The sequence below is a fragment of the Acomys russatus genome, chromosome 28 (assembly GCF_903995435.1).
Source record: "Acomys russatus chromosome 28, mAcoRus1.1, whole genome shotgun sequence".
NCBI classification, from domain to species: Eukaryota; Metazoa; Chordata; class Mammalia; order Rodentia; family Muridae; genus Acomys; species Acomys russatus.
The window spans coordinates 21,879,028-22,023,206 of NC_067164.1; the positions used below are offsets into that span (position 1 = coordinate 21,879,028).

Consider the following 144,179-nt stretch of genomic DNA (forward strand, 5'->3'; position numbering starts at 1 on the left):
TCTTTATATACAACCCATTGAGTACAATTATTGCTGCCTAAAGCTCTTCATCTAGGGGTGGGGCCTTATGAGCCCCACCCCCCACCCCTGCCACTGGGTGTGGTCATTGTGCCGGCAACCAAACTGCTGTAATTTCATGACTGCTACATCCCTGCCATGCCCAAAAGATGCTATCTTGCAGCAGGTTTCTTTTAATCAGATTACAAAACTTTCAAGTATTTCCCATCATGCCTCATGTCATCAGGCTTCTGTTGCAGGATATTTGATCTCAGTGTGATCCATTGGAGTGTGAACTGTAAAAACCTATCTTTGATCCCATTGTGGTCGTTGAGGCTGAACTGTAAACCCCTGTTTCTTGTGGTTGAGCCCTAACACACCTTTCATCCAAGAACTTTCCCTTTATTATAAACAGGTGATTAAGGTATAGTTCAGGCAGCCCTCACACAGTTTTAATCCAAGAGCTATCTGCACACAGGAGTTAATAAAGTTAACCCTAGGTCAACAGGTGGAGCAAGAAACCACCTGACAGAGATTAAAGAGTAGGAGGGACTTTGAGTTGAGGGCCTTTTAAGACAGCATGTAGAAGTAAAAGGCCTTGGTCTTTGGCACTTTAGCTCTTGAGGTTTGGGATTTTAGCTTGAGCTCTTTAGCTACTTAGTTCTTATCTCTTTGGCTCTTAGCTCTCTAGCTCTTCAGCTCCTCAGGTCCTCAGCCGTTGGCTTTTGGGGCTTTGAGCTGGCAAGCCTTTGACCTTGGGGTTTTTTGGCCTTTTCTTCCTGGGCAGTCAGCTGAGCTAGTGAGCCTTTTGGGCCTTTTCCATCAAGACATGAGCTGAGTAGGAAGGTCAGCAGGGTGCTTTCTCTGCCTCTCTGAGCTAACAGGTTTTTCACCCAGCATCTGGCACCTGAGTCTTTTTTTTAATAATATTTTTTTTATTTTTTTGCATATACATTTATATTATTACACACATATAAAACAAACTACATACAACAAGAAGAACCAGGAAACAATCAAGAATTATGTTCATGTCACAGTCATAGTGTTTTGGCTATTTTTATTTGGCAACCTTGAAGCAAACATTTTCCTATCTTGGTGAGACTAGGACTGAAGACCAGATAGTTTAGTTCACAATGAAGCTTAGTCGTTGCTTAGGGGTTAAGATTTTTTAGGTCTAGATAGATGTTTTAAGTTGCTAGAGATAAGATATGATATTGGTTTACGTTCAGAATTTTAGGCTCTTGAGTATTGATCAAATAGAATGATCTAGGATTTTTCAGTTAAGACAACGGGCTTTCTTCCAAGCACAGCCTCCTCTTAGCCATATAGTCTAACTGCTAGTGACTATTGAGCTTTTTAAACTTTGCTGCTTCAACTAGGTTTTTTAATTCTGTTATTATCAAGATCACTTAGGTGTAGCTAACCAAATAGTTAAATAGTAACTAAAATTAATTTAACTGATAGATTTAATTTATGTAATTTCTAGTAAACTGCACTCACCACATATTGTTGATCATTCTAACTCTTTTATTGTTGGTAAGGAATCAGTATTTTATGTTTTCATACCTAAGAATTCTTTATTTACTTATTCAAACAATGAAATACTTAATTGTTGCTCATGTTACAACAATTTTTCTCAGGTGGTCTGCTATTTTTTTTAATAGACACTGGGTTTTCCTTTACTGCCTATATACACATACATATATGTGTGTGTATAAACACAGGAAGAATTTATACACACAGGCACAGATATGGGTAGACAGTTCATTGCTCCAGATCAAAATGCAGAATATCTCCTCATCGTACCACTGAGAAGCGATTGCTTCATCCTTGGCACTCTAGGTGTAACCCTCTTGTGTCCTTCTGGCTATGGAATTTAACACTTTCTTTAATGTACTTTAGATATCGACATTAAATATTTATCTCTTCCCCTGCGTTGTAAACCTGTGATGCCCCACGATGCTCCTAGCACAGCACTTGGCAGGTATTGAGTAATGAAAAGGAAGAAGCTTTGTGCTGTCTTCTTAGTTCAGACAGCAAAGACCTGTCCCACACAGGTGTTGTCGCATGGAGCGGCCAGGGGTCAAACAGTAGACAATTCTCCCGACAGTCACCTGTACTTATTTCATTATTCATCCTGGATTCAAACATCAATAAAGTCCCCTCACAACAACTGCCCCTACAGAATAGGCTTAAGGGAGCAAAAGCAGTTTAGCCCACAAAGTGCTCAGCTACATCTTGCCTCACAGAAGAGAGGTTTCAGGGCATCGCATATGGAAGCTTGAGAATCTGTTGTTTACTTCATCTCTCTCAGATCCTCCAAAAACAGAAACATCCACCTCATAATGACCATCCAGTCTGTTTCCTTTAGATTGGTGCCTCCCTATCCAAGCAGCCAGACCTTAGCTTTCTACTAGTACCACTAGAGGGAGTCCAGTTATTAGAGTGGAGAGACAAGCCCACAGGCTTAGTGCATCCTAGCTTCTGAATGAGGCAGAGGTTCTCTGCTTTACCTGAATCTGACCCTGCATAGTGGTCCAGGAAACCATTTAGTCCTGGGACTACAAGGTTGACCGTGTGATAATTATTCGATGGAGAATGTCTTCAGTGAGTTTTGTAGTTGGACTCAGATACTGACAAAATACCTTCCTCTGGTTCTCCTTCTTTATCTTGCTTGTTCTCAAAATTAAGGAAGGAAAGAAGGAAGGAAGGAAGGAAGGAAGGAAGGAAGGAAGGAAGGCATGCGAAGTTATCAAATCCAGCCACAAGTGAAATGTCATGATAAGTAGGCCATAGAGAACAAGGAATATCACATCCAACCCTGAGCAGTCACTTGTACAAAAATGAGTTTCCTAGCTCCAACAAGCTACTCTATTTCTGACTTAATATTTAAGGAAATATAATTTTACACATCTATATCATAACAGTATTAGCTTTCTAATAATGTATCTAAATGATGCTTGAGCCAAGGAGCTTAACTTGACAACATATGTTACAGGGACCCCGTTTAGTTCATGTTTATGTGAGTTCCTTTTAGAATAATCAAGAGATTAAAGACAGGCTTGGCAGAGGAACCAGACATTTAACATATTAGTAACATAGCGCCTTAAAGGGGCCTGAGAAATTAAGTCAGCTATACGATAAAATTCCTTTGAGATATTTTTGATATTTCAAGGAATGTACAGTGCTGATGACTTTTTATGAGTTTCTTTTGCAGAGTTTAAATGGAAAGCTCGTATAGTATCATTGTCTTTTCCCCCTCAGTTCCTTGGCAAACAATATAATGTTCAACAGCAGTGTATAAAGGCAGGTTAGGTCTTGGACCTTAGAATGAAGTTAGAAAATTAATTAATTTTCTTGATTTTATATAAAAACCAAACTACTAGCTCCTACATTTTCTGCAAGTTGAATATTTCTGTTCATGCATTATGATGGAAATTTGCATTTATGTACAACTTGGTCTAATGTACAGTATAGTTTACCATGCTTAGTTGAACATTTGAGGATTAGTGTTAATTCTTTTAAAAAGCACTCAAGCCTTTTGAGAGAGAGAGAGAGAGAGATTATATAATAAATCAATACGTTCAAACCATATTATGTGATTCTCTTATAAGAAAGCAAAATCTGTTTATTTGAAAATATTTAGAAGATATAGACAGCCAAAGTCTAATTTTGTATGTGGGTTTCATAGCAATAAAGCAATAATATGGAAAAGTAATTAGACTGGAGAGTCAGAAGACAAGGGTTTCAGAGTTTTATGAACCCTGGATGCAGATATTTAACTCTTCAGATTCAGTTACCTCATCAGCAATTCAAGTACTCATTTATCCAAAAAGAATTTATGTTAAATGCCCATGACATGGCTAGTATTATTCTAGAAACAGAGTAGAGAACAATTTGTTGAAGTTACATTTTACGAAAGGGAAACAGAAAAGAAGTAAATAACTGCAGTGTTTACTATGTTAGAGAAAAAACAGTGTGGCGGTCACGTCTGAACTGAAACTCAAGAAAGTGAATATCTGTAAGTAAAAACCTAAATTCTTGGCAGATATTTTGAAATGACACTATTCCTAACAAGTTCAAGAAAAACCAAGAAAGGCAACTTTGCTAGAATAGGGCCAGTGAGGACAGAAGAGTATTAAGTCAGGGAGGGACTGATAGAGGGAGCCAGCTCCTGCTAGTTTCTAAGTGAGATGGGAAGTCACTGCAGAGTAAAATTATCTCCTGGCTCATATTTAACAGGTTTGTGTGTTCTGTTATATTAATAATAGGCAGAAAGGGATCATGAGTGCGATGGTGGGCATGATGTAAAAGTCCTAGAGAATCAATGAAATTATTTTAATTATTAAAATTAAAATATTTTAATTATTATATTATTATAAATATTATATTATTTGTTTTAAGTATAAGTTTTTCTATTTTTGAAAATACACTACATATGTAGAATAAAATAAACCCACATATATGCCCATTTCCTCCCTGTAACAACCCTTGTGTTACCTAACATGCTCCCTTACCAAATGATCTTTAAAATTGTAATACATGTAGGAAGAATCTTTTTCAGTTGGATTTAAATTTTCTACTGGTAATAGCACATTATTTGAACCAAAATGGCATTGTTTGACTTTCCTATTTGTCAATATTATCAGAATTAATTTATTTTTTCCTTCCATTTTTCTTCTTTCCTTTTCTTTCTTTCCTTTCTTTCTTTCTTTTTCCTATAAGTCCTTTTAGATAGTTGGCTAGAGTAAAAAACAATACTGGACCATTACATGATTCTGTGGGTAAATTCCCTGAGTAGGCAATACTGTGCTAATTATTAAAAATCAATCTTGTGGATTCATTTTCATGCTTACATACCATGAACACAAGCTGTACCAACAGGAGCACCAGCAAGCCCTGGGTGCAAAGTAATACATTAAATTTAATGGCCCAGCTCTGCCTGGGACAACTAGAAGTAAACCTGACTTTGAAATATTCAGAGAAGTACAACAAGAGCACTGTGAGAACTTCATTAGATTCTGAGCACCACATTAATCTAACTGGGAGGGTGTTATACACTGTTACTGAAGCCTGTGAAATGAAACATGGTGTAACTAAGTATCAGCTGAAGGGACAGGTTAGTGTTACTGAAATATAAAACTAAAATTTCTTGGATCAGGGCTTCTCAAAATGTGGATCTCCACCCTCAATGTTCATCAGAAAACACAAATATTTGCATTATAATTTATAACAGTATTAAATCACAGCTATGGAGTAGCAACAAAAATAATTTTGTGATTGTGGTCACCACAACATGAGGAATTGTATTAAAGTGTAGCAGCATTAGGAAGGGTACACACACACACACACACACACACACACACACACACACACACACACACACAGAGAGAGAGAGAGAGAGAGAGAGAGAGAGAGAGAGAGAGAGAGTTGCAATCTCTGTGTTGCCCTTTCACCTTGTTACAGTGTATTTGACATGCAGACGCTGTCAGTTTGCTAGAAAACTTGAATCTTTTCCCTATGTGTTCTTCTGAGGAATTGCATGGCCAGGCCTTTTGCTTAAATCTTTAACTCATTTTGAGTTTATTTGTGAGGCAAAATACAGATATTTTTGGATGCAGATGTCTAGTATTTCCAGTGCAATTTGTTGAAGAAACTATGCTTCCAAATCATGCATTATTATCACCCTTATTAAATATTGACGGCTGATGCGTGTGGTTTGCTCTAGGCCTCTTCTGTCAATCACTGTGTCTGCTTGCACACACAGCAGTGTAATTGCACTTCTGTAATGTACTGAAAGTCAGGAAGTTTGTTGCTTCAACTTTTTTCTTCTTAAGATTTTTTTGCTTAAGTATTTTGTAGCTCCATGTGAGTTAAAATACTATCTTTCTATTTATGAGAAAAATGCTTTAGGATTTCAATGGGGGACTGCATAGAGATCGTTGACGACTTCAGATCTGGCTTACACATCATTTACTCAGGAAGACATGGCCTGACCCTTGGTTGACTTCCATTCCCACAGCCGCTCATCCACACTGTAGCCCAAGATCTTGTTTGATAGAATCTGTCTCTGTGATGTAAGTCTCTGGTATATTTACATAAAAGAGAAGTGATTTCCTTGAATAAATAATGAGAGCTTGGTTTTCCATTATGAAAATAAACCTTAGTTCTTTGGTCAGAAGCACCCCCTTGCCTGTTGGCGGCAATTCTGGGAGGCTCTCTGGGGAAGCCCTAGGTAGTGTACACTTTCGAAAGTCACAGGCCAAGCTTTGGTCCTGAGAGGACAATGTAGATCTCTGTATCTCCCTCTTTCCCATATAAATAATGGCAATTTGTAGAAAAGACCTGATAGTTTTGTGTGTGTAGGGCATTATGAACAGAGCAGAAAGAAGAGAGTGTTCCATACCAAGGAACTGAAGGAATAAAGGAGCAAAATCAACTCCCTTTCTATTTTGGGGTTCCTCGTATGCTTCTCCTGAGTGAGCTGCAGTGTGGTAACTTTTGAAGACACAGTAGAGGTTGAGAGGGCCTGAGCTTACCACAAGTCTGCCTTCTGCAGTGTAAAATCAGAGCTTGTAACTACAACTAGGCCTGGCTAGGAAGCTAGTCAGAAAGAATGTCCTTAGTGAGCAGTAGGTGGCTTAGGAGAGTTTTGCAAACCAGGCCTCAGTTGGAGCTAAAAGGGACTGAGTCAACAGAAGACTCTCTAGTTCCAGCGATAGCCAAGGGGTATCTGCATTACTGAAGGAGGCTGCCGGCCGTCACCCACCAGAGAGGACAAAAGGAGTACAGCTGTGTGTCTCCGGTCAGAGACTTTGAACAGCAACCTAACTGCAACTTCGAAGGCGTGTCACCTCAGACATTTCCTCTATCTTGGTAAGGAGTATGACGGAAAGACCTACTCATTTTAACCCAAATATTTTTGTCTTAAAAAGGATTAAAATTTTGATAAAGCAATAGTTAAACTACTTCACAATTAAAACGCCTGGGTTTTCAGTGAAGCCTATGGAAACACCGGCTCCTTCAAGTGGGGCAGAACTTGAGCCTAGATGTGTCTTTCACCACAAAAATGTGAGAAAAATGGGCCTAGAGGGACCATTTCAAATATTAGATTTGATTGTCTTTGAACAGGATGAGACTTTTTTTGTCTTTTATTATTATTTTTTGCATATGTATTTATGTTATTACACATATATACAATAAGCTGCATACAGCAGGAAGAACCACTAAATAATCAGGAATTATATAAATGTTACATTCATAGTGTTTTGGCTATTTGTATTTAGCAAACTTGAAGAAAACATCTTTCCTATCTTGGTGCATCTAAAATTCTGAATGTAAATCAATATCTATCATATCCCGTCTTTATCAACTTAAAACATCTATATAGACCTAAAAAAAACTTAACCCCTAAACAACCAAGCTTAATTGTAAAACTAAACTATCTGGTCTTCAACCCTATCAGAGACTTGAGAAAGAATAAAATTAATTACCTGAGTATACCAGGAGTGCAGGTTAGCAGCTTCCAAACTGAGAAAATGACTGAGGCAGTTTGCTGCCTGAATAGTCACCCAAAACTCTCCATAATGTGGGGCATCATCTACAGCCTTCTGGCCCAATAAATCTGATAGACATAATTGTGAGGCAGGAACGATTGTGGACGTGCTTACCCTGACTTGGCAGAGTCTGTCGGCTCTATCTGCAATCAAGCTTTTCCATTTTGAGGCAGAATTCTGTCTATGGAAGAAACCAGGACATTTTGCCAAGTGGTTGGTTTGCCACATTTGAAGCCATCTCCATAAGGAGGTTCATTGATGCTCATCATCTTCTTTGAGTTAGGCTGGATGTTGCCAGGAGTGAACCTGTTTTATTGTCAAAGAATCTTTAAAATAATTAAAAAAAAAATCTTTAAATGCCATATTCTGTAGGTCTCTGAGGTTTTTGAAGACCTTATCTAACTATTTTACCTTATCTATCTATAGAATCATATCTATCTGTTAAACCTAGGGTGTATATTCTTGTGATAAAAAACAGACTAGTAATTGGAATGACCACTATTTGACGAGACTTTAAATTCTTCTCTTTTAGGACCAGTCCAGTAACAAGGATGTGCTATCTTTCTCCATATACAAATTCTGTGTTGGACTAACCTTCACTGTTGGTTGCCACCATCACTCCCTAGCCATCACAGTGTGCACTGTACTGTAGAAGTAGATGATGTTCATTGGGTAGCATTCCCACTCAGGGAGCTGTACAGTTGAATGACTACCTGTATCAGCTTATCAAACAATTAACTAGTTCTACATATACACTTGGCAGAGAACAGGCAGTGTCAGGAGATCTCTGTCTGGGGCTTTCGAAGAGGGCGGGGGAACAGAAGTCTGGTAGAAATATAACTTCAACATGTGTTCCAAACCATCAACAATTCCCAATAACCTACATCTCCTGCCAACAAGAAGCCGCCAGTTTGCTTCTTTGCAAGTGATATAGTATCAAGTGGTCAGCTCTGAGAAGCACTCAGTCCGGCAACACTGAACAGACTCAGCACAGTGTGTTGTTTATATGTGCACATAACAACAATGGGTAAAGAGGAAGCCATGACTTTGCGGGGGGGGGGGGTTCAGGGAGCAAGAGGGCAGACATGAAAAGACAGGCAAAAGAGGGAGGAGAAATTATATATTTCTGTTAAATTGTAGAAATAAAAAATATACAGCTGAAAGGATATATTAGAAGCAAAATTGACAGAAGTCAGAAATTATTTAACTCAGAGGTGCAAAGAGCCAAGTAAATATAGGAGCCTCATGTTATACAGATATGGAAGAGGTCACCACAGTTAGCTGCCTATGTACTGATTTGGTGTAGTGAAGGCTGAAGACGTTAAAGACGTTGAGCTTTTTTAAAAAAGGACTTGATATCTGGCCTACATTTAAGACTCAAATTTACTTTTTTAGAGTGGGTCTTATTCTTTGAAACAAAACAGACATTAAATGCATTAGACAGAGCATAGAGATAAAGGGATTTGATGGTCCTTGTTGGTGGGGGACTATTACTGTTAACATCAGTATCTAACGAACATGATGATGCATCAGGACTGGGATTCTGTCCCCTCCTTGTGCTCACCATCTGTAACTAGTCCTGCAACACAAGTGCTCTGTTAATAATTATACGGAAAATCTATCAAGATGTGGCTGAATCTTTTTCTTCATATTCACTAATTTTTTGAGTAAAAGGTTCCCCATTGGGCAAGTCAGGTCAGAAAGAATATAAGAGCTAGAAGAAGGGGTAGAGCCCTGTGAAGTGTTTTCCTGGGTAGGATTCCTGTGGTGTTCTTGGACTCATAGCAGCTATGATTACCCATACAAGCCCTTCTCTAGAGTAGACCCATGAGCATCCTGTCATGGAGGAGCAAGGGCACTCAAGGCCCCACCTTCCTGGACAGTTTCTAGGCAGTTAATGGTTGGTGAGGGAGAGACGTTTTCCTCAGTGGGGTAGTCACTGGTATGGTGCCATGTTTTTATAAATCACCTTTTCTCCCATGCTCTTGTAAAAAGGCTGATGTAACTCATTGGGTCACACACACACACACACACACACACACACACACACACACACACACACATACACGTGAAGAATTGGGGGCATGAGATGAGAGGAGTTGGAGTAAGGAGAGGGAATGGTGGAAACAGTATTCATGTTTGAAGTTTAAAAACAAAACAAAACAAAACAAAAAACCTTAAGCATAATGAAAGCAGGATGCAGAACAGAGGAGCACCTCAGACCCTAAAATCCACAATCCATTGAGATCTGAGGATGTTCTTACATTTTAAACATCAGAGTTGTGTAGTTGTTGCCCAGCCAGTGTGTGTCCTTGAACACCTTAGCTTTCCTCCATCCACCTAGAGAGGAATTCCCATTCTCTGCATCAAGACCCAGGGCTGGAGCCTGGCCACTGCTCTTCCTTAACTACAGCACACAGTTCTTCCAGCGTTCAGCTCCTGTTCAGTGTCTGACTATCCTCACCCCTCACTGAAGAAGTTTACAAACTTTATGTTGTTTTCCTTTGTACAATTTTAAATTCGTCAGACAAAAATAGAACAAAATGTCTTGATTTTTCTTTTCCTCCCAAAATTCAAAATGGTGCGGCTGTAATTCAATTTTGAGCTTGCATGTCAATCCCTGAGTTATATTACTATTGTTGTTTCTTGCTGAATTGAGGCCCACGTCCTGAACAAATTTTGATAAATATTACATAGAAAGAGAGAAAAAGGAAACTTCATTAGCTAAAGCTATAAACTAAATAAGCTATACAGGGACAATCATATTATGTATTCTATTAGTTTTAAAATTAACCTACTTTGTCCTCTGAAGTGTGTTCCACGGACATCCTTTCTTAGTTTGGTTCTCATCTGGACCTTTCCTTAAGACAATTTTGCATAAGAATGTTGGTCTGGAAGGCAGATGTGGGACCAGGCTGAGTTGCATTGTGGGGTGAATGTAAGTACAACACTTCCACAGAGCCACACATGCCAGGGACCAGAAGGCTTACCTTAGGAGAAGCAGCAGCCAGACCTGTGGCTTCTCTGGTCCAGCCAGATTGACTCTCACCCTACTCCCTGTGTCTTTAAATCCCAAACAAAGAAGGCGTGAAGGTTTGAGCATGAGTTGCAGTTCTCCTAACATGAAAAGACTGGCCATCGTGAAAGCAAGATTCAGGGGTCAGTTTGTAGTCATGGGTTGTACTCTGTCTTTAAAATGTTTGGTTTCCCTCAAGGATTCCATGTTCCTGTTTTGTGTCTGCTTTATTCTTGCTTCTCCTGTCTGATTATTAACCAGAGTTATTAGCTTTGGGCAACTCTAAAGAAGAGAGAATTTTTGTTTGGTAGATAACTTCAGTTTTCGAGATATGGTCTCATGATGCCCTGATTGACCTTAAACTCATGATGCAGCCAAAAATGATCTGAAATTTCTGGTCCTCTTATGTCCACCTTATTGTATTGAGCCAGAATCACATCTATCTTGAGATGAATGGATGCAAGTTGAATACATCTCTTAGAGTCTGCCTGTACCTACACTATACCTCATCCCCTAAAGCAAATGTATTACAGTTGCCCTTTCGTCATTTCACCATTCCATGTTGTGAGTGTCAAGGGAAGATGACATATTTACATCTTGTATATTCCTCATTAAGAAGTCACATATATGCACCCTTTATTCATGCCTATGTGAGCCTATGCTTCCATCAGTAGACTATAGCAGACGTGATTTTAGGCCATTTTGTGAGTAACTCACGTGGAACAGTACAGCTTCTGTCTCGTTGACTAGAACCCTCTCTCTTGGATCCCAGAGCTGCTATGGAGGGATCTGGTAATGGTGTAAAGACTCCAAACTGTATTGACAGACAGCACAGGCTAACTGGTGCAGTTTTGGCCACTGAAAAGTTCCAGCTCAGGCACCACATATGTGAGTGGATAGTCCTGATCACTCTCCTGCTCGCTGGTGCTGTGGTGCAGACCACTCATCTTTCTTGGCCACCTGTCTAAATTCCTGCCACAAAAGATCTAGGAGAATGACAAAATGATGGCTCGCAGTGAGTGTGCAAGTTTAGGGGTAATTTTTTAGACAGGTACAGCAACAGGCCCTAATGCAGGCAAAAGCAGTACAACTAAATCAGGAATGAAATATGTGTTTAAGGCCAATACAGGGCTTTGGGAACAGGCAACAGTTGGCATTTGATGTAGAATCTTATGGGAGTGAACCTGGGGGTGTAATCTGGCAATAAAGATCAGGTTGTATTATTATGTCAAAAAACCCATATGCATTTTAAGTGGTTATTCCCTGTGACCTGCTACTTCACGGATTAATGTTTCAAAAATTTAGATGTCTATTTTGAAATTATAGATAAACAAGGATGTGATTGATCACTAAAGCATTGCAAATCTAGGCCTCACCTTTTTCTTTTCGCCATTTTCCCCTGCTTCAACATTAATACTTATGTAAAAAAATAAGAAATTACAATGATGAAAATTTAACGCCATGTGGACAAATCTGATGAATGAAAAATTAATATTACATCCTAGGAAAGGACAGTTAGAAGTGATTTAGTGATTAAAAATATAAAGGCTTTTAACATATAGGGATAACTTTCCATTCGTGTGTGTGTGTGTGTGTGTGTGTGTGTGTGTGTGTGTGTGTGTGTGTGTTTGTGTTTAATTCACACATTTTAAGTGTAGGTCCGTTAAGTAGGGCACTTCATTTTGGTGACGATTAATGCTCCTTATACACCAACGTTTGATCAACCATCTTTACTGCAGAGATCTGATTAATTCAACAGTTCTGCGTACAGACACCATTGACACATATGGTTCAGAACTAAATGGTTATTAAGGCCGCTTTAATTCCAGCAGAGATCGTAACAGTAGCTCCCATCTACCCGTCTATGCAGCAAGGATCATTTCACAGGTACCAGGTAAGGGTCTGTCTGTAGGTATCACTTTACCTCACCTTTGTTACACAAGTGAGAAGCTAGTACTGAAAGGCAAAACATCTCCCCAAGGCCACTTATCTAGACATCAAGTTGAGATTAAATGATATTTCAGTCTCACACATCTTCATCTTTATAAAGGAAACACATTAAATCACGTGTGGGAATTACATATGACATGACCACTCATAGGAAAAACTAACCTCTGAGTTATGTTTTAACTCTATACATGTAGGATTGATCTTTGCATTTAGAATAATGGAACACTCAAGAATAGCGGTGGCACTACAATTGGACAGTCCTAATGGCCATCCAATATATCAGTTTTCTACCTGTATATGTTGGTAATTATAAAATATATACATGGAAAAACATATAGTACATACAAACCAAATGCAAATAAGATATTTTTAGACTTTAGAAATTCTTTAAGCACATTATATTAATCCGGTGAAAAATGGCTTTTCTATATACAATACATAATCTTTAAAAATCTACCCCAAGAAACAAGACTCTTTGGTTAAGCGAAAAGACTCTAAATGTATAAATATAACTTCCCAAGGGTGCACTGTCTTATTCTGGGCCTTGCTTATCTGGCTCAAGTCTTCAGGAGACAGACAGCTCACTTTCTCTAAAGAATAAAGAGGCATGTGTGGAGTGGGTGAAGTGTGCTTTTCATATAGAATATTATCATAAAAAATTCAATCAAAAGCCTAAATGATATGGGATCAGGATGCCATTTCTACTCTGTTGGATTGAAAAATACACATTTGTCATCATTTTGGAAGGAAGGGAGGGAGTTATTTTGATCAACATCTGCCAATCCTAGAAAAACTCTCGGGGACTGGTGTTCAGTGCACTTGAAATCCTCTTAGTCTCAGCCAATTTGAAAGATTGCCAATAGGAAACAGGAAGAGGCCAGACTCTGGGTGTTCCTTTTACTTCTAAAATCACACCACGTCCCAGGTAGCTCGGGTTGTAATTATATACATGACTCTAATGTATTCAAACAAAGCCATTACCTCTACAGTGACTACAAATCTCAACATTTGTCAATGGGCTTCTCATTAAAAATTAAACGTGATCGTTCTGTGCTGTGGGTTTATTAATAGCAGTAATAATAGGATTGAACAAAATATCTCAGAACTTGAAAGAGTCAGCAACTTTAGCGATCAGCGTTTATTATGCTTCATCTTTGCCCGGAAGGAGATGGCTATAGTATTTTATTCCACCATGTTTCCTACTTTGGTAGTGGGAATATTTTTTTTTAAGATTTATTTATTATTTATACAGTGTTCTGCCCTCATGTGCGCCTGCCTGCCACAAGAAGGCACTGGATCTCATTACAGATGGCTGTGAGCCACCATGTGGTTGCTGGGAATTGAACTCAGGACCTTTGGAAGAACAGCCAGTGCTCTTAACCTCTGAGCCATCTCTCCAGCCATGAGAATATATATTTTTTAATATATGGTAAAACCTCCCCAAAGGTTCCATCATTTAGTCACAACACACTGTTTAAATTGTTTTTAACAAAGATTTGGAGAAGTCTCTGAGATATTAAAACTGGCCAAAGGAAAAGGAACATGTTTGTTTTAATTTTTTTTCTAAGTTATTAAGAACAGTGTAATTATCTAATTTGATTGACAGGCTTTCTTTAGTAACCAGCATGACTAACTAATATGCAAATGATTCTTTTTCCTAAATAGATAGCATCATGCAAATGCTTTCTTTTTCCTAGATAGTATCAGAAAAATAATTTGGTGTATTTTTAGGTTGAAAGAAGATTAAATTCGTGATCTTCTATTGACTACCCAAGATGTCTGGAAAACACAATTTGAAAATGGTACAATATATCCCTGGTGTCTGCTGAGCCTTGGAGAGATTCTTCTAAAGTTGCTCCTGTTTTTCCTTCTACCTGGATGACTTAGGCACTCAAGAGCAAAAGCCTTATTAAATTTTATTAGGATTTTAGACAGGGGACTATGATTTGGAGGGAGCAACAGATTTCAGAGAAAAGTCTACTATGCCAACAACAATGGATCGGGTCATGGAGAAGGGAGGGGACAGCTCTGACACCTGAGACAAGTACAGAGTGGAGGACAGGAATGATTCACAGCTTTTAAAGGCGATGTTCTCATTCAGAATCGCATCCGGCCACTCTCCTTCCCTGACTAGCCAGGGTCTTCTTTCCCCTAATGATCTTCGGAATCACCAGCATTGTGTTGCTGCTCATCACAGCTCTTCTCCGTGGCATGTCTCCATTTTTCTTCTGTCAAAAGTCTTTATCCCAGCCTGACATCTCATCCGGAGGCACTCCCTTTTCAGGAGGATACTTGTCAAAGTAGCTGTGATCTATGGGCCCACTGAGCTGATGGAAAAAGGATAGGACAAAGGTGAGAACAAGGATGGCCAAGCATGGCGGTACTCTCAGGTATAGCTACTTATACCTGTGTGCTGCCTTCACACTGCAACCTCTTCCACACTGCATATGAAAAAAGATGGCCGATCAGCTGCCCTGTGTCAGTCTCAGCCTAGTGAGGTCATCGCATTAGAAGCAAGTGACTTTGTTGTTGGTTACATTCATCAGGAGCTACCCAACATGAAGAATTATTTCCTAAAGAAAAGATGAAATAAGTACTACCTACCTTCCTTTATCAAGGCAAGAAGTGCTTCCCAAACAAATATTTTTTTGATATCAAAATTTATCAGAGCTCATCTTACATTTAAGCTTCTTACCAATATTGAATTTGAGCAGTTAGTTTATCCCTATAAAGTATGCAAAACAGTAACCAAATGGACAATCCAAAAATCTTAGTGACGTTGAAATGCAACTAGGAAAATTAAATGACTGTGGTATTAAATTATTTTGTAACCCGATGGTTTGAAATTCTTTACTTAAAGCAAATTACAGAACACCTGATTAAGCAATCAGATGAAAACATGTTATGATACTATTGTGATTTATTATGGCATAGGGGGAGTTTGAGGTCAGCTCCTGGGGTTGTCACCGCTGTGGCTAGGCGTGTCACATTGGACAGCATAGGTTGAGAGAACGCTAATCATGACTTGGGAGAAGTGTGTCAAGAACTAACAGGTCAGCATTCTACTAAAGTTATGAGAGCCATCTGGAAGAGTTATGGAAGCCTGTGTCTTCCATTACACATCCGCACATCGAAAGTTTTCACAAAAGCTAAATGTTGTTGAAAATGAAGTTTCTAGCCTGACATAGTCACATAAATTAAAGTGTGACCTTACCTAATTTCCTGGACTACATTCATTATAATTTAAATAGCACAGGAGGGGATTTGATAGCTATTGATCATTTAACACACATACACATACACGCTTCTTATTCTTCCATTTCCATTCTGTTTTAGCTATAAAATTCTTATTTTCATGAAAAAGTCTCATAATTAACCATTCCTCACCATTCTTTAAATACTCCATATTTTAGTTTATTTTTTCTATTTCTATAATAATATAAATATTTCTTTTATATATAGTTATAATTACATTTATTAGCATGTGTCATCAGATGAAAAATATATTACAACTGTCATCTGAGCACCTCTGAGAACTCTGGGACTTAGATGAAACTGGGTTATAATTCATTTCTGAGACGTGACCTTAGTGCTCATCAAATAGGCAATACTATTATTTTTATTTGTATGTATTCCCTTGCATATATGTGCTTGTATATGCATGTGCAGGTGTATTTGCAAACCGCACATGTATGTGCATGCTTGTGGATGCCAGAAAGTGATGTTAAGAGTCATTACTCAACCACTTTCTATCTTATATCTTGAGACAGCGTCTCTCACTGAACCCGGAGCTCATCAATTTGGTAAGAACAGCTCACTGGTGAATCCAAGGATCCTCCCGTCTCTGCCTCCCTACCATTGGCCTTATAGGCACACACTACAGTGCACAGCCTTTTATGCAGGTGCCAGGTCTTTCAGACACTTTACCAAGTGAGCCTGCTCTCCAGCCCTAACAATACTATTTAAGTCTGTATATGACAATTATTACGACAGACTCACCTAATAAGAAGTATTTTTTTTTTTAAAATCTAAATTCTCTTATGTATGTGCTCTCTCTTTCCCTCTCCTTTCCTTCCTCCCTCACAACATCTGTTTTTAAAAACTGGTACCTAGAAACTGATCAAGGAAGAGTTCTAGCAAACACCATACCTCTCTTCGCAAAGGTGATGGAAGGTTCCGTGCTTTCAGTCCCTCCCAATTAAAGCCATTTAACCACCTAAAATGAGAAAAATATGGAGGCTATTACTCACACAATAAATGATTAGCGTGTTAGAGTATATCTATCTGTCAGTCCATTTTGTCACACCCTTCCTCCAAAAATGCTGCTGCGAGCAGCCGGATGTTTACAGCGAAGGAGTTGTTCTGATCCATTTCTTTTTCAGCTCATGACTACTGGGCATTCATAGTGGCTAGAAGCCAACCTAGCTGTGACCCTGTCACACTTAGGCTTGTAACCTACAGGGTATCACCTCTCTAGACTTCCAGAATCTTCTTCCCATCTCTATGGGATTCATTTGTTTTATTTTTATGCGTACAAGCTCTTTGGTTTTTGTCTTCTTCTGTTTTTTGTTTTGCCTGCCTGCACGCATGTGCATATCTAGAGGCCAGAACAGGGTGTCAAATTCCCTTGAATCAAACATTCAAAGATAGTTCTGAGCTACCATGTGTGGGCCTGGAACTGAACCCAGGTCCTTAGCAAGAGCAAGTGCTCTTAACCACAGAGCTATTCAATGATTCTCAACCTCACTGATACTGCAACCATTTCACACAGTTCTTCACACTGTGGTGACCCCCAACAGTAAAATCATTTTGTTGCTGCTCCATAACTGTAACTCTACTACTGTTATGAATTGTAATGTAAACGTCTGTGTTTCCTGGTGGTCTTAGGAGACCCCTGTAAGAGTTATTCGACCCCAAGGAGGTTGCCATGCACAGGTTGCTGGTTTGGACCCTACCCTTGATTCTTAATTCCACTGGGAGATACAAATGAAATAAAACAAAACAAAAAACCCCCAAAAGGCCCATAATAAAGAAAATTTATTCACAATTTCTTCCCAGCCCATCTGCACCCCCAGTCTCTATATTGCCTTCTGTCCTGTACCATGAATAAGCTTTCATATTGTCTCGCTAATGCCAGTTTCCCTACTACATGGTCGATTCCATCATCTCTGGTTTATGGCTGCACTTCTTCATTCCCCTGCCCTGTCATTGCCTTCCCTGATAGAGCACTGTATAGAAATGACAATTCTTCCGACAACAAAACACATCCTGTGACCCAGGTTCCTCTCCAATTCAGCCCATTTCGCTTTGGAGGAAAAAGGACCTTGAAAGTGTTTTTATCATTCACCTCATCCATTTCTCTTGGATACACTACAGTCTGTTTCAATATCCTCCACAGCACCTCCTCTTGTGTCTAACAAGATCCAAAGAAAACAGTGTTCTACCATGAATGACCTGTGGGAACAGCAAGTGAGCTGACAGCTGGAGTTTCTTTTACTCCTGCATTCGTATCTTTAATCTAAAGACATGACTCTGGTCTTCTGCATATGTGTCATACCAGACGTGTGGTGGCCTCACTTCTCCTGAAGACTTCTCCTGCATTGTCTCTCGGGATCTTACAAAGAACATGGAGCCACGCTACCTCCACCTAGTGATCATTGATTACTGGGACACTGAGGTTAATTTTGCCAAGCAGTAAACATTTATGAAAAGACAACTTGTCCCAGTTATGGAAAAAAAATGAAAAATCATGTTTTTATTTTGGTATGGTGGCAGACGAAATAAGTAACTAATACAAATGTTTAATTTAAATTTAGACACTAATAAGATGAAAGAGAACAGAATGGTAGATGGCTTGGGGGTGGGGCAAGTTGGGAAGGGCCGCTTTGACCTGAGGTAGTATTTTAATAATGAAAAGAGAAGACATGAAAAATTCTGTAGTAAGGACCTTCCAGATGGAAGAGGAAGAGATCAACTAATATATAAAATGCAAAGAAAGTAGAAGGGAAGGGTATGCAGGGTTGGAAAGACTATAAGGCCAGAGGCGGGGAGTAACTTCAAGGAAATAGTACACCAGGCCATTTGTACACGCGAAACCCACAGTGGCTGTGACCCCATGCAGAAGATCTGCTTAAGCTGAAACCAGAGAACTCCAGTATGCAGGAGGGAGGGAGGCCAGAAATCCCACCTGGAGTTGAGGAGCTATTGTCAAATGATAACTAATGGGGGGGGGGGGGGAGGGGCAGAGAGCTGGCTTTCTGTAGTAGGGTGAGTCCCTTTGGCCAACCACTCTCCAGGGCACGCCCTACCAAGAATTGTTGAAAAACACAAAGGGTAGTTGATGGGGTTTAAAGAAAAATGAAGAAAATTCAAAGCGGGATGGGTAAAGAGTTTAGAGTAGAGAGAGTGGCTTTGCGAGGAGTAGTGGGGGAGGGGGGATGGTGAATAGGACAAAGTTCATTCTCAAAGAATTAATAAAAACACCATTAAAAAATCAAAAAGTAAACCTTAAAAATAAAAATGGTGGAAGATGTCAAAGAAACAGTTAAATGCTTATTAGGATGTTTGGTTAGGGTTCATGGCACCCCAAGTTTTGGTGTAATAGAAAGCCATTACAAAATGCCGAGGGAAAACACAATCCGGCTCCTAAAAAGTGACTGCCACCATCTAGAGAATGACTCCAGGGGCCTAGTGGTGGTGACTAAGGCAGGAAACCTTCAGCAGTCTGTCACCACCCTGTCTTAGCCACATCGGAAGTTAGGTCTTCCCTCCTCTCACAGCCTCACCTCACTTCAGAGTTAGTTTTGGTTTAGTCCTTGGCTGCACTTCCCAATCCAAGTCTAAGCTTGGCAGTGCGATGGGAGCCTGTGGGTTGCACTTTAGGTGCCATCTTGGTAGAAGCTCCTACAACTCTAGTGAGAATCAAGCGTCAGACAATGTTAGCTGATGCCTGCCTGTCCTCTGTCCCTGTGTGAAGCACATAGGTTTTTATCCTCCATTACACACCCATCAGTCTTGGCACTGAGTGGGGTTTTCTCTTCATACATTCCTGGGTACACATTTCTGCAGGATCTTCTTTGGCCAGCAAATACAGGAACCACTCTTAGCATAATGTATAACGCTCTTTATCCGAGGACCTTTGGAAATATTAACACAAACCATCACTCTTGTCCTACTGAAGAAAATAGCCTTGCTCTTTTTAGAATACTAGCTGGAGTTCAACTAATGACAACAGTTGCTTAGTGTAAGTGGCCGTCACTGAATCCCAGTGTTTTGAGACAGGCTGTATTTTCTGCAGTGCAAGTGCCAGCACACACTCACACGGGAACACCAATCAGCAGGGCTGCACTGACACCAACAGAACAGAAGCTGCTGCTTGCTTTCAGGAGATTTGTAGAAGCTGCTCTCAGATGCGATGGGAAAGTATTTGGTTCCTCCTCCTAACAGGAAAGGCATAATTACATTCACCCAGGTTCGCCAGGCTTCCTTTAAAAAAGAATCTCTCTCCTTGGGAGGAAAGATTGATGCCTCATTTCTAGGTTAGCTAATCAACAAGGGAGCAAAGATGATTTAATAAAGATTGCACAAATTGGGCAAACTCACATGATGCTTTGTTTAGGTATATTTTTTTTTAAATACAAAGCTAGAATGAAAAGTTTTTAAAATTAGTTTTACTTTACAGAGGACAAGGGAAATCTAAATCAAACATTTAAAAGTTACTTTGTGTGCTTTGTGTGTGTGTGTGTGTGTGTGTGTGTGTGTGTGTACACGTGACTGCAGATGCTCAGTGAGGAGACCAGAAAAGGGTGTCCGATCCCCTGGAGCAGGGCTTAGAAGTAGTTGTGGGCTGCTGACAGAGGGGCTGGGAACTGAACTCATGTCCTCCACAAAAGTGCTGTGTGTTCTTAACCACTGAGTCACCCTTCCAGCCCCTAAAATAACGTTGTTTTAAATTTCTGAATATACTGGATAGTAAGAAAGCAGGCTATAGACTTGGGAGATTTGTACAAAGTTTCAAGAGCCTTGTAACTAGCACAGTAGTTTTCAACCTTTCTAATTATACCACCCTTTGATGCAATTCCTCATGTTGGGCTGACCCCTAACCAAAAACTTATTTCGTTGCTACTTCATAACTGTAATTTCATTACTGTTTTGAATCATAATGTAAATATCCGAGATGCAGGATATGAGATATGAGGCTCTTGGGAGTGGGGGTGGGGGGTTAACGACCCACAACTTGAGAACTGCTGACCTAGAGCTATACACAGAGACTCCTGCATACCCACCCTGGCCTTATGCCCTAGCTTGATAGCTAGGTCGGGGTGTGGTGGCTCACGCCTTTAATCCTAGCACTTGGGAGGCAGAGGCAAGTGGGGTGATGTGAGTTCGAGGCCTGCCTGATTTACAAAGTGAGTCTAGGCCAGCCAAGGCTAACACAGAGAGACCCTGTCTCGAAAAACCAAAACAATAAATATAAAAGAAAAGAAAAGGCACCAGAAGAAGAGAAAATTAGAATGAAGTTCTGTTTTCCAGTTGGGAGAACAGTGTGCAATCTGTTGTCTCTCGTCAACTGTCCCTGGGCACTGTGACTTTGAGCTGTGTGTGATACCGGCAGCCCTCGCTGGAAGGGAAGCAAGTACACAGTGTCACTGTCAATGCGCATGCGCATCCCACCGCATTCTTGCCTCTGCGTTGGAATGAGCCTCAGGTAAATGAGAAGAAAGGGATAAGGCTGGCGCTTGTCAGCCATCAGGATCAATTCTGTTCTCCTACAGCCCAACGCAAAGGCTGAGGACTCCTTAATGAGAACAGGGACAATATAAGAAAAACCACTCTAATTGGTGGGACGCTTGTCAATATGAACGGCATTTTATAATGAGAAAAGAAACTATGGCAACAGTATGAGGTGCAAGGAGAAGATAAATTGGATTTTAAGTCAAATTATGAGCTTTGCAGTTGAAGGTAAGCCAGAGGATGACAAAGGATAAAGTATTAAAGTACTTTACTGTCTATAAAGTTCCAGATATGTCTGCCTGATGTCTCCCTCCCTCCTTTTCTTTCTAATTCACCCTACAGGGGTGCTTGGTTTCACAGTGGTGAACAGGTGGCTTTATTGCAAGGGGGATCTTGAATTCCTACAGCAGGAATGGCACCTTCTGGTATATTTATTTATTTAATCGCTGGCAGCTGCTGTTGAAGAGGACAGATAGCGGCTACATGCCTCCTTCTGTGTTTATGCTGCTGATATTCACCTAATGTCTCAGTGAAAAAAACCAGCAGAGGGTGGGAGGTGGGGGCATGGCTAGGTGGTAAGGCCTGTGCTTAGCATGCTCAGAACTCCGGCTTTTTATCCTGATTCCCAGCACACACACAGACACACACACACACACACACACACACACAGAGAGAGAGAGAGAAAGAGAGAGAGAGAGAGAGAGAGAGAGAGAGAGAGAGAGGGAGGGAGAAACACCACCCCTAAATCTGAGAAGAATAAACATTAGAGATGTTTTTATTTTTGCAAGTGAGCACACCAGCATGTTCAAAGGTTTACAGTAATAGAATTCGCAGATTTATAGGCGAGACCATCAAAATATAGTTATAGGTGATATTTTCTATCTGTGAATTGTAAGCAAAATGATAAACATCATGAAAATTTCAGGACTTGCCAAGGACTGATTTAAAACACATGAATCTTAAAGGTTCCAGGCACCATACTTAAATATTTATTCAAATTAGAGGGGATGTCAAGGAAGTGAACAGGGAGTCTAAAAGCTATTAGAAGGGATGCTAGATCACCCATGAGAATGACTCATTCTTGTGGGTCTGTGTAAATCAATATACTTCAACAGAAAAGTAAATTGAGATTTCAGAACTTAAAGAAACATTCAGACGAAATTATATTTTAAATGTAATACGAGTTAAAACTAAATAGAATAGGAGTGACTTATGATAAAGCCCGTACTGACAAAAACTAACGTAATTTGAAAATATATTAAATAAAAAGGATTTAACAACTTAAATTCCCAAACATCATAAATAATAACACAGTCAATTCCCCTGGGCTTGGGTGCTGTGCCTCACAGCAATAAGCCTGACATCTTAAGAGAGTACTTTACTCATCGCTAGCTACAGAAAGGTTTTAAGAAGCCAGGATAGGGTTCCTGCAGGGCGCTATTTAGACATTAGCCATCTTTAAGGACAGTGGAGCTGGACCCCCTCCCTCACAGGGCACAGCATGGAAAGCCAAGGACTAGAGCTGCAGGGCTTTACCTTTAATTGAGCAGAGTCATTTCTCCAGCCCTGGAGATGTGACCTCCTGAACTGGCCAGAAAGCCATTGGTACTATCTACAACAGGACCAGGAACCCCAAACCTTGTAAGATTGCTATCTAGCAAGAACCGTAGCAAACCATTACCCCTCCTGTAAGAGTGAACACAAATGAGCTTGGCAATCTGGACAGGAAAACACGCCCCGCCCCTCCCCCAGAAAAACTGCCTCAAGAAACAATCATAGAGCCTACCTAACTATATAAGCAGAGCAACGGTCCTGCTGGCCACGGTCTACTCTCACCACGACAGGAGGGCGCTCTGCACTGCAATGTTGTCTTTGGCCATTGCACACTCTTATTCCTTGATGCCCCACTTGACTTGGTAACACATTTTCCCTAACTTTTGTCCCACACTTTGTCTCTTGTGACTTCTTTTAATGGATTTGTGAGGACAGAGGACCTGGGTGAGGCCAGAGCAAGACCTTGCCATAGTTCTGACTAAATGCATTGCTTTCACAGTACCGTAAAGTAAAAACGCATTAGTCGGTGTTGTTTAATAGTCAGTTAAGCTGTACCGTGCTCTTGTGCATCTCTTCAAGGATTATATCCTAGTTTATTTACAAATTCAAAGCCAAAATTTTATTAAATTCATTTGCAGAAGCCAGGTTGATACTAATAAAACTAATAATGGAAAAACCAACAACAACAACAAACCTGTTTCTGTGACTGCTCATTCTTGACGTGAAATTTCAGTGTTAAGGAAATCATATTGAAACTGTTTTGGGCAACTATAATTAATGAACTACAAAGAAAAACCTAGTTATGAAACACTCAAAAGTTGAAAGCCTGCATTGCGATCTCCTTCCTGCGAGAATCTGTCATGGTCACCTCATGCGCTGCTGGCTTATCTGTCAGTTTGATACAAGGCAGAGTCATTTTGGAAAAGGGAACCTCAACTGAGAAAATGTTCCCAGCAGACTGGCCTGTGGGCAAGCCAGTCAGCAACCCTCCTACACGGCCTCTGTGGCACTTTCTGCCTCCAGGCTCCTGCCTCAACTTCCCTGGTAGATGGACTACAAGCTGTCACATGAAACAAACTCTTTCCTCTACAAGTTGCTTTTGGCTATGGTATTTATCACAGCTATAGGAATCCCAGCTAAGACACCTGGCCATTCTATGTAGTCCTACGTTTATCTCAGTAACAAAGTACCTGTGTTTCTTAATGTCGTTGATGCCGTTCTTCAGATTCCCCAGCCTTTCTGTTGGATTTTGCCTGAAATAGTTTATGAAAGAAATTTATAATAACAATGTGCGAGTGGTTTTAGGTAAACAAATACCTGTTCGTCTTTAAATCCATTCATTCCATAATTGTCATCAGATCCTATTGTGGGTCAGCCACTTGAGTACAGAGAGAGACTGAAGTCACGGCCCCTCCATGGAGGAGGCGCAGCTACAAGTGTGTGGATGCATCTGTAAGTGACCTGTGGGAGGGTGCTTGAGCAAACACTAGCTTGCAAACTGCTAAGCAAATCCAGGGAAGGCTGGAGAGTTTCACTTACATCTGAGCTGCAATCTTAGAAGTGTGCAGGGATTCCCACTCGTACCACTCAAACTAGGTTTGATGTTCTTGATTTACTAACTTTAAATCCTTTCAATTTTCCTTCAGAGGTGGGGTCGGGGCACAGCAGCATGCTGGAGTTTAAGCAAAGCCAAACCAAACAAACTCTGGAAGTCTCCAGTATTTTTCTGAAAAAATTATGTTTTCGGTAGTAAGTAGAAGGCTGAACTACTTTTAAAAAAAGCTGGAGGGGTAGCTCAGTGGATATGAACGCTCGCTGACTGTTCTTCCAGAAGGTACCAATCCAAATCCCAGGACCCACATGGCAGCTCACAACTGTCAGTCTCTAAGTCCGGTCCTAGGAGACACAATGCTCTCTTTGGACTTTTGTGGCCACCAGGCATGCACATGGTGCATAGACATACATGCAAGTAAAATAGCCACACAGATAAAAGTGAATAAATCTTTTCTTGAAAGCTGTTTTTAAAAAAGAAAAGGAAAGAAAAGGAAAAAAGAAAAAAGAAAAAAGAATACTAAGGTGCTAGAGAGATGGCTCAGTGGTTAATGGAGTTTGTTGCCCCTTCCAGAACACCTTGGTTGGGTTCCCAGCACCCATATGACAGCTCACAACAGGCACTCCAGTCACAGACGTGGTGACATCTTCTAGTCACACACACACACACACACACACACACACACACACACACGCATGCACCATTTTCATTTTTCTTAACTGAAAAACGTTCTTTACTTACAAGAGCAACATAAAATGTTCAAGTCGTGAACACACCAACCTAATTGGGAAGCATCTACACACTGCACAGGGGTGGAAGCCTTCGCTCACACTTCCTCCAGTGCTAGGTGTTACTCATGGTCGCTCTCACCTGCAAAGCCTTCGGATCAAATCCTCAGGTCGCCGTGTTATCTTTCTGGGGAAATCCATTTTTTCGATTCCTTTGAGAATCAAATTGTAGGTCATCATTTGGTCTATCCCAGAAAAGGGAGGGCTGTAGAAGATGCAAAATGGAAGCACACATGAAGGAGAGTCTGAGAGACTTCTGAAATAGACTTCAATTCTCTCTTCCTACTTCTCTTCCTCCTACCTCCTGTCTCTCCAATCTCCTCCACCATCCTTAGTTAGTTTACAACAGATTTGAATACATCATGAAAAAAAAATTCTCACCAATTTCCCATCTCTTAAATGATACACACAGGTAATGTGTCAAGTGGTGATAAACACTAAAAAGAAAGCTAAAGAATACAGAGAGGGAGGGTGGGTAGAAGACAGTGAGTAAGAAAAATCTCCTTTCTAAGCTGACAAAATAGAAGAAGATTGAGTGGACAGAGGGAGTGGATGAGCCACACAGTTGTTCTGAGACAGGAAGTGCAAAGGAATGCGTCGGGTGTAGGCAGGAGTGGGCAGGAGCATGGATGGTGGAGTGAGTAAGCTAGCTAGCTGCGAGGCGTGCGAGTGATTATAGCAGCATCGTGTGTATCTGGTGGGCTAGTAAGGACCTGGAAATGGATCTGAGTCAGTAGTGGAACTTATAGGAACTCCAGTCATCTGTTTTAAATACAAGAAATAAAGTGCTGTGTAGGAGGCTGGCTGTGGGAAGCAGTGTTGAAGGTGGTAAAATAGATGCAGTTCTATGTAGCCCATGCAATGCACTAATCATGTCCTTTTGTCAAACTTATATGGTGAAGCCATAATCTTGAAATGAAGTTAACTGGGTCAAGGGTGGGGCCACCATTGAGTATAATTAGTGGCCTTCTGAGACAGAACCCTGGCTGTCTCTCTTATTCCTAGTGATAAACTCATAAGAAGTCAGGGGTCTGCAACTAGAAGAATCCTCACTAAAACTCACCTCTTTGCCGAGGCTTCCAGCCTCCCAAATTGCAAAAATAAACTATCTTAAAAAAAAAAAAAAAGCCACCCAGCTTACAGAGTTTTGCTATAGAGCTAAGGCTGATAAAGCTAATGGGATTTGTAACTGTAGTGAATGCAACAGTTCTCTAAGGGAGAAATGACATTTGGCCAGCGTGACCACAGAAGGGAACTGTTGTCACTAAGAGAGACAGACTACAGCAGAGGTGAGGGCTGCAATTTGGATCTGGGTTATTCCCCAGAGGCCCGAATCCCAAGCTGCTTCACAATGGGGACGTAATGGAACTTTTGAGAATAAAGCTTACTGGAAAAAGTCAGGCCACTGGGGAGAGGACCCTGACGGGAGTGTCAGGGTGTTCACCATTTGTTTCTTCTTTATGTTCTGGTCATCACATGGTGACAGAACTCCTTTGTCACATGCTCCTGTCATACTGTACCCTGTTCCTGGTTCTACAGAGTCCATGAGGCATAGACTGAAACTAGGAACTAGAATAAATCTTTCTTATTCACAAGCGATCTTAGTTATTTCACTACGGCGCTAGAGAGCCCGCTGACTCAGCACTGGGGCAGCCAGTTACAGAGGGAAGAATCACAGTTCTGTTCCAGGACCACATGGAGCTGCTAGGCAGGCAGTTGGATTTATGAGCTTAGTATTGAGGGAAAGCACTAAGGAAGTATGACTGGGGTCATCTCACAAGGTTTATGGCCATGGGACGTGAAGATATGATCCTATGAGCGTTCCATAGGAAAAGAGGCCAAGGACAGACTGGTCCAACGTTAAACTCTCAGGGAAAAGAGAAAAGTCTGAAATGAAGATAGAGAAGGGACTATCAGTGTAGGATACGGAGGAAGAACGGGGGTTCTAGAAAGAACCAAAAGGAATATGTCAGGGAATATACTACTGGGTAAAAACTGGTTGAGACGTAGCCACCAATGTTGGGTAACGTTTTAATTCATGTTATCACTTTACTTTCTAAAACACTTCCAGTCTGGTTTAGAATGCCATTTAAAATTTGAAAATTAAGATGATCTAGCTACTCTGTTGTATATCAACCATGTTTGAGGCCTTTGGAAACCACCTTTGGCAAAATAAAATAAAATAAAATAAAATAAAATAAAATAAAATAAAATAAAATAAAGCCTTGAAGCAAAAGTTATGCATCAAGTTTCCAGTAACCTATGCTTCCTGTGCGAAGAAACTGAAGTGGGAGCAAAGCTGTCAGTGTGGCATCTTCAGCATACACAGATACATACATGTGGAAGCATTTTTGCAACTGTGTTATTTTTCCACTGTGTTCTTTCTTTCCTTTCTTCCTTCTTTCTTTCCTTTCTTCCTTCTTTCCTTCCTCCCTGCCTCCCCCCTCCCACCCCCCGCCATCATTTTCCCTGACATCCTGTAACACTAGATCAGGAAATGAAAAGTGGACTTTCCTTCTGCCATGCCCTGAACACATCTGGAAAAATATCGCTCTGACTGCTTTATGATCGATTGCTCAAGGCCACCACAGCAATTCCAAGTTGCTGTGATTTCTCTCCCTCCTTTATTTCCACAATTTACTTTGCTACTCTACGTGACACATTTTTCAGGTGATAAGGACTGACGTGTGTATTTTCCAGAAGCTCCAAGAACCACCATGTCACTACCTCTGCCCTGGAAACCACTAAGATGAGGAAGGAAAATTGAAACAACCCAATTCTGTACACCTTAAACAACTTTCTCAGAGCCTACCAGGAAATTTTTCATTCTTCCAGCCACATCTGAAATGATGTATATTTGGACATGGATATACATAATGAATAGTGATCCAGATGAAATACAGATTTCATTATCTGTTTCCCCAGTGTTATGTGGACTAATTTGGGAAACATAGAGGTTTTAGCATTTTTTGTTTAGCACTGAGGCTTGTAGTGTTTAAGACCTTTAAGATCATAGTTCAGTGGTAGAGTGCTTCTTTAGAATGTATAAAGCTCCATTTGGGTCCTTACTCTGTGTGTGTGTGTGCGTGTGTGTGTGTGTGTGTGTGTGTGTGTGTGTGTGTGTGAGAGAGGGAGAGAAAGAGAGAGAGAGAGAGAGAGAGAGAGAGAGAGAGAGAGAGAGAGAGAGAGAGAGAGAGAAAGTTTGAAAAGATTCTATGAAATTGTTTTGTCATATGCATGCTGATATGCATGTCCCACTAACGGACCCATTTCAGTACTGCTTAGACAATTCTAAGTGCAAATCTCCCTGAAACCAATGCTGAGTACAATTGGCTATAAAGGATCATAAAGCATGAATGTGTCATGGAAAGTACGTCACAGAGAGCCAGAAGGCCTGGGATCAAATTGCTGCTCTCAGGCAGATAAGCTTTGTGACCTAGTTGTCTAACTTGTAAAACTTAAATCATAAAATAATCAAAAAAATTGAATCATAAAATAATAATAAAAATTCCTACCTTATCTCCCATATATGTTAAGAAAGCTGAACTAGATTATATGTATATGTGCTTTGTACTCAGTGAAGTATTTTACAAATGTGGAGTCATGTGTTGCATGTGTGCATGTACATTCATTTGTGGGTGAACATGCACACTGTACTGTGTTAAATATTTAAGACTGCAGATTCATTAATCCTATCTTTTCATCACCTGGGAATGACAATCCACTCTTAACTGCTGAACTGTTAATGCCCTGTCTTGGCTCTGTTCATTAGCACCTTGGAAAGGAGTTATCAGGGGATTTAAAATTTAAATTCAGTATTGTAGCTTTCTCTTAGCATTTCTGGTTAATGACATCTGGGGAAGATGGCAGAATCTAGCCAAATTTAGTTTGATTGATCAATGGATTTTACTCAACTAGGAAAACAGCTTTCACATGTATTTAAAAAGAAATAAGTTCAAGCAAACCCAATGTTTTCATTATTTCTGTTCCTGGATTATAAAACAGTCACATATTGAATGTCTTATCTGTAACAAGGTAGCTTGCCACTTTAGGTAAGCTATAATTCTATATTCCTTTGTTTTAATTTTCTGAATCCTTTATCTATATCTTAAACTTCCTATTCAAGCCCTGTATGTGAAGCAATGTACAGAAGAAATTTGCAGAGGAAAAGGCAATGTTTTTAGATGGTTAAATTTTAAATTTTGTATTTTTATCATCAGTGAATTATTTTACTCTATAGACGAGGTTGGAAGAGACTGAACTAAGCTGCAGGTTCACACTTACTTGCCCGTTAGGAGCTCATAGACAAGAATTCCCAGTGACCAGAAGTCCACACTGAAGTCATGTCCCTTGTTGAGAATGACCTCGGGGGCCACATACTCTGGAGTCCCACAGAACGTCCATGTCTTCTGCCCGGAGCCAATCTTCTTCGCGAATCCAAAGTCAACCTGAAGAGGACATCGAAGAAAGCTGAAGATGTTACAAAATGTGTGCTGCTTTTAAGCTTCCTGCTAACTCTATGAGTTTTCATACATATCAAACTTTCCTTCAAAGCACACACATGCACGCACATCATCTCAGATATTACTTCGCAGATCTTGTGTCAGTCACGATTTTGAGAGAAACTTCAGTCATATGTACCTTATTACTGTTGAAGACAATTGAAATTCATTCTTTTTTTTTCCTTAAGTATATAAACACAGGTTTGTTGGAAGCAGCTCTAGGCTTCCATGCAGGGGAAGGCCAAGAGAGCGGGGGTGGGGTTGGGAGAGAGAGAGAGAGAGAGAGAGAGAGAGAGAGAGAGAGAGAGAGAGAGAGAGAGAGAGAGACCATTCATTCTTACGCGCTCCCAACAGACAGGACTAACACATTTTTAAAAATTTTTTATTATTAATTTATTCTTGTTACATCTCAATGGTTATCCCATCCCCTGTGTCCTCCCATTCTTCCCTCCCGCCCCTTTTCCCCTTATTCCCCTCCCCTATGACTGTTCCTGAGGGGGATTACCTCCCCCTGTATATGCTCATAGGGTATCAAGTCTCTTCTCAGTAACCTGCTGTCCTTCCTCTGAGTGCCACCAGGTCTCCCCCTCCAGGGGACATGGTCAAATGTGAGGCACCAGAGTACGTGAGAAAGTCATATCCCACTCTCCACTCAAGTGTGGAGACTGTTCTGATCATTGGCTAGATCTGGGTAGGGGTTTAAAGTTTACCGCCTGTATTGTCCTTGGCTGGTGTGTTAGTTTGAGCAGGACCCCTGGGCCCAAATCTGCCTATCATAATGTTCTACTTGTAGGTTTCTAGGACCCTCTGGATCCTTCTACTTTGCCATTCTCCCATGCTTCTCTCATCTAGAGTCCCAATAGGATGTCCTCCCCTCTGTCCCAGTTTCCTGGTAAGTGAAGGCTTTTGTGGGACATGTCCCTTGGGCTAGTATGCAGATATAAGTGAGTATATACCATTTAAGTCTTTCTGCTTCTGGGTTAACTCACTCATTATGATCATTTCTAGCTCAATCCATTTATCCACAAATTTCGGGAATTCCTTGTTTTTAATAGCTGAGTAGTATTCCATAGTGTATATGTACCACAGTTTCTTTATCCATTCTTCTACTGAGGGACATTTAGGCTGTTTCCATGTTCTGGCTATTATGAATAAGGCTGCTATGAACATGGTTGAGCAAATGTCCTTGTTGTGTGCTGGAGCATCTTCTGGGTATATTCCAAGGAGTGGAATAGCTGGGTCTTGAGGAAGCCCTATTCTCATTTTTCTGAGATAGCACCAGATAGATTTCCAAAGTGGCTGTACTAGTTTGCATTCCCACCAGCAATGAAGGCGTGTTCCTCTCTCCCCACATCCTCGCCAGCATGTGGTGTCACTTGAGTTTTTGATCTTAGCCATTCTGATGGGTGTAAGATGGAATCTCAGAGTTGTTTTGATTTGCATTTTCCTGATGACTAAGGAGGTTGAGCATTTCTTTAAGTGTTTCTCAGCCATTTGATATTCCTCTGTTGAGAATTCTCTGTTTAGTTCCAAGCCCCATTTCTCAATTGGGTTATTTGGTTTGGTGGTGTTTAGCTTCTTGAGTTCTTTATATATTTTGAATATTAGACCTTTGTCAGATGTAGGGTTGGTAAAGATCTTTTCTCAGTCTGGAGACTAACACAGTTTAATTCACTGGTTTATTTGATGGTTGAAGAGAAAAGGGGCAAGTAATAGAAACATGTGCCTGTAGAGCTCCTCCAAGTAATAAAACAAAGTTGGGGGTTTCGGAAAGAGTCTATTGCTGAGACACTAAAACCTCTCTGTTCTAAAGATGCACTGCTCACAATGTGCACCCGCTGTCTATTTCAGCAGCCCAAGCAAAGCCAGTAGCCTCTTTCACGAGTTGGCCCTGAGCTCCAAACATGTCTGATCCCCACTAGCAAGGTGGGTGGTAGATTATTGACTTACTTATTCTGAAAATGTAGAGTCACCTCCGACTCTACCTTAGCTTTCGTTCCATGATCATCATATGGAGCTGACCATGAGAAGCTCAGAGTACTGGGACACACCTATACATACAGGGTTCGTACAACATCCTGTGATACACAATGGGGTATAGCAAAAAGAAAAAGAACTAACACCCCAGAACATTAGGGAGATACGGCTGGGTGTGTGCGAGTGACACTGGGAGGTGACACCTGAGGTTTTTGCTGACTTAGGGGTTAAGACCTCTCCCATGGTAAGGAGTCAGCTCTCTCCTTCTCTGCCTTTTAGAATGTGCTCTCACTTCTCCAAACTTTTACTCAATGAACTCCGCAGAACAGACAAGAGTGGAGGCCCCTCTCTGAGTTTGGCAGTGTGTACAGCTGAAGTCCAGCCCTGCAGAGCAGCGGGCTTCCTCGCACAGATTCATCTCTAATGTGCACTAATTTCAGTTTAACTTTCTTCTGCCTTCCTCCGGTAACAAACAGGCATAGAAGTTGTTTCTGGGATCACCATACCGATTTTAATAGCTTCATTGCATGTTAGTAATTTCAATAACGTAACAACAATCCATGCTTTAAAATGGAAGTAAGCCCTCACTTTGAAAAGCGGGAGCCAGAAACTAAAACATCAAACTCTTTTGTTTGTTCCAATATTCATGTTTAAAACATTTGTTTTCCCTTAAAGAAATATCTTAGATTCTTTCCCTTTTTCTGAGACTTTTTCATACTTATCACATAATAGCAAAGATTTCTTTACTAAAGGAAAAAAAAAAAGAATTCAAATAACCCAATTCTAAGTGGGCTGTTCCTGTTTGCCTTTCTCTACACAGCATGACTCAGATTAAATCAAAGGGAATGGCTGGGAATATTATAAAATGAAACTCTCTAACCAGCTGAGATGGGAACATCTACATATTCCTCAGAGAAAGAAACAATAATGAAAGTCCTAATTAATTTTATAAAGACTGAAATTCAACAGTTGAGAAAGCAGTAATTATAGCTGCAATTGCATATATACATATGTGGAAACATTGTATTTTGTTGGTTTATAACAGCTTTTAGTTTGTTTTTTAATTGCATTTAATTTCCCTTTTAAGAATTGCTAGAAGTTCATTGGCTATTTAGGAGAGCTATTCTAATTTTAAAAATAATATATTTTAATTTGAATGGGTACTATGCTCTTGCAACATTTTCATATTGGTTCAACAAGATAGTAATAATTCTCTTAACATTCCAAGATTTATAAAAATTATATCACTTTCTGTATCTACTTGGTTCATACCAACTTTGATCTAATACATTTGCCCAGAATAAATTGGCATTTAAAGCTACCTAAAGTTGTGTCAATAAAGTAGAAGACGCCAGATATTCTATTTCAAGTTCTATGCACTTTCTATAAGAAGCAAATTTTCCTACCTACACCCCATCTCAGTGCCATGGCTACACCAAGGAGCCTTTCCCCTCTCTAGGCAGCAGAAAGGCAAATTCCTCTTTCCTTTATTCGGTGACACTCAGTGAACAGCATTCCATACGAGGTACCAGGACACACACCAAGTTCTAGTTCTCAAAAAGTTTATATCAAAAAGAAGAGAAAAATCATGATCCTGGAAATGCATTATAATGATAACATGCTGTCACTGGATTAGGCATGCTGTGGAGAAGCTCCCAGAAAATTTAAATGCAAAGAGCAAGGTGAATTGTACTTGAAATAAGGGGACCAGGAAAAGACACTTCAGTGAGGTAGCGTTTGAGCAGTTTTGAACAGAAATCTGAATGAAACAAGAGAGAGTTCAGTAAACAACTGAGGAAGAGGGTCCTCCCAGGGGGAAGAGACAGTACAAAAACCTAAAATGCAGATACTGGTGGTCAGTTCAAGGCCTGTCAAGGGCAGTGTGACAGGGCCACAGGTACATTGGAGAAGGGGGTGGGGAGCAGAAAGGACAACGTAGGTCTTCACAGGTTTGTAAACCTTTGGAAGAAAGGGTCTGATAATTTATGTCCTCAGGGGATTGTGGAGAGAAGAAAGCTGAGATTCCTCTCTCTTTGTTTTCATATTCTTCTAGAAAAACTAGATTTTGGGGACATGGAGCTGAGAGCTTTCAAAGATACTTCTAGTGGTTCAACTGAACTAGAGGGATTTGAGACACTTCTAAACCTGGAGCAGTGGCTGCATCATGCAGAAAAAAACAAAAGCCAGCGTGTGACTTCTTAGAGCTGGTGTCCATTAACAATGACCTTTTCCCAGATAAAGTTTCTCTCTGGGTTAGTAAATTTCTATAATATTGGTTCAGTCACATAACATGGACACAAAGCGACCAGTCTGATTAAGGCAGATGACTCATTCCAAAATGTATTTATGTGGCATGTCTAAATAAGATATCCTGTGGTAAGAAAAGCCACCATGCACACTTGCATGATGTCTTTCATGACAGGTGAGTTGAGGCAGAAGATATATAAAAGAAAAATAGTGACTGTGCTAGGCATATTGATGGGACAAGCTCAACACTTACCTAGTAAATAAGCTAGTAATACTGTCCCAGCAGAAAATAGTTGGAGCCAATGATTACGTTTATATTTCATATTGGGATATTATTTCTTATTATTTATTTTTAATTATAATTTATTCAGATTGTTATCCCCTCACTTTATCTTACCATTCCCACCTTCCTTCCCTCTTCTGTCCTATTCCCCTCCCCTAGACCTCTGGCAGAAGGGGACCTCCTGCCCCACCACATGACCACAGTCTATCATGTCTCATCTGGATAGCCTGCTTCCCCTTCCTCTGTGTCCACTGGGCCTCCCCACCAAGGGGAAGCGATGAAATTAGGGGGCACCAGAGTTCATGTCAGAGACAGTTCCCACTCTCCCCACAACCATGGAGAATGAGCTGTCATTGGCTAGATCTGAGCAAGGGCTAGGTTCACTGCATGCTGCATGCATTGTCCTTGATTGGTGCAACAGTTTGTGTAGCCCCTTCCCCGTGACCCCATGCCCAGGTCCAGATCTGCCAGCCTTGTGGGAAATTCTTGATAGATTAAAAAACGTGACACCAATGCATGAGAAACAGAAGGCCCCTGTGCCCTACTCACTCAGTAACTAGAAGAAAAGCGGGATAGAAGCCTGCCTTGTGTGCGCTCACCCATTGCCATGGGTCCACCCACAGTCTTACGCACACATAAATTGTTTCCATTCATCTTTAACTTTACCATGTATCTGATATCACAAATAATGATACAGCTTCTAGTTTTTAATCTTTAGATCAACCTTATCATGCCTGTTTTGGGCAACATGATTGTTTTCACTCAAACCCACGAGGGTGAATTTACTGAACCATGAAGTCTACTTGGGCTTGCTGCAGCATTGCGATACCATTTAACCAACAAGCGTTTACTCTCTGTAAGGCCAAATCTACTACAGTTCCAACTTGGACTTTCTCTGCTGGTAAGTATCTGTGCAATAAGCAGCTCACGTAACCGAGGAGACAATTCCTTCCTACCCAGGTTTCTTTATTTGATCTCCTAAATGCCTTGGCTATTCTGAGTGCTGAGCATTTTAACCTAAATTTCTAGCATCAGCTTGCCAAGTATCCTGAAAAGCTCTAGTAGAGAAGAAATTTCATTAGAAGTGTATCAGGACTGGACATCGGCTGATAGAGTACTGATGCCTCGAGGATGAGAGGGTCTTCCTGTTTTTAAGCATGACGCCTTTATCTGAGTTGAAATAAGTAATGCTAGACACTAATAAAGTAGATCCAGTGAGATAGGAGAGTTTTAACTGTCCATGAACTCTTACATAATGGATTTACCCAAGAGGTATGTGGATTTTGAATGGTGATTCAGGGACACAGACTTCAAATTTTATGGCTCTGCCAATTCTAGCCATGTGTGTTTGTTGACAACAAGCCAGAGAAAGTACAAAGGCCAACTTCATTATAAGCCAGATCTGTGAGCAGAATGAACAGCATTGCTGTTGTTTCACGAGCTACAACTATGCCACTTGGTCATAATGACCCAGAAGGAAGCCTGAGAGAAGTCACCTCGCTCTGCCCAGAAGAGAGAATGAGCCATGTCATCTATTCACTTAGACCTTGTTAATGTCTTTCTAGAAAACTGCAAGCTTCTCAGGAAAGCCAGTAATAAACATTTCGTTACACTTGGTCCTAGGTACATTCGTTCTCACATTTTTGTGAATGTCATTTCCAGTCCTATTTATTCTGTTTCTGGTTACTCGAAGATACACTATTTCAACATTCTGCACTCATGCTGCAAATTCTCCATTTAATAATAAAGTCTGCTTTTATAAAATTTGAATTCTTATACTAAGAGTCATCCAAATCGATAAGTCTTGTTATGACTTTTCAATGTGTCTTTAAAATATATTTATGCCTTACTGCGCTATGTAAAACATCCATAAAATAATTAATAGAAATGACCCAGCAATGATTTTCAAACTTTCTAATTTTAAATTGTTTCACATGATATACTTTGAATATATCATTTCTACTCCAACTGTCCCCAATTTCTCCCCCTCTCCCTACTTATTCAATTTCATTCCCGCCCCCCGCCCCGTCTCTCTCTCTCTCCAAAACAAAAAAGAAAAATAAAAACCAACAACGTAAAAAGAAAAAGAAAAAAGAAAAACAAACAGCATACACAACTAAACAAGGGGTCTGTTTTGTGTTGGCCAAGTACTCCTGGACTGGTTGTGGCTGCTGTACCCTGCGAAACTCCACTGGGGTTCCAAGCAATCAGCTGCAAATGGCTTCTAGGTTAGGGGGGACTTTGTATCCACTTCTCCTTCTCAGTGCTGGTGTGAACCTGTGCGGCCCTGTGTGTGCTGTTACAGTCTGTGATTTCACAAGTTACACCACTAATTTTTAAAAACAATACTTTCAGTGCTTCAGCAATTATGTATATGATAACTCTAGATTTTGTTAGATATCTTTTACTGGATTAATAAAATGAATTTTTCTAGTTTTTAAGAGATTTTCTAATATATATGAATGGAGAAGTCTATTAATCTATATATTTTGCTGGAGCTTTCAAGTTCATTATAAAATTGTTTCCATATTAATACATTGAATATTATTTTGAATATTTTTGTGTTAAGCCTTTATTTTATTTTAGATCAGTCAGTGAAATTGGAAGAGATGTTATAGAGTTTCTTCATGAACTTCCCGTTCCCTTCATGCTCAGCCTCCCTCACCGTCAATATCACTTAGCAGAGCAGGACAGTTTTGCAACTTATGAACCCAGATTAACACACCATCTCAAATGTCCCTTCTTTGCATTAGGGTCACAATTTATGTATATTTTGCAGCTTTGGAAAATATGTACCATATTTTCTGGCATATAAGATGACCCACACCTTTTTGTTGTTTTTCCTAGAGACACGGTTTCTCTGTGTAGCCTTGGCTGTCCTAGACTTGCTTTGTAGTCTAGGCTGGCCTCAAACTCACAGCGATCCACTTGCCTCTGCCTCCCGAATGCTGGGATTAAAGGTGTGCACCACCACACCTGGCCCCAACTTTAACTTTTCTAGTTAAAATATAGTTTGGAATACGCTCAGCATATAAGACTACCCCTCTTCCAAACTCCGTGTAGCTGTCATTATATACAATGTTGAGTAATTTCACTGTCCTAAACTATCCACTCTCATGCCTTCTCCATGCCTTGGATCTCAGCACCTTCTAATCTTTTCCCTGTTCCCAGTAGTTCTTACTTTTACCAGATGCCTTCCAGCTGAAATAATGCAGCATGAAGCATTTCCAGAATGGCTTGATTTTGCTTACTAGGAGCATTTAAAGTTCACACCACATCTTTTCATGATCTGAGGACTCGTTTGGTCTTAGAGTTGAATAACTTTCCACTATCTGGATTTACTATATAGTTTATCCACAGTTCAGCACTGTGATAAACCCATAAACCCACTGAATGACATCTTGGTTGCTCCCGAGATTCAGCAGTTATGATGAAGCCATAAACATTTATGTCTAGGTCTTTAGGTGACCATAGTTTCTATCCCTCTCCAATAAGTACAGAGAATATAGTTGTGTGGTTGGGCGATGCATGTTGGGTGTGTTAAGAAGCTGGATACTGGCTTTCAAGGCAGCTGTACCATTCACATTGCCCCAGGACTAAAAGAGCATCCCAGAGCATCCACATCCATCAGCACTTGGTGTGGTCCATGGTCTAGGCTTTAGCCACTCTAACCTGCATATGGTGGGGACTGCTGTTTCAGAGTTTAACTGCCCATTGATCTCTGACTTTGTATTTCTCATTCGCCTCTTTCCCATATGAAATTATCTGTGGTAAGGTGTCCATAGATGTTATCAGTCTATCTTTAATGAAGTTGTTTATTGTTTTCTTTTAAATCTTTTGTACATTCTTTACAGTGTTCCCTTATCAGATGTTTTTCTCTTTGCCTCCAATTTGTGGATTAAGATGTAAGTGTTCAGCTCTTTTCTGCTGCCATGTCTTTATTCTGCCACTTATGGAATCTAACTCTCTGAAATGGTAAACCCCAAATTTGATTTTATAAGTTACTTTGGTCATAGTGTTTTATTACAACAATAGAAAAGTAAGATAAAAACTGGTACCAGGATGTGGGCTATTGTTGTGACAGGCCTGGCCATGCTGGGGGTTTTGGGAGAATGCTCGGAGACTGTGGAATTTTGGACTAGGAAAGAGGCTGAATTGCTAAGTGGGGCTTATTGGGCCATCTTCATAGGATCTTGGAGAGCATAAGGCTGAGAGCCATGTGCACTGTGGAATCACAGATCAAGTAGTTTCAGACAGAACAATATTAGCATCTGGGCTAGAAACCGGTCTAGTGGTATTTTAACACAGAATGTAGCTGCTTTCTGTCCTTGCCCTAAGAATCTGCCTGAGCCTAAATTGAAAAGTACTGGATTTTTCCCCCTTCCAGAGAAGATTTCAAAACAGCCAAATATTGACTCTGTCACATGGTTATTAGTAGCCCCTCTTATGCGGATCTACAATCAAGAAGAGCAAGTAAGGTGAAAGGAAATACAAAATGTACTGTTTGAAGTAAAAAAAAAGAACACAAGGACTTTAACATTCCAACCAAGGCTTGTGGTGAAAGAGATGAGAAGAGTAAAGAAAGTCCTCATATGGAGTGGAACAAAGGGGGTGTTTCCTCCAGGCAAGATGCCACCCAGCTAAGCTTCCAACTTGCAAACAGAAAAGCCTAGGGTCCTTTCTGCTTCTACGAAGCAGCAGCAAAGGAGGCTTCCGCAGATGTGATTCAGCGGAGCCAGGCTCCACCTCAAGTGGGTACTCACATTTGCCAGGGCTGCACCTGCCTGGTGGAAGAGCCCTCTAACATCATACATAGAGTTACAGGACTTGGAGTTTTCCCCCTCTGGGTTTCAGTCTCGGCTTTGGTTCAGTATTTCTTCACTCCGTTCCTCTCTTTTCTAATGGAAATGTATATTCTATGTTTATGCTGTAAGTATGCAATTTGCTGTTTTGTTTTAAAGGGGGTTACAATTAAGAAATTGTCTTGATCTCTGAAGAGACTTTAGACTTTTAAATTGCTATAGGACTATGATAGACTACGAGGACCTTTGACGTCGGACTAAATGCACTTTGCATTATGATGTGGCTGCAAGCCTATGGGGACCAAAAAGTATAATGTGGTGGTTTGAATAACAACAGCCCACATAGACTCATATATTTAAATACTTGATCCCCAGCTGATGGAACTGTTCTGGAAGGATGAGGGTCACGACACTGTTGGGGAAGGTGAATCACTGGGCGCGGGCACTGAAGTTACAAAGAGTCACGCCATTCTCGGTCTCTTTCTGCCTCTAACTTACAGATCAAGACATGAGCGCTCCGCTGTTCCAGCCACCATGCCTTTGCTCTGCAATCACCGACTCTAGCCCTCTGAATGGGAGCCCTAAATTAGATGCTTTCTTTTATGTTTTGGTTATGGTGTTTTATAACAAGAGTAGAAAGGTAACTAAATAAACAGTAGATGTACAGATTTGTTAATTTTATCAACTTTAGGCATGAATATCATTTTTATTTTACAATAATTTATGATCATTCCCCCCCTCCTTTGATTTCATTAATTTTGTTCTGTGATTTCAAATTCTAAAGCTGGATACCGGCTTCCTGGTATTTCTTACTTATTTTTTAGTCCTCCTGTCACCACTTTGCTCCTTCTATGTGCTGTTACGAGGAGCACATGTTCTTAATATGCCTTCAACTATTAATGTTTTCTCCACTAACTGTTGAGGTATTTTAGTGTCTTTAAAATTCCATCCAGGTGACTTGTTGTTGATTTCTATCTTGCATGGGTATGACAATAGAACAGCTTGATTTTACTTAAATTCTTACAGAAGAAAATGCAAAATATGTTCAGAGTTGACATTGCTGCTGATTTTTATGATCCATGAGTTTCCTTCCACTCTGAAGCTCCTGACACCAGCCATATCAAAGTATCCACTGCCAAACCCAGTGTAGTGTTTAAGATGTGCACTACTGTGTCTGTTTCTTTCACTCATTCATACATTTTTAACGCCATTGACTTCATTAGCCTTCCTTGGCTTGGAAAGTAAAGCAAGATTAAAGAAATTATAGCATGTGAAGGAGAGAGACATGTGTGAGGATAGCATGACCCTTTGGTTCTTCAGCCTGTACCTGGTATGGTTTCTGGTAAAGACAACTTGGATCCAGGTAGAATGTGACTAGGAACAAATCAGTGAAACAAAATAAAACAAAACAAAAATAAATGAAAGACCGTTTCACTCATGACTAATGGGAAAGAACAGAATGAGTTATTTACTCTTTACCACAAACATGATGTCTGCAATTACCAGCAGTAGGCACCCTCTTATGACCCTCTAAGAAACATAGCTCCAAGTCTAAGCTTTTCTATTACTTCTGTATTTTTTCCTCAGATTTTCTATGTTCTCTTTCTTAATGAAAACTTTTTTCTTCCTTGCCTTCTATAAACGTCCAAATTCCCATGAACACTTCAGGGGATAAAGGATAAATACATATGTGCACACATACATATCTATATAGATATGTACATACATAATACAGACAGACAGACAAACAGACTTACAAAGGAATGAGGCCAAGGTCACCTTTACAAGGACCCTGTGATTTCTACAGTGGTGACGCCAGGTACCCCCACCACTCCCAATCCATCCTACCACACCAGGAGCCCTTAGCCAACAAGGTTCTATGAGGCTTCCCCCAACAGCCCAATCCCTATATTTTCCTCTGCTGAAGCTTGTTTAATGGTCCGGTATCTGCTAGAATTTTACTTCTGTGCATTTATTACCTATTGGGAACAATAATCCCCAAGTCTATGAGAGCAAGTTTATTAACTGGGTTCTGCACAGCTCCTAATGCTTTGCTGTTTTGCTGTCCAATGTTCTATCAACTTCTGAGTGGTGTATTAAAATGTCTGTAACTGTTTGTGTCCCATAATTCTGGCAGGATACTGTTTATTTTTGAAGCATCTTACTAGAAAAAATTTAAAAACAGAATTTTCTATGACTTTGATGAACCGTGTACCCTGTTAATAATATGCTGCCTCTTCATCTTTAGCAATAGTGCTTCCCTGACAGAAACATGGTGAAACCTGCTTTTTAACCAACTCGGCATTTCCCAGACATATCTTTTTTTTTTTATCTTTGATTTCAGTTTCCTGCACCTCATATTTTAACTCTTTCTGTTGCAAGAATCATATAGATGCTTTTTATTTTGCGATACTTGTTTCTTAATCTGGAGAGTTAAGTTCATCTACATAGCTTGGATTTCTCTCTAATTTCTTAATTTATGTTCTTTCTCCACCCCCTGGTTTTCCTGTTTCTTCTTGCTGCCTTCTTTGAGGATGACATTTTATTCTCCTATTTTAATTTCAGTGACTCCTACTTTAAGTTTATAAGTTACTGCTGTTGAGTTAGTTAGCAGTTTCTCATTTTAACATGATGTGTTACAGTGTGACTGGTTTATACCATACTTTTAATTGAGTAGACAGCTTTACCATTGTCCTGTGGTCACTATTTCTTGTTGCCTTGCACTCTCTTGGAGGAGGGGGTCATTGTTTCACCTCCCATAATCATATCCTTTTTATGTAGGAAACAGTTCTCATCTATGTCTAAATATGGCATTGCCCCCTTCCTGAAAGATGAATTCTCTGAGATTATAATTAAAGTTTGTCAGTAATTCTTGCTCAGAATTTTTAGCATGATTTTCTACTGGATCCTGGCTTCCTTTATTGCTGGTAAGATATTAGGTTAAAGTCCCCTCCTCCCTGACATTTTTCCCTTTTATTTCTTTCTGTTTACATCTACTGGCCTTTGCATTTTAAAGATTTCTTTGTTTAAAGTCTGTATTTATTTCCCTACTACAGTAGCCAACACCAAGGGAGCCCTGATGTTGCCCTAGAATTTAGAGACTCCCCTCCCACAGAAAACAAGGGCAGGCCCTGCATGACAAGAAGAATACTGTAAAATACTGGACTAAAGGCATCAAAGAATAGGTCTTACAAGGCAGGTAGCTTGTCCGACGCTGCCAGGAGGGCACAGTCTGGTGGAAGCCAGGTGTCTCATCGTGCAGATATTCAACCAGTTCTATGAAAAGGCTCATGTGGAGAATGAAGGCCTCCAACAGACAACCAGCATCAACTTGCAACCCTGATAGATCGGAGCCTCTGCCCTGGCTGGTCTGCAGCCCTCCGTTGCCTCCATCTACTTCTAACTAGAGTGTCATGAGTGATCTTAAGTCATATCAGGGTTAATATTGGTCATCAACCCAATAAGGTGTGGGCTTGTGGACGAGCCTGTCAGGGATTGTTTAGATTAGGTTAGCCCCTGGCATGCCTGTGAGGCATTATCTTGATTAGTTAAGTAAGATGGGGAAAGCCATGCTAATCGGTGGACAAATAGAAAGAGGCTAGGAGCTGATGACAATCAGTCAGTGTCCTGCGCCTCCTGACTGAGCACTAAGGTGGCCAGCAGCCACAAGCTCCCACTGCCACGCCCTCTCACTGTGAGCCAAATCAACCCCTTCTCAAGTGGCTTTTGTCATGCACTTGGTACACAGCAAAACGGAAAGCAGCTGACACATCCAGTCTACTTCCAAAGACCCAACTTGTAGAGCCTGTAAGATCATAAATGGTTATTATTATTTTAAATTATTTTTAGAGTGGCATGGCAAAAATGGATTGCATACAAGTACAAATTGTTCTAGTGTAGCTATGTTGGTGTTTCTTTACCTCATAGTGTGTGTGTGTGTGTGTGTGTGTGTGTGTGAGCAACTAGGGATATGTGCATCATGGTATGTGTGTGGATGCCAAGGGCACACGTGAGTCCTGGGGATGAGACTCAAGACAGTCACCAGGGTCGGCGGCACCAGGCATCTTTTACCCAGCTGTTAGGTTTTTTAAATGCATTTTTTAAACCCCACCCTCTATATTATTTTTGTCTTTGACACTAATCAAACATCTTTCTCACTGCATTCTCCGAATTTCATTTTTAATTTTAGTTTCAATTCTTAAGTCTGTTACATTCTCACTAATTAGTCAAATTTTAAGTCCCTGATGTCTCTTTTTGTGACAGAACATCTTCTATTTGGCATTCCAAATTCATTATTCTAACAGAGAAATAATTGACAGGTAATAAAGCACACAGCCCTTTGGTGTACAATCCACTGAATTTGATGCAGATTAAATTCCTATAATCACAGCTGCCACCATATCAAACAGGCACTCCTCGTAACTAGGGAACTTTCTGGGGACCTCTTTCCCCACAAACCTTGAGACAACCATTATTTCAACTTTGCCATCTGTTCTAGCACTTCAGTCAGTGAGACCATGAGAAGGCACTCTTGTGTGTGGCTTCCTTTGTTCAACAGAGTTGTTGGCTGCAGTAACTCATCTGTCCCCGTATGACCAAGAAACATTCAGTGGGAGTGTGTGACTGACCAAGTATGTACTCCTCAAGATGGCTACTTGGGCTAATTCTACTTTGGGAACACTAGGAACAAAGGTGTTTTGAACAATCATACATAATATTTTTCAACAATGAGATTTCAACTAACGTGAATAAATACCACGTGTGATTTTCACCTTAGAGCAGGTTGATGCTTTCGCCCTGTGAGAAACTGAGCAACTATTCTTCAGAGTGAGCTACACTCTTCTTCTCACACTAGAAATGTGTGGGAATGTGCTCACCAACACTTTTTTATTCTTTCAATGTGACTATGGAATGGCATATTTGGGGGTTTTACATTGAAATTTCTTGATGACTGAATAGAGCTAAGTAGTCCTTCGCCTGTCTGCTTTAATGAAATGTGTGTTCAAAGTTTTTTACTATTTAAAAAATATAGTTGCTGTTTTTTATTATTAATGAGTTGAGGGTGTTCTTCATATATTGTAGAGACAAGATTGTTGATATTACTTTATGTCATGACTATATGCTTTCCTGGCAGTTTATTCTGGTAATCAACATTTTCCAATTTTTATAAGGTCTAATTAATTATTTTATTCTCTTTTAATATTAATACTACTTGTCTTCTAGAAAATCCATGCCTACCGCAAGCTGTAATAATTTGATATTTCTGAATGACTGTTAGGTCAATGACCCATGTAGAGTTAATTTTTGCACACAGTATTAGGTAGGAATCAGGCTGTTTTCTTCTTCTCACCTGTGGCCATTGTCCAGTTGTGGCATGAGTGGCTTTTCAAGGGCCCAGTCTTATTCTTTTACTTATTGCACAAGTCTATCTTTCCACTTCTATCTACTCACTTAAGTTACGTCTCCGTCCTTACACCAACATTCCATCACATGACTATAACCACTGTAGCTTTGTAATAAGACTTGATGCCAGAAAGTATAGGTCTCTTTGGTTTGTTCTTCTTTTACAAAGTAGTTACAAATTCATCTTAACACTCTATATTTGCATGTACATTTTAGAAGAAAAATCTCCTTTCTAAAACTTGTCTGCTCCGGTTTTGGCTGCATTGACATTGACTCTATAAATCAAATTTTTAAAAAGTAGACATCTTTATATAATTTTGCTTTATACACTATTACTTCCTACAAATCATAAACAGAAAGTAACATTTACATATTAATTTCTACAAATTTACATGAACATTATAATTTAAATATTTTTATTACACTTTTCTGCTTTTCAGTGAAGAATTAGAAACTTTATACAATATATTTTATTATTTATACTATTTTAATATAACATTTTATAATTTTGGTGTTGTGTTATTTTATTTCATTTGTGAGCTCTTATCATTATTATGTAAAAAAAGGAATTTTACTTGTTTATTAATTTTATGGAAACAATAAATGCCTCATTTACTCATTCTATCTATGTATTTTCTTTGATGGATTCTTTAGACTTCTTTAAATACATAATACTTCTTTAGATAATAATACATAAATAAAATAAATAATATTAATAAAACACCTGAATAAATTATTTAAACAATTAAAAATTAAAATACATAAAAACTTATGCTGTATTCAAAAAAGAGACAATTCATTTGATTTTCTGATTTAGGGTCTTTTGTTGCCCATTTTTGGTTTATTTCATTTGCTAAAGCCTATCAAATGCAAACATTGTAAGATCAAATAACTTCTTTTGTTCTCAATCTAATACAAGAATGTCCAATATCACATGTTAGGTATGGCATTCACTAAATGTTTAATCCTAATTCCTCATATACTGAGGCATATTCTCAGTAAACACACGTGTGGCAATTTTAAAATGAGGTTCTCTCCCAGCAGGAGGCCCTTATCAGGGCTTATATATTTATTTATTTTTATTGCTCTCTAATGCCTTCACACATTATACATAAACTAGCCACATCAGGACGGTCCAATACCAATGCCAGCTTCTCCACCATTAATAAAAACTTCAGTTGTATATTTAATTATTTTCATCTTATTTTCTCAGTAGACATTTTATTTATTAGATCTTTCTCCAAACTTCTTAGGTTTTGTTTTGTTTTTTTTGAAAGTCTCAAGGCACTTACACCTCTACTTCTGCTCTTTATTCTTTTGGCAACTAATGCCATGGTAGTTAGTATTTTTTTTCTCATACATTTGTTATTAATATACTTTTACCATGAAGTTGACTTTCCTGGAACTTCACCTCCAAGAGTTCTTTGTGTCCTGGGTGACAGCGTAGTCTCTTAAAAAGAATATGTAGCAATGCTCAGGAACGTGGGCATGGTTCCAACATGAATCCATTTTCATTTACATTTTTGCTTAGATTTTTCCACTAGGAGCAGCTTGTAGCCAAGAATTCTTAGAATAAACTTTTTTCGTTACTCCCCCATAAGCTAATGATGAGAAAAGCATGCCTGTTTGCATGAACTGTCTTTATAACTCTGATATCTATTTAACCTGTGTGGTTCCTGCAGTGGTACAGAGTTCTCCAGCTTACTTTCCCACAATGCTCAGATCTAAAGTTTGGTTTCCTGTTCCTCGATGACACAGCCACTAAATCAAACATTTGGGTCATTTAGACTTGTTGGTACACGCAGCTTCCATGATAGCACTGAGGTCTGAACCTAGGGTTTTGCCCACATGAGGCAACTGGTGTGCATTTTGAGGCCTTTGATGGGCAATCTCCATTGTGCTACTATTCTGTCTTCTTTTCAGCCCCACAGGAACTCCTCTGTTGTCTAAGAAATTCACTGATGCATTACTAACACTCTTTTTTCGTGTCTCATCTGATATTTTCAAACATTTGGTGGTTAAAGTAACTTAGAATATCTAGTTTAAAATGTCATCGGTAATGGAAAGCCCATAATTGAGTTATTAAATACCTAATATCACTGTTTATCTTGTTGGCTGATAAATGAGAAGGCTGGATAATGATGGCAAATAGGGAGGCACTGCCATCTAGCCTCATAAATACTAAATACGCTATTTGAGGATCTGGAAAAATAACTATGAAAAGTAAGAGATAAATTTAATAAACAGTCTTCAGCCCTCATGATAGTTTTTCTTTCTTCTAGACTATTCCCGGCAGTTTCTCTAAAGCGCTGTGGAAGGCATAGTCAATGCACAAATTGTGAGTAGGAGAAGTGATTGAAGCCTTGTGTTCGTACCTTACCAGTTCTGAAAGCTGTCTTTCATGGATGAAATAAAGCTTGAATGGATCAAAATGATTCTTGGAAGGGAGCCAGGTTTCACATGAAAGGGCTCTTATTTTACTTCATAGGGGGAAAAATCTCTTAGAAATTAAACATAACAAATTTAATCACGGGTTAAATTTGACAATTATACAAATTAAACCTATCTTGTCCATTCTTGAATAGATTTACTGTTAAAGTTTAAGCATAGCACCTGCATATAATAACCGAGCAGCAAGTAATATTACTTCCTTACATTGAAACCCTGAGGTGCCAATATCTTGGTGGAGTTCAGGTATGGCTTGATGTCTTGGAAGAGCTATCAAAACAAACTCTGGAAAGCCCCTTTGGGTTCCCATCCTGTTGGTTTTCCTCCTGAGGTCCAAAGTGCCTCGGTTTTTCCCTTAGCTTGCCCATCAAGTTCTATGAACGTCTCACTGAAAGAAGTTTATGGGATAGCCTTTATGATCTTGTGGGCCAGGCAACAGGTTCCTATTGGGAACTAATGGACCACAGACAGAGATAGCGAGGAGAGCCAATCTTCACTGAGCCTCTAGTCTCATAGATTCTGAACACTCACTGCAAATAAGAACAACTAGAAAGGTTTCAAAGTAGCTGCCAATGGCGACATGTTTTCTTCTCTTCCTGTTTGGAAAGTGGATGCCTTGAGACAGAAATCACACTAACTTCTCTATTCATCACAAAGCAGTTCCTATGTGTGACACCAAACACAACACAGCTAAAATGATTAAACAATACTAACAAATTCTAAAGCCATTCTGTGATGCGAATCTTTTGGAAGAGTTGCAGATATGGGTGAAATATTGGGCCAAAAAATAATTATTTAGTTCCTGGAGAAAAGGCTCAGAGGTTAAGAGCACTGGCTGCTCTTGCAAAAAACCTGGGTCAGTGTTTAGCATTTATATTGCAGCCCACAGCTGTCTGTAACTGCAGTTCCAATGTACTGGACACCCTATAATGGCTCTTCGGGCACAAGGAATGAATGCAGTGCAAATACACACAAGAAGGAAAATCATTCCTACACATAACACTTAAATAGAATGTATGCATAGCATTTCTCACAGTATGAAGGATGAGGAATTCAAGGGCCACATCCCACAGAGTAAAAATAGAGGCTGCACCAAAACTAGAAATAGATCACAACTACAGTGCAACTTTGTTGCAGCAATATCTCACATGATACTACCAGCAAGAAAACTTGCCTTACCAATTTAAGATAGCCATCAGCATCCAGAATTAAGTTTTCTGGTTTCAGGTCTCTGTAGATGATGCCTAGTCGGTGCAGGTAATCAAATGCTTCTGTCACACAAGCGACGCAGAATTTGGAGGTGGGCTCATCAAAGCTGCCTCTGCAATGACAATGACTCTGAATATGGCTTTGGTGTTATCCTAGCATCTATATAGTATTATAATTTACATGTTGTCAGTGTGTGTGTGTGTGTGTGTGTGTGTGTGTGTGTGATGGGACACATGTGAAAGTGAGGTGTCAATCTTTGTTTTACCCCTAATTTGATACAACTCATGGTTTTGTTGGTTGCTACTATGTATATCATGTTAGCTAGCCACCAAGCTTCCAATGATTCTGTTCCATCTACTGTCTCCCAGTATGAACTTGGGGTACACATGAATGTCACCATACTTGGCTTTACATGGTTCTGGGGACTCAAACTTGGGTCATGATTCATGTGTACTCAGCAGTTTACCTAGTGAGTCATCTCCACAGCCTATGGCAATGAGTTTTTTATATCATTAACATTAAAATATATTTTAAATGCCAAGGGCCACATATAGATCATAAAGAAGTTGATAGGAACCCTTTATAAAAAACACAGCAATTTCACTTAAAAACATCCACTTTATGCATTTCTTTCTGATTACCACATATTATCATACAAAACAGAAAAAGAATTTTACACGTTGAAGACATATTCTGGAAATAAGCAACTATTTCAACGAAAGATAGACCAAGACTTCTATAACTTACCATCTGATGAAAAATGGTTCAAGTGGTCACTTGTTTTTGTCTACGTAGCATAAACCAGTAACCCTAAGAGAAAGTGAGCCATACCACTTGCTATTTGGGCACTCTTTGATCTTTTATTAAAGTTGCTTTATATAAGGATGCTATCTAGTTTTATACATGCTGCTCTTGGCTTTTGTTTTTCTAATGTGGTGATAATTCATCATATTTTATAATCAAAGGGTGTGTCTTTGGAGAGAAAACTCAGTTTGATTCCTGAAAACTCAGCTTTCTTCCCTCTCGTGAACAGCCATGCCTCAAAGATGGATATGCTGCCCATTATTAGGGTTGTTCTTGGGACAAGCATAGTGCCTAACAGATAGCAGCAACACTCTTTTCAGCAGACATGGATTTATAAGAAGATTTATGCACTGTGGTAGCACCTCCATCTCGAGTGTCTCCTGTTGTGAGCCAACACCCTCTTAATACCACATTCATTCACTTATATGCCTAGCTCAGTGGGTCTCAGCCGTGAATGCACTAAGAAGCACTTAAACAAATGACTTCCAGGAACTCGCCGGAGGGAAATGAATCACAGCAGTCGGTATTGGGACACAACCATTTTGGGCTGTAAGAGCTCCACATGCAATTGTGTCATGCAGCCAGGGCTGAGAAACGCTGTGCCAAAGAAGATTATCCAAGAGTTTCCCTCTCAGTAACTGTCTTGTTCTAGTGCAACCCACCCTTTCATTCCTGTTTTTTGTTTGTTCGTTTGTTTTTTGTTTTTTGGGTTTTTTGGTTTTTTGTGTGGCTTTTTTTTTTTTGTCCCCTTGTCTTCTCACTTTCTGATGCTCAAAGGGCCAGAGCTTTTCTGCTTGCCTTTCCCACCCCCTCTGCCCTTCCCAGGCCTTGTCATCTTTAGAGCATCCTCTTATTTACCGTTTCCTTACAAACATGCAACTGCTCTGCAATTAGTTAACCTTTATGTTAGTGGGATATCTTAATATCACCCTCTTTCTTCGGGTAAGCTCTAAACTTATTTTTCTAAAGTTTATGCTTTTATAGCTGTTTGCATAGACAATTCTATATTGTCTAGGAAACATCCAAACCTAAACTATTGTGCCTTCTCCATAGAAGCTTCTTTGCACCTATCTGTAATTGTGACTGCATGAAAGAAAATCACTTCTCTAATAAAATCAAACCTTTGTAGACATCTGACTCTGATTTGCTTGGTTGAGGACCTGATCACGCCCCATCACATCCCCTTTTGAGTATTTTGAATCTGAGGTGACACACAAGGCCTGTCTCCTACTACCCATATGCCCTTTAGCCCATATCCTAGGGATGACAATTACATTAGAATTCATGATAACTCTGTAATGTTAGACAACAAAATACACTGATTACTACCCTGTTATATGTACTGGAAATGTTTTCCTATAATCCTGTCCTAGTGCCATCCTCATAACCCAGCCCAGATGCAAGTCAGTAAGAATTATTGCTTACAGATTTTTTTTCATTACCTGTCCCTTAATATACTCCACAGCTCCCCACCTAAGCAGGCCTCCAGAAGCATGTACACATATTTATTGTCCTTGAAAGTGCGATACAATCTGTAAAGACAGATGGAAATATATGATTAGAAATGCAGTTCCTAACCTCTTTGAAGCTGGTTAAGCAATAATTAGTCCCATTTCCACATAGATATCCAATGGCTTAGCTGCGCAGGGTTTCTCACCAAACCATCTTTGGTCATTCCTATCATGTCGAATCTTTTAACTTATCCTGTACTTAGACTGCCCTGCCTCTGCCTGCGGACTAAACTTCCTCATCTCCATTTCACTGTCAAAGTTCTACCATTCTTAAAAGGCTGAGCACCAGGGCCACATTTATTATAAGGTGGCTCATTACCCCACCTATCAAATAGGACCTCTCCTTCCTCCCCAAAGCCACACGCCTGTGCATGTATCACCTAAAAATGTGCTTTGCATCACAGTCCATTATAGTCATGTTGTATGCCTCCTAACTGGGTAGCTGGTACTGGAAATAGACTAGGAGAGAAAAGCTTTTAAGTAGTAAGGGCTGGCAGAGAATGACTTGGCCAGGACACCCAGAGGCAGGGAGAAGCCTGGGTGAGGCGGCTTATTGTATGATCTAGTTTCAACAAAGACCCACCTCTAAGGAGCTCTGCTACTCTTGCATAACACCTGGAAATTAGATGGTGAGTAAAATGGTTCTGATAATTAAAAATTATGTTTGAGGAGGACGAGGACAAAGATTCTCTGATTAACTGTAGTGAGAATTTTTGGTTTCTTTAAAAACAGAAATGTTATGGGAATGTGGTTTTGCTTTAATCCCAAGTATGGGATATGGGGCTGCTTCAGATGGTCCACAATAGCTGAGTATGATTTGTCTCCTGCTCTGGCAGGGGTATTATTTTTGACAGCTGAAGATAGTTTACATTTGGAATTCTGGGGACCCTCAGAGACTAAATAAATGTCTAAACCCCAAGAAGCGTTGCTGTTGCTGTTCCTGCTGCTGTTGGTGGTTGCAGCTGATGCTGGTGGCTGCTGTTTGCTCCTGATGCTGTTGCTATTGCTGCTGGTTACTGTTTGTTAGAAATTGAATATTCTGTCTGTGAAGATCAATGCTGTCCCTAAGAAACTTGACATCCCTGATTATCAGGAACCAGTCTAATGATATTGATTGATACTCCCTCTCCCCTCTTACCTTCTTTCTCTTCTACCTAATGTTGGGGGATTGGAAGAGTGGAGAAGGGTGGTAAATAAAACAACCTAATAAAGTAATCAAAAAGTCCAGCTACATTTAACAGGCCTCCATACTTAAAGCTGGGTAAGAGAGCTTCAGGCCTTGAGTAATGTGCCTGGGCAGTATTCTACATTCAACACCAGCACGGCTGAAAACATTTCATGGTGTTCAAGTTCAACAAGAACCTGTTTCGGGGGTTGAACAGATGGCTTGGTAATTACAGCACTTACTGCCCTCAGAAAAGACCTAGATTCAGTTCCCAACAGCAACTTGGCATTTCCTAGCTGCCTATAATGCCAACTCCAGGGTATCCTTCGCCCTCTTTTTGCCCTTCATGGACACTAGCCATGCATGTGGTACACACACATATATGTAAACAGACACTCTTACACATAAAGCAAAAACAAGTAAGAAAAGAAAAAGGAGAAGAAGAAGAGGAGAAGGAGGAGGAGGAAAATGGGGGAAGGAATGGAAAAAGGAGGGAGAGGGGGTAGTCAAAGTCCCTTTTCTTAGTTGCAGTATACCAAGAGGGAAGCAGCCAGGAGAGCTGCCAGATAATGCACAAAGGCAGGAACTGAAGTACGTGGTATCTTTAGAGGTTGGACATGGTGGCATACATTTGTAATCGTAGCACTAAGGACAGGAAGATTTCTCTGAGTTCAGAGTTGTCCTGGGCCACATTCTTAGTACCAGGCTAGTCAGGGAATAAAAAGTATTTCAGAGTGTGCACTTCAAATAGCCAGGCTGGAGGCCACACGGCACACCTATTTGCTCATCAGTTATACAATCACAGCTTCTTGTGTTTACATATAAATTAATGAGATTCTATATTTATTTTATGTTGTTTATATATGACTGTTGATGAGCATTTACTGGGAAAGACAAATGTACATTCCTGGTTCACTTCCCCGTAACAGACTAGTGATGTGAATGTGATGACCTCAGCACCCTTCCCTAACTCTCAGAGTCCCTGACTAGTGATGTAAATGTGATGACCTCAGCACCCTTCCCTAACTCTCAGAGTCCCTCAAGTGTACATCTCAAAGCACAGTAAAGTCTTCCCACACATTATTCCAAATACCATCACTACGATACTGTGAGCCAAGCATTTTGCAAACAGCTGGTATTGTTAAAAACAAATGCAACCCTAAGCTGCCCATCACAGTTCATTAGTGCAATATTAATTTTGAAAGAGAATTATGGGAAAATATAAATATAATTGAATGACTATTGTCAGCATTGCCTGGGGTCAGTTTTTAAATTTTATTTATTTATTTATTTATTTATTTATTTATTTATTTATTTATTTATTTTTGAAGATTCTCTCAAGGCATTTGGTCTTTCCTATAGGCTGCACATCACCAGAAGTCACTGAAACTACAAGTAGGGATCTTTAAAGAGAAAACGAAATCTTAAACTGACTTATATCAGTAGCCCATAAACACACAGATGGAAGGGGTGATGGCTTATGTAGTATCTCATCCAATCTGCTAACAAGTACAGAGAGAAAAGGAATAGCCATTAGGAGATGGCTACGCTTTGAACACCTAGGACTAGGTTCTCCTTTTGTGACTTTGTCCCCGAACGCCTCTCCCTGCAGACGTTTGTCACCCACCCACACACAGCTTCCGCTACGGGCTCACACTTCCTTCTTCCCAAATTATACATTAGCATTGGATAGAGTGATCAGCTGCAGCCATTTTATAATACCCTCCCCCACAGACACATGTGTGTGCACGTACATTAGCAAGGTTTCCCTAGAATAAAAGCAATTGGAAACTCCTACCCAAGACCCCAAAGAAGCGTTCAGAGTCATGTTTCCTGGGATGCCAAGTGCTCACTTACTTCACGATGAAAGGAGAACACAGCTCCTCCAGGATCCTCTTTTCTGAGTAGACGTGTTCTTGCTGTTTAGTGTCAACAATGTGCTTCTTCTTTATACACTTCATAGCAAAAGCAACATTCTCATTTTTAACTTTAACCTACGTGAGAAATGGAAAGACTCTCATATGACTTGCTGTGTGTAATATAACACGCTAATTAAAGAGTTAAATTGTTTTACACTTAAGGAGTAGATAACCATTCAACCACTTATTCCTCTAGAATGAATTTCTATATAGCTTTAAATACTTTCAATCATTTTCAAAATACTTGCTATAATTTGGTTCTAAAACTTTTGTACTGAAATAGGAAAGCAAACTCTGATTAAATTTTATGGATAGAAATCTCCAGTTTTTGACTTTGTAACACAAACAACTTTGATAAGAATCTCCAAAGCTTCTTATTTCTTGATATTCATCTCTAATTTCCAAAGAAACTCACTTCAAATACTGTATCTGCCCTATTCAGTGGACAGCCTACTAATCCATCCATTTAAATTGATTAATTTAAAATAATTAAAAGTAGAAATGCATTTCCTTGATTGTATTAAGCACATTTCCAAAACTCAAAAGGCACAACAGGTGATAGGAGCATAGGTCCATTTGGGGTAGAAATTGGTATTGGAAAGTAAGCAAAGGCTTTCTTGGTATGCAAAAATAACTCTACCTTAAAAGGAAATCAAGATGGAAAACAACTAGTTTTTGATAGGTATTAAAATCCATAAGCAGGCAATACTGGCTAGTGAATAGAAATGACTGCATCTCATATTTTGATCACATTGATCATTGATAAGTCTATGGATTTTAGATACGTGGATAAATTTCTGCTTCAGTTATGATTATCTAGGAAAGCAGATTTCAGCACTGTCAAATTAATACTTCAGCTGTGTTCTTTGGTGAAAAGTACCAGGGCAGAAGACTATCTACGTACAGCATAAGACCCATTACAAATATTCCTCGCCCTTTAACAAAGTGTTTTTCCCTTCATCCATCAGGGATGAAGTGTAGGTGGATACAAACTGTTCTGTTGAGCCTGGAGCAACATTACACAGCTGCTCATGCCCAGCCATCCTGCACACCAAGACATCAACAAAGCTCCTGGAGGTCACTGCATAGTGAATTGTTAAAAATCATCTGAGCAAAGAAAGGCTTGGTGATTGCCAGGGGCTCAGAGCCATCTGCACCCAAGAAGAGCACAGTTTCCTTGGAACGTTTGATTGGACACAGGACTTCTGCTACTTCTTGGGAGCTGATTATTAAGCATAGACACTGGTGACGTGGAAGATAACTGAAATAGAGCTACAGCTCCCAGCTGCCTGTTGAGTGCTGTGGAAGGCTGCTCTTCAGATATCCTTTTTAATTCATCCTCTTTCCTTTTTCTCTGATGGGAAATTTTAAACAACCCAAAAGAATACAGTAATGAGAGCCAAACTTAGTCATAGAGGTAGGGTTGCTTAAGGAATATGACTCTAATATTTATAATATGATATGATACGATATAATATAATATAATATAATATAATATAATATAATATAATATAAATACTACTTTGGTATATCTGTTGGCCATATTGTCCTTTCCTTTAGTGTAGAGAGATGCTGTGTTTTGATTGTACACATCTATGTGTAAGTAATTTATTTCTAGGAAATACATGTTTTATATTTCATAATCTTTCAGAATGCTTACTTGGTTCATTTTCCAATAACTACTATCAAGAACAATTCATCACAGGATGTGACGTCAGAGAGCATCTAAATACTATTTCCAAGCACAAATAGAAACTTTTGTTTGCTCTGGTTCAAAACACTTTTTATGATAGCAATAACAACTCGAATATTCCTCCAACATAAGTTGGAATATAAAATAAAACAAAACAAAAAGTCAAAATGCTTCTCTCAGATGCTTGAAACGTAAACCCCTTACAAGCTCCACTCTTCCGAACCCACCAACGCCCAGTGTTGCGATAATCTCAAGGTTCTGGAATGGGGAGGTTGAGGAGAATCTGGCCACCTTCTCTTTCAGCTGAATCATCTCCAGAGAAAGGGCTTTGGACAACTTCCAGTTAGACATGGAGCGCCTAAAGAGAGAAGGGAGATGTCACACACACACACACAGACGTGCATGCGTGTGCACACACACAACCTGAGCTATGCTGGTACCCTGCCAATCACAAACTGTTCTCAAGCTGCCTATCAATTGATAGGGACGTGTTTTGGTCCTATCTGGGGAGCAAAGCAATTGAATCTAAGACACATGACACTTAAGAACCAGACAAAAGTGCAATTCAAGCGACAGCATCTGATGGTGAGGATGCCAAGCAAGGGGTACACTCCTCCATTGCTAGTGGGAGTGCAAACTTGTACAACCACTGTAGAAATCAATCTGAAGGTTTCCCAGAAACTTGGGAATAGATCTACCTCAAGACCCAGCTATACCACTCTTGGGCATATACCCAAAAGATGCTCCACCATACAAAAGGACACTTGCTCAACCATGTTCAAAGTAGCTTTATTCATAATAGCCAGAAACTGGAAATAGCCCAGCTGTCTCTCAGCCTAAGAATGGATAAAGAAAATGTGGTACATTTACTCAGCTATTAAAAACAAAGACATCATTTAATTTGTAGACAAATGAATCGAAATAGGAAAGAGCATCCTGAGTGAAGTAGCCTAGACTCAGAAAGATACACATGGTATGTACTCACTTGTAAGTGTACATTAGCCATAAAGTACTGGTTAACCATGTTACAATCTACAGACCCAAAGAAGCCAAAGAAGGTCCAAGGGAAGATGCATGAATCTCACTCAGAACAGAAAATAAAATAGACATCTGAAGTAGATGGAGGAAGGGAACTGGGTGAGAGAGGAGTGGGGAGGGTATTGGGGTGTAGAACATGGGAGGGTGGGGGGAGAACTGGGGGAGAGAGCAGAAATTGGTCCAGGGGAAGCATCTCTGGGATAGGGAAGTTTCCCAGGAATTTATGTGGTGACTCTAGCTGAGACTCCTAGCAGCAGGGGTTAAGGAGCCTGAAGCCACCACCTCCTGTAACCAGATGGGATTTCCAGTGGAGGGAGGGGGACACCACCCCACCCCTAAAACTTTAGACCCAAAGTTTGTCTTGCCTACCAGATGTGTAGGGATAAAGATGGAGCAGAGATGGAGGGAATGACCAACTCATGACTGGCCCTATTTGAGGCCCACCCCATGGGAGAGAGCCAACCCTTGACAATATCAATAACACCCTGATATGCTTGCAGACAGGAGCCTAGAATAACTGTCTTCTGAGAGGCTTCATTCAGAAGCTGATGGAAACAGACACAGAGACCCACAGCCAAACAATAGGCTGAGCTCGGGACTTCTGTGTAATGGGAGGAAAAAAATAGAAGGAGCTGGAAGGGTCAAGAACACCACAAAAAACAAAACAAAACAAAACAACAACAACAACAACAACAACAAAAAACAACGAAAACCTACAGAGTAAACTAACCTGGGCCCTTGTGGGCTCACAGAGACTGAACCCATCAACCAAAGAGCATACACAGACCCCCCCACACCCATGTGTAGCAGATGTGCAGAGCTTGGGCATCATGCAGGTCCCTTCTGTTGCCTGCCACTGGATCCCTTTCCCCTAGCTGGGCTGCCTTGTCACGCCCCGGTGGGAGTGGGTGCACTTAGTCATGCTGCAACTTGAGGTGCCAGGGTGGTTGATGTCCCTTGGGGCCTCCTCCTCTCTGAGAAGAATGAGAGGAGGGAAGGGGGGGGAGCATGAGGATGGGACTGGAGGAAAGAAGGGAGAGGCTGGGATCAGGCTCTAAAGAGATTAAATAAAACAAACAAACAAACTACAACCAATCACTGTTACTAGATCTGGAGTAGTCTACTCAACCCCCTCCTACTCACAAATACATCCTTGAAATTCTTTGAAAAATAAAATCAAATTATAATCCTGCTCTTTCACTATAACCATGTCCTTATTGACCTAGGTCACCATTCTAAGACATTCCCGTTACCAGGAAATTTCTCTCACAAATTCCTACTCAACACTCAAAGTTTTCACTTTCTTCATTCTAGAGTTGAAGCAGTATCTCTAGAAACTTCTATTGGGAGCACGTGGGGAGTCACTCTGCAGGGAATTGCACCCTACATCTGTTGCCACTGGCAGAGAAAACCCCGGTGTCACTTACTTTGCATGTCTTTTTTCATCATCACGGTTCAGGTTGGCCACATATCCCTCAAGGTATTTTTGGAGCTCTTGAAATGTCCCGACAGTTTGGTTGAATGTTCTAAATAAAATAAGACAAAATGGTCTGTTGTGATGGTATTGAGACAATCTAACACTCTTTATTCCCATTTCTCGGTTTGTTTCTATGTTTAGGTGGAGGAATACACATACGTGTGACCACCTAACCTTAAGTGTCATTATTCAGGAGCTGTCCAACTTTACTTGGACAAGGTCTCATTCTGGCGAGGCTAAGCTAACTATCTAGTTAGCCTCAGAGACACAGCTCTCTCCATCTCCCTCATGATGGGGTTACAAGCATGTGTCCCCATGTCTAAATTTTTTATGTGGATTCTGGGGACAGAATGCAAGACCTTGTGGTTGTATGGCAAGCACTTTATTGGCTGAGCCATGCCCAAGCCCAATAATCTTCTTGAATGTGTGTGTGTGCGCGCGCACATACACACACACAATCTGGATGTTTGTTTCAGCTTTTAAATTGCTGCTCAGTAAGTTGTGGAATATTAAAGTTTCTATAGCCGTGACTAGTTATTGGAAAGTCTGTAGCTGATCCCTTCTGTTATTGACATACAGGGACTCTCAGTAAGGAAGCACTATCTATGCACCTCTGCCTGGCTGTTTCCCAGTTTCATCAGCTAAGACACTGTAGCTGTAACTTCAAACAAACTGTACTCATCAGGTAATAGACCCTAACCACTTGAGATTTGTCCCTACAATCCATGGTGAAGACGCCACCAGGGAGCTTGGCCAGTATTTTTTTTTTTTTTTTTTTTTTTAGAGCTATTACCTTACTGTTATTTCACACATTTTTCTCACAATTTCAAAATAGGAAAAGCAACTCAGACTATATTCTTCTGACACTATAGTCAAAAAGTTTGTTTTAAATTGTGAAATAGGGAGAAAGAAATACGGATCTACAGATTTTTCTGTCACTCTATTTTAGGGTAAGCATGGTACCCATCTGATGAGCACTTCTTGTGGGCCAAGGACTGTGGCAGATGCTGGCTCCACAGTCACAATGTACAAATGACAATGCTTCTGTGTCCCTGGGGGGAGGGGGGGGCGGTTTACAGGAAGTTGGTAAGACAGGTGCTAAATAAACTAAACTGTGAGAATCAATATGCTTAAATTCTACAGAGTGTCTTGAGTGGTTCTATTGCTGTAAGATCTAATCTATTCCTTAAGTTGATAATGTTATTTTATTTTTCAGTATTTGAAAATTTCCATGATTAAAAAGTATCTTCCCAGTGCTCCAATATTCCTGAATATTTTTTCCAGTGTTTCTTATCTATGATTCCATGTTCAGTAAATGCTGCAGACAATTAACCCCTGGCTATGTTCCATTGTTATTCCCTGCCATTTTACCGGTTTTCTTAATATTTCATAGGAATATGTCTTATTTCTTTTTCAGCAGTATGGCTTTACACAGACAATGGCTCAGCTTTGGTTTATGTAAGTTGGGTTCTTTGAATTGACTACATAACTAGGGAAAGTTTAACTGATTAACAAATGGTCCAAGAAACCAGGTTAAAGTGAGTTTTGAAGTAGTGAGGGCTACAAAATGAGAGTAACCTAAGAGTGATGTCAATATTGGTTCATATCATTAAATATTACTATAGATGGTCCCACCTCTCTGAAATGATAGCTAGTTAATGACTATTTTTTACTTCACACGAAGAGTCTGGCTTGGGAGATGCTTCAAAAGTTAGCAGCACTCGCTGCCTTTGTAAAGGACCCATATTTATTCCCAAACTCATATCAGGTGGATCACAACACCCTGTAGCTCCAGCTCCAGCTCCAGGAAGCTGAAGCTCTTTCTGTCTCCTTGGGTACTTGCACTCACATGGCACACCCACAGACACATAACTAAATCCATAAAAGCACTAACACACCGATTTCCCCCAAAAGACACATCATTTAAATCAGTCCATTGCTGATAATTGTGTATCAACTTTGCACACAAAATATTTAGCCCGCCAGCATCTGCCACGGCAGAGAAAGATTCTGATCAGAAGGCCCGGTTCCTCCTCATGAATTTTAATAGGATGTACTTGCAGCTGAACATTGGCCAGCGTTTCCAAGTGGCAACAAACGTGAAAACGGAGAGGACCTCGGAGTAACAGAAGCCAAGTCTTTGACAGGAACAGGTGCCTGCCTTTTTCGACATCAGGGTACTCACTCTCGATCTATCACAAGGCATGCGACATCATTTTCTTCGGCAATTATATTGGCTGATCTGACGTCATCGCTGTAGATGAGAAAGGGGAAGTCAGCTTTCACCACAGTTACAAGTTAAAAGTCTAGTTTTGCTAAGGAACTTCTGACCTTCTGTGAATTCACTCCCACCAGCTAAACTGTCCAATCACTATAGTGTTTTTGTTTTTTAATAACATGGTATTTTATATCTAACCTTTTAAAGAAGTGGATTTGAAATGTGTCCCAATAAAGGTTATGTACACAAAGAATTCGGGGAAGATAATTATACTGTGAGCACAGAAGAATCACCAACTGTGATGTGGAAGAATAGAACCGCTCTCCCCCATCAAAGGAGAATTGCTAATGAACAAGGAGGCAGCACAGGAACCAACTGATCGGAGAAAAGTCCTAGTGAGCATCACACAATAAACCAGTTAAAATGGAATCCAGGCATGTGTTTACAGAGCCATGTCAACAGATTAACTGAATACTGAAATATTTTCATGCCGCAGGAAATAAAATGGATATTTTTCCTCGGCAGAATCTCTGACATTAGTATCTGTTGATGATGAATCATAGCATAGTTAGCACTGCTAGCTTTCTTATACATAATGAGTATAGACTCTTGCTGTGGAGCTTTTGGATATAATGAGCCACAGGCAATGTAATTGTCTAAGTCACTGTTGATGGGTCTAGCATCAGGGAAAGTATTTCCTCAGTGGCCTTGACTTACATATTAATTTTCTTCCTCTATTAGTTATAGATTAGACTCTAACTAAAGGCACACACATATGGCATCCAGTGCTCAGAGATTCACTTAACAGAATCGGAAACAGAGGTGGAGCTATGGGTAGAGGCCAAGGCAGAAATGGGGGAAGGAGAAGCCAGTACATAAAGACGACCCAGACAGGACATGGGTTGTGCGTTCAGAGCACCGTACGTGTCAATTTCATGATCTGCCGCAGAGAGAACTCTCTGCACACGCCACAATACCGCAGTTTCCCGTGTGTGCTCTCAAAGTAACTGCAGGCTAAGTGCCATGGATTTATTTTTACGAATAAAAATCTGAAAGAACGCCTGAGACCATTTAATGTCATTTTGAAAACATAAAATAGAAGCAAGACTGAGCCACAGTCTGCAGCCCTCCCCCCCCCCAAAATAGGGTCATAAAAATACACAAAAAAAAAAGAAAAATATTTGTATCAATATTTCCTTCCCATTCATTTTAGATCTGTGCTTTCGGATGTGTTTGGGAGTTGGTTGTGTATGTTAAAAATAAATTCTCATATATCCTATAGAAAAAGAACTATAATTGGCTAGCTACAACAGAGAACCCAAATTACTTCAGGTCCAGGGAAACCAGATAGCACACTAGCTCTCAAGAGATACTTAATATCTATATTGCATTTATAGAGTCCTGTGAATCTGCAAGGTTTATTTCTTTTGCTTGAACGTGGGAAGATAATTATGATAGTGAAAAAAAAAGCTAATTTCATTATTATCAAAGTGAGCTCATTAACAACTAGGAAATAAGAAAGAAAAAGAAAAAGAGAAGCCTGTCCTTAAATTCTACTTTGAAATTGCTTACATAATAGCTAAAGCCCAATTTATTATGTTTTTAGTACTTGGGATTTCTTTGAAAACTAAGTGATGTATGACTTTTCAACAGTCCAACGGGTCTCTGGGTGATAGTGGAACGCTTTCCCTTTGTGCTGTAATTTTGCAGCAGGTCCTGCAAATCTCCAGAAGAGGAGCTCATAGGTGAAAGGCAAGGAAAAGAAAACAGAGCAGAAGCAGCTTTTTCTTCAATAACTTTTCTTCAACCATAAAGTTGAAACAAGTTGGTGGGAATGTACAATTTAAGCAATTTCCTAAATAACTCCAAATTATTCACTTACAAACTTATGTAACTCCAAAAATGTGTCTTTCTTTGAACTCTATCTTGTTATGTTATGAAGCTATTTCTATTTAGGTAAATGTATTTATTTATGTATGTAGGGGTTTTTTGATTATTTACTAGAAGAAGTACAAAGTTTCTCTTAAGCCACTTATTAGCTTTTAAAAACACAGTTCCGTAACTTTGGCCAACAGTAAATAAACTTCTACCCCAAAAGATAGAAAGGTCATATAGAATTTTCAATTGCATTATTTTGAGCTGATGCTAAAACTTGCAAGTTGAGCTCATAAAAAGTCCTAAAGATAGATTTGCTGTGATGTTTTAAAGACACACAGAATGTGACTTTTAAAAACATTCTACTACAGTTATTTATTTCCCCATGGTGTGTGTGTGTGTGTGTGTGTGTGTGTGTGTGTGTGTATGTGCCTGCGTGTGCATGTGTACCATGGCACACATGTGGAGGTGAGAGGACAATCTGGGGGAGCCAGTTCTGTTTCTCCACCATGTAAGTCCTGGGAATCAAACTCAGGTCATTAGATTTGGTTGTAAGTGCCTTCACCTACTGAACCATCTTGTCATCCCTCTTTTCACATTTTAACTAAAGAGAAAACCTTTGAGTAGGACAATATTATGAGCCACAGCAACATAATGCCTTGTATTAGTGTTAGGTTAATAATTTCCTAATTTTCCATTCTTTCGCTAATATTTTAAGCTAACACCAAGCTTGACTTTACTGACATAAGACTTTCCAATTATATCCTACATTTGGTTTATGAGTCGTTTTGACATGGAGAATAGTCAAAGCCTTTAGTCTGAACATGATGGTCTCACCTGATCAGAGCTTTTTCTCCAAAGTATTCCCCCGTCTGCAATGTCTTTATCAACTGTGGCTGATCGTGGCCTTCTGTACTCTGTGTGACTTTTACCTAAAGCGAAAGAAACACTTCAAAAGACAGATCGAAGTAAATGAGGGATCTGAACACACTTCCCTCAGCTCTGAAGAACCATCAGAGGAAATGGAAGAGGCTGCATTAGTGGTGCAGCAGTCAGGACAATCCTGCACACTCTGCTCTGATTACAGCAGCTATGAGACAACCCTCTGTAGAAGGAGAATCGCCTCCCAAAACCCCCCTTCAAATCGCCTCCCAAGGGTCAGTTTTTATTTTTATGTTTTTCTTTTTCTTTTTTTTCCAATTTCTGGTATATCCCTGGCTGTGCTGAAACTTACTATGTAGACCAGGCTGACCTCAAACTTAGAGATCTGCCCATCTCTGCCTCTGGAGTGCCGAGATTAAAGGTGTGAGCCACCATGTCTAGCTCCAAGGGACAGTTTTTAAAATGTGAACCCAGTGATTCTTTGTGAGAGATCCTCAAAGCAAATAACCTTAGTCTTGTAGGGACGTTTGTTGCTTCAAAAAGTCTAAGAGTCTACGGCCTGATCAATAATAAGTCTCGAGTATCGGTTTGAAGTTTGTCCATAGCAGGCTATATCTTATATGTCTTATGGCCCTCCACAACAATGCAAGATGACGACTGGGGAAAGGCTCAAAACTCAATGTCCGTCTCAAAGTGAACCATAGGCTAGGAGGGCCCAGCACAGAAAGTCAAGCTTGCAGTGTTCGCTGTTTGAGCCAGAATTATTCCAGTTTAATAGGTTATAGGTGTTTCACACTGGCTAAAGTTCACGATTGATATTTATGTATGTCACCACAAATTAATATCTTTAAGTGATGACAAGTGCAATTCCTTTGTGAGCCAGAATTCTCTCAGAGAAGGAGACTTTATTAGTTGAGTTCACTGTACTAAACTGCCTCTCATATTTGCTATATAAAGACATTTATCCCAGATCTGTTCTTAGACCATTGTGCAGATTAACAATCACATATTCATTCCTAAAATAAGGGGGGGGGGCTCTAGAAATAACCCAGCCAGTATAGATGTTACATACAGTGAGGCTTCCACAGAAAATAAGAGAACCTGTATGCAGTTACTGACAAGTACCATATCATCTGTGGCCAATCACACGTACATATTCCGTGCACTCATCCCCAAGCCCAAGCCTTGCAGAGAACCCTGGAGATGCTACTAGAGGTCATCATCTTTTTGTTCAGGGGCTTCTTCCACGGCAACACAGACCATAGCCACCCTTACGGCACACCAATCACAGCCGAGGTGTTATGACATAAGCTTTCCTTAGCACTTACTTTGCCTTTTGCCAAAATGAAGAAGGTGCTCCCTTCTTCCCCTTCCCTGATGATGTAATCACCTTTGTCATAGTATTCCTGTGGGAACGGGAAAAAAACACACCATCAGATCAGGTGGAGGCGTATAAGTGAGGACATACAGGAAACTGAGCCTTTTGTGTCTTTAAGTGAGTGTGCACTGCCTGTGAGCTTACTCTACTTGGCATTAATAGGGGTGTAAAATTAAGGAGAGATGCTTCACTTGCAATATTCAATTTCAGTTATGGGGGCAGGGATGTGATGAGAGGAGAGAGCGAGACAACAGCCGGGGAGACAGTGTGACCTCACCTCTGCCTGAACTGCAGTGTTTAGTAACTGTCTGAAGAATACATCAAATGTTCAGAAAGGAGCGTGCGGCTGCGTGATAGCTTGAAAATACTCCCAGTGGGTACGAGGACTGGCACCCTCCATTATAAGTCTTTGTGGAGTAACACTGCCAAGGAGGGGTCCACATACACAACAGGTAACTCTGTCGTGTGCACTGCTTCTCAGGGATCCTCGTCAGAAAAGATGCCAGGGTCATCAGGACCTACATGTGCAGATTCTGTGTCTAATGTTGATTTATCCTGGTGAAACTGCAAATGACCACTTATTTCTCCTTCGCATCAATTGCTCTTTCATTCACACCTAGTTGTGTGGTTTAAGAACTCTTAAGCAGGGAGATGTAGCCACTTGTCAGGGCAAAGGGCAACCGAGTCCCTCAGAACGCACAAACGCATCACACCTTCTGCCTCGATGTCGTCTTCATTTGATGATGTCTCAAGTCAAAGAACTAGAACGGATTTCTTAATGATTTATACCACAAAATGGCCTGGTTTAATTTTTTTTTAGAAGGGCATTATTGACAGTATAATTTCACTCATTTGCTTCTTTCAGAATGCCAAATAAGTTCTAAATTAAACTACTTTAATGTGTTTGTCTTTCGATACCTTCCTGGTCATTCAAGCAAAACAATCAAAGTGTAATAGAATAAATCTTTATGTACCAAATATTACTCCTCATATCAATGAATACACCTTTTATTCTCATAGCAGAATATAAACATAATTAGACAGTTTAACACCTCTTAACAAGAAGCATGAAGGCAAAAGAACCAGCTGAGAAGCCCAGTTCTGTGTGGGATGTCTTTTAAACGAATGCATCAGCTGAGAACACTGACCTTCAAGGCTAGAGAAGTAAGCCAGCTTTCTATAGTGGCTAAAACAAACAGGCTTAAAGAAACTCCATTTGCTTAGCTTACTGCTTCTGTGGCTCAGAAAGCCCAAGGACAAGGAGAGCTTGAGGCCTTTCAGGATTGAGTTTGAGGTGTTTGTAGGAGCTGTGTTCCATTCTAAAACCTTGAGGAAGCAGAAATCGGCTTCAAGACCATTGTGATGGCTGGCTGAACTCATTTTTGGGCTGAGATGCGTTTCCTTCTTGGGTGTCAGTGGGGAATCAGCAGGGGTCCTCTGCTTGCTGAAGTACCCCTGACATCTTAGAATCAGCATGGCAGGTAGGGACTTTGGAAACGAGACTGGTCTGTGAACAAGGGACAAAGTCTATTTTACACTAACAATGAGGTTTTGCATTCACTTCACTTAGCCCAACTCTTCATTGTTTCTTTGTTTTGTTTTGTTTTCTCATTTCACGGTTTTCAGAAGTCTCCACTACAGAGAATTTCCATTGTACAGTGGCAATGACTGTGACCCTTGAGGATGACCACAACCCAGCCACCCAAGGTCTCTTCCTTCTACAAAGCTAATATGGAAAATCTCTTCAGTAAAGTGGCTGTGTTCTGCCAGATGGACCATGCCTGAGGCTCTGTTCTCTGGTATCTTCTTCCCATTCCAATCTCCATCCCCATCACCCAGATGGAGCAGTAGTGACAAGAAAAGATTCTGAACAGTGTCCAGAATGTTCTTCAACTATTACAAAACCTCTTATGTGTACAGAGGTGTGGTTTTAATTCCTGTCAACCAGCTAAGTTGACAGGGGACAAGCTTGAAAAGGGATATTGAGAAAGAACCTTATTATTTCTTAAAGGGCAGTTTCCTCAGTGGAACCATCACAGGATGGTTCTTTGTCACCCCAAACCATGGAAAGAAGGCAAATAATACCTCCCAGTGTGTTGACAGTAACTCATAGATCAGGAAAGACTGTGGAAATAGGTCAAACCCAAAATATATGGTGGTGAGCACTGGCTGTGGTGCTAGACTGCCCAGTATTTGTCCACTAGGGAATGCAGCCAGTCGGCCAGGGCAGCCACCACAACCTAAAAGAAGTACAAACAGTGTGGTGACTGTCCTGCGGTTACATCGCAAAGGGTCCCTTAGAAAACCAAAAAGCCATGGGCTCCATCCTGTGCAGAGATGGTATTCTAGCATTTTCCCTCTGACCTATAATGAGAAATTCACTTTACACATTTGCTGGATGTACCTGTGAAGATACACACATATAGACGCTCACATAAAATTGAAAGTCTTTGAAATGATGCCTCTTTGATTTTGCAAAGCTGCTGCACTAAGTTGGTTCCATCTACTATCCTGAAAAGAAGATTTTAAAGGAAGAGGTCTGGAAGCCTGAAGAGAGATATAGCACATGTGAAAATAAAAATAAAAGTAAGGAAATCAATTTAGAGCAGACTGGAAAACAACATGAGTGGTTATTAAGATATCATTGCTCACTGTAAGGACAACACACATCTACTCTTTGTTCTGATGTGTTAAAAGGCAATAAATTGACTTTCTGTACAGAAAGTGTAAGAACTGGAAGAAACACCAAAGTGATGGAGGAAAACTCCCAAGATAAGCCCAGACCTCCTCATAATCTAGAACATGTGCTACAAATCCTCATCACAAAGAAGTGTCGATGACAGGCAAGAGGTAACGCATTTATGTGCACACACATACATATAAGCACACATGGACAGCTCATTCTAAAAACCTGTTATAGAGCTGGGGAGACAGTTCAGTCAGTAAGATGGTTGTCTTACAAGCATGAGTACCTGAGTTCAATCCCCAGGGTCATCTTTTTGAAAGCTGGATATGGGAGCACTTGCTTTGGGAGCACTAGGGAGGCCAAGACAAGTGGATTCCTAGGGCTCACTGGAGGCCTAGTCTAATCAGTGTGTTCAGGCCAAAGTGAGACCCTGTTCAAAAAAGGGGGGATGGTGCTCGAGGAATGACAGCCATGATTGTCCTCTGACCCCCTTACACATGAGTACACACATGCATATATACTTGCACACTCACCCAAACTATATATAACCCATACTGAATACTCATCCAAACTACATATAACACACACACACACACACACACAGAGAGAGAGAGAGAGAGAGAGAGACACGGAGACCAGATTTTGAAAAACATGATTAAAAACGGCAATGTCTAGGATGAAGAGGCAGACATGGCATACTCTACAAAACAGGTTTCTCAATTCTTTTTCACCTCTCAGTGCTTCTCAAACCATAATGAGCATAAGAGTCTCATTGGTGAAACATTAAAATCTTGACACTGAGGTTCTCTGCCAGTTTCTTATTCAGCAAGCATGGGACAGTACCCAGGAACCTTTGGCACCCCACATCTGAAGAGGGATAAAGACACTCACATTACTGTGCCCCTCCTCCTGGGCCACAACTGCAGCTCTATGAAAGGTGCAAAGGTGGACATCAGGGTGGCAGTACTAAAGGTCACTGGGTCAGATTCCAGAGCTCTGGCCCACACAAATAGCATTGTTTTTGCACTATTGCCCACACGGAAGCAGATGCTCTTCTCTCCCCGCGTCCTTTGCAACTGCCCAGGTACACAAGCCACATAAGAATGTTCACTACCATCCATCATTAGCACCTCTCCCAACTTGCATCCTGCTTTTTAGGCAGCTGTTGGCTCGATCCTAAAGCACAGCAGTGACTGGGCACCATTACTCCCACTCCTGTTCTGGTCAGAGTGTGAGCAGAGGCTTCCAGAAGATGGCTGCCTCCCGGCTCAATTCTCTAGGAGGCTTGTGTTCAAGAAAGCTGATGAAAAACTGAGCTCCCAGAGCCATTTGGTGTTGGAACTCAGCAGTCTATGCCTCAAACACATAGGATCTGGATGAAAGCAAAGACATGGCTGCTCCTAGGTGTGGTTGAAGAGAAGGTTGTTATTGTAGATGTCATGGAGAGTAGAGCCAGAGGCATCTGGAAAAGTCCAGAGCAAGGGGAGGTTACGTAGAAGTGGGAAGCTGGGAGAAGGGAGGGAGCCTCGCCCTGGAGCCACAGAGAAGTTTAGGGTAAGGGTCAGAGTGAGGAGAGCAGAGAGGAGCCTCAGGTACTGAGTGCACCTGGAGGCCAGCATGCTTTGCAATGCTAATAGACAGATCCCCTTTTTTCCACCTTTCTACTTTCTACACACACACACACACACACACACACACACACACACACACACACACACACACACACACACACACACACAGCCTTCCCAAACAACCTCTAAGCAGCAGCTCAAATGCCTTCTGTTTTCTCAAAGCCTGTGGGAGCTGAGTCTTGGGGCAACAAGCTCTGAGAACTCAGTAGGTGCTCTGTCACAGCTCCCTGTGCTGGGGGCTGACTGTGGTGAGGATCTGTTGATGGGTCAGGAGTCAAGCAAAGCTGGTAACTGATGTGCTTTTCTTAGAACTAAGATCCCATTGCTCCCTTGCTAGTCACTTCCACATCGGAGAATTTTCACACATTACAGAGACGCACTTGTTTGCCAGGGATGAATAAAGAACCCTTTATAAATGGCGCTGCTGGCTGCAGAGGCTGAGATGGAATCAAACCTTCCTAGGATGTTTTAAAAGATGAAGCGTACACACTTGAATTGTGTGCTAATTAATACTGGGTTCAAGACCCATCTATGTATTCTGTGTCTGTTGCCTATAGCCACTATAAATCTGTTTAATTGACCATTTGTTTCTAAGGACACCCAGTTCTCATATTTGCTGTCAACATGGAATTCCCCTCTGATGAATCAACTCGATTAGTAGCATATTAAAAACAGATTTCTTTGGTTCACAGCAACAACAAAAATATGTATATATAGGGCTTACCTGGCCTGAAAGGAAAAATATCTTGAGAAATTGAGATGAATTATTATTTTGTAACATCTGTGATTGGTTTATGTCACATTGGGAAAATCCCAAAGGAATACGGGGTACACAGGCATGTTGAATCTGATTTCATATCTAAAGCCCCCTTGGGCACAAGAGGAGAGGCATGGTGTCCCCATAGCCTGTCCTTGGCAAACGGTCTCATAGGCTCCTTGGAAACTTACTGGTTTAGGATAAAATGGCCCCTGTTTCTTTCTCAGCTCATAGGAGTTTATGTTGTAAGTTATGATGGACAGGGGCATAAAGCTGTCAAAAATCAGATGGGCGGGGCTTTTAAAAAATTCATTCCTACTGAAAACAGCTCTGTAGAAGCATCACACCCAGCAATGATACTGCCATCAATCCCGTACCTCCTCTTAATTTCAGAAAAGCCATTTTGGTTTCAGTGAAATCGACACCCCCAAACACACACAAGAAGGCGAGAGAGGCTGTTCGCTTTGAATTGTAATCTCTGAAAGCTGAAGAGCTTTTCATAAACTGCGTGTCATTAAAAACTGAGGTATGTTACAAAGTCATTCTTCACAATAAGGCTTGAGGAGTCCTTAAACTAGAGCCAGCCTGCTGGGGGACGCCAGGAATAAGCTTAAGTACACTTTCCAATCTGTCATTTGCTTCTGGATATTGAGGTAGGTAGAGTAGTCAGGTGTGACCTCTTCACGTGTGTTTCCATGGCGGCCCAGAGTGCTGAGTGTGGAAGCTGCATGGTGTGGCTCCCAGGCACCACCCTCCCACCCCCCACCCCCCATACCCCCCACCCCTACCCCACAGCACCAGCTTGCCCTTTCTGTACCCTGCTTCCTAATTTATGCCTCACCGAGTCCTTTCTATTGTTAAACTCAGCAAGGGATTGTGATGTTAATTGAAGAAAATCAAATGCCTCTTGAATAACACAGATAAGTTGTATACAATGCACTAAAAAGATTAAAATATGTAAATCGTATTTCACTTTGCACATGCAAATTCCATTTCTTCCTGCAAGTTCCAAGGCTACCTAACCTGTGCTGCCCCTTAACTCAATGTGAGCTGGCTAAGATTTCTCACAGTCGCATGACTCCTGGTCTCTGTAGTTTAGTGTTCGTGTTCGGCCATCTTTTCCTCTTTATTCGTTTGTAGTACTAATAGTGTGCCTCGATTATAAAAATCTTCTAATGATATTTATTTTTACTTTAAAATTTCTTACCACTTCCAAGCAGTCAATGATCTTGGTTAATTTATCTTCAGGTAAATTCTTCAGCAAGGAAACACTTCAAAATTAAAAAAGAAATCTGAAATTACTTATCTTTTTTTCATTAAATTTTTTTGAGAGAGATTCTCACTATGTAGTCCAGGCTACCTCTGAACTCATGATCTTCTGGCCTCAGCCTTGTAAGCACTGGGATCACAGGCGTGCACACCACTCCCAGCTTTTACTTAGTTATGTCTTGAAAAAATATATATATTTCATATATTTTCATATTATGTTATATATTCTGTATTTATGAAATGTATTTCACATATTTTCATATATCATACATTTTGTACATTCATATATTTCACATGTATCATCTAGAGTTCATATATTCTAAATTCTTACAGCCACACACTATTATAATGCAGTGCACTTCAGTTTTTCCAAAGTAAGCATTCAAGTTGGTGAAAACACATAAATAACAAAACTTCTGGACAACTGGAAATCACTCGTCTACACTGTACCATCTGAGCATCTGTCACAGGTGCAGAAATGAAGGTGCGAAAACACTGCAAAGGGAACAAGGTTCACACTGCTGTTGGTGTTCTAAGTGACTCACATAGGGAAAAGGTTTGTCCTAAACTTCTCAATGTCTCTGATAGCCTGGGCAACTTGTTCTATTCAAGATGAAAGATCAGATTTTCGTCTAACCCCTTGTAATTAACTAAAGACTGAACCCATGGGAATGGGAAAATTACTAGTGACATATCCTTTGATTATTAATATTATTGTATTGTCTTTTAAAAATCAGTGTTTCCAGAGGTAGGTAACAGAAGCAGCTGTGCTGAGAGTGAAATCAAATACTGAAACCCATTGATTTTTTTTTTTAAATCACGAATTTCCCTCAGTATGATTAACAAACCAATATAATTATTGCATTATATCAATTTATTTCTATTTTACACACTTTTGAGACCATTGATACAAATTCTATAAACGAATATTTCTCTATCATTTGACACTCCTACAGAAAAAATTATGCTATTCCTAAAATACATGGCTGGGTCTTGTGAAGTCAGGGGGCTAGGCAGATTCTTGCACACAAACAGCATGGGACACTAGGCCAGAAGACACCTTTACGAATGTCTGCATTGGAGTTGTAAAACACCAGATTGAGCCCCAGCTAGAGAACAGATAAATGCATGCAAGAGGTAAAGAACCAATGGGTTGCAAAATAACACCATTCTTACCAAGTTCAAAATGGGTTAAATCAAATCATAACCACAAAGAATACCAAAGGAATAGTAGACCACTGAACTTCCAAATGCAGCCTCTCCTGACTTCAGAGATGCACAGGCACCTTGGGGGCAATACTAACTTTATGGATACTTATTATTTATTAATTTAAATTTATTTTAATTGAAATATATATATAAAACCAGACATATTTATAGGCTACTTGATGATATTTTATACTTGTATATATATTTGCAATGTTTAAATGTGGGTAAACACATTCTACAAGAATTTACCATTTTCTTCTGGTAAAAAAAAAAATTCAGAATACTTTCTTCTAGCTTTAAAAATATACATGACGTCGTTATATGTACAATCACCTTATGGTGTAATATCACAACTGCTTACATCCTGTCCACTCCTAACTTAGCAGCCACTGGTCAACATTTTCCCATCCCTCCCTCCTCTCACTGTTTTAAGCATCTGGGAAGACCTTTCTGCTGGCAACTTCTATGTTTTCCTTATTTGTTCATGGACTGATGGTCACTGAGATTGTATCTATTTCCTGTATGTTCTGTATGGTGCTGCAAAGAACACAGAGACATAGACATCTCGTCCAACATACTGATCTCAGTTCTTCTGGAAGCATTTCCTAGTAATGGGATTGTTAGCACTATGAGGTTTTATGATTTGCATATATACCGCAGGCCTTGTATATTGCATGCCACATTTAAAAACTTAAATATAAAGAGAGCTTATTATATATGATGAGTACACATGATGAGACAAAGAAAACTGCATTTCCCTAGAGTGGTACCTCCCTGTGGTTAAATGGCAAAAGCAACTGGAACTCAATTTCCACAACTTTGTGAAAGTTTTTTTTTCTGGTCCAAACGGCTGGGTATATGACTAATATGCCTGTCACCGTTGGGACTGGTGGGTAAACGGATGAGGAGCATCTTAGTTCATCTCTCCTCTGTGAGGACAGAGGTCAGGTTTACCTTGTTCACCACTGAATCCACAATATTTGGTGTCTAGAAATAAATGTTTGTTGAGTGAATGACTGAAATAACAAAAAGAAGGTTGGAGAAAAGGAATAGGTGCTGATGGACTCTCTGGGCTCCTTCGCCTCAGAGGAAGCATACAAGGACCCAAGGGGACTACTGCTCTGCAGAAGGACTTGGGTTCTACGTCAGGCAGTCAACTGGTTTATTCCTGGGTCCCATTTTTGTCTTGTGCATACATGTGGCTTATTTACCTTAAATGTTGGCCTGTGGCATTCAGATGCAGAGTTTTGGGATCCCCTATATTTAGGTAGACCCTACAACGTGACAGCGAAAGTACATGATGCCTTGTCACTTACTGCTACTCTTACTCAGGAGTCAGTATTGTCTCTAGGAGGGTATGTCACAGAGATGTCTCTATGAACATGTGTGCTGGCTGTGGTCAGCTGATTGTCGGTGTGATCCTGCAGAGCCTGTAATTTCTCACTAAATGCCAGACCTGGATAGCCCTGGATAGCCCTGGATAGCCCTCATGCAGCTGCCTCCTCATGCATCTGTCTTTCCAGGCTGCCTGCAGAAGGTCAAAGTGCTAGTGTGTACTTAGAAAAAAAATTGAAATTTACTTTTGAAAGTCACATGATGTGTAATTATTGTTAACAGTTATCCTGAGTACATTTCATCACATTATGTGTCTCAAATTCAGAGGCTATCAAAACTCTCACAGATGACACAAAACTGGTGAGTATGCACTCTCAAAAAGAGATATCTCCTCAAACTCACTTTTGAAATTATACAGACATTTATTTCCATATAAGTTGTCTCAGCCATGATGCCAAAGCACAGAGCATTTTGCAAAATGACAGATCCTTAGAAGGCAGCGTGGCTATGCAAATGAGAAAAGTACTGTCGCTTGTAAAGCGAGGAATAGTAAAATAAATGACTATTCCAAGTGGGGCTGGTGAGACAGCGCTGGGTGTAAAGGAGCTTGAAGCCATCTGAATTGGACTCCATGGAACCATGTGGTAAAGGAGAGAACCAACTGCTGGAAGTGGTCTTCCGACTTCCACACCTGATGTGGCACACATGTGAGCATCTGTGTTTCCACACATGTGCATGCACACACACAAGGAAATAATTAAAATGTAATAATAATGACTAATATCAACATTAAGAGAATTAGCTTTTTGGTGTACACTCTCAGGTCATAAATCTTTTCCAAAGCCCAGGCAGAAAGCAGAGGTGAATTCTTAAAGTGTTTTTGAATGTTTTTATACTATGGCTCCTTAATGCAAAAGTAAAAAAGAATAGCAAAAAAGTAATTCAGCACACAAGGCCAACAGGAGTAAATGTAATTTTTAGTATCTGCCACCATTTATTGCAAGGAATTAAATTTCCTCTCAGTTTAATAAGATATAAATTTCTTAAATGGGGGAAACTGTTAGGGAAATCATTACTTCAGCAGAAAATCAACCTGTCCATAGAGTGGTTGCACTTTCCCCACAGGGCTATTCTTACCTTCTGAGGAAGTTTCTGTACTGCTCGTCCCTGGCTTGCGCTGTTCTCCTCATAATGTTCTGGAAAACTTCTCTGTCTAGTGCCCACGTTTTAACATTGGTAATAGCTTTAGAAAATTCAAGAAAAGAATACAGTAATGTTAGCACCAGACCCCCCCAAAAAAGCCATTACAAAATGTAAATAATGAACACATATTTATTGGAAATGCATTATTTAAGCAGGCAGACAAAAGGAAGCAATGGGACAGTGGGTAACTTTGTACCGCTTCAGCTTTGGAATCTACCAGGATTTGGAAATGGGTAGCAGAACATTTCTTTTCTGATTATGTTTAGGGTAGGGTAATATTCAAATGATTTGTTTGCAATTTCCAGTTGTGTGCTGCATTCACCACACACCACAGGGTGTGCTTCTCCGTCATGCCAGCCAGCCTACAACCGATCCAATACTAAAGACTTCATAAGCAGGTAATTGGAAGTTAAAAGTCTCTGCGTGCACATGTATGAATACATGTCTTCTAGGATGTTAGACACCATTGCCTCAGAGCCAATAGAGTCTAAGGGTCTCTACGGTTTCTTTTGTATAAAATGTATACAAAGGCTTTTTAACGCTTAAACAAAAGAAAATATGGGGGAAAATTTTTATGTGGAAGTCATTAAATGCAAGCACATCCAAAAAGATGGAACAGAAACAACTTAAAAAAAAAAAAACCAAAACCAAAAACCAATGTCTAGATACATTATGGTTGTAAGATTAAAAAAAAAAAGGCAGGAGAGATGGCTCAGTGGTTCCAAACACCGTTGCTCTTGCAGAGGACCCAGGTTTGACCTCCCAGTACCTACACGGTAGCTCAGGTAGCTCAAAACCATCTATACATGGTGTACATACATGCATGCAGGCGAGGCATTCATACACATAAAACAAAAATAAATAAGCCTAAAATGTTTAAAATTAAAAATTAAAGTTTTTTACACCAAATAAAAAGAATAATAGCCTGAATCTAAATTTCACCCTACTTCAAAAGTCTTGTTTAAAAACACATCCCCACCCAGCCTGATGGTTCTTCAAGTCTGAACGCAAACCTTACAATCTGCATTTCCATTCAATGCCTCATGAGTCTTAATCCATAGCACCCTATGTAAGCCCATTCCTTTTTTTTTTAATTTATTCTTGTTACATCTCAATGGTTATCCCATCCCTTGACGATGGAGAGTGGGGTATGACTTTCATGCGTACTCTGGTGCCTCATATTTGACCATATCCCCTGGAGGGCGAGACCTGGCGGCACTCAGAGGAAGGATAACAGGCTACCAAGAAGAGACCTGATACCCTATGAGGATATAAAGGGGGATGAAGTCTCCCTCAGGTAACCCCATTCCTAATGCCAAGAAATAGCATTATTTAAGTACTTCTGAAGATAATCCAAGACCATGATGGGCAGTGGGGGAGGGGGGCTTGAACTTGAGTCATTTATATCAAAGCTCCCGCATAGATCTTTTTATTGCAATTATATTTCTATCAAGAGCCTTTGGAGCCAAATGAGGGACAACATGCCCCCAAGCTTGCCTTAAGAGACACTTTGGATGCAGTGGTGGTTCTGAGAGCAGCTTGTCTCCTCTTACCTTTCACAGAAGCAGTCCGTGTACAGTTGTACAAAATCGCCAGTTCCCCAAATGTGGTCCACATCGGGATGGACGACAGCAATTTCTCTCCTTGGAACACCTCTAATCTACCCTCTGTCAAGTAGAATTTAAGAAAAACATAAATAATCAAAATATACCTGGGCTGCATAAAAGAAAAACCAGAAGGCATACAAAGCATGCAGTTAAGACACTTACGAACCCAATTATAGCAGAATGGTTAAAAATCAGGTCTGAAATCAGATCTGCCAAGAACTTACATTGAACATCCATCATGGGAGAGGATAGTGTATTTCATAAATTTATCGTGAGAATTAAATAAGTTAATGCAGGTATGGAACTTAGAACAGTATTTAGGACAGGCTAAATGTTCTGTAAACACTAACAATATTCATTTAGCCCCATGAAAAATGGAGTGCCTAAAACCATTTCTACCTTACTAGGAGCCCAACAATCGGAGTATCTTGAAAACATCGCACAGCTGGTGCAATGAGAGACAGAGAGACAGAGACAGAGAGAGAGAGAGAGAGAGAGAGAGAGAGAGAGAGAGAGAGAGAGAGAGAGAGAGAGAGAGAAGATTCCCCAGAGCCACGATGCCCTGGCTGTTGGGCCAAGCTACCTAGTTCTTCATCTGGATTGGATTAGCTATTGGTTGTGTGACCTTGGCTATGTCACTTCTCGGCCCTCAACTGCCGAACTGTTTCTGGTGCATTGTCTGTTCAGCCAAAAAGCTGGGGCAGAGAAGGCAGTGTGCTGTGTGCAAACTGCCTACAGTTGTTTTGCCCAGTACACCTTCTTTTCTTTCCTCTTTAGGGAATTTTTATCTAAAAAACTTAATTTTTTAAAAGGAAGAAAACAATGCCAGCCTTTTTTTTCCTGCTCTCAAATAGCGCAGGTCACTGCGTCATCCACTCAACTCAACAAACCCGATATATGAACCGACATTGCTCCAGGAGACATTACAGGTGGCAGGCAAGAGAAGCCAAGGTATTTACTGGAATAGAACTATAGTCTAGCAAGAAGAAAAAAAATATTTTCTTTTGTTTCTAAATTCCACAGATTAGACATGCAGTTTAATAATTTCTTATTACAGCCAATTCTAACTCCATCATCACCACTTAGTGGTGCTATCCAGTTGATTCCCTGGACATTAATACATGTTGAGGTTCTTTTCTTAATTAGTTATGGCTCGTGAGATTTGAGTAATACTGAAGAATTATATGGAATATCAAGAGTTTAAGCTAACGAGGCTGTACTGTTTGCTATTCGTGCTATATCTTATAAAGGAGAGAATTTTAATTATCAATTTAATTCTCTCAGGCAAATAATTAAGCCAAGCAACTCAGTCCTTAGATGCCACCATAATTAATTCAAATAGGAAGCCATCCAATCTTCAATTTCACGTGCGCTGTATGCCTTGGTCTCAGTAGCTGTGGTATTGCTGACGCCTGGCTAAACTCTTCTCTCCACGTGTCTGTCACCAGAATCATGGCAAGGAACAAGATGCGGCTGGCATGCATTTCTTGTCCTCTCTTAGCAGGTTCCATAAATATTTGTTGACTTAATGACCTGTCTTCCCCTGTCAGAATGCTCCCATGATGAAATGGCCAAGAAAAAAAAAGTTGTATGAAGAAAATATTACTGTGGGTCATCTCTCCCTGTGAGAGTCGAAGGCTGGCTAAATTAAGATTGTCGCTCACTACAGGAATAGAGTTATTGCTCAGTAGTGACAGAATCATTTTGAGGTTGCCTTTAAAGATCATATGACAAATAATATACAAATAATTATAAATAAACGGATAGGCTTCTAGGGTCAAGCTACGAAGGAACCACCCTTGGTTGCATTGTGAACAGGAAAATGTGAGTGCATTAACGTGCTTAGAAAGGCAACTTCTAAGGCCATAGGAAACAGGAAAAGCAATATTGCCTGGGTGTTGAGATTGATCGGGAACCATATTGCAAGGCAGAAGTTCGCTGCATCAATCAGGGCACCACACCACCAGGGTGAGGAAGTTTAATTTTCTTTCCTAAGAGTCATAAAGTTGAAGCCCAGGATTTTACATGGCACTCAATAACCTCAATCCCTCGCCTAGTAATTTCTTGCTTCTTTATATTTAAAAATTAGCAAATATTTGAAAATTTACCCTGGGCCTGTTACTATCTCTCAAGCATCTGTGTCCAAATGACAATAAAAACTGGAAACTAAATGGCTCTAAAACCACCAGTTTAGTAGGTGTGGCATTGATTTGATTTATTTCTTAGAAAGAAACCTAAATTATCCTTTGGAATCATTGGTTTACAATCCAAATGACTTCCAAAACTACAAAAATAAATTCTCCTTGGTACCCCTGTCAAAAGTGTCCATGTCAGCAACTACACCTGAACTAAATCTTTTCAGTGAGCAGCATTGTGACTCAGCGTGTGGAGCTTGGAGTGGGATTTCCTCTCTGGACTTTACACTGACCACTTAGGAGCAGTGAGGCTTCGAGTGTGTGATTTAACCTCTGGGGGGACATTGTGAGAACTGGGATTGCTGTTATCGGATAGGTGAAAGATGAAATGAGATCTCTACCAAGTGCTCAGTGGGATATGAGATATACACATAACACCTTCCGTAAACACTGGCCACTGCCATAATCATAGCAACCAATGTCCCCGTCTTGCAAAGTCAATCTGTTTATTTTCTACAAATAGAACAAGCTAATTTTGCTTTCAAAATGTTTGCAGAACAGCCAAAATACACAAAACACACATTTCATACGCCAACTCAAAAAGTATCTGTTTAACTCACCAGCCAGCACGAAGATATGGTTTCCTGGTTCCCCTTGCTTGATGACGTAACTACCCTGCTGATAGCTTCTCCCATACATGCACTCCACCATGTCTTTGATCTGCTGGGGATCCAATCTCTTCAGAAACTGGTTCTTATTGAGGGCGTCGGTGATGAGCTTTTTCTCACTGTTGGGCAATAGCAGAAAATAAATGGTCATTACCACTAACAGAGAGCATGAATGATTCACCTCACTCTGAGTTTTGATATTATGATCTACATGTTCATAATGTTTTTTGCAAGGACTTATTTGTTTCCCAGTCTCCCCCAAAATTTCACTGATATAATTACCATATATTATGTGTCAAACCCATAAAAACATCTTTAAATTTTTTTCTGGTAGCTACATATCAGTTTAGTTATAATTTATAATCCCATCTCTCAATGGAAAATCCCCTGTGCTGTGTCATTGTTACATGGAAGCAGATCTGGAAAACAGGAAGAAGTTGTATTTGTGAGATTGCAAAGCACTATTCCTGCATCGATGCATGTGTGCATCCCTTTGGTGATGCACTTACGCACGCAGAGTGTCAGTGGTAGTGTTTTTTTACATTCCTTCAAGATACTTACTCCTATGTTTTATGAAGAAGCAGAACAAGAGGTAAGAAGCAATTCACCCCTCATAGGCTTTAAATCTGAGTCTGTGACTCTGCCACTTCTGCTACATCCATTTCTTCCCAAAGTCTCCTGAGAACAAAGGCTGGCTCCTTAGGTTTCATTGACATGGGCTGGGAGGCAAAAGTCAGGCTTTGCTTAAGGGTTTTTTCTCTCTCTAGGCATGCCTATACTGGAAAGAAACTTCATATTCAATTCTATAAACCTATTTACTGCTCAAATTAAAGTCTTACTTATTGACAATCCCAGAATCCTCTGCCTTCTCAGAAGCCACTCAAAATAGTCATTCAATTGCCATGTGTTTCAGATGTTCTAATTAACATACTCTGTCGTGAATGTTACAGTGCCTTGAGATGAAGGAAAAGCTGCTTCTTACACTGTCAGAACTTTTACATGATCCAGTTTCTGACAGTGTAACTTTTAATGGCCTCCCCACTGCCCTATCCCTGCATCATTCATTTACACGCCCTTTAACAACTGTCTTTTTTTTTTTTTTTTCTACTTGGAAATTAGTACCATTTTCCTATACAAGTGGTTCTCAAACACAAGCTAAGACTTCCTAAAATTAGTGACTTCCCTCATGACCTCATCCAATCCATGGGAAGGAAACAGAAGCTGTCTTAGGTAGGAAGCCCTTCCTCTTTAAAGTTTCTTTTCCATCTTCGGAGCCAGCCAAACCCAGTGGTCACCTTGAGAACTCTCTTCTCTTTCACCTAAACCACCACAGAATCTTATCAAGTCTAATTTAAATATAGAAATTGCATGCATTTATCACAGATAAAAAGCATCATGCAGCTAGAATAGAGTACACACCCAAGTGAACTCTCACCCAGATCTAAACTCTACACACTTCAGTGAACGTGTCTGCAGGTAGAGCAGCCGTTCTGAAGCCGCGAAGCCTCGCTTAGGGCTCCCTGCTTCAGCAGCAGCTACGTCTCTCTGCATGTACCCACCATGAAAAACCACATCAGTGCTGAAACCGGAGGAACAATTAGCTTTATAGCCTCTTCCGTGGCCTGTGTGGCCTTCATCTGCATTCAATTCTTCTAAGTGCTTCACTTTAGCCATACATATACTCACCCACATATAAACATGCGTACATTGTAGGTTAATCTGTATATGAGGGAGAATGCATAAGTCATTTTTCTTTTGGGGGATTGGATGGCCTGGCTTTGTGTTGTGCATCATGTCCTTCCACTTCCTACGGAGTTGGTGATTTCATCTTTCTTTAAAGCTGAAGAATATTCTAATATATGTAACTTATACATATCCCATATGTTAATATATAATATATGTAGCTAATTCTCATTGTCCGTTCATTTATTGGGAGGTATCTATATGTGCTGATTCTTTTTACAAAGAATCCCTGTTGTCCCTTTATTTTCACATCACCACGGTTTAAGAATGAGTTATATTTCTGCGCAAAGTTAACAGCCTCTTTTCTGAGAGCTCAGCTTCTTGAGACCTTTCCTTGTAGGTCATCCTGTACTACATTATGAAACCAGTCTTGCTAGGAAAAAAAAAATAACTGGATGTTTCATTTTGGTCCAAATTCTTCTTTATCCACTACCATAAAAAAATTCTTTCATCTGATATATAATAAGAGCATTTTTTTGTTAGGCGACCTGTTTGGCTCAAGTACTAGGCATGAACAATGGACATTTGATGCCTGTGTAGTACTCCCAGTATTGCTTCCTCAGTGCCAACACACCCCAACTCCCCAACATGTATGCTTAGAAACAACACTTACATGAAAAGTGTGGTAATTGTAAGCAAATTTGGATGTTCACAAACCATACCTTAAAAGTTCCCCCCCCAAAAAAAGTCTAGCAGTAAATAAATATGTTTAAACCAGTATTTCAAAAAAGTTTTAATTTATTTATCTGTATACTGACTTCTGTAAACATCCTATGGAAGCGCTGTAAAATATCCTCTGTCTATAGGGGAAAATCAGTTTTCTAAAACATACTATTCACCATTTCTTTTTACAACATAGGTCTTTTCTTGAACAAATCCTTCAATGAAATAAGCCAATATTATTGTAACATTATCTCCTATTTCTGTCAGCTTTATCTCGAAGAGAGGAACAGGTTTTCTCCTCCAGCTTGCCTTAGTGTCTTTTCACATCAAGCTATTTATATCTTATCCGTCAACCAAAGACCCGCAATGGCCCTGACTTCACGGGAAGCTTCTGTTCTACTCCCAGGATACTTGTATTCATGCCAATCACATTGGACAATTTTTTTTTCAGACACACAGGACACATATAGCAGCCATTGAGAATACAAACAGAATGGAGAGATGGATCATTTGGCAAACTGTTTGCCGTGTAAAACATAAGATCGTGAGTTCAAATCCTACCAACCATAGAAAAGCCAGGTAAGGTAGCATGTGTTCTTAGTCACTGTACTAGGGGTGGAGGTAGGCAGAACTCCAACTGTAGCTCATTGGTCAACCAGGCTAGATGAATTGATAAGCTTCAGGTTTAGAAGACATTCTATCCCCAAATTAAAAAAAAATATTAAAAGTGGAGAATAAACAGGTTAGGGAAGACACCTAACACTGACTTCTGATTTCCGCATGTATATAACTTGTATATGCACATACAAATACAAACACACATAGACATTGCACATGCTCACAGATATAAACATTTTGATTCAATGGTCAGCTATGACAGAATACCTAATTATCAGCACAACTATCTCTGGTGCCACAAAGCAAGAACAAAAGATGAGATAAACAGTAGATACTTGATAGACAGACAGACAGACAGACAGATGCAGCTGTTGAGAGTAGAGATGTGTTAGCATGAGGTATGCTGCACCATGAACTCCCACTGTCGTGTTTGATCTTACTGACTACCTAGAAGAAACAGCCAGCAGGACACAGACGGAAACTTCTTACAGACTGAACAAGACCAACTTTCCCTCCTTTAAGCTGTTTATCTCATGTCCTTTTGTCATAGACAGGGAAACTCAAAGTATTAGCATGTCTATTACTGTGACAAAACACCATGACCAAAGTTAACTTGAGGAGATAGGGGATTGTTTTTACCTACAGCCTGTAGTCTCCCATTCAAGGAAGTATTGGCAGGAACGCAAGGTGGGAACGTGGAGGCAGGAACTGAGGCACTGGCTATAAATAGTGCTGCTTATAGGCTTTTTCCTCATGCCTTGCTCAGCCTGCTTTCTCATACAAGCCAGGACTACCTGCCCAGCATGGCCCAGTTCAGAGTGAAAAGTGCCAATCACTAAGAAAACGCACCAAGCTTGCCCACAGACCAATCTGGTGGGAGCATTTTCTCAGTTGAGATTCCCTCCTCCCAATGGATGTAGCTCATGTCTAGCTGACATAAAAACAGCCAGCCCAACAGTCATATTCGATACTGTCATTAAATCAATTAAGGGACATCAAGCCACCGAAAAGATGCATTATAAACTCCAGGCCAAATACAATTAAAATCATTTCTAGAGTATCAGACAGATAAAAGTGGATAGATAACAGTGCTGAGTTTAATTCCTGGAACCTAAGGTGGAAGCAGAGAACTGAGCCCTGAAAATTGTCTCCTGACTTTCATACCCATGCTACAGCGTGAAGCCACATTCACATACATCCTATAAACACACACACACACACACACACACACACACACGAGAGAGAGAGAGAGAGAGAGAGAGAGATGCAATAATAGTAATCATTAATAATAACAAATTATAAATTAAAACCATATCTAGGCCTACCATAGTTGAATTGCTGAAAACAAAACACAAACAGAAGAGCGAAAAGAAGCAGCAAAACATAAGAGTCACATGACCTTCTAATGGCCAGCAACAGGACTAATTTACTGACTTTCCCACGAACTCTGGTGCCCCACATTTGACCACGTCCCCTGGATGGGGAGGCCTGGTGGCACTCAGAGGAAGGATAGCAGGCTACCAAGAAGAGACTTGATACTCTATGAGCATATACAGGGGGAGGAGATCCCCCTCAGTCCCAGTCATAGGGGAGGGGAGTAAGGGGAAAATGGGAGGGAGGGAGGAATGGGAGGATACAAGGGATGGGATAACAATTGAGATGTAATATTAATGAATTAATAAAATATATTAAAAATACTTCCAAAACCTGAAAAAGAGAGACAGATAATAGAAGCCAGAGAACAATAGAAAACTTCTGAAGTACTCCACAAAGCCCATTTCCATATCTTTACCCTGAAAAGAGCCTTCAAAGGTAAAAGCAAAAGAACACAGTTTCCGAATATTTTTCCATTGGCAACAGACTTATAATAGTGGATAGCTCCATACACAACGATGTGATCCCAGAAGGGAACCAGCGGATGTTACAGAGAGGAAAGAGCTGCAGAGGAAGTAAATGTGTGGGCGACTGAAGGAAAGTTGGCTTTATAAGAGAGTGAAACTTTGTGGAGCACAAAAATACATAATAAATATAAATATATGTGAAACAGGTAAGACATGAAGGAGACAAACAGAGAATAAGTGGAGTTAGCACAATAATAGGTCCAGAAATTCAGAAAAGTCTAATGTGAAACATTAATAAATTATCGAGGCATGCTTTAATGTAGAGTATGCCCTACAAGATTAAGCAGAATATGTTCAAATAAAATGCTAAAAAATAATGCAATAAAATATATAGTTAATTGATGCAAGAAAATGACAAGATGGGATCTCAAGTTAACAAACAGTAAGTTTTAGGTTTAAACCAATTATCATGTCTTTGCATTAAGTACTGGTGTAGCAAATATTTCAGCGAGAAACAGGATTGTCAAACAGGATAGCAAAACAAAAACATCAGGCACGCTATGCATAAAACACATTCTTAAAGATGGTGGAATAGGAAATGGACAAATACATGATATGTCAGTACTAGTTAAGGAGAACTAGTGGTTTCCTGATGAGAGCATCAGGAATCAATCAATATGCTAAGTCAGCACCCAGGAAGCTGTATCAAAGTGTATAAAATGACAACAGAATTCAAAACAGAAGTTGACAAAACTTCTACAATAGTATCTGGATATTTTAATATATCTCTCTAAATAACAGAGCAAGTAGACTCAGCAGTTAGAAGCCATATCTAAACCATGGCTTATTAAAGTTTGCTTAAGCTCCAGATTCAGTGGATATTGTAACAGTCTGCATTCAAATGCACACCCTTTTAAGTGTACCCAAACGGTCATGAAAGTTGATCACATGTTAAGCCATGGAAAACCACACAGCGTCAAGACATTTCAAGTGACTGAAGTAACAGAGTATCTTCTTCCAATCCTGTAGAGTTCATAGAGGTTGAAAACCACAAAGTCACAAAATCCTCACATGTGTGAGACTTGAGCACATGCCACTGATACGATGCTAGGCCATAAGGAATCTAGTTAAAATGAGGCTTAGATAGAAATGTTTAGGTTTAGGTAGGTATGAAATAGAAAAGAATAGAAATTATAAATGAATGGTCTCTGCTTCAAAAAGCTAAAAGAAGACCATGTAATTACCAGCCTACAATGCCAGTATTTGGGAGGCTGAGACAGGAGGAAGTTCATTCAAAGCAAGCCAGTATTACAAAGTGAGAACCCTAAAGCTTGCACACACAACATCAATAAAAGGGAGGAAGAGGAGGAAAGAAGAGCAAATTGAAAGAGACGGGGAAGGTGAGGAAGAGGAAGGGAAAGGGAGGAAAAGATAAAGGAATAGCCAGTGAAATTCAACAAGGTCCTTACGAAAGAGAAATAAAAAGGACATCAAAGATGTAGACGTGGAAAACAAAAAGTAAACCATCGCCCTTTCCAAAGGACATAGTTGCGGTTGTGAAAAACTCAAAAGAAAGTGAAGAAAACCCCTCAAAATTGCCGAAACTTTTCAACAGTCTCAATCTTCATACAAACCCATGGTACAAACTCAATTATATTTCTATATTCCATGAGTATTCAAACAAAAGTAAAAATTTTATAGGGCATCAGTGAAAACAGAACTTAAATCACCAGCTAGTAGGATTATGTCTAACAAAAAAAGACAACAGAAATGTCTACAGATTATTAGGGAAAGTAAAATCCAGCAGCTATTCCCTGGAATACCCCCCCAGCCAAACCTTCCTGAGAGCAAGTGGACCAGAGAAGCAGCTAGGCAAGGTTCAGATCTTCGCTTCATATCCAATCTCCGTCTCTTGTCCATCTCTGTAGCAGACCACCTGTAGCGACCTTTCCTCACGCTCTGCCCAAATTCCCAGAGGACTGGACAAATTCTGGTGGAATATCCTACTCTCCTCCCTCCTATGGGAACTCCTCAGACTCTCCCACCCAGTCTGCACTACTGAGTATCAAATCCTAATACCTAGAAACACATTTTTCCCAGAACACCCAGTGGCCACACCTATCAGAATCCCAGAAGAATTTCCGTACCAGGTAACACACAGCCAACACACTCTCCTAAGAATCAAAGAGGACAACAAACCAAGGAACAAAACGCCCACTCAAGACAAGACCAGATATCAGCACCTGGAATTATAGTCATCTCAAGATGCCTAGATGTCATTATAAAAACACAATCAATAACATTCAGGACATGTCTCCACTTTAAAATATGATAGAGGTCCTTAAGGGTGAAATGAATAAGTCCTTGAAAGAAATCTATGAATAATACAGTTTAAGACATGAAAGTGGAAATAGAGTCAATAAAAGAAACACAAACTAAGGGAAATCTAAACATGAAAACTTTAGGGACTTGAACAGGAATCTCAGAAGTGTCACCAACAGAATATAAGAGATGGAAGAAAGATTCTCAGGCAATGAAGACACAATAGAAAAAAAAATACTTCAGTCAAAGAAAATGTTAAATCTAAAATAAATAAATATCCTGACAATAACATCCAGGAAATTTTGGACACAATAGAAAGAACAACTCTAAGTATAATAAGAATAGAGGAAGGAGAAGAAACCCAGGTCAGATGCACAGAAGATATTTTCAACAAAATCATAGAAGAAACTTTCCCTAACCTAAATAAGGAGGTGCCTATCAAGACACAAGAAGTACATACAACACCAAATATACTGTACCAAAAAGAAATTCCCTTGGCACATAGTAATCCAGACACTACATATGCAGAACAAAGGAAGAAATTGGAGAAGATATCAGAAAGATGGAAAGATTTCCCATGTTCATGGATCAGTAGGATCAAGATAGTAAATATGATCATCCTACCAAAAGCAATGTGCAAATTTAGCACAACCTCCATCAAAATCTCAACACAATTCTTCGGCTTCTTAAGAAGACAACTTTTAGCTTCCCAAAATAGAAACACAAAAATCCCACAATACCCAAGTAAATCCCAAATAATAAAGGAGCTGCTGGAATTATCACCATCCCTGATCTCAAGCTGTACTACAGAGCTACAGTAACCAAAGAGAGCATGGTATTGATGCAAAGACAGATGTCTTGATAAATGGAATCAAATTAAAGATCCAGACATGGGTCCACACACCTATGGGCACCTGATACTTTAAGATAAGCTCTTCAACAAATGGTGTAGGTAAAACTGAATGGTTGCAAATAGAACAATCTAGATAGATCCATACTTAATTCCTTGGACAAAACTCAGCTCCCTACAGATCAAAGATTTTGACATAAAACCCGATACACTGAACCAGATAGAAGAGAAAGCGGTTGATAGTCTCGAACTCATTGGCACAGGGAAAGACTTCCGGAGTAGAACACTGACAGCACAGGCACTAAGATCAACAATTAATAAATGTGACCTCATGAAACTGAAAAGCTTCTGCATAGCAAAGAACACTGTCATTTAGACAAAGCAGCAGCCCACAGAATGGGGAAAGATTTTAACCGGCTACACACGCAATAAAAGGCTAATACAGAAAATATATAAAGAACAACAACAACAAAAAAAAAAAAAAAACCCGGACATCAAGAAAACAAATAACTCAATTAAAATATGAGTAGAAATATAATAAGAGAATTCTCAAAAGAGGATATTCAAGTGTCTGAGAAACGCTTACATGGTCCTTAACCACCAGGGAAATGCAAATCAAAATGACTCTGAGATTCCATCTTACACCCTTCAGAATAGCTAAGACCAACAAAACAAATAACAGTTTGTGTTGGCAAGGATGTGAGGAGCATTCAACCATTGCTGGTGGGAGTACAAGCTTGTACAGACAGTATGGACATCAGCATGATGTTCCTCAGAACGATGGGAATCAATCTACCACAAGATCCAGCTATACCACTCCTGGGGCATAAACCCAAAGGATGTTTCATCCTACCACGAGGACACTGCTCAACCACGTTCACCGATGCTCTGTTCATAATAGCTGGAAGCTGGAAACAACATAGATGTCCCTCAGCAGAGGAACGTGGAAATGTGGAACAAAGAAAATGTGGTACATTTACACAATTGAGTACTATTCAGTCTTTTAAAATATAACATCACAAAATTTGCCAACAAATGGATGGAACTAGGAAAAAAAATCATCCTGAGTGAGGTAACCCAGACACAGAAAGACAAAATGGTATGTATTTGCTTATATGTGGATATTAGCTGTTAAGTCAGTGATAACCAAGCTGCAATACACAGGACCATAGTGGGTTGGTATAGAGTAAGGAAGTAGAAGCGGAGAGGACAGATAGATCTCCATGGGAAAGAGAAATGGAATAGAGATAGTTGTGGGTGGACTGCAGTGGGGAGGGCTGGAATGAGAAAATTGGGTGGAGATGGGGAGGAGAGAGGACAGAGGAGGGAATGCGAGGAGAAGAGGCAGCTAAAATTTAGGGCCATTTGAGGGGAAGTTTGGGAACCTAATACAGTAGATGATTCCTCTACTTCCTCTAAGAAGTTTGGTGCTTGAAAGTTAAGGAAGCAAATAAAGACATGATTAGAAAACTAGAGAAAAGAATGTGCCCGTTGACTTGAGGGCTGCCTCACAGGCCCTGGCAGTGGAGGATGCAGTATTTGCCATGGTCTAGAGAAGTACTGACTCTGATGTATGTTTTCAAAGGTTTCACAACATGCATGAACACAAAGTCTGCTATACTTTTCTCTCACATCCCAATAAGCTCCAGAGAAAATGTTGTTCTTTCCAAGAGAGGGGTGGAAGAAGAAGGAAAGACAAAATATAAAAAGATAGAAGAACATATTAGAGTAATTGACTTAGAAGTTGAATTTTTAAATGTTATTGAGTGTGTTTGTGTATATAGTATGTAAGTGTAAATGCATGTATGCCCTCCCCTCCCCTCTCTCATCCCCCCCCCCCCGTATCACCAATGTGGATCCGAGGACAACTCTGTATAATTGTCTCTCCCCTTCAGTTCAAGGGGTCAAATGCAATTCATCAGGCATTAGAGCAAGTGCCTTGACTCCCCAATCCATCTCGCTGGCCCACTAAAATGAAAAATTTTGATGATGTCAAGTATATTCTAATTGATAGAATTCAAATCAAACTTTTTTAATTTTTGAAAACTGAGATGCTAACTGTAAAATTCCTAGTTATAAAAGGCTAAACAATAGCCTCAGAAAATTGAAGAAAAATGAAAAATTATGTTAAATTTACTATAAATCAAAACAACTAACATGTTAGTGTTATGAGAATGGACAAAAAAGACCCTTGGTATAAAATTCAAAGTCCAGAAATCAGCCTCAATGTATGGAAATACCTGAGGGAGGGTAAAACCTGGAATTCATGCTATGATGGGCAAATCAGGTTCTAATGGAAAATAAATTGCAAAATGCTCATCAGCTTTAACTAGGAAAGAAAAGTACACAATGCAGTGGGACATTACAACATATTCAGAACAAGTAAGATGAAGGTTGCTGATGTTACCAAACACTGCAGAAAATGTGAAGAAAGGTAACACACTTACATTGCTAGTGGGAGTATTAATTTGTTCAGCCGCTTTGGAAACCTGGCAGTCTATGCTAAATTTTAATTTAGAAGAATCATACTGCCAAGCTATGCATTTCTCAGTTCCTATCAACCAGATGTCATGCATTCATGCACCAAAAGTCATGGCAGGAGCATTTGTATGCATTAAACACCCAAAGCCACCCAGTGTCCAGTATAGAGTTGGTCAGTTTTGTAAAGTCATGCAATAAACTCTACATAGCAACGATAATTCCTAAATCACTACTGTATATAACATAAATGATTTTTGCATATAAAGAAAAAGTTCAAAGCCTATAAAGTTGTGCTTTATAGCTCCATTAAAGTAAGTTATTAAAACATGTAAAAATAATTTATGCTAATAGCAGTACAGAGAGTAACTATGAAGTGGACAACGGACAAAATCTGGGAGTGCACAAGGAGTTCTATTCTCAAGTAATGGTTGATGGGTACATGGATGTATTCACTTTATTATTTGTGTGTTTCGGTAGAAAATCAGTCTGTGTTCATTGTGATAGTGTACACATGTAGTGGTCAAATTTTGAGTGTTGGAGTGTTCTTCTCCACATGTTTTTTTGAGACAGAGTCTCTTACTAAACCTAGAGCTTGCTAGTTAGCTAAATTGGCTGGCAGGGAAGATCTGGGGGAAGGGGCATGCTCCTGTCACCACCTCCCAGTGTTGGGGTTACAGTGCACATTTCCCCACTGGCTGTTACGTGCATACTAGGCATCGAACTCAGGTTTTCATGGTTGCCTGGCAAGTATGTTAGCCACTGAACCATCTCCCTGGAACCACTACTGTTCCCACAGTATTTTAAAATGTGTGTGGCTCAGGAACTAGAAAACGCTAACCTCACATCTCTACTCTGCCATTTCCGGGCTTCACAGCCTTGGACCAGTTACTTAACCTTCTGAACTGTGGGTTCCTCGGCAGCTCTGATTCAGGCATGGCACCCATATCTGCTCCATAGGAATAGTCTGCACATTAATTCTGAGAGCATGCCAGCAAATCCTTGGTGCATGTCAACATCAGCAGTTGGCAACTCGAGTAATTATAGCATGCTTTTCTGGAGACTAATGGAAAACAAAGGTTCTGGAAACCACAGAACAACAAAAGCATTTCCAAGATGCTCTGCTCCGTTCAAAGTTCCTCCAGCGGGCAGGATCTCAAACTCATATCCATCTGAGGCGACATCACAACTTTTCATAATTCTTTTGTAGCACCAATTTATATAACATTCTTCAAAGCCATAAATTTCCATCTTCTAAGTTAGCTCTGGAAATTCCATTTGTTCACCCACATTTCTCACTGCTGGAATCTCAGTCCACCTTCTGTGTTCTGGATTTTAGAGAGCTCTGTGCTCATGTTTGGTCAGACCCCCTCGACACCATGTTATCTAATGAGCTTTTTCACTAAAGGCTGGGCCAGTAGCCCTTGTCTGCTTTCTTTCCACCAAGGCTCTTATAAGCACCTTGCTGTATCCACATCATATGTTGTATGGCGTTGCACTACACAGCTTGGCCATGCAATCAAATAAGAAGCACACATAAGACACAAGATCTTGCACTGGGATGCCAGAGTTTATTCCAAGGCCTCTCATTTATTAACTCTGGAACCTTGGCATGTCACCTAACCTCTTGGTTTCTCTAAGCTGTAAAACAACAATAAACACAGTCCACAGGCCATAAAATTTCTATGAGAATTAAATTCGTTAACAGCATAAGGTACTTAGAACACAGTGCCTGGGACATAAAATTACTGCAGTGAGTGAACCAGCTAGTCACTGCCAATTTAAAAACAGAGGACTGGAAAACTCTCTGTTCTTTACATAAGTTCTGCCTATATTATCCAGGGAGATTAAAACTCCTAATGGTTTAACCCCTCTGCTTGTCCAGTCTCCTCGCATTTCAGGGTATCCGCACTCACTGAACTATTGGTTATCCCCAAATGTGCCAGCCCACTTTAGATCTATAAGTCTATGTCTCCCTTAGAACCCAACATGGGCTCTTCTCTTAAGACCAGGTGTGGAGGCACACACCTTTAATTCCAGCAATCTGGAGGTAGAAACAGAAGACTGCTGAGTTCAAGGCCAGCCTGGTCCATATTGTGAGTTCCAGGCCTGCAAGGGCTATATAGTGAGGACTTATTTTAAAATAAACAAACAAACAAAATATCTCACCAGGTTAAAAAAAAAAAAAAAGTTCTGGGGCTGGAGACATGGCTCAGAGGTTAGGAGCACTGTCTGCTCTTCCAGAGGTCCTGAGTTCAATTCCCAGCCCCACATGGTAGCTCACAATCCTCTAGAATGAGATCTTGTGCCCTCTCCTAGTGTGCAGGTGTACATTGTATACATAATAAATAAAAAAATCTTTTTTTTTAAGTTCCTTCTTCCCTTATACCTGTCTCTTACAGTATAATGTACACTACACATGATGGAAATAATTTTCATTTCCCTAAAGAGACTCAGATCATTAAGACTAAGGCTAGGCCTTCTTCCTCAACTTACTACTTAACCTCTCACGATGTACCTGGCTCATATTCGGAATTTAATGAAATTGAGAAAACAGGAAAACATTCAAGTTCCTTCTATGTGTTTGAATATTATTGACATAGAGGCAAGAGTGGGTGTAAATTATTTCAGTCACCTAAAAAACAGAACACACATCTTTCTGTTTCCTGGTTTTGTATCAAAACCCTAAATTTGGATAGATAAAACAACAAAAAGACATCAAGTATATAAGTGTGTTTATAAACCAACAAACCAGCCTGGGAAGGGGTGAGGTTATTCCAGCAGTAATCAAAAGGCAGGCTTGACTTTCTCCTGACCATGCTCTTACCTGCTGTGTCCCTGTAATCAAGCATGGCTCTAATTTAATCACGTTGCTGTTACTTCCTGCTCACAACAAATACTTCTCTGTCTCTTTCTTGGGCTTCTGCAGATGGGTCTTTCCCCATGAGTATCAAAGAACAGAGATTAATTATGAAATGTTGAAAATAACCAGAATTTACAAGAACGTTAGCTTGACACATTTGATGATACGCTCCAACTTGATGGTGGGGCACGGTAATTAGGTGTAAATGGTAAACAGCTCTAAGTATCTAATCAGCACTGATCTTAGACCACTCAGCTGATTATTTCTGGAAGTCACTGGGTTGGGGCAAATCCTTGGAACAAGGGTTCTCAGCACTAGCAGTGAGCTGTGCTCATAAGTCTGTAAGGCTGGACTCTCACCTCAAACCAATTTAATCAGGATCTCCAAGGGCTTGGCCCAGATACCTTTAAAATAATTCCCGAGGTGATTGCAGATACACTAAAGAATCATAGCTGAGGGCCTGTGAAATGACTCAGTGGTTTATAGATGCGGGTACGTATGGGTGCACAGACATTCACCCACGCTGAAAAAAAAAATAATAAATGTAAAATATTTTTTCTAAAGAACTATAGGTGTAAACAAGGAAGGGTTGTATGTCACTCTTCAGTCTGTAGTTCTGCAACACTCCGAAGAATGAGAACACAGAGAAAATGGCAAAAAGATGGCTAACAAATGCATGTAGTTGTCAAACAAGCAACCAACAAGCATTGAGTAATAAATGACTAATAAGCAATGTTGACACTAGCCCTTTGATAGAGCCTGGTCTCGTTCACAGTATAAACAAATGGATGCAGAACTGGAAACAGCCTTATTTCCTTCTCCCTCCTCCCAGACCCCATCTGGAACTTAAAACATGGCCTGGCATTTGGAAACACATTGTGAAACAGTCCTAGGACTCTGAATATGTTTTTATATTGTGATACGATATATGTTACGTAAAACGTGCCATTTCGCTACTTGAATGCACAGGCATCGAGTATATTCCCATTGTCTGCAACCATCACTCACTTACCTCCCCTGCGCCTGTTACACACTCAATCTCTCTGTCTTGCCCCTGGCCACAGCCACTCTACTTTATATCTCTAATTTTTGACTATAGATATCCCCATGTAAGTGGAACTATACAGTATTTGTCCTTTCTAAGTCTGATCTATTTCACTTAGTATAATGTTTTAAATGTTCACTTATGCTATAGCATGAGCTATAATATCTTGTTAAGGTTGAATAATATCCCCATATTGTGCACTCTACATATTGCATTCTGCTTCTGTATTCATCCACCGATAAACATTGGCTGGTGATGCCATGAACATAGATGCATGACTCTGAATTTCTTACATGTGCCCTACTTACACACACGGCCATTTTTAACCAGACAGCCTCGCTTTAAAGATGCAAAAGCGTTTGGCATGGATTCTACTTCACATCGTTATGAACATCTAGCCATACAGTAGAGTAAGATCCAAGGACCTGTTCCTCATCAACAAAACATACAGCAAAGGAGAAGGCTACCCCAGGGTTTTATAACCATCTAAGCCAACTGTAAAGCAACTCCTCAACTGCCAGGAAGAAGTGCCCTGTGCATAAACCCAAAAGATGCTCCACCACACAACAAGGACATCTCCTCAACTATGTTCATAACAGCCTTATTCGTAATAGCCAGAATCTGGAAACAACCTAGATGTCCCTCAACCAAAGAATGGATAAAGAAACTCTGGCACATTTATGCAATGGAATGCTACTAAGCTATTAAAAATAAGGAAATCTTGAAATTTGCAGGCAAATGAATGGAATTAGAAATGATCATCCTGAGTGAGTTAACTAAGACCCAGAAAGACACACATGCTATATAATCATTTATATGTGGATATTAGCCCAACATAGATGTCCTCTGAGAAACTCCACCCAGAGGGGGGAATCCAGAGAGTTGCTGGGACTTGCTATAAACTCTGGGCAGAGCTCTGAGAGTGGTATGGAAGAATGGGGAGATGGAAGGACCCAGAGGGTTCAGGAGCCCCAAAAGGAGACCAAAGGCTGGTGGATATTGACCCAGGGAGGTCTGCACAAACTGTTGCACCAACCAAGGACAATGCATGCAGTAAACCTAGACCCCCTGTGCAGATCTAGCCAATGGACAGTTCATTCTCCACAATTGTGGAAGCGGGGAGGAGTATGGACTGCCTCTGACATAATCTCTGGTGCCTCCCCCGCATTTGATCACTTCCCCGTGGTGGAAAGGAGAAGCAAGTAGCCTATCAGATATCAAGCAGGCTATCTGGATGAGACCTGATAGGCTGTGGTCATATGGTAGGGGAGGAGGCCCTCCTCTGTCGGAGGTCTAGGGGAGGGGAGTAGGGTGGAAGAGGGAAGGAGGGTGAGAATTGGAAGATACAGGCAAGGGATAATAATTGGGATGTAATCTGAATAAATTATGATAAATTAATTTTTTAAGAAAAGGTATCCTGTGGTAAGGATGCCTGAGATGTCTAAGTTGCTGAGATCAGCCCTCAGGTAAAAACCAGCAAGAAATCAAGGGCCTCTGTCCTGTATCCACAATGCCCTTAATTCTACTAAGTTATATGAGCTTGGAAGAGAACCTTCCTCTAGAATGGCAGTTCTCAACTCTTGCATGGCAACCCCCACAGGGATTGCACATCAGATATATTTACATTACAATTCATAACAGTAGCAAAGTTACAGTTATGAAGTAGCAACGACAATAATTTTATGGCTGGGGATCACTGCACCATGAGGGACTGTATTAAAGGGTCAAAGCATTAGGAAGGTTGAGATCCACTCCTCAAGAAGGTACTGGAAAAAGCACAACTGTCAGACCCTTCACCGCAGCCTTAAGACCGACAAAATGAGCACCGAACTCCAACCAAAAACACTCCGAGGAGCAAATGTGTGTTGTTTTTATTATGTTTATCACTTGGATTTCTTTGAGTTCCTAGTCTCAAGAAATTTCAAGCAGTAACTTCTTCTGTTGTTTCCTTAGCTCCCCATGCCTTTTCTCATGCTGAGAGAGGGGGATGGGCACTCCACAGCATTCTTCCCTTCCTACCCTAGAACTGCTAGATAAATTAACCCCCAAATTGAGCTCCTGTGACAAAACATAACCCTAGGAGGCTTAAATAAACATACAGATCCCTGACCACTCATACTTTGATATAAATTATACATAAAGCATCCTTCTAGCTATTGCTGGTTCTAGATTTAAAGAAAAAAAAAAGACATCTGTCAGTTAAGACTGCCCTGAATGAGTTATAACTCTAAAAAAATACTTCAAAGACAGATTATTTAAAATGAGACTTTAAAGCAAGAGGTGTAGTCACGATGAGAAAGGTATCCTTTGAAAAAAAGGCACTTCCATAAAGTCTAGACACCTGAGAGGTTTGACCTTGCCTCAGTTCCTCTTGCCTCAGAACTGTATTGCTGTTTAAATCTTAAAAGTCAGACAGGGAGCAGTATTGGCTCACAGAGACTTCAGAGTTTGTGAGACCAGAGCCAGGGCAAGGCTTCCCTCTGACCAAAAGAGCAAGATGGGGCTCCTGCTTCCTCAACTGCACTGTTTCCACTCCTGTCTTCCATGGGTAGGTATTTATCCAGGAAACACACAGGACCCTACAAATTAAGGAGCCAGAAAGCAAAATAAAGTATGTGTCAAAAATGCTGGGATTAAGTTGTAGTTGTCTTAACATCCAGCTGAGGTGACACACACTTTAGAAACTGGAAGGTGCTGTGCAGGCTACTGAGAGAAAAAGAAGTCAAGAGTCTTACCCTGCTGTGAACCCTGCATGCTGCAGTAATGACCCGTGGTAACATATGTCCATGGGTGCAATAGTGGCATGAACGTTACAGAGGAAGCCAACTGCTCTCTGGTTAGATTCAAGGTGAACTCCACAGGAGGAAACACATTCAGGCCTAGCCAAGAAGCCACAGCTGGGGAGTTTACAAGCACCAGTCGTGAGTGCACTCTACTATTATAAATGTACACAGAGTCAAACTGCCTTCTTAGTGTGTACCTCACCCAACCCATGGATCAGTGCAAGTCTCAGACCTCACAAGAGAAATTTCTTTGTGCAGTGAGTGCGGTTAATGCAGAAGCTCACAACTGTTCGTGGGTCAGAAAATAAGGGAGATGCTCATTCATAATCTGGATTCCTGTAATACCTCATGCCCTGAAGGCTCAGGCAGTGTCTCAAAAGAGAGAAAGAGTGCAAGAGCTGGGGTGGGGGTGGGGTTGGGGAAGACCACAGCAAAAACATTGTCTTCTGGACATAGTGGGACCACAGCACTCTTAAACTCACCAAAGATATGGCTACCTGCCCACGCAAGATCTATCCAGCCAACATTTGTGCATGGAGTGGGAAGGGATTGGTGAGCCCCACCCTAGCTGCAGCTCCTCCAGTTACACACTGCAGTGCATGGCCCCATCTTCGTGAGTGGATGGACAGCACAGACCGGAGCCTATGAGAAAACACGAATTTGGGGGAAGTGTGGGTGTAAAGGTAAATCTAGAAGAGATGTAAGGGCAGATCTTGGAGGGAGGGAAGGGTAAATCTGGGTGACATGAATATGATCAAAATACACTGTATGACATTCTCAAAGAATAAATTATTTAAAAAATTTTTAATGAAACTGCAGGTGATAATTATGACCTAGGCAGCTTGTAAAGCACTCTGTGAGTTACAATGGCAACAGTGGCTTAACTAAATTAAAAGACTGAGCTTCATTGATTCAATATTAGGTAAATAGCCATTGACTTGATGACATTAATGTGTTATTGTGCAGGCCTACCCCTCTATAACCTGAAGCTATTGCTTAGGATCGATACAGTTTCTGTGTAGCATAAAAGTATCATATAGGTTCATCTAGGACTGTAGTCCATAGGATAATGTCCTCACAAGGCTTATATATGTGTACTTGAACTTCAGACTGTTCAAAAACAGTCAGGCTTTGAATCCTGGCTGCAAACATTTTCCTAAAACCTTAGGTGCTGGTAGCCTGGAAGTGGGGGTTGCAGTAAAAAGGAATAACGAGTAGAAATGAATAAAACAGGGAATTTGAGGGTTGAGGGAGGGGGGAGAGGGGCAGCTGGGTGTAAGTAGCTCAGAGCCCTTGTATTCCTAGAGAGAAGAAAATGAGGAGCCTGGAAGTGAGAGGCGCCAAATGCCAGTGCTTACAGAGACCATTAATTCACTTAACTGCATATCGATGACAAGGCAGCCGCACTTAATTCTAGACACTTCTAAAACTCCCCCATTTTCGCCTCCCTTTTTCTTTAAAACTTAATGATGCCCCTCACTGACCCCAGCCCCTTAAAATTACCCAAGCCTGGTTATACAACCCTAAGGGAAGCCATTGACGCCCTAGGCTGCATCCTGTCGAGAAGGCACATTGGGCATCAGGTCGACTCAAACTGCAAACCTACTTCAACAGTCTATCAACACTACAAGCTTTAGTCAAGTGATAAACTACCCTGAGCTTTAATTTTACCTTTGGCACAACAGAGAAGTCACACAAAGCTGATTGGTCAAGTCCAAAGTGTCCAAGAGATAACGCATGGAAAACAAGGAACAGCTAATATTTAAATGATAACTTTGTTTCCTCACCCTATCTCTTAGCATCTAGTTGGACCTGGGTATCTATGTGAGCATTATTGTTATAAACCATAACATTTGTTTCCAAACACACCGGTGCCTTCCAGTACACATGGCACTTGGCAATCATTACCCATAGCTTTTAGCCATCAGATCAAGCTGTTAAATTTCTGTTTCCCCGTGCCTTCATGGCTCTGAGTGCTTTAGTGTTTGCCCAGATAGTGACATTAAGCTAGCACTATTTCAAGCATTCGCATCAACTTTTTAACTACCAAACTTGAGAGGTAAAAGTCTATAGTTCACTCTGAAAGTTTCCAATTGTCTATCAAAAGCTCACGGGGTGGGGGGCAAGGAGGGAGAGGGTGGGAGGGCTGGATTAGGGATAGAGGAGGGAGGGGGCTGGGATCAGGCTATAAAGTGATTAAATAAATTAAACAAACAAACAAACAACAACAACAAACCCCTCTCAGATAGCAATGTGTAAGTCAATAACTCAGCCCCTTCTCCCATCCCCCACAACTTCCTGGTACTGCAAACTTATTTCAGAGAAGCCCTTGCTGGCAGTGGAATTTTTCATAGAGAAACAACAAAAGCAGAGAGGCATTTTTTTTTTTTATGGTGTTTTATTTGTCTGTTTTTTGCTAATTAGAGCATTTAAATGATCTATTTGTTATTCTTTGATAGTTAGTTTCCTACAAGGCTTTTCAATCAAGATATGAGAAGTCTTATCTTAATTCTAGTTTTGGAAAAAGCATGTAGAACAGAGGTGAAGAGTTGTTTCTGGGTCTTTAAATTCCCATCCAGAAATGAAGAACTTTGCAGCCTTAAATGAGTGATGTAATGGCTCCATGTCCCAGTTTTCTCATATGTGAAGTGGTTTGTGAGGATCCACAGGGATGTTGTAAGCATTACAAGTCTCCACATCTATGCGGCACTTAGACTGGTGACTAGCACACAGTTGCTGGTGTGTGTGTGTGTGTGTGTGTGTGTGTGTGTGTGTGTGTGTGTGTGTAATACACGTGTGTGAAGGATCAGACTTCACCCTAGCACACATTTACTAACATGTCAGCGTTTTTTCTTTCCACAGGAACTTCCTGTTGAGTAACAGCGTGTCTCTCGGAATGCACACTTACCGCTAAGAACCCCTTGGGAAAGGAAGCACAAATACTAGTGCAGCACACTCTTCCTCACTCCTTTCCCACATTCTGCTTCAGCGTGTGACTCACCAACGCTTCCCCGTTTTACCTATTCAGCTCCAGGGGTGGGAGTGACAAACAAAACTAATTGTCCCTCCTAAAACTGGAGTCAACATCTGAAGTCTACCGGCAAGTCCTTTGTTCTATCTTTCCTTTTCACAGAGGAACAATAGTTTCAAATGATAGTTGAAGGTTCTTAGCAAAACGGCACCCATACCAGCCACTTAGCAGATGTCTCTGACAAATCTGCCTGGGTTCCAGCAGATACTCAGCATGAGCTTGTAATTTTGCTCTGCCAGAGCCGGAGTTTGCAAAACAACATCTACAGAAACAGAAAGTTTAATTTCAGTATTGGGTCTGACCTTCGGATGCATGGCCTGGCTACCTTGGTGCTCCTGGCAAGTCAGGCATGGACAGAAATCCTGAGCATTCTCGGGTTCGGCCTTGAGAAACATGGGATTCATTCAAAGAGTCATATGTGAACTGCTATGTGGAACACGGCTTGGGACAAATCCACTCTTCACACCTTTTACCCATAACCCTCTCTTGGGATACAGCTCATGCTAAGCATGAGTGCGATGCACAGGCCCTACTCAGATCCACATGGAAGAAGGAGGAGGCACCACTGTTACTAACTAATAAAGTATGTTATCATAAAGCCCCTTGGGGCCTGAAATGCGAGACTGTGGTCTCTGTGTGCCAGTAGATCCACAATGTCAGAGGTTCTCCAAGTCAAGTCTTAGATTCCAGTCTGAGTTCACCACCTTCTCTGGTATATGTGTGTGTGTGTGTGTTTCCATACTCTTCCCAGACAAGAGCAGCAGGAAATGATTCCTAATGTTCCTCTATCTCCCGGGTCTTCTGATAGTCGCCTACATTATATAGAAATCAGAGACCAAGACACTTAATAGAATGTAGTAAGCCTCACATGGGTTAGGCTACTCCAATAAACCTAGGTGCCTATAATAGAAGCAGACGGCATGCCGACTCAGCTGTCTGCTTTTGAAGATCTAAACTGGTCCGTGGGCTCAATGCCAAGTAACTACAAAGCGCTGTGCACGTCCAGAGCCGCTTCACAGCAACTCTGCTTTGCGCCCACCTCAGTCTGTCAGGAACATTCACATTTCCTGTGGCTTTGTCTAAAACTGCTCTTTCTTTGTTTGTACATGCTTCCAAAGCCCACAGAGATCACACTTTCATCACTGGCACTGAGAGGTACAATGAACTCATATTCTAGAATGGCCACAACCAATTCTATTCAGACACCTATAGGTATATGATTATATGTAACTGATGTTGAAAATTAATTCCCTTATAGGCAGTATCCATATTTCAAGCACGCAAGGGCCACATTTGACCAATGGCTGCCACACTGGACAGCACAAGCTACAGAGCCTTTTAGTCATTACACAAATTTCTACTAGACATCACTGAAATACTGCAGAGCCTAATCCTTAAGAACAAGCCTTGACCTGTAGAAAAGAAAAATGTCTAGATCTTTATGGTCCCCTGCCACATCATTACAAATGCCCCTGCTTCGAGCACAGAGGTGCAATTGTGCAGGTTGGCTATTCCAACTCTAAAAGTACATTTGGTGGGTCCAGGACAGCAAAGCTGGCATGAGCAGAGGCTGCCTGGAAATCAATGACATTCACTCTTCAGTAAACTGTATATCTGAGCAGAGGTCTCAAAGGTCACAGGCTTGGGTGTTGCGAGTGACAGTTCCTTGCGGATCATCGAAACTGAACTTGAAGTTCTTAACTTGTCATCCTTTATGCTCTGATTTTTCTTCACAATGGGTCATAGGTCCCTAAGACTATTGATTTTAAGAGAGCTGTGAACCTCTGTTAACAAAGGTATTCTTTTAAGAGAATATGTTACAATGATATTCAATGGCTTTCTGAACAAGCATGGAGAGCAAAAGTTACCCAAAATGTATCTGATATATATATATATATATATATATATATATATATATATATATATATATTAGGTATAAATTTAGATTTCAATTCATCCAGGAAATATTACAGAAGCTCAATGAATAAATTATGAGAACCTAGGAATGAACGGAACAGCCACTTAAACTCAATGCATTCTTACATCTCTAGCAGGAGCTGCTTGGAAAGTGGCCAAATCGATGGGCTGTGTATATCAGGCCTTGTTAGTGACTAACACCCCATAGAATATTGTCTCTTATGGAACTTTCTTCACAAATTGCATACAAGACATTGAAGACTTGCTTGGGTTTTTTTTTTCCAAAACTAGAAGTGTTTAGGAATGGAGAAATGAATTGTTCATGGTGAATACTTCTTAAACTCTGAAAAATTACATCTGTGACTTGATTGACTTTGCTGTGCTCGACCAGCTATTTTGGACTCAAGGAGAAATGTGTTTGTACATGTATCAAGTGAAATTGAAGCATAAGCCAATCAATGAAGGGTGATGGGTTCATATTCTACTTAAGTATTTCACCGATGACCTTGAGGCTCTGTGGAAGCATATAAGAATTATTAGGGCATGAGTTACCTCCTGCTTTCCTTAGGACTAATCATTAATAAGATCAATTTATCTTTTGATCTCCAGTACTACAAAAAAATATAGATTAGTCCCTTTTTTTATCCTGACCAACACCTACACTTATGCCCACCCAGCTTGCCACTGGGTTAAGAGGAATCATGGTTAATTCATACTCAGAGGCTCACTGCCTTTCCTGCCATCCCCTCACTATACACAGGAGAAAAATCATTGGAGTTTAGCTTAGAAATTCTAAGTGTATATATATAACAATATTCTTTGCCATGTAATAACTAAGGTAGCCAAGCAATTCAAAGGAATATGTTTGTCTCGTATTACTCAGTTCTATGAGAGTAATGCTGTGACTCAAGTTGAGTGCAGGTCTTCGGGAAAAAAAGCAAATAACCAAATCCTTGGTTTCAGGAGGAGAAACATAGTGACTTATGTAAAGAGAAAGGCAAAGTTAGCTCTAAGTTTTCTCATATACTATCCCATATATAACACCAGATTTACTTTGAGAGTTGGGGATGGCAGTAAATAATCTACTATGTAGGCCCACATATATGTGTCTGAGTATAATAATATGATGTATAGAATATAACTATACATCTATATCAAAACACATAGTCTATCAAAAAGAATGGTGGGTAATATACAAGTTCCAGAAATTAGGCATATGCTTATAACCACTATAATTTATAAATCCATGCCACTAAAATAATTATTATTTTGAAAGGAATAAACAGATCAGACCGTTCTAAACCAACTCAGAATAAATCTTTGGGTGCCACAAACCCTCCTAACGCCTAATATTAATTGGATTTATTTAACCTACCAAATTTTATGATTAATAACCCAGCATGACTCTACTCCTTTCAAGTGTTTATTGATCATCCACTGTTCCAACTGCTGTCAACAAACTGAAGGATTAAACATCCCCTCATAGTTTTGTTGTCAAGATTAGTCAGCTATTTGTTCAAGTTGGATGTTTTTGTCTTGATTTATGTTACTTGTGCCTGTGAGTAAATTAACATTTGATTTAATTTCACAGATCTTGCACAGAGATGCAGGCTCAACCAAGACGTTATCAAGGCAAAGTCCTCCTGTCAATTAACAAACACTCATTGAAAGACCACACAGAAAGGAGACAGTAACTTACCTTTCTAATCAAGCTCTCCTGATCAGGAAATCAAACGTTAGTCAGGACTGTACTTATATATACACACTGACAGACACATAGGAAGAAGGTAGTGGTGTAATTCTACATTTTCTTTCAAAACCTCAAAATTTGTCCCCACATAAATACATGATAAAAAAAAAAAAAACATAGAAGCCCTGAATTCCCAATACACTGGGCGCATGTGTTGAAATATCACACTCTCATGTACATGTACACACTTAGTGCATGTTGATTTAAAACATTCAAAAGGAAAAGAGTCTGATCTAATAAATCAACTCTAACTTTTAATTTGTTCCCTTTGCCTAAAATGGTCTTTTCACCTAATTTATGCCCAATTTTTGTCCTTTGTGTCTCAGCTAAATGTCACCTCATCCATCAGCCAGGTCTTCGTGACAATTTCATTTCTTTCACCTTTTCTCCCCAACTCCTCTGACATCGCCTACCACATTGCTCCTATTCTCTGTTTTCCCAATTAACAAGCAGTCCTCATTTGTCTGTCTGTGTGAGCAACCTCTCCCCTCAAGACAGAGAGAGCTGTGTCTGTTTAAATTTAAGCAGCCAGCATGGCGCCTGGCAGGGGCAGCACTCAGCACTGGACTATGCGGTGAATGAATGAAGTATTCCTCCTCCTCTGAGTCTCCATCGTGGTCCTTTCGCAGGACTCTCTGCAAGACCGGCAGCTAGGAAGCGGCTTTGCTGTACCTGTCCAACTCGGCTGTGCTTTGTGTGTATCGTTAAATCGGCTTCCTTAGAAAGAGAAGTGCTAGTATGCAGATATAAGTGAGTATATACCATTTGATTCTTTCTGCTTCTGGGTTAACTCACTCATTATGATCATTTCTAGCTCAATCCATTTATCCACAAATTTCGGGAATTCCTTGTTTTTAATAGCTGAGTAGTATTCCATAGTGTATATGTACCACAGTTTCTTTATCCACTCTTCTACTGAGGGACACTTAGGCTGTTTCCATGTTCTGGCTATTATGAATAAGCATGGGAGAATAGCAAAGTAGAAGGATCCAGAGGGTCCTAGAAACCTACAAGTAGAACATTATGATAGGCAGAGTTGGGCCCAGGGGTCCCACTCAAACTAAGGCACCAGCCAAGGACAATACAGGCGGTAAACTTTAAACCCCTACCCAGATCTAGCAAATGGTCAGAACATTCTCCACAGTTGAGTGGAGAGTGGGATATGACTTTCTCACGTACTCTAATGCCTCACATTTGACCATGTCCTCTGGAGGGGGAGACCTGGTGGCACTCAGAGGAAGGACAGCAGGTTGCCAAGAAGAGACTTGATACCCTATGAGCATATACAGGGGGAGGTAATCCCCCTCAGGAACAGTCATAGAGGAGGGGAATAATGGGAAAATGGGAGGGAGGGAAGAATGGGAGGATACAAGGGATGGGGTAAGCATTGAGATGTAACAAGAATAAATTAATTAAAAAATTAATTATAAAAAAGAGGAAAGAGAAGTGCACACTCCCTAAATGACCATCAAGCCTCTGGGAGTGTCAAGAGAACAGAGATGGCATCTACCAAATTCGACCCCTCAGTTGCACCTGTCTCAGAATCTAAACCCCGCCTCCCTTAGCCTCCAGGTAAAGTGCAATTCCAGATCTGAAGAAAAAAGCTGCCCAATAAGAGATAGGGTCTCCACAGACCTCTCCAGACACACCGGAGGTTTCTGTGCCCTTGGCCGTTCAGGGAGCTTCATGGACTCCTCCCCGGTCTTTCTAACCGTGAAGGCCACTTGAATGAACCGAGCACCGAAACTTCTTACCTGGAATCCTTCCTGACTCTTGCTTTCTCAAAGGAAAACTCGGGGGGTTTGTTGAGGTCGTAGGTTCGGGTGGTTGGCTCTGCAGACACTCCAGCCTTCGCCCCCCTCCTGCTGTGGAGAGAGACCAAGCCTGAGGTCCTGCGGTGAACATCCAGGGGCACTTTGTCGGGTGAGGCCTGCAGCGGATTTCCCCCCTGCACGTGTATCACATCCTGCAGCTTGTTCAGCTGGATGCACTTGCTCTGAAGCTCCTCCGTGAGCTCGGCGATGGCCACAGTCTGCTTGGCCAGCTGCTCGCGCAGCTCCTTCAGGTGGTACTCCTGTTCCTGAAGCTGAACATCTTTCCTCCTCAGCTCCCGCTCCAGCTCTGCCACCTTGCTCCGCAGGGCTTCGTTGCTGATGTTCCCCGACTGGCCATCTGGATGCTTAGAATGCTTGGGTTTCACTGAACCATTGCCCATGGTGCTCGGGAACCTAAGGGAGGGCACAGAGTTGGCAGTGAGCAAGTGGAGTTCCGCTTTCTAGCATCCCCTCTCCCTTTCCAGTCGGCTTCAACAGATGCATGGCAGTCATCATCCTTTGATGAGCAATGAACTCCTCCATTCTTACAAAGGAAACTAATGACAAGGGTTCTTTTATCCCTCTGTAGAAAGTGGTTGATACTGAGGTTTGTTCTTTCCCCCATCCTTTCAGCAGTATAAGCATCACACCTGAGCATTTCCTAAAACCGGCCCCAGTCTCCTGCTGTCCTCTCCGGTGGTCCTCTCTGGACAGCTGGCAAAAGCATCCCAACAGGACTGCCATTTGGATGCCAGCATGGCAGAGATTGGATGCAAAGGAGCAACCACAGCGACAGAGGCTTGAAAAAAATGTCACAATTCCCACCACTCCCACTGGGCTAGAGGGAAGAAAAAAATAAACTCCCCTGGTTTTAGAAATAACACATTTGCATTTCTCCCAGGGTAGAGGCAGAGCTAGTGTTGCTTTATTATCATTTTGTTCTCGCCTGGAACACTATTAAGTGCTGCCTTTCTGACAGTGCTAGTTATCAAGAACTTTGAACTGTGATTCCCTGAGAAGAAAACATCAGCATGAAGTTGTTTCTACACCCTTCACATTAGGACCCAAAGCCACGCTGTGCAAAAAGTGATGGCCCATATTGTGAAGCTCTTTTTTTTTTTTTTTTTTTTTTTTTATTAAGAATATCTTCAGGGCTCCAAAGATAGCGCGGTGGGTAAAGCACTTGCTGCGGAAGTGTGAAAAGCTTAGTTAGTATGCACATGAATTCTGGGTAGGCATGGCAGCCTGCCTGTATTCCCAGTGCCCAGGATACAGGGCTGGCACAAAAGCGTTTTGTTTCATTGATATTATTACTTCAATGGAAATCGAGTCACATGTGTAGGCTTACTTAGCCAATTCCGCATAATAGTAAAATTTTAAACAGTAAATCAGGGCTGGAGATAGCTTGGGAGTTAAGAGTGCCAATTGCTAGCTCCAACTACCAGGGATCCAGTGCCCCCTCTGGCCTCCATGAGCATTGCACACACAGGAGCCTACACATAATTTAAAAATTAAAAAAAGAATATCTTTTTAAAAAGTAAATTATCTGCAGGTAATAAATGTATGTGATCAAAATCCTAACAGCAGAGTTCTACAGATGAATTATGGCAGGTGTCGCCTGAAGTAACTGCTCTTTGTACACCATGCATTACAGTATTGGATGGCATAGTCTGGGGAACTGTATATCAGCTGTGGAAAAAAAAAATCTGAATTAATTCTGGTTATAGAATCAGAACAGAGGACCAAAACTGAAGTTTAGAAGCATGCATTTTCCAACCCCTGCCTCCAGATTTCAAGTTCAGGGAGAGGCAGAGATCTTGACTTCATCTGCCTAGTTCCAGCAGATTAATTGTGGCCTCCACTGAGGCTGGCTAGATGCAAAATTTTAACAGGCACCAAATTCTAAGCAGATGCAACCATCCAATGGACGCTGTCTAGGAACAGGACAGAAACAGGAAGCGATACATCTTTCAACACTGGGACACTTCTCACAGTCTTCCTCCTGGGATCAGCCGCTGATAGATATAAGCCAGTGCGGAGTTGCCTCCACAGGCTGCTGCAGGCATGTAGCAGGCGTAACCTTTGAGCTTCTGCTCACCCAGCTTCATTTATTATTCTTACCCATTAATATCACATAGAGAGATGGAGGAGAGTAAAATTTAAAGAAGTGAGCCTGGACAGGGATGTATCCAGAATAGGCAATTCAGAAGCTGTTAGACGGAGACTTGAGAATTAATTTGAATGGTATTCTAAATGGTACTCCCAAAGGTCTCTGGAATTAACATGTGCACAAGTTTCTGTAGTGCAGCCCTAAGTCTTTTCTAGACAGACTTTTCGGTTTGTGAACAAGCATTGTCAGCCAAGGAGAGATACGAAGGGAGAGGAATCCTCTTAAAGAGAACACGGCATGCATAAACAGATTTAAATTTAATATTGAACTAACGACTCATTCTGTATTCATGAGACAACTGTTTTCTAAGCCCCCAAGTGCCAGGTGCTCTATCAAGGCACGGCCTCTCTTGGATTGGCACCTGGATTTGACAGTGAAAACAGTTTTAGCACCCTAAACAGGAAAAGGCCTGGAATCATTTCTGTTCTATGGACAAAGCAAAATCTGCACCAATCCACTCATTTTACAAACCCGAAGCCCAACTAAGTACAGAATGTTAAATCCTCCCAAATACCATCTCCCGTCTATCCCCTCTCCACCACTGAGGTCACTCCAGAAGCTATGTCATCTTGTAGGTGGTTTAGAATTCCTAAAACAGGGAGAAATGAGAGCAGATAACTTAACTTTCAAGTCACTGAATTCAACAAGTCACTAGGTCGTTCAAGACTGGTGTGAGCTCTCACTTTGCCTGTTTAAGTTTTGCTACCCCTAAAGCAAGGTTTTGAGTCTCTGGCCACATAAAGCCTGATTAGATTCATGGTGTGTGCTTCTTAGCTGTCACTAAGGTAGGTGATTTCTCAGATATGGACTGCTAGCCACAAGGAGAATGGAGCTGAGGGACATTGCTTCATCAATCTAGCAGCTACAGGTTATTAAAGTCATTTTTACATTACAGGACAGTACACGATGTAATAAGATATAACTTTAGGGATTAAAAGCCCAGATTAACATGAGCAGGAGATGCAGATTCAGGCTAGGAAGCACGAAGCAGCCTGCCCTCTCCCAACCTCCTGTCAGTTGCATGACACCTCTGATTTCATTTTGTGTCTATAAAATGGGTATATTTATCTCCATCTCATAAGGGTCAAGATGAAGACTGTAAAGCACTCATCGTGGGGCTCTTTTGGCAGTATAGGACTAGAGATGGGCTCACATGTCTCTATAGGAGGAAAACACAGTTTCATTTCTGCATGAAGCAGAAGTCTAAGGAACTCGACTTCCAGACCTTCCACACGAGAAGTCTTTAAAGATAAAAATATTCCATTGTGTGAATGAGATTGTAGTCTTTCTGGGCATCCCACTGGAGCAACAACAACAATAAGAAAGGAAAGAAAGAAGAAAAGGAAGGAAGAAAGAAAGAAAGAAAGAAAGAAAAAAGAAACAAGCCCCACCAAAAGACTGGAGGTAAGAAAACAGTTTGAATGACAACACAAAACTATATCAAGAGTTTCTAAGTCTCCTTAAGCTCGGCAACTCCTTAGTATAGCTTCTGCTTACTCTAACATGCTTAAATGAAATTCTTAAATAAAAAAGGTCCATTGAGTTATCTTGGAAGGCACAACAGCATTACTCACTGGAGAAGGGATACACTTTGTAGTCAGGGAACAGAGAGAGAGAGAAGAGTAAGCCATGGCAATGATCAAGAGGGGAACATAACACTGGAGCTTTGTTGTCTGCTTTTCCTTCAGCCTGAGTAGGTTAAAGGCAAAAGCTTGGTCTGATCTAGATAATATTTGTTGCTCCCTCTAACCACTTACAGTCTGATAGAAATGCATCCACATGAACAGACACTGTCTGGAGCATACACAAGCACACACACACATGCACACACACATACACACACACACACACACAAAGAGAGAGGGGAGGCAGGGAGGGAGGGAGAGGCACACACTCAGATACATACAAAGAGAGAAAGAGAGACACACAGAGAGATACTCACACACAAACACAGAGAGGCATACACACAAAGCTACACACAGATACACACACACACATATACACACAGAGATACACACAGTAGGGGTGTGTGGAGGTTCTTCCATATCCATAAACATAGGATATGGTAAAGTGCTGGCTGGGGCTACCTAGCCAAAATCCCTGCTGAAGTACTTTTGGTTAGTTTTTCTCTGTCCTTAGAACAGCTACTAGGCTTCAGTGATAAGAACACAAGAAACACATTGGCAGACAGACACATAGCTAAAACAATTTATATGTCATTAGAATTCTTAGAGGGTCATATGGCATAGACAATGGTAAAAAAAAAATTGCACTGTTCCTGGTGTATGGCATTATGGCTTAATAAATACTAAATAGTGTGATTACTGATCGTATTATTTTAAAGGTGTTGATTGAAAAAACTACTGGAGGTGAACCCCACATTGTGCTTACCACACAGCTGTAAACACTGAGAGGGTACGAAAAGGAAAGTAGCTGTGAAAGCCCTAGTGAAGTAAGAGCCAAGTGGATCTGTGGGACAAAGCAGCCCAGAAGTGGACTCAAATTATGCAGTCAAATGACCCCTGAAGAAAGAGCAAAGTGAAGCAGATGGAGAAAGAGGCGCATTTAACACTCACATTCAGGGAAAGAATGAAATCACATAAGCACAGACCACACAGCTTTTTACAAAATTTGACTTGAGAGTAGATCACAGGCCCAAACACAAGATACAACACTATTTAAAAAAAAAAAACTAGAAGACAGCATAGGAGAAAGTCTAGTCTATCTTGGATTCAGTGGTGAGCTTTAAAATAAAAGACTGCAAGCAATTTATGAAAGGAGAATTTGTTAAGTGTATACTTGGTCCAAGTGAGATCTCTGCAAAAAGAAGAGCATGAAACAGTCTTGGAAGAAAGTTAATAAAGGAGGCGTTGTCAGCGCACGACAATTTAAACAAACCTGCAAAACGGGCAAAGGACCTAAGAAGATATCTCACCCAAGATTTATAGAGAGCAGTAAAGAGCAGGAGAAGGCACAGTTATCTGTGAGTAAATAACCTCAAACTAATTCAACAGTGAGACATCAAGACACAGTGGTCACAGCCCACAGCACAGAGCACTCCAAAGCCGACAGGGTATGGATTGACAGGAAAGTTGCTGTGACCAGAGGGGCATGTAAGGTGATATGGTCACCTCAGAAGGCAAGGTGGGCATTTCTCACTAAGTTAATCATGCTTCCTCGTATTTATTCAATATGAGCCACGTGGCTTCCTCAAAGCCTTCAGCTTTACTCATAAATGCTGCAACGTTGAAGAAACCATGCCCACCCATTTAACAGATTATTATTCAAGAATTAGAAGCAGTATTAACCAATGAGAAGACACAGAGGGACTTTAAATACATATCACTAAGTGAAGACTCCAATAGGAAGGACCTACATACTGCATGAGCTCGAACGTACAGCACTGTGGGGAATAGAAAAGATGTAGACAGTGGGGGGTGGGGAACTGAGTGTCTGGCAAGAGTTGTGGAGAGCAAGGGAGAAAGGAAGTGAAACACGGGGAGTATTCGTGACATTGAAACGGTTCTGTATGACACTGCAATGGTAGATATATGTTATCGTGCACTCACCCCAACCCATGGAATCTACCATGCCTAAACCCAATTATAACTGACAGGTGACATCAGTTAGCAATATGTCCTTATAGGTTCATCAGTTATATCCAACACTGATAAATATCATACTGCCGCAAGGTGTTACAAGTGGGGACTAGAGGCCAGGCGTGGTGGTGCACACTTTTAATCCCAGCAGTCAGGAGGCAGAGGTAGGCAGATCTCTGAGTTCGAGGCCAGCCTGGTCTACAAAGTGAGTCCAGGACAGCCAAGGCTGTTACACAGACAAGCCCTGTCTTGAAGAAAAAAAAAAAAAAAAAAAAAAGCAAGTGAGGTCTAGAGAGATGTTTCAGGGGTTAAAAGTGCTTGCTGAGCATCCACAGGACCAGACCTCAGTTCCCAGCACCACATAGGCAGCTCCCCGCTGGCTGTAACTCCAGCTCCAGAGGCTCTGATGCTCTCTTCTGACCTCTGTGAGCACCACACACATTTGACACACCTGCACACACATGCACATAAATAAAAATAAATTTTAAAAAATTAATGTTTTTAATGTTATTAGAAGCAAAGAAAACTGATGGGGATGGTATATAGGAGCTGTGCTTTTCTATAAACCTAAAACTGCCCCAAAGTGGAGTCTATTAATTAGAAAAGATTTACTATGAAATAAATGTAAGAAAACCTAAAGCTTAACTCACTGAAGAAATGGGCTAAATATATGATGGGTGGAAGGAAAGTAATGAGTAATAAGCTAAAAAAGTAATATACTGGAGTAAGAAACTGAAAATGCACATGCCTTATTATGGTATCTGGGCTTTAATGCAAGCCAAGTTCTTTTTCAAGCTGTATAGTCATATCTGTCCTTTACAAGATAATGCTCCTGGAATAGCTATGGAATCACATGAAGAAAGCTTAGAGGAAATAAAACAAAGGCAATTGCACCAACCCAAGTAAGAAGTGCTTATGAGATTAAAGCCAGCCCAGAGCCTCAAACTTCTTGAACTAGAGAAAATACAGACTATCTCCATGGTAACAAGGAGGAAGAAAACATTACCATAGAGGATTTCTCAGATGCAATGGTTACAGGTAACTGCAATTTCCTTTCCTTCAATAAATCATGACAAGCAGAACAGATTATTTTTTTTATCATGTTGGCAGTTTAGCTTGAAAATGGTGGAGGGGATTTTTCTGACTTCCTTGGGTAAAATTTTATGACTATATGAAAATGATACATATCTCTGTGATACTACCATTTGCTTGTGTCTCGACAGAGCTCTTTTAGAAAATAATTAACCACCGCTTGACTATCTAAGTCCGTGCTTCTTCTCCCTAAGGCAACCCATACAGAGTTGACCCTGTGAGAAACAGGTAAGTCTCCTATCAGTGCTACAGTTAAAATCTCTCCACCTGGCCTGTGACAGTGGACACATGGCTCAGTTGGGAACCTGCTGCTATTTTATCTATCCACGGATTCTCTATTTTGAGAACATTTTCCTCCCAGCTGACAGCCATATGAGCCTGTTATACCAAAGTTCCAGCCACTACCAGCTCTCTGTGGAAGACCCTACACCCTGCAGAATTCACATAACAAGATTTATGGATACTATGTATGCATATGCTAAAAAGTTCAGTCACATTCCATCCAGCTCTTTTGGAGGGGTGGAAATGCTACACGAGCATATAGACAATAAACACAGAAATGTGGGTTGGTATGCACAAGTCAGGATATTATACCTGATGGAACTGGAGTGATGATGAGACAAGAGATAATAAAGACTGAATGTTCACCTTGCTGCAACTGGATGAGCCAGCATGAGGAACACGCTTGGGAGATAGAGTACCAGTTTAATTTTGGACATGTGCTCGAAATGAGAGACTTGTGTAAATTTCAATCACAGAAGCGTAGTAAGCAGTAATAAGTAAGGGAGCAGAAAATCAAATGGAAGGGGGAAACTAAGATGTGGAGCAGTAGTTGACAAGGAAGTGGAAACTGAGGAAGTTTCCAGGGATTAGTGATCACATAAAGACAGCAGCATCGGAATCTAAGAATTAGACTGGAAGGAAAGCTTGTGCTAAGAAGCCATTTGTTCAAGTGAGGAGGGATACCTACACAGACAACTGTAGCCAACTGGGGAGAGCTGGGAGCAGGAGAGGTGAGCCTCCCAGGGAACAGCACACCCATTGGTTGCCCAATGCCAAAGGGACAGGCCTGGAAATACACATACAAGCAAATGCACATGCAAGCAATAAGATATGGACTGAACTGATATGATATGTGTATATATATATACACATATATATATGTATATATATATATATATATATATATATATATATATATATAATGAAAATGAGGCCATGAACTTGAAGGAGAGCAACAGGGGCATATGGGAGTTTTAGAGAGAGGAAAGGGAAGGAAGAAGTGTTGTGATTGTATTATAATCTCAAATTTCAGAATAATTTTTAAAAATAGAGGTGACTGAGAGCCAACTTCAGGGTAGAGTCTCTAACTGCACACAAGACAATGGCGCAAGTCAGTCCCAATGTTTTGATCTTGGGCAGGTGGAAGGAAGGTGATGGTTCCATTCTGTGTCATTCATTTACTTGGTGAACCATGTTCCATGGAGTCCCATCTATGCTGATCCTCCATGACACTGACAGAACGTGGGCGGAGTCATGCAGAAGGAGACTTAAGGAGACAGAGGTGTATGGAGTTTGTAATGCCCATGGGCCAACAAGATGGAGATGTCCATGCGAAGAAGAGGCTAGGTGGATTCTTGCAAAGGCAAGACTCAAAGATGAGACCACCGAGGGAGACAAGAAAGAGATACCTACATTGTCGAGTGTGGACTTGCCATAACCTGTGAAAATGTAATTTGTGGGAGAAGAAGAGGAGAAGAAAAAAAAAAAAAAAAGCGGGCAAAGGATAAGGAAAAGTTGTAGGAAGGAAAGAAGTACAATAGACATGGTGGAAATAGAAATTTCAAGACACCTACAGGCCACAGCTCAAATCCCAGATGTGTCAAAGGCAATGAGGTCAGAGGGAAGATACAGAGGTTAGCCATTTCAGAAGAGTGAAGATAGACCTCATTTTAAAAGTCCCCATGGTAAAAGCTGATGTCAGGGTGGCATTCGTGGGGCATGCAGAGAATTTTTACATAGTAGTACTGATAAACCCAGGATAATGAGGCAAGGAAGCTGGAAAAAAAATAAAAACATGAGAGAAGACGGCACAGTTGGAAAATAACACAGAGGAATCAGGCGACATGAGGCCACAGAGGCCTGGAGTCAAGGACTGTTAAAAGGGGGGTTCGCAGGCATCACCACTGCAAATTGTTTATTCTCAGGTATGCAGGGTTTCGACAGAGAGGACAGTCTTACTCTCCAAAGAGAGTTCTTCGCTCCATCATCTCATTACCCCAGTGTACAGAACGCAAGGGGCGCAGGAGCAGCAGCTGTTGTGTATTCTGTGGGATGCTCGCCTTCTCTGTGAGCTAAATAGAAACTTGCGAAGATGAGAAATGGTTTCTAAGGCGCGTGTGTGTGTGTGTGTATGGGGGTGTGGCAGGGAGCAGGTGGATGCTGCACTCTCTTTAAGGAAAAAAATGCCTTTTTCCTACAGAACTTAGGAAACAAGATGAAGACGCTGAACGGCAGGCTTCGTCCTTCCTTATGGTCCCCCTGTGCTGGTTTCTGTTCTCAGCTCTGGCCTCCCTGCCCCTGCTCTGCCTCTGCCTTCGGTTCTCACACTGCACTTGAACCCATTTCCTTTTCTCTCATCTCCAAAGTGGCTGGTTTCTTGACATTTGTTTGCTCTTTTCCTTTCTTCACCAGGATATGCAGAAACGTGCAAGAGCCTCAAGGTGCTGAGTGACAGGACACCCAAACAAGTTTACAAGCACTTGTAAAAGTCCTTGCAAGAGTCTCCTGTGCCCTATCAGTTATTCAGACCTTGGAGAACAAAGCCAGGATGGCATATCGTGACAGCACCCCTGAGCCCCCAACCTCAAAACCCAAAGGATGTTACAGCCACACTGAGCTCTAAACCCAAGTACTGTATGGAGCCACCGGCGCCACAAGAGGAGAAAGAAAAGCCTCCATACGTCCACATACAAACGTCCCTAGTAGAGAACGACTGGGTGTGGGAGAGGTGCACACCGCGCAACGCACGCCAAGCAGCACCCTCGCGTCCCCACTCCCGCCCTCGCCGCGAACCTTGAGAGTGCCCGAGCCCCCAGGCTCACCAGGCCGCCGGGTAACTTTCCAGGTGCTCAGTTCGTCCCCTCCGCGCGTCTGCAGCTTCTTGGCGTCCTCCACCACGCCGCCCTCCTGAGGCCCCGGTTGGGCTCAGGTCAGCTCTGCCCCCACAGCGCCCTGCGCACTGTGCAAGGTCCGGGCTGCTGGCGCCACTGCTGCTCGCGCTGCCTGGGAGCGAGGACCGCGGCGGGCGCGTTGCGGGCAGGAGCTGCGGCGACGTGGGTGCTGCCACCTCTCTGGTCTGTGGGGGCCGCTGCGAGAAGGAGGCGCGCGGGAGGGCGGAGGGAGCTCGCGGGAGAGGAGGGACGGAGGAGGGCGGGGGTCAAGCCGGCGTGGCGTGGGAGAGCCTGAAGCCTGTTTCCTTGAAGGTGGGGTCACCCGCGCCGGCGCTAACCTGAACTCCGGAGCCCGCCTGCGGCGATGGCGACAGTCTGCACTTTATACCCCCGAACCTCCGGAGTGAGGCAACTTAAGTAGGGCGATAACATCGTGGATGCAAGCGGGTGGTTGGTTGTGTTATTATTTCTATTTCAAGTGTGTGGGCCCAGGGAGAGGAAAGTTGAGGGGGGTATTCATCAACCCCTTCCCTCTCCACCACTGTGCCTCCAGCCTGTTTCACTGCAGGCTCTTGCTCTCTCTGGCTGGTTCTCTCTCCATTCCAGAACACAAACTGGCGCACACACCCTGGACATGCTCCTCGGTGTCACAGAGGTGCCCTTCTACAAGACACGTGACCCAAGGGCTGTTTGGCCCTGAGCTCTTCAGGACTCTGGAGCCTTAACTCATCTAGTACGTGATGCATGATGTATGCCAGGGACACAGAGATTATGACTCCTGCATCTGTAAGGCACAGAGATCTCTTGGTTATTCAAGCAAGTAATTTATTGCTTTCCGGTGGCCTTTTAGACACAGTATCCCAAGGCGTGCATCATGGTTTTCTAGGTATATTTATATACTCACCCACCGCAGTGTGCTGTGCTCTGGTGGTGTGAGATCCTGCTGTAGCGAGTTCCCTTTTCTTCCCTCTCCCAGAGGAGCGTCTGCCGCAGATTCACAAGGACAAGGGCAGTTTCCCTGCGGAGTGAGCAATACAGTGAGGGTCTATTCTTCTACTTGTATGGAGAGAACGTTAGACCAGGACTCCCCGGGGAGTGTCAACCGCCCAGGGGCTGTGGGTCTCCTGCAACTCCAGCATGCACTATTACATACATAAGCCCACAGAGAATGACGCCCGTGCACACTTGTTGAATGAGGCCATTAAGTTTCAGAGGAGGAAGAATGGTTGTTTGTTTTTCTACTAACTGGAGAAAAGTCCACGTACTTTCGCTCAAGTTTGTACAGTTTATGCCGGCTTCCAATAACACCTTATCAGAAAAGCTGGGGAATGAAGGATTCCAAAGAAAAGGGAGAGTCCGTGGAAAAATAAGTAAGTCATAAGTAAGTCATGGTAAGAAATAATCTTAAGTCAGATTTGACACATTGCGTCAAAGCTACCATCTTTAAAGAACATAAAAAACATATTAAGAGCAAATGTGTTTCATGAATCTTTTGGTCCAGTTGGTGTGCACTAGGTTAAGTGTGTAAAAGCTTGGAAAGCACTGATGGGGTACAGACAGCGATATAAAACTAGAGTTGAATAGGATCCTGGGTTTTCTCCTAGCAACGAGGTAGTGTTCTTGCAGGTCAACTTTATTGACAGCAGAGAAACACAACAGGAAAAAACAAAACAAAACACAACAGTCCAAGGAACAAGGGGCAGGGGAGAAGCAAGAGAAAGATGAAAAGAAGAAGAGGAGGAGGAAGTGGAGGAGGAGGAAAGAGGAGGAGGGGAGGAGGAGGGGGAGGGAGGAGAGGGAGGAGCAGCAGCAAGAGCGGAGGACTATTGCTTTAGGCATCTCTTCTGACTCACTTCCAGCCTTTACTCCTGGGAGTTCAACAGGGAACAAAATGAAGGTGTCCTGTCATCTTAAAGTCTGTACTCCAGTGGGAGAAACAGACATTAAGCAGGTAGCTATACATGTGACAAATACTGTTAAAGAAAAGAACAGGAATATAAAGTTTCCATGGGAGTCACCCATTAATAAATAGCCTAAGTAAAATGTCTCAAATGATAAAGACATTTATTGTTTCATACAGCAAGAAGTCCCAAGGTCAAGAGACTCTAGTTGGTCAATTCACCAACTGAGTAAGTCCAGGGAGAATTGTGGACTCTTTCTCTTGTTCTGTCTGCTCTCCTTAGCAGACCAGATTTATCCCCAGAACTACCGCACCCATAGCTTCACAACAGGAGAGTCTCTAGTTATGCAACTCCGGCCCTGCCAGAAGCAACACGATGTCTTTTTCAAGGACAGGACAGTTTCTCTCTGAAGCTTCCAATGAGTCCTCTTTCCACCCTCCGTTTCTCAGAACTGGGTCATGTGTCTATCTCTAAATGCCTGGAATGGTGGGAGTGGCATTTTGATTGCTTGACCTGGACTCCTTTTCAGCTTTGCCCCTGGAACCTTCAAGGCTACAGCCTCGAATTAGGTTACTGAACAAAAGAGGAGCATGTGGCAATGATATTGAGTAGGTAATATCAGGTGTGCCAGACAAGCTGCTCAGAGGCACTTTCATGTATGAGGGAAAATAATGTCATTCAAACCTATGGATAAGTTTCAGACAGGTGAAGAGGAGGCACTTGCCAGCAGAGGGAGTCCCTCCTTACTCATGTGGTGAAGATTGCATGTGATCTTTCACTTTTGGCATTTACTGCACTAGGCAGGTAGACCACAGGAAGCAAGCTCAAAGAGTAAATCACTCTTTCCCCTGAGTCCACAAAGAGTTCTCTCATCTCATCAGAGAGAGAGAGAGAAGAGTCTTTGACAGAGGAATGCAGCCCACCTCTAAGCTCCTTCTGAGAAATATCTTTGGTCTTTGGACATAAAAACTAGGCGGTCACAAACCTTCTCTTGGAAATGTCTCTGCTACACTTGGTTCCCCATGACTTCTTTTAAGCCTTGTCAGGAGAGAATAGATGTTTTCATGATGCCAATGCTCAGGAGTCACCTACAGTGTTGGGGAAAACAGACAGCAACCTCTCTTCATTATACACACAGCTGTAGACCCCAGTGCAGCCACCATGCCTTACAGATATCTCAGCGTTGCCTGCTTCTTCCCCTGACAGGGAACCACATGAGAAGCTGAGCTAGGAGCAGGTCTTACAGCATTTTCAGACTCCCAAGGACTTACGTGACTAAATTTCTGTGCAATCTCTTCCAAATGGAGTTCTCTTTTTTTTCTGGGGTGAATTTCCAGAGAGGAGACACTGGAGATGCATCACACACAGTCTTGTTTACTCCCCTTCCACTCCAGAAAGCCACCAGATAAGCTCTGTATTGCCAGGATGGGACTCCATCTTAGGACTCACATCTGGAGCTAAGCAGTTTTCTAGACCAGGGGATCTGGACTGAGAGGAAGACAGCTAGCATCCTAGTGGCGCACACTGTGCCCTCTCATTGACCAAGTTTCTCTCCATCTCCTGTGATTGCTTCTTTTCCTATGTTGCTCATTCCCTTGTTTCCAAACAGGTCTGAAGCTTAACTCCTTGAGCAGCCACAGCAACTGGTAAGGCTAGAGCCTTTGGCCACTCTGTCTTCTTTCTTTTGGCTTTGCCATATTCTGATCTAGGAAATAATCGGGTCCCTTTGGTGCTGTGGTATTCAGGTTTCAGCATCACGGAGCGTGATAACACAGCTGGGCAGTGAATTCCACCCAGTTTCCATGCTATAGAATTTCTGGATTGCCCACACTACCACTCAGTTCCTCCTTGAAGTCGATGACTGACGCGTAGTGACTGTCTCTGACAGCACAGAAGTACAGTGTTCCAAGTTCCACATAGTTGTGCGTTTCCCTCCTTTCCTGCTGGACTTGAAAATAGGGACTTTGCGGATGGATTCTTACAGTTCCATAAATAACCTAGTCCAGTGCTCTATATTATTTATAAAAATAATTTTAAACAAACTTCTTACATTTCCTTGAAAAATATTCACCAAGGTATCAAAGACCTGAAAGAAACCTCTACTCAAAGTGTCTGTTTCTCCCATGGGGATGATATTTCTATTTCTCATGTCACACAGTCTTCCAAGCCCAGCACTGAGAGATCATTGTTTCTTTCCACCCTGACCTTACCAAGGGGCCAGTGACCTCTCACTTGCTTGATTCTCCCCTCTGACTCAGGTGAGATGGAGGGTGAGGTTCATGGGCATCAATTACGGCACATTTGGATGGTTTTCCTCTTTAGACATAAGCTAGAACCTCCTTGTGTTCCCTACCTAAATTGACCACTGCCTTGCCTACACTCAGCGTCTCCTTTGAGTACCTCAGTTTCTATCCATCCTGAAAGATCCCAGGACTTTGTTCTTAAGCCTGGCCCCCTTTCCACCATCCATCATTGCTTGTAGATGTCTGGACCTCTGTCATAAACCCCAAGCACCACACTTTGTCTCATCTGCTCTTGGGACATGTGTGCTTGCACCTCTCTGGTAAACTGTAAACTCCTATGGATGTGACTAGCATTTGCTTTATCATTGTTTCATCTCACCTAATACATGCAGCAGTTCTGACTCCAAAGCTGATACAGTTGTAAATTATCACCCAGGATAAGGAAACTTACGCTTCTGAGATTCTGTGGAATTTGAGGCATGTTCCTTATGAGATAAAGACAATGGATTGAAATGATAATTAGTTAATTTAAAAGTTAGCACTCTAATATAGTAGAAACCAAGAGACTGTACATTTTCCCTATAAGGTAACAAAACATGAATTTAGTCATGTGGGTTTTGTCTGCATTGATTTTTATTAAAGAGAGATTCTTTTTCTGGTTCTGGGTGCTCATTAAATAATTGAGTTGTCTGGATATGAAGGATCCCTCTAAACAACTCGGGTATTGAATGATTGTTGCTAAACTGATGGTGCAATTTGGAGAGGTTTTGGAAAATTCAGAAGGTAAAATCTAGCCTGAAAAAAAAAAAAAAAACCAGGTCTTTGAAGGTGGGTCTTTATCCCTGGACCCTTCTTGCATCCTGTACACCCCTTCCTACCTCTGGGATTTTTGCCCAAGCACACGGAGCACTCAAACAACTCCACGCAAGCTGAGCCAAAAAAAAAAAAAAAAATCTTTCCTCTACTTCAAGTCGTTTCCATCAGATATTTTAGTCCCGGAAACCAAAGAGTAGCTAACACGCCAGTGCACGATACTGTGCATCATGTTTACTGTATTTGCTGCCCCTCAGTGTGCACTGTTTCAAAAGTCCACATGCCCAACCCCTTGGCCTCTGAACCCTTCGGGGTTCTCATAAGTAGCCTTATACCTAACATACATCTCACTAAATTTCAGGCATCCACTTCTGCTGTCGCACTGAAAGGACCCCTGCCATTGGCTGTCCTTCTCAGCCCTGATAGCACTAGCGGTGGCTCACACTATCTCCATGGTTATCATGCTGAGGTTAATATCGCCATTTAACTCAACCTCCCTGGACCTGAGGACCACACCAACACAGCATTGCTTCTGTTAACACTCCCTCCCATGGGCTGACCTGGCCTCACCACAGGGGTTCTAACTGCCTCCTGGAGGGGACCAAAACACATCCTAGAAATACAGTAAAGTCCATGATGCTTTGTGGAGTTGACCTTGACCACTAAGAGGAAGGAGTCAGGATGAGAACAACAGATACATTGTTGGCCTGCCCACCCACCCTGGAGCAGTGGTTCTGCAACTCTGGCAGCTCTTCAATGACTTAGCAACCAGCTTTGTTGCTAGAGAAACTGAGGTGGGACTGGTAATGCACCACCATGTATCTGTTCTTCTTTCTCACTTCCATTTTGTCCCTCCCTCCTGCTGCTCTAGGGCAGTAACTGAGGGCTCTATGGGTATTATTTTCCAGGTGACACAAGCCAAGAGAATATCCTGCCCTATAGCTACAACCTTTCATCCTTCATGCCTATTTGCCCAATGACTTTCACTTCAAGTATTTCTGATCTTATAGAGAGATCTAGCACCTTGAGCCTTTACTTGCTTTCTGTCCATGTTCAGCTCCTGAATTGTTAATGTGCAGAACATTATTCCACACTCTTGGTGCATAGCCCCAGCCTTGCCCAGCCTGGCGGAAGTCTGCTTCTCACATTCTCTTTATTGTTAGATAATAGAAAGCTAGTAAAACAAGGTAGGTTTAGGCCCCCTTCCCATAACACTAAATTCTTAGCTGTTGAGAGGAGATTAGCCTGGTAAAGCCATTTTAAAGGGATAGAATTTACTCAGATTAAAATAGGCACAGCCTGCTGCCAGCTCTACTTCTGGATACAACGTATATCCTAGTGAGCTTCCCATGCAGGTCCACAAAGGGACAAAAATAAAATTGCAATTGTACACTATTACAACTTCTTTTGTTGCTACTGCTGTTTTTGCTAGAAGAATAGGGATTCTCGATGTCTACCTCTGAGAAGATGAATTTGCGCATCCCTAGTGAATATATGCCAGAAAATACTTGAAAATAACAAATCATATATTGAAGGGGCAAATATAGTAGAAAATTGAAGCAATGAAATGAGTATGCATGCATGTGTTGTGCGTAGCATGAGGTATATATATATACGAAGTCTAATAGCCTGTATGTAGCATAAAATGACTACGCATAAAACATAATATTCGTTTTGCAAAGCCATATACAAATAAAAAGGCAGACAATAAACACACGAGAATGTTTAACCATGTAGGAGACAGAATGAGAGTAGTGTGTTGGCATGAGATAAATAGTGGAGAAGATACTTCCTGGAGACAGAAAATAAATATGCTAGTATGAAAAGCATCTTCTAGTTTGGGTGAGTGCTATAATGACTATAGCTGAGAGTGGTGTAGGTTGCATGTGCAGGGTGCACTCGAGGGGCTGCTCACAGAAGACCTCTCTAAAGGAGGAGCGTTTGACAGCAGCTGAAATGTTGAAGCAAAATCATCACGGGAAGATCTTGGAAGGAGAATGGCAGGCTGAAGGCAAAGACTGAGCACAGTGGCCAGAGGGAGCTTGGTGAGTTCCAGGAACAGCAGGAAGTCCATGGAGGCTGCCTGGGAGAATGCAGACCAGTGTGGTACAGGCTGTTCGAAAAGCTCGGGCAGGACTGTAGTGCGGTAGGTAAAATTCTTGATGTCAGTCTCATTTAGGTACTAAATATTCCACGATGGTCCTACTGAACTCACTTGTTAGGTTTCTGTCTAGCAACTATAAGGAAAATAATCTAGCCTTTTCATCCTTGTTCCAAATGTTCATTCCAGCATTCTTACTTGTGGTGGTAATTGGCCTCCTTGACTTTTCAAGGTGAAAACAGTAACTACTATGGTTTGAATTATCCCCTAAGAGTATGAGTGATATAAATTATTCCAAACTAGTAATTCAAGTGTGTTTGATTATATATGAGTATGCGTGTGTGTGCGTGTGTGTGCGTGTGTGTGTGTGTGCGTGTGTGTGTGTGTGTGTGTGTATTATATTTTGGAATCCCAACTGCCACGTGCTCCAACACATAGAAGTGGCATATCACCACAGATTTATAAATGGCACTCCCGCCTATAGATTTTAATAAAACACCCATCCCTGCCTAAAAATCAGTAGAGTGGCATGGCTTATTCTTAATACTGACTGGGTTTTGAGTCTTGATTCGTTTTATATCTTGTCATTATATACCAATATAAATTGGAAGTAATGCTGGCTTCATGCCACAGAAGGAAGATAACGTAATTTGAGTGCTATTATTTGGTTTTCATTGGCTTTTCTGGAGTATAATACCATATGGATATGGACTGTTATTTTCCTATCTTGGTAGTCAAATAGCAGAACCTTAGTTTTAAATGCATTATATTTGTCTCTTTGAATAACCATCCAAGAGGAGCTAAATCCATTAGGACCTCATTGGAGATATAAAGCGGCCTCATTTCCCACATACTTACTGCCTGTAACTGATCTTTCCAGAAAATCCTCCAAGATACCAAAAGTTTCATTTAATCAGTAAGCAGTATGTCCATGAAATAAGGATAATTGAGAATCCTGCTTAGACTCAGTCCTTCATTGGGACAATTTGTTTTGCAGGAGGACTTGCTCAGTCTGTGTAAACAGTGTGCCATTAAACGAACTCATTTGATGGCATAACACCAGGCAGAACCATCTGCTTAGAGACAGCAAATCACAAATCATCTCCAGACCTGTGTGTAGCCAGCATGGTGCACTGGGAAGGCTCGAAGATGAGGCTCACCTTCTGTCTTAGCACACTGTCAAATGCCACTAATGATTTCCACGCCATGACTTTGGGGATGGGAATCCTACAAAGCAATCTAACCTATGTGTCCATGATTTGTCCTTTCTTCTAGTCAATTGTTATTAGCTTTGCAGCTTGTCCATATAGCTTTCCTACAGAGAGCTACCCGTGTAACTTTCCAGGATGGCCCACTTAAAACCAGGCTCCTATTTTGATGGAATACAATAAAGTGTGGGCATGGATTGTCCTGACCTCTAGCCATCTCATTTTATGAGCCAAAGTCAGTGACTATCAGAGGCCACAAGGATGCGTGGCAGCATTGAGACTGGCTGTCAGCAGACATTCACAAAGTACCCAATTCACATGCTGGTAAGCGGATATTGCTAGGTTTGATCTCTGTAAGGTCAGAGATGAATTACGTTTTTCTTTCTAGTTTTGTTTAAATTGAAGAAAAATGAAAGAGGCATGTGTTGATTTTTTTTTTAATTGTGAATTTTTATTAGAAATTCTGCAGCAGCGATTTACAGTTGTTCTTATTTCCTCCATGACTGAATGGCTCCTGGACAGAGAGAACATTTTAGACACAATATAGTTAGTAGCCCTCCTGCAAGACCTGATTGCAATGACATGTCCTGAGATTTTGTGTGGGAGCTGAAGTCCCTGGGCATTGAGAAGAGGAACAGTTTGAGGAACTTGCCGCAGGGATGACAGACTCCAGAATGTAGCCCCGCACCGCAGATGACACAGCTGGTTATGGATACAGGTTCCGGAGAAGGAAAAGAACTGATTTTGTGGAGGGAATGGGTAGCGAAACATAGCAGCGGGTGGGCAGACATGGTTCCAGAAGGCTTTGGCACTCAACCTAGGCAGCAACCAGAGGGAAGCCTCCTGGAGGCTTTCTGAGCGGACGGTAGGTTTTGAAACTTCTTGTGGGTCCATATTTGTCTAACTCAGAGGTTGTCATTTTTGGGTCTCAGAAGACTTTTATAGTCTTAAAATTATTGCGGACCCATCCATCTTCTTGTTTGTGTGGGTTATATCTATCAATATTTATCATTTTCAAAATTAAGGCTCAGAAATTTTATAAACATTTGTTCATTTTTAAACAGCTATTATTAATGACTGTTACACATGAACACAAAATAGCTGTTTTCCCAAAAAATTATGAAAAGAAGAATTGTTTTATTTATTTTTTAGTAAATCTCTTTAATGTTGACCTTATGGAAGATATATAAATCTGGACTTGTATGTTGTTTTCTGTAATCAATGTAATGTCATATCACCTATCACAAGGTGTCTGGGAAACTCCATTAAGGATGAAAATGGAGAGTAAGTTCACCATGTTGTCAGAACAATCATGCCGATACATGATGCGGTTTTGTTACTTCTCCTATTGCTGTTACCTAATAGAGACAGTGAAGGGCAGACAGGCTTCTTTTGGCTCACAGTTTAAGAGACTGATGCCCACCATGTAGGGAGGACAGGACAGGAGACATTTGAGGTACATCCTCCTGGTACATCCTCAATTGGGAAGCAGAGGGAAAATTAACCACTTAAATGTCTTTAAATATCTGAAACTGTCAATTCATGCATTGACCATATCATTGACTCAACAAGCAGAATTGTAATCTAAGGACTCAAAATAGAAAAAGGCAAGTCCTCTGTTTTCTAGATGCTTAGAGTAAAATAGAGAAAATGGACTTGGCTATGAGCTGGAGGCTGAGACGATTCAACTGTCTGAGCACATGCTGGACTTCTGCTCTTCCCTGAACTACCTTGGCCAGTGTTGAATTACTCTTAAGATCCAGAGAAGCATAGCATTTGCAAACATTCTCTTCAAGAAAAGTTCCCAGATTGTAAATTCTTCAGGGATGGTGCAGTAAACTCACACAGTAACACATGCTCACACATTAACACATACACTCACACAAACGCAAACACAAAGATACACACACACATGCACAGACACACACAGAGAGACATAGACACACATACTCACAGATACACACACAGCTACATATACACCACATGCACACACTCACAGATGCACAGCACACACACACATTCACACTCATACATTAGCACACTCACCACACACACACACTCACACACACATACTACACACGCACTAACAGAGAAACACATACACACTCATATACTTGTACTAAATACACACACTCATGGGTACACACACTATTTATACACACACACACACACACACACACACACACACACACACACACACGGGAGCAAATCTGAGGCATGCAGGGACAGCATCCAGAGTACAGGCCAGGCAGATGGGCCCTGGAGAAGTCCGTGTTCCACTTGTCAAGAAGTGTAGTTTCTGAATCAATTTCTTAGGACTATCGTAGCAACTTGCTATACCCTGGTTGCATAAAACACTAGGAATATGTTTTCTCACAGTTCTAGGAACTAGATGTCTAAAGATGTTGGCATTTCACTTGCCGTCTGAAACCTATTTTTTTTTTTTAATGCCCTCATCTGAGCTTCTGGTGCTGGTCACCAGGCCTCTGAGTCCCTTAGCTCGTCACCATAGAATTCCAGCTTCTGTGTCTTCCATCCCATAGCAGTCTCTTTATGTTAAAGGCTCCCTTTTCCATAAGAATAATAGCTGTACCACATCAGGACCATCCCCGTGAGCTCCTCTTAGGATATCTCAAAAAAATCACTTTATTTTTAAAAAATTTTTATTTTTACTTAATTTATTCAGATTACAACTCAGTTGTTATCCCATCACTTGTATCCTTCCGTTCCTCCCTCCCTCCTTCTTTCACTCTATTCCATTCCCCTAGGTCTATGACTGAGGGGGACCTCCTCCCCCACTATATGATCATAGGCTATAAAGTCTCAAGGCACATACCTAAACATAATAAAGGCTATATACAGCAAGCCAATAGCCAACATCAAATTAAATGGAGAGATACTCAAGGAAATTCCTCTAAAACCAGGGATCAGGCAAGGCTGCCCACTTTCTCCATATCTCTTCAATATAGTTCTTGAAGTTCTAGCCAGAGCAATAAGACAACAAAGGGAGATCTTGGGGGATCAAAATGGGAAAGGAAGAAGTCAAATTATTCCTATTTGCAGACGATATGATAGTGTACATAAGTAACCCCCAAAATTCCGCCAGAGAACTCCTACAGCTAAAAAAAAATCATTTTCAAATAAGACCATTTCCACAGAACCAGTGGTCAGAGCTTCAGGCTACCTTTTGGGGTGACACAGTCCACCCACAATAGTATCCTTAGTTAAGAAACTTAGAACTAAATCTGTGTGCAATGGTGGCAGAAGTACAATCTAGGACAAAGACCCTCTCTCTGTCTGTCCATAGCCTACCTGAAATAATGCATTCAAATACCATCTATGCCCAAGTACTTTCGCATTATGAGATCTGAAGTCAGTTGTGCCATGTGTGAATGTCACAGCAGCTTCCTGTGCTACAGAGTGAAACTAAAGCAAACTGAAGATCCAAGGGTTTTCTTTTTACACCACTGTCTCAGCATTGAGTGGTTGGTGATGTTTCCAAGTGACAAACATCAGCTATGTTGCTCCAGCCATGGTTTGAATGATAAGATGGAAGGGAAAGATTATACCCAGATATAGCAATTAAGCCAATGAGAGACTCTGGGCAAAGTCGTTGTGTGTGAATGTCTGAGGGTATGGCATCAGGGTCATAGACTGGATCAAACAGGGAACCAAAATAGATGAGGAAGCAAAGGGTTAACCAAGATCTGGCTGACTGGTAAGAAAGAGGATCTGCTCTTGACTTGGAAACAATGAGGTCAATTAAATAGGTGGGACGTGTCATGTAAGCTGCGTCAGCAACCACAGGAGGAAACCCAGGATTTCTAAGAGATAGGGAGAAGGTTCCATGTTGATGCCAAACATGGGTCCCAAAGGCATGGGCTTGTTGAAACCACCTCTGAGAAGCCCCATCACCTGTGGAATTGTATAAGGACACTACTCAATAGCATTTCTCCCCCTCAAACATCGTGCAGTCACTGCACTCTCAAAATGCCTCCAAGGGCTGATGGCCACTCTTTGCCTTCCATCTCCTCGCTGCCCCACAGCAGTCCTGTTCTTCTTCTCTCAGGGGAAAACTGTTTCCTTGCCTCCTAAGCTGCAAAGCTCAAGCCTTCCACAAGGCCCACCACTCAGCAACCTCTCCTATCTAGTCATCAAGGCTTCGGCTTTCTGGTTTTTTGAATCCTTTAAGTCGACCCAGTCTCTCTGTCTCTGTCTCATCTCTGTCTCTGTCTCTGTCTCTCTCTGTCTCTCTCTCTTTGTCTCTCTCTCTGTCTCTGTCTCTCTGTCTCTCTCTGTCTCTCTCTGTCTCTCTGTCTCTCTCTATCTCTCTCTCTGTCTCTCTCTGTCTCTGTCTCTCTCTCTCTCTGTCTCTCTCTCTCTCTCTCTCTCTCTCTCTCTCTCTCTCTCTCTCTCTCTCTCTCTCAGCTTCTGCTTTGCACAAAGTCCTAAATCTCTCCTCTGTCCCAACCACAGTGGCAGCTAAACAGGGCTACTGCAGGTGTGTTTGCCCTTACTCTAAGTGCAGACAAGTCATTCTTTGCAGAATGTGGAGTCTGGTCATGTGGACACTCTGCCAAGATCTTTCCCTACCCCCCACCCCACCCCCACCCTCCACTACACACAAAACAAAGTCCAAACTCCATGCCACAGTCGACAAGCCCTGGAGGATTTTACTCCTGCTCATCTTTAGGCTCCCTCTCTCAATACATCAAGTACAGCTAAGGATTTAAAGCTGTGATCCTGCTCAAACTATGGCACCAGCCAAGGACAATACATGCAGTAAACTTCGAACCCCTACCCAGATCTAGCCAATGGACAGGACATTCTCCACAGTTGAGTGGAGAGTGGGGATTGACTTTCACACTAACTCTGGTACCCCATATTTGACCATGTCCCCTGGATGGGGAGGCCTGGTGGCACTCAGAGGAAGGAAAGCAGGCTACCAAGAAGAGACTTGATACCCTATGAGCATATACAGGGGGAGGAGGTCCCTCTCAGTCACAGTCATAGGGGAGGGGAGTAAGGGGAAAATGGGAGGGAGGGAGGAATGGGAGGATACAAGAGATGGGATAACAATTGAGATGTAATGTGAATAAATTAATAAAATATATTTAAAAATAAAATAAAGCTGTGTTCTCAGAATAATTCTTGCTCCTCTTTGCCTGGGGTTTCCATTACCTCACTGGACCCTCTCTGTCTTGCCTCAATGTTCTTTTGGTCAGTATATCTACTCTTCTTTCCCTCTTCTCCTTTTATTTCAGCATGCTTTCCCCCTTACACTTAAACACCGTGTCATTTTTAATGCGCTTCATTCTCCAAGCCTCTTTAGGACAGCAACTGCCTGAATCCCACTCCATGGGCAGACTGAGCAGCTTGGATCTGTGTGCGCTGGTTTTTTCCCCTCATGATAGGAAGATGAGGGGGTTACTCATCTCAGGTTTATAAAACCAGTGGAGGAAAGGGTTGGTTAATTCAGATACTGAAAGAGAGCTTAAGGCTAACAGGAAAGTAAAAAACAAATGGGAATATAAAAAGAAAATACGTTGGTATAGTCAAAACTGAATTATTGTAGGCAATATGAAAATATAATGTGTTTAGTTAGAAGCTTTGTAAGATTGGAACTTCTGCAATATTATCTTTAAAGCAAACCATATAGATCAAGTCAGAACAAAGCAAGAATTTCCAAATATAAAAATGATGTCTTTTTTCAGTTTTTTCAAAAAAGGAATCAACAGACCGATATATTGCTTCTGACATTTTATTCATACCAGGCAAAATAGCTCTCCATTCTACTTTCCGCGAGTCAAAATAGAGACATGTTTCAAAAATACATTTATTTGGGGGAAAACAGAGTAGGGAACCTATTCATTTTCTGATTATAAAATTGAACCACAAAGATGTCTGACCTGGCTTCTGACTACTAGCTAGCCAGCCCTGCCCCAATACCTCCCCCCAAACACACTTCCCTTGAACATAGCTATGGCATTTCTGGTCTGAGTGGCCCTGCTCCTCTCTAACATCTTTCCTGGCACCTCGGGTAAGGTCTGGTCCTCAACTTACCCTGCATAAATTCCCACACACACACCCCTGCCCCTGTGACTGTCATCCCTCAGTCTGGGATGCAGCTTGGTTTCTGTTTGAAAAATTCTACTTCCCTTTGAAGGGGCATTGTTGTGCTACTTGAAGAATAAGCAGCTTAGCTTGAAACAATTTGATGCTTGAAAATTCAATGGTGAAATCACCTAGAGCCATGCGAGGGAGCTGGAATATCTACTTGGCTGCTGAGAACTATCTGATATTGAGATTCCTGGGGGAAACCGAGATCTAAGTTCAGCCTTACTTCCACAGTTGTATGATTTCTTCCTGCTCTTCTGCTGTCCTCACTTGAAACTTCTTACTCTACATCACGGTTTCCCACCTAGGTCCCGCATCTATCCTGGTTTAGGTTACCATCCCTTTGTAAGTGGAGTACAGCAACAGCTTCAGACTTGCTTTCACTGCCCCTGTCTCTTACTTGCTCAGTCTCTTCTGCATATACTCTATAATAGACCATGCCCCAGTCTACTTGAAGTCAGTTACGCGTTTCCCACTCACTAGAACAAGTCTAGTCTGTTGACTGCTCAGGGGGCCCTGTGTGATCTGACTCTTGTTCTATCTGGTTCATGTACCGCAGCAGTAACCAGCCACTGGTTTCTCTTTAAAAAAAAAAAACTCCTGCTCCATCTTGTAAGGTTTTTCTCTCCTTGAGGCTTCGTTCTTTTTGTCCACCTCTCCTTACAAGGATACTTTGTTTCATCTTTAGTTCTCAGTTTAGTATCACCTTCACTTGGCCCTGTCGGATCTCTGCCTCAGAAGAGTCTGTTCTGCTTCAGTTCCATATACTTCCTTTATAAAAATATGAGTACCTAGCACAAAGACTAATGATCATAACTTTTTGCTCTTAATTAACTATTATTTTATCTTATCTATTATACTATAATAAGTGGGGAGTCTAACTTATTCAAGTTGGCATTCCCAGGACATAGCCTATTAAGACGCTGCTAATGAGCCACCCAGTACATGCTTGTTGAAAATGGGTAATCTTTTATTGCATGTCCTATATTAAGTTTAAAGGAACTTTTTATAATTTCACTCATGCTTTATGTGGAATTTTATTAACTGGATGTGTCATCTTCACTAAGGTTCTATGAGTTCATAGTTCAAGATTAAATACCATTTTGCTCACTGCTTTATCCCAGGAACTCTGCAAGTGGTAAGGCCCTTGGCATATATCTTTATTCAATACTATCAAAATAATATCCTTATCTGGAAGAAAATGACTAAAATGGAGCCCACTTATTGTAAGACAACCTCTTTATAACTCCAAACCAAGTGGTGGCGCAAGTCTTTAATCCCAACACTCGGGAAGGAATAGGCACGCGGATCTCTGTGCATTTGAGGCCAACCTGGTCTACAAAACGAGTCCAGGACAATCAAGGCTACACAGAAAGACCCTGTCTCAAAAATAAAAAGAGTAGAATAGAAAATAAAATCAAGATTAATAGAAATTAATAGAAAATAAAATCAAGTTACTGGTGGAGTGTGAACTTTAACATGAAGAATGGGGTTGTGCCCTGTTTTGTGGGTGGGATCCTGGGTGGCCAGAGGACTCTCTGGGATGATGTTTCATGATTGTCTCCATTTGTCTTTTACTAGGTTCTATTTGCTTCTTCTTCATCTGCTTTTAGTCTCACCTCAAAACAGCTTCCTCCAGCCTGTGAAGTTTCTGGAATTTTCCTCAGTCATTATTCTTTCCTTCTCCCACCAAGCAATCTGTATGGCTTCTGATCTCTGTACACTAGCAGATTCCATGAACTTCTGTTCTACTGAAGCATAGCTCTTACCTTTTGGCTTCCCTTTATATATACTTTTTGGGATTATCAATAGAACAAATCACCACGTTGATCAGGGGTAGCAAAGTCACCACATCATTTCATCAAGTGTTGACTGAGCCAGACACATTAACTGGAATAGCTGTAGCTTCTTGGTATCAGGTTTATTTAAAGGTTTACTTCCATTCTTTGTAGATTTTGGTCTGAAAACTGGTCTGGAAAATCAACAGGTGAGTAGTGAACAAATCATGTGTTCATCCGTCATCCACCTACGCCCTTTCCCATCTTAGGCATCCATCATGGCCATAGAGCCTGTTCAACAAGGCTAAATGGCTGTGATCTGCTCTAGACTAAAGCACATCACTACAAAACTCATTCAGATCCTGTGTCTCTTCACACACTTGCATTACAGCTTTCACCCGCCAACACAAGACATGTAGGTTACCCGTGTTGGCTTCTTTTCCTGTTGCTGTGATAAAATTCTGTGAAACGAAACTGAGGAGTTACAGATATGCTCATTTTCCTGATGCACTTTTCCTGTGCTGATGCTTCCCTGTTAGTCCATCAACCCCCACAAGGTAAGATTGCTCTCCAGAAGCTCTCCATGAGAGTTGGAATAGGTTCAGCTGTAGTTCTTTTTCTTGGTAATGTAAATCGTGTTATAGATGAGCAGATCTGTAGGCATCACAATACCTAGACAATTACTCTCCCAGGAGGTATAGAGCACAGATTACCATGGGGTCTTTCTACTAGGAATCTATTTGGATTGTCTTTATAACCTTCAAATCTCCATCATATCTTTCCGGCCCATCTTAGGAAGGTGGGTCTTCTCGGAAAATTACAGGGCCTTGTTTCCTGGACCAGAAGTTCTCTAGCTGATGCTGGGTATCTTTACGGTGTTCACCAGATGAAAACCCTGCTGTTCTTTGCTCCTAGAACTAAACGTAGCAGTGCTCTAAGGGACCATGAAGTCGCAGGCATGAGAAAAAAATGCTTTCCAAGTTGTTTCAGCAAGGGACCACAGAGTTATGGAAGAAGGGTTGACAATTCCATGCCAAGGGGGTTTCTACCCATCTTCTTTTGTTCCTGGAAGGTTTAGGCTGCACACTGTTACTGCCACTCTTCGGTCATCTCAGACCTACTTTCTAGATGAGACATCAGTAGTGCACAGGAAACAGATTCATATCCAGTATGTCTAAGAAAGAACCATTTAAAAATAGTTTTAATGTGTATAAATATTTTTTTTCTGCGTGTGTGTATATGCACTGCATGCGTACAGTGTTTGGAGTCCAGAACTGGAATTTCTGGGATTGTAGCTGATGTGAGCTACTCTGTGGGTACTGGGAACTGTACTCAGGTCCTCACTCTGCAAGAGCAGAAGTACTCTAACAGCTGAGCCATCTCTCTAGCCCTGAAAAACACTATTTTAATGAAGAACTAATAAACTTAAAATAATCCATTATGTTCAACATCCTATTTCAAAATTGTTGGGCCGTACTTGTATATACTTCTTACTGGAAATGTTTCCAGATTTTGTCTTGGAGCATAATCTCGTCCCACATATCTCTTCTAAGGACGATGTAGAGTAAGGCAATGTCAAATTGCCATTGTGCAAGAGGGCAAGAGTCGTGATATCCCATATCTCCTCCCTGTATGAGGCAGAGTCTACTTGCTGATGTATCTGACTGGTCCCTGGGCTTGTTCTGATCAACCAGATACAGCAAGAGTGATATTGACCCAGTTCTGAGTCTTAAGAGACCTTAGAGTACTTGTTCTTGTTTTCTTAGAAATGTTTAGGTGTTTTGTGAACAGCCATGGCTGGAGGGGCAAGGAAGTAGAAAGAGGCCCCGAAGCCTCCACATATCTCAGTTGTAGGCTAACAATCAGCAGGCTGCCCAAACACCTGCCACCTGCAGATTTAGAGAGACCTATGCTAGGCGTGTGCTGATGCTGCTGTAACAGACACTGGCACCAGGCACTGGGTTGAATAACCATTCATTTTATTATACTTTGGGAAGCTAGAAGTCCAAAACAAAGGTGTTAGCCAAGTTGGTTTCCTTTCTTCCTCCCTCCCTCCCTCCCTTCCCCCCTCTCTCTTTCTTCCTTTTATTTTATATTTTTCAAGACAAGGTCTCATTATGTACTTTTGGTTGGCCTGGAACTTTATATGTGAACAAGACTAGCCTTGGACTCATAGAGACCTGCCTCCAAGTGCTGAGGTTAAAGGCCTGTGACACCACACATATCCAGTTGGTTCTTTCTGCAGCCTATGAGAGAAAGCCCTCCAGGCCCCTTCCCTTGCCTTATATACTCGTGTCTCCCAGTTCACAGGATGCCTTGCCTGTGTGTCCACATTATTTTGCTGTGTTCCAATCTGTGCCCTATCTCCACATTGTATAAGGGCACCAGCCCATATTGGAATAGATAGATGCTATTCCAATGACTTCACCTTAACTCAGTTGCTGCCAGACACCTTATTCCAAAACACATAGCAACCTGATGTCGTAGGGTTTAGAACTTGAACGTTACTGTTGTGATTGTGGGTAGAGCATGGTCCAGCCTATAGTACCAGCAAAGATAAAGAGGATAAGGCTAGGTAAGCCTAGCCCCAACTTCTGACTTGTAAAGTCAAGGGTCGGCCAGCCCGCTGCTGTTCTGAGTTCCTAAAGCAGCCTGTTGCACAACTGAATGGCTGTAATTAATTGAACTTTGGTATGCTTGCTACTTGGTTTTCAGAAGGTACACTTGTAGATACCGCTGAGTTCCCGGAACAGTTCTAGCTATATAGAAACCTTCTGAGGTCAGCATCTCTCCTATCCACTCCCCCAGCCCCCGCCCCTGCCATCCAACCAAAGCACACTTATCTCTCTGGCACTCAAAGATAGGCTATCTGTGGCTCAGAACAACTTCTCCCAGGTCTTTCTTTATGAAGCCAAAAGCAGTGACCACATTGTCACTTCAAACAGACTATGTTTTCATTCAATATGGCTGCCAGAAGTATGTGTTTCAAACCTGTTCTTGTCCAAGTTTAAAATGACCTATTTTATAGGAAAGCCAAATCAAGCTTACTTCCTAGCACCCTCACATCAATACAAAACAAGGTTTGTTTATTTTTATGTCAATGCTGCATTTCTAAATTCCAATTTTTTTTTTTTTACCAGAATACACTTAGTTCTGTGAAGTTCGATTCCATGCATGTCAGAGGTGTTTCCCCAACTGAGTAAATATTCGAAGGGCCAATCCTGCTTTTTGACAGAAAGTGCTAAATGTGTCTGGTTGTCCTGTTTGACTGAATATTCCAAAGGTGTCCAGATGTCTCTGGCCGTGTCTCAAAGCCCTCAGGAGTCTCCCAGCCAGCTGTTGCTTTGATGGGCAGTCTCTTCTACTGGCAGGATGTTTTTCTAGTCAATTCACCTTTACTTACAGTTCGACGTACTTCTCGTTCATTTTTTTTTCACATGGTTAAGCATAGTTACACTCATGACCAAGAAATGTTTTATGAACATCTACCTGTTTAAGTAATCTTACTGCTCTTTTACTGGGAAACTCATGATTCTAGTTCAAACATCAATCTCCTTCAAAAGTGTTGCCATGTGAACAGCATATATTTTATTGCCCAACTTCATGGAGAATTTAGCAAATATCAGTAAAAATTACTGGTAGAATTAAGGAGTTATTTTTTTTAACTTTTAAAGGGATATTACTAATATTCTAAAATATATTTATGTAAGTCAGTGCTTTATGTAATTTAATTTTCCCCTTGGGGGGAAAAAGTTGTGAAAATTGATCAGGATGTGGCAACAGGACTCTTTCTCTCAAATATGTCTTGATGGTTGGACATGTAAATCTGTAGGAGAACACTTCCCTAGCATGTACTGGGCCCTGTGTTCTACGCTCAGAATACAGAAAGTGAAAATTTAGTTGTGTCTTCTCACTACCACCATTTCTAACTGTTGAGAGCCTGTTGCTGCATGCTTTTGAAGTGTTAGCACTTTCCCTGTGCGGTTGTCCAAGGAGATGGGTAGATTTTTGCCCTTATTTGGCCTCTACACTGCCCCACTTGTGTTAGCTTTAATTGGGTTTCTCCCATTTTCTGTCTTCCAGGAAATCTTCAACTTTAACCTGACTCTTAACTCAACTCGAGAGCCTAATGTTTATCTGGTTTGGAGACACAGATTAAGTTCTAGATAATTCCACCTGTGTTTGCAGATTGGCCATCCCAGGTAAGAAGCTTAACCTCAACATTAGGTCACTTAGATTTTTCTTTGTGCTTTCATCTCTTATTCAAACAGTCTCGAGCTGGAGGAAGTTCAGTTGGTACATACTTACTGCCTCTCCAGCTGGGGCTTTTCTCTAGTTTCATCTTTAGCAGTAGAACATCTCTACCTGTTCCTTTCTTGGTTTAAATTCCACTTTGATCTTTGCAGGTTGGACAGCACAAGAGCTCTCTCATTTTGCCTTGCATTCCTCCTGACCCTGGCAATGCTCTAGGTACCGTGGGGCCCCTTTCATAATCTAATGTCTTCGATTTTTTTCTAGAATCAACAAGGAAACGATTCTTGTTATAGTCCTTCCTGACTAGCAAGTCAATGCACCAGGATGTATGAAACAACTGTCTCCCCAAGCTTTCAAAATTGAAAAGAACTTGATGTAAATTCTAGTAAAAATCACCATTGGAGTCTGGCTTCTCAAGTCTTCCTCAACCTTCTCTGTTTAAGAAACTATCTTCCCACTCAACAGAATTTTCTGCAGGACTGAATGTAATTTTTCTTCAGAAATGAATAAAAGATGCATCCAATAAAAGCAGTGAAGAATTATTTCTTTACATTCTCTGCTTCCGTATTTGAAAAAATAGCCTGATTTAGCAATCACTGTAACTCCATCAGCCTGGGACAAAGAATATTGGTCCAAATAATTGATCTTGATAGTTTTAATAAGAAATGTAACTCATGTCAGCTAAAGTAGTCAGTTACTGAAATGGCCAGAAGCCAACCTTTGAGCCATCAACCCCCACCTGTGGTTACCTACATAGCAGATCCCTATGTATACGTCACTGCCCCTGTGTCCTGAAAACCATTATGGCCATGAAATTAGTCCAAGAAATGGATTCTTGGATATAGTCCAAGAAATTAGAATAAACTGATGGTTTGTGTTCTTTTTAAAAATATATAGAGAGCATTTGAGTGACTAGCTGACTGGAATGCATCCTGCTAGAAGACAAAATGGAAGGGCCTCTACTTATTAGACATCTTCTCTAAGAAAGATACCACTCCTAATCATATATTCATTCTTCACAGTAACACTCTAAGTAAGTATTCTATCTCTAAGTTATAAATGAGAAAGCTAGAATTAAAGACGTACAATATCTGTGCACAATAACAGTGTGATCTGGCTACACCTAAGGTTAAAAGAAGGTCCTCTCCAGAAGCCATGGCTATTCCCCCTACTCACATGTATTCTTAGATAAAAAAAGATAGGTAGGTAGATAGATAGATAGATAGATAGATAGATAGATAGATAGATAGAAAGAAAGAAATGTATGGATACTGACACTTTCTACACAAAGTATAGCAGGGATTAGACAATACAATGCAGAGATTGTTTGAGGCAGCATCTCATGGATGTGGAGACACAAAGCTCTTTCTACTGAGGATCGAAAAGGATTTAATAAGTATAAAAGCATGTTGTCTAGGTTGAAGTGCTTTGTGGATGCACTTTGCCAGAGCATCAAGGGCACACTGCTGTGGGCCTCTCAGGATAGAACATACATAGCAGGGACTCTTATTCCCTCATCAGCTGGACTCTCAACAATGTACTCAGCCTCTCTGTGCAATCATTGCCTTGTTTGCAAAATAAAGATGGCTATAACATGTACCTTACTTTTATGGGTGAAAAGAATTAACTGAAAAACACATAAGAGTAAATCTAAGCAATGTAACATTGAATAAACACTTTAAGGATGCTTCCAATCAATATATATTTAAAGGGCACTTCTCATAATTATATTATACCCAGAATCTTAAAATTCCTACAAATCTTTGTCTCAAACATTAGCTATCAGAAAAAAATGGTAATATCATTAGATTGTCTTGGATGTCCCTAAGACAAATTGTGGCGTTTGGGAGAACATAATGTGCATCAGCTAAAATGATGGTTTGGGTCAGGGCGTGAATCTTAATTCTACTGTCTACTAGAAACACGGGCAGGACCACCTGGCTGAGCATCTTTATCTTCTGAAATGGAAGAAAAATACCTACTTCCCAAGAGCACAGTGGGGACAATCAAGTCGCACTTGGTAGAGCACGTAAAGGGAATGAGGGTGTGACTCATTAGGTAGCCAATTGTGGAGTCCCAGAACAGGATTGCCTGTGTTAAGCATCCTTCTGAGTACACCTGGCCTAGTGTTATGTCAGTGCTCTCTTAAATTGTGTGCTACAGCCTATTTGGTTTCTCACACCGCTCACCTCAGTCACTCCACAAAATAGCCTGGTGAGGCAAGTATTGTGGTCCTTAAGTCACAGAAAAAGGGTGGAAAGATCTATCCGAGATGGTAAAATCAATAAATGATAAGAGCTATATCTTTTGAGGAAAGACTTCTAGATGGAGTCCTGTGTCCTCCTACTTTCCTCTGGCTGTTCTCAGGAAGGCTACTGGAAACCATGGGAGGATGGGCATCCTACAAGGCTCTGCCATATATCTTCCACTGGTAAAGATGAAACAGAAAGGGCAGGGAAGAACCTTTCTTAAAAAGCAAGCATATAATTTTGTAGAGAAGAGAACAAAAAGTGAGTTGTAGTTCACCTTTGCATGTGTCTTTCATTTAAGGCTCTAAAGTCATGCAAACCATTCTAAGGAATAGTTGACAGGGTTCCCACTGAGATTTAACAATTCAAAGGTTGGGGGGTGTAGTAAAAGAAATTAGGCAGGAACGCAACCAAACTTTTTATACTTCATGATTTTATTTTCTAATAGTGTCCTTTTATACACGCAAATATGAACATTGAAACCCTGTTTAGAGGCTAGCAGGAATATTATTAAATTATGAAGAAAACATTATTGATAGGAATGTGGAGATAATTGCTATGTTTTCTTCTCTAATCCACTGTCAATAACTTACTCCTGTGGTGTAAGCTGACATTTACTTTTTTGCTTTTTTTAAACTCCTGGGTTTCGGTTGAAGTTCAGTTTCCAGGAACTCTCTCCCCCCTGGGGTCACTGTGTACCACATGCTCAGATTCCTCTCCCAGCCCTTGCCCATGTACACAGTCCTACAAATCACTGTCTGTTCGAGCTTGTTTGGTAGACAGTGCCGATGTGACAAAATTATATCCTCTGGGAAGGAACTGGGAAAAGAGAGAACAGATATTGCCCTCTCATGGCTGGCACTTGATGTGGGAAGCCACACGAGCTGCCGCCACAGTCACACGCATCGCTTGCAGGCTGGTGTCCCCCTGCTTGGGCCGTTGGAGTCCACCATGCTCCTTTAAAAAAAGAGCGCTGTGATTTGAAGAGCTAAAACTCAGTCCTTTGACAGAGCAAGGAAGCCCTGCTGATTTCAGAGGTACAAAATCAGGATATTACAGGACTGGCTTCGTGATGAGGGTGGAGAGGATGTTACAGGTCAAATATAAATATCTTAACAAGCCTAAAAGGAATGCAGTTATGAACTGAGCTATACTAAGATTGAATTTGGGATAACAAAGTTAGCACGGTTGGTTGCACTTTTCCTCCCAGTGATACATTTACATGCCTGGGTATTCACCAGTTCATCCAATAGCCTCCTCCATACTCAAGTTAACCCCAATACACAGATCACTGAAACACTAAAATCACTAAGACAGTTTTGTGAGTTTGTCTGTCAGCAACACAGACACATTGCATGGCCTTTGGTGGGCCGGGACCACAAGTGAGTGTGTGGTGCAGGAAGAACTCACCATGCAATTTAACAGGTTCCAAAAAAGGAACAAAAATCCTAAGAGAAGACATTCATGACAGTAAAAATTATGGTTGGTGAAACTTGGCTGAATTGGCTGGGGAATTCATGTGTCTGAAAAGATTTGGGGTTAAATTCAGTCATGAAAGGAGCCATTTGAAATCATGTTGTTCTTGCAGCTGGCCGAGGGCATACTACCCCAAGTTAACCAGACACAAATGCTATTTTTAATCTTTCAGCATTTGATTAAGTCCAGGGTTCTCATCGTTTGAGCTAGTGTTTTATAGTCGCAGTATAGACAGTAAACATTGGAATGCTTATGATATTCTGATTAATGAGGTGAGTTTTCTACTTATGCAAGATGTTTTCCATAATCAGGTCTTATTTCAGTGCTTATTGAGAGTTGTGGCATTATGTTTTAGAGTCCTCTTCTGCTGCAGAAGCCAGCGTGCTGAACACACTAACATTACTTCTTAAGTAACGGTAACCAAAAAGTGTAGCAAGATACGTTTAAAACTTGGATCCTGGATTTCAGCAGTATGAGTCTAAGGCCTAGAGTATAGAAAATATAATAATATACAGAGCTCTCTCAAAATGGGCCCTTACTTGCAAATACATCTGCTTCACTGTTTTAAATATGTTGATGTTTTCATATTATCATCATCACAGTTATTAAATCTGTATCTTTCTTGATTTATTTTCATGGCACATTATTGTGTCCAAAATCACCAAGAGATGGTAGCAACTCAGGATTTCATTGATGGAAGAGAGGATAAAAAACAAGTTGAGGCCTCCTATATCCATTAATTTGATTCTGTCTCAGCCAATTTTCACATCTATAATAGTAAAGAGCTTTAAACATACCACTGAGACTTTATACATACTTAAAACTAACTTTCTGAAGCTGATATTTGAAAGGTGGTGGGAAATTCAAAACACTAGGTAAGAAGGCTAAAGTAGGTTAGGATTTAAGAGTCATCCCGGCCATACCAACTGAACAAGTGAGTGAGAAATGGGGAGTCGTTTCTTCATGGCTTAAGAGTCCAGAGCACCAAAGATGGCAAAAGGTTTTCATCTAAAGGTACAAACAAACTCAATGTTAGACCAGGGATGGAGGTGAAATAGACTTCCAAGTATGTATACTCCCAACTTTTATACCCATTCTCAGGGTGGGTCCTTAAAACAGAAAGCTCCTGTGGACTAGTAGCTATTTTAAGAGTCTACAGTTAATAGTTCCAAAACATTTCATAATTTTATCACAGCCTGTGTTCCTGTCATCCATCTTTGTTATGTCCCCATGTCTTCAGCTGTCTAGGGTTGTTATTTATACTACTGTCAGGGTAGATAGCAGTGAGGTCCTTTGGAACCTTGCTTATGGATGAACATGTCCTCTGTCTGAATGGCCCAGTAAATAGTAGCCACTAGCCTGGTGTAACTAAAGATTCTTCCCTTGCCTCTCAGAGTTTGCTTCTAATTGTTTCTGTCTTTGAATACAGAGGACTGGCGAGAAGCTCCTGCAGCAAATGTGAAAGTGGGGGCAGAGCTAGGAGAACCTGGGAGTTCATGGCTTGCCTGGCCCCAGCTCAGCTTGGAGCAACCCTTAGATCTTGCTTAGTGTAAGAGAATGAATACCCAGCTCTCTCTCCTTACTCAAGCCAACTTCGGTGGATACCAAAGTCTCGGTTCCAATATGGCTGAGGCTACCCTGTGCCAGGTGCAGCCTGGGCCTTTGTTCTGTGTTTGTTTTGTTTCTTTCCCTGCCCTCTTTCTCCTACCTCCTCACGAGCTTCTCCTAAGAGTGTTCTCGGTGAGGTACATGCGTATAAATCCTCACGTCAGTGTGTCTGTCTAGGGGTTCCAAGACAAACTAAAATGCTAGTTCCATTGTGACACTTGCCTCAGCCCCAGGAAGAATTAACCCCTAATATGTCTAAGCAGCGATAGTATTTTATTTATACCTTTATTACACCACCAATTAAATAATAGGTCCTTATATTCATGATTTGGTGCCTGTTACAAATTTGATTTCGTCTTGCCAAAATCCACATGTGACTGCATTTGGAGATAGCATCTGTAAGAAGACAATTTCGGTTTATTGGGGTTAAAAATGGGTTTCAAAGCCAATACGACTATATCTCAAGGAAGAGATTATAGGGTTCCTTTCCCAGCATGCACCAAAAAAAAAAAAAAAAAAAAAAAGGTGTTTTAAGGACACTGTAAGAAGGCAGCCATCTTCAAGCCGGGAAGAGAGGTCTTCCCTGACGTCGAGTCTCCAGGCAGTGTGATCTGGGACTTCCAGTCTCCAGACCCCAGAGGAAGTAATTTCTTTGTATAAGGCACCCAGAATGTGCTGTTAAAACAGTCCTGACAGTCATGCACAACTCCCAGGCAGGGCGTGAGCTCTCCCAAATTGGAATCATTTCATGTTCTTTTTCTTTGAATTGGTGCTTATTAATTATACCACGTAAAGAGTAGAAACTCAGATGTTCTTTGCAGTGCTGTGGCCATCTGGGGACTCACATGTGGCTAGGTATGCACTCTCCTACCGAGTTATTCCCCATGCCTCAAGATCATCCTTGTAGACCATCCTTCTCAGTGTCTTATGAAAGGATTTGTTTAGTTCATTTGAACCTACTGGAAAGGTTGAATTATAAAACTCTTTTTCATTATTTTCAATAAAAACATCCCACGACTTAAAGTCATTAAACGTATGTAAGAGATATTGCTGCATATAGTTTTTATTTATTGCACACTCCATTCGTTCTTTGTTCCCGGCTAGATGTTCTGTAAGTAAGATGCAATTAGTACAGGAAGTGTTCGTGTATTCATTGACAATGGGCTCTTTAGAAAGACAATCGGGTGATTCTGACATATCCTTGAGATGAAGCAATAAGTGCACTTCAAAGAGAACTAGATAGAGCCTTCCACTCACGGCTGATGGTGGACCTCTATGTCACAGGCCATGCTAAGTGTTTTAAAGGTATCAAATATATATTTAAAGGTACTCAACATTTGTCAAATGGACACTAGGCAATGTTTAATGACAAAAAAGGGCAACAGAATAGCATATATATCAGAAAATAGAAAACTTGCATCAGAATGTTGAGGTTCTGCACGGCTTTCCCATTACTCAGATCAGGAGTGGTCTCAGCATCTGTCCTCATGCTTTGACTCTCCCATGTTGTCTATTGTTAACATATTCAATTTTGGAAGACAGGAAGAAAGCTCTTTTTGAAGTCTCTAGTCCTCTCCACCTCCTACCAGCTCAATCTACTTCAACAACCAGTAGTAATAATCATCAAGCACCTAAGCCTATGGACAGAGAAATAACCATGCAAACAGCCAGTTTGCCTACTCTGCTGTCTAGCCACACTCAGTCCTCTTCAAGTCAAGTCCACAGAAGGAGAAAATGGGCAACTGGCATCACCTCTTTGAAACATGCCTTTTCTTAAGCTTCATAGCTGATCTTCTTATGTTTCCCTCCACACAAAATGCAAATGTCAGAAAAAAATCTCAAGACTGTGCTTGATAAACTCATAGCAGAACTTCATTTTAGCGTTTTCATCTTTCGTCCACGGATTAATGTTGTGCATATGCCAGGACAAAGAGAACGGGGGGACACACATCATCTCTCCTTAACTGACTAAGAAACTAAAGCCACATTCAGTCCTCACAGCGGCAAGCTGTGAGGAGAGGAGAGTTCTCCAGCCTGGCACATTCCCACAGGGGTGAGCTTATGTGCTGGAGGGATGGTTTGCATTTTAGAAATCAAGAGGAAAGAATATCTCTCTCCTACCTGGGGAAAAAAACCACTGAGCGTCCTGCTCTCTGAGAATTCCTCCCACCCCACACCCCGTCCAGTGCTTGGCAGAGTTGCTTCACCCTGGGGACAGCCCATGACTGACATGAAGTTGCTGGCATCACTGTTCAACTTGCTCTTGCTCCATCCATCCATCTGGGTGGTCTTCAGAGAAAACTCTCAAAGGAACACAGATTAAAAGCAGAGTTACCATGCCACCCACATCATTTCCAGGGTTAGAACCCAGCCAGCTAAAGCATATTGGCTATCCTAAAATAATAAAAACAAATTAATGGAATTGCCCCAAGGGAAATCAAGTTCCACTTACAGGCAGAGTGGCAGAAACAGCTGTTAAAACTCGCTTGGTTGGAATACCATAGTAGCTTCTTAAGCATGTTTTTCAAAGACTTTGGGTCACTATTATGAAAACCCCCACTAAATATTAGTCATTAGAATAAATTTAAGTAGAGGGCAGGACGAGCATGTGAAATCTACATAACATGTAAAATTATGGCTGGATCACTTTGCTCGACAAGCCCCAGGCCCATTTTAGTTTTAAATTTTAATAGGGGGAAATCATTAAAACCCCATAAAGCCTTTCCCCTGAAAACTCAAAACTCCTGAAGCCTTTCCAGTTAGAACATAAAGCCCCAAGAGATCCACTCTCCATGCTTTTCAAAGAGATTTCTAGGTGACATTTAAGAATGTTTATACCTGTCTACAATTCCGATAATAAAACTCCTACCTACTGATGACAGGAGTAACTGAAAACCTCTATCACTGATCAGAGAGATGGCTCAGTGGGTAAAGGCACTTGCTGCCAGCCTCACAACCTGAGCTCAATCTCCAAGACCTATATGTTGGAAGGGGAGAACTGCTTCCTGAAAATTGTCTTTTGACCTCTTGTATTATGTACCCCATCACACACACATACACACACACACACACACACACACACACACTCAAATGTCATTTAAAAAATAAACGTTTATCTTAAATTTTAAAATAAAGTCGGTTGTCTACATTTGTTTCCAAAAGAATCTTTTGATTTTGTTGGAGGGCTGTACGGTTATATAAATGTTTCTAGAAGAATCCCTGTGATGCTAGTAACACAGAAGGCTTCTGACTAGAAATGACCACTGAGACTGCTTCACTTCCTTCATCTTCTTAAGAAGGCTTAACTTGCCTTAGGTGGTGTCTGAGGCCTTCTCTGGCTTCTGAGCTCTAGAAACGAAAATACTCATGCAGGTAAACAGCAGAGCTAATGCTTTCATTCATTAAGCAGATAGGGGTGCTGCTGGTGAAAAAAAAAATCACAAGACTGTGCTTGAGAGGGCTTCGTCATCAACAGCAGAGCTCAGTTCTACCCGCAGGTAAATGAGATGTCATTAGAAAGCTATAATGGGGCTTACAGACTCAGAGGGAGATCTACAGAACCTGAGACCCTAAGCAACAGGAGTCAGCACTTTGGGAGTTGCAAGAGGCCATTGTATTGGGACCAGCTGGTTCTAGCCATTTTCTGCTGGCCCTACAGACATAAGAGTCAAAGCTTATGGAAGGGCTTCATTACTCACATGATAGACTGATATTCTCCCCACCTCATCCCACCCCACCCTATTTCAGTGTCCCTCCATTCATTGCGAAGGATAAAAATCTGCCAGTTATATTCCTACAGATTTGAAAAATTGTATTCCTATAAGTTATAAAAAGTATAACTCGGTCCTTTTTAAAGCCAATATTGTGAATATACTTACTCTTCAGCTAATCCCGTGCATTTGTGTTGCTGGTGTCGCACAAAAGATGGCCTGAAGTGGCGGCCACGCTTGTGCTGCTTCTGTGGTGTCCCTTGTAGAGCAAGGATGTCAGAGTGTTTGCTTTCTCTGTGACAAGTTTGGCTGAGGTCTCCCACAGCATTGAGAAGCATGCATGGCCAGGGATCGCTCACGGTCTATGCATCTGTCGTGGCTCTGGAGCCTATGAGTCTGCCTATGGACATGGCCGCATGTTCCTGGGACCAGTGGCTACAGGGATAATTAGGAATTGGCATTGCACTTCCTAACTCCTCACCTCCCTGCTCA

The 144,179-nt window shown here is 41.1% G+C and overlaps 1 protein-coding gene across 2 annotated transcripts; it reads right to left on the reverse strand.

Annotated features, from left to right (window-relative positions):
- Nucleotides 1–14,704: 14,704 nt before the first annotated feature.
- Prkg2 (protein kinase cGMP-dependent 2) lies at nucleotides 14,705–104,608 on the reverse strand. 2 transcript variants are annotated; one of them, XM_051170814.1, is made up of 18 exons: nucleotides 104,136–104,608; nucleotides 78,430–78,596; nucleotides 75,621–75,734; nucleotides 74,002–74,107; nucleotides 70,259–70,322; nucleotides 63,928–64,005; nucleotides 62,555–62,649; nucleotides 59,810–59,878; nucleotides 57,575–57,673; nucleotides 55,314–55,467; nucleotides 53,355–53,491; nucleotides 50,264–50,353; nucleotides 47,988–48,129; nucleotides 29,431–29,594; nucleotides 25,229–25,351; nucleotides 23,997–24,059; nucleotides 16,669–16,735; nucleotides 14,705–14,846 (listed from the first exon to the last, which is right to left on the reverse strand). In XM_051170814.1, the coding sequence occupies exons 1-18, from the start codon at nucleotides 104,594–104,596 to the stop codon at nucleotides 14,751–14,753; spliced, it is 2,289 nt and encodes a 762-aa protein (XP_051026771.1). In that variant the 5' UTR covers nucleotides 104,597–104,608; the 3' UTR covers nucleotides 14,705–14,750. The 2 variants fall into 2 exon arrangements, with proteins under 2 accessions (XP_051026771.1, XP_051026770.1); XM_051170813.1 differs by lacking the exons at nucleotides 57,575–57,673; nucleotides 59,810–59,878; nucleotides 62,555–62,649; ... (4 more) ...; nucleotides 78,430–78,596; nucleotides 104,136–104,608 and having other exon boundaries at nucleotides 55,337–55,467.
- Between the last annotated feature and the right edge of the window lie 39,571 nt (nucleotides 104,609–144,179).

Excerpts from the sequence above, each read along its gene's own strand:
- Prkg2 (XM_051170814.1), bottom strand. The coding sequence starts at position 104,596 with ATGGGCAATGGTTCAGTGAAACCCAAGCATTCTAAGCATCCAGATGGC. Across the intron at positions 75,735-78,429 it reads CCATATCTTCGTGCTGGCTG|AGGGTAGATTAGAGGTGTTC; the intron begins GTGAGTTAAACA and ends TCTACTTGACAG. Across the intron at positions 55,468-57,574 it reads GATGAAAAAAGACATGCAAA|GCGCTCCATGTCTAACTGGA; the intron begins GTAAGTGACACC and ends TTCTCTCTTTAG.